Source organism: Meleagris gallopavo, chromosome 6, assembly GCF_905368555.1.
Source record: "Meleagris gallopavo chromosome 6, MGAL_WU_HG_1.1, whole genome shotgun sequence".
Taxonomy (NCBI): Eukaryota; Metazoa; Chordata; class Aves; order Galliformes; family Phasianidae; genus Meleagris; species Meleagris gallopavo.
This window is the reverse complement of record NC_139409.1, coordinates 23,390,859-23,494,133: the sequence shown is the minus strand read 5'-3', so window position 1 is coordinate 23,494,133 and position 103,275 is coordinate 23,390,859. Positions and strand designations below refer to the sequence as shown.

General features: G+C 39.1%; 2 protein-coding genes across 6 annotated transcripts; one reads left to right on the top strand and one right to left on the bottom strand.

Annotated features, from left to right (window-relative positions):
• Positions 1-36,291: 36,291 nt before the first annotated feature.
• On the top strand, positions 36,292-64,733 carry SGCE (sarcoglycan epsilon). Of its 2 annotated transcripts, none has more exons than XM_085227466.1 (11): positions 36,292-36,619; positions 47,602-47,724; positions 50,457-50,614; positions 52,807-52,879; positions 53,517-53,715; positions 54,850-55,012; positions 58,335-58,546; positions 59,269-59,295; positions 60,040-60,228; positions 61,932-61,975; positions 64,423-64,733. In XM_085227466.1, exons 1-11 carry the CDS (start codon positions 36,307-36,309, stop codon positions 64,437-64,439), a joined length of 1,518 nt encoding a protein of 505 aa, XP_085083592.1. In that variant the 5' UTR covers positions 36,292-36,306; the 3' UTR covers positions 64,440-64,733. The 2 variants fall into 2 exon arrangements, with proteins under 2 accessions (XP_085083592.1, XP_085083593.1); XM_085227467.1 differs by lacking the exon at positions 47,602-47,724 and adding an exon at positions 43,444-43,548.
• On the bottom strand, positions 57,422-92,783 carry CASD1 (CAS1 domain sialic acid O acetyltransferase 1). 4 transcript variants are annotated; one of them, XR_014884239.1, is made up of 19 exons: positions 92,383-92,781; positions 85,335-85,431; positions 84,667-84,787; positions 83,205-83,249; positions 82,041-82,103; positions 81,411-81,455; positions 80,856-80,979; positions 79,016-79,230; positions 77,789-78,214; positions 77,302-77,391; positions 76,746-76,865; positions 75,063-75,219; positions 73,698-73,777; positions 72,716-72,817; positions 71,552-71,692; positions 70,950-71,027; positions 70,603-70,695; positions 69,000-69,359; positions 57,422-58,081 (listed from the first exon to the last, which is right to left on the bottom strand). XR_014884239.1 is itself a non-coding variant. In XM_085227463.1 (18 exons), exons 1-18 carry the CDS (start codon positions 92,513-92,515, stop codon positions 69,093-69,095), a joined length of 2,397 nt encoding a protein of 798 aa, XP_085083589.1. In that variant the 5' UTR covers positions 92,516-92,780; the 3' UTR covers positions 66,706-69,092. The 4 variants fall into 4 exon arrangements, 3 of the variants coding, with proteins under 3 accessions (XP_085083589.1, XP_085083591.1, XP_085083590.1); XM_085227463.1 differs by lacking the exon at positions 57,422-58,081 and having other exon boundaries at positions 66,706-69,359; positions 92,383-92,780; XM_085227464.1 differs by lacking the exons at positions 57,422-58,081; positions 69,000-69,359 and adding an exon at positions 69,735-69,993 and having other exon boundaries at positions 92,383-92,783.
• Positions 92,784-103,275: the final 10,492 nt, after the last annotated feature.

The window sequence follows — 103,275 nt, the reverse complement described above, 5'->3', positions numbered from 1 at the left end:
TGCCGACACGAAGGGGTAATGCGCTGGCGACAAATCCAGGCAAACCACGGAACTCCGCAACATCACTTGCTCTGGCAGCTGCTGAGAGGGACGGAGCATGACAGTGTCACGGGATAACAAAGCATCCCGAGTTGGAAGGGACCCACAAAGATCACTAAGTCCAACTCCTGGCTCCACACAGCACCACCCAAAATGAAACCCTACGGCTGAGAGCACTGTCCAAATGCACCTTGAACTCTGACAGCTTGGAGCTGAGACCCTGGGCAGCCCGTTCCATGCCCACCGCCCCCTGGTGCAGACCTTTCCCTGACCCCCAGCTGCCCCTCCCCTGACGCAGCTCCATGCCGTTCCCTCGGGCCTGTCGCTGTCACACAGAGCAGAGCTCAGCGCTGCCCCGTGTTCCCTGTGAGCAGCTGCAGCCGCCATCAGGGCTCTCCTCAGCTCCTCTGCTCTGGGCTCAGCAAGCCCAGGGACCTCAGCTGCTCCCATAGGTTTGTCCTCATGTCCATTCATTGTCATCATAGCCCTCCTTTGGATCCTCTCTAATAGTTTTATGTTCTTCCTATACTGCGGCACCCAAACTGCACCCAGTGCTGGAGGAGAGGCCACACAGCACAGAGCAGAGCAGGACAACCCCTCCCCTCACGTGGTGGCAATACTGGGCCCTGTACCTCCCAGGGTCTGGGTGTCCCTTTGGTATATGGGGCACACTGCTGGCTCATGTTTAACTTGCTGTTAGCCAGAACTTACGCATCTGCAGGACTGCTTTCCTGCCCCTTGTCTCCCAGTCTGTGCACTTATCCAGGGCTGCCCAATCCCAGAATCCAGCACTGCTCTTGTTCAACTTCATGTGGTAGGTGATTTCCCAGCCCTCCGATTTGCCAGGATCTCTCTTCATCATACAACCACAAACAGCTCCCTCATACTGTTCATTAGCTGCGTGAATTTGCCACAAACAGTGTTTTGGCTTAATGCTGTGAATAAGAAATCTTAATTGCAGGACATGAAATCTGTAGGTGATTTGCAAAATTGGCAATCCAAGAAGGTTATGGCTGTTAATCACATAGCAACTCCTAAGCAAAGTTCATTAAACTAATTGCAAAAATATCCAGAAAATGGCCTGGAGATGTGCATTGCAAAATTTGAAAAATAATTAATCAAGCATAGAGAATCAAGGTATAGGTGACAGAAAATAAACACACTAGATATAGAGCTTTACAAACTTGATTTATAGCATTAATGAGATCAAAACATAGATGTTATACACAGTTCTCAGTGTTCACTGGTATGGATCTGATCAACCTCATTTGCACCAAGGGTATGCAGCTCAAAAAACCTCAATAAAGTTTAACTACCCAAATACATGAATAGTGGCAGGAAAGCATCAGATCTCTTAAAACAGCTTCAGTAAGAGCCTTTCAATAAATACATCTGTGGAAGGCCATAAGGCTAGAAGCCTGTCCCAGTGCATCACACTGCACAGTAGTTCCACAGTCCTACAGGCACAAGGACAGTCCCTATGAAATCCTAACCACCCGCAGCATGGCTGATCTGAGGCAGGAGCCTCATATTAGTGTGGTTTTGCAGCAATAGGACTGCTAGAACACAAAGAGAACTGCTTGGCTTCTGAATACAGAACATCAGGCCCTTGGAGAGAACTTCAAGTCTCCTTGGAGAAGAATAGGGTCATAGAGCAGCAATTCAATCATTTTATTTTCCTTTGTATGCTACATGCAGAGTGGTTGAAGAGCTTGGCACGTGGTAGGTGCATCTTGGAATGGAGTCTGATAATTCACATTCATAAGCAAAAAAAGGGACAAGAGCAAACTCTAAACAAATCATGGAACAATTGAAGCTCTTTAAAAGAGACTAATTAGCACCTAATTATTTAAAGTTATCCACTACCGTATCTACATATCCAGATCCATAAATACTATTCAAATCATTTTTTCTAATAGAAATTTTGCAAACAAAATGGGCACTTCTCCACCCCAACAAAGATTTTAAACAATGTACTCAATGAAAGATCCATATCCATATCAAGATCCATGTCAGAATAGTACAGACTCTTTGCATTGCACTGCAATAGAAAAAAGGGAAACAAGAGGACTTGCTGATGCTGACAGAAGAAACACACTAGATCTGAAGCTTTTCACAATATGGAAGATTATATATTACATTTCTGTTCATCTTATATATGTTGTATGTAGACAACAGAGCAGTTCAAGCAGACACAGAATGTAATGCAAAATTACTTAAGTAATTCTACATTCCATTGATAGCACAACAGCCAAGGTTTGCAGAAACTACTGGCAGTATTGTCTGCTCAATCAGAGACAGTTTGGACCTTATTTAGGGGATCTGATTTTGGCCGCTGACATCAAAGATATTCAAATTTAGAAATTGCTTACAAAACGTTTTTCAATCTCTTCCTTATTTACATAGCATCTCTGTTAAAGAACACTGCTATAGTCTCAGGGGTGATAAACTGTGTTTTTTTTTTTGATTAGGGCATCACTTTTCAAGAGAGACTTCATGTATGAGCATGGCCATTTACCTAAGTATAAAAATCGGAGTTACACATCCTTTCACATTTTGAGTATTTCTGTGACAATCCATTTAAGTAGGAGGTATTTTTAGGCTCTGCTAAAGCATGACTGACATTTCTGTTAATTCCTAAGGAACACTAAAATGCGTACAGCATACTTCGGGGAAGATAAGAGACCAAGGTCCTCCTTTTATGTTAGTATAAATCCAGGGTAACTTCACTGGAGTTAAGAATTACTCTGCTTCCCAGTTCAGTATTAGCGTACAGCTGAGTATGGCTGTCATGTTAACTTGCTCTAGAGTAACAACTCCATTCAAATGATCTGAATTTGCACATGTGGCAGGAAGAGAAAGCCCAGTTGTTTTAACCTGACAGCACCACTTTAAACTGTACTCAGTAGCTGTTTAAACCAGTTTTGTGCAGTCCTCTAAGACTGAAAATAATTGATTTTTGGATCATTCTGGACGTGTGCTGTATTTACATATAAACATGACAGCTGAGATGTCACCGATGGGTTGTTTTGAGCCACTTCGGTGCTTCTAAGCTACCCAGGTTCCAAGACAGCAATTATTCATGCGGCAGAGCAACAATGTAAGTTTTTCCACAGGGCTCAGGCAAAAGAAGACAGTCATGCCATCAACTGCCTCCTGTCAATGTCTTTAAAGTCCTGGAAGATAATATCTGCATGCAAACAAACAAATGGAAACTATTTACCTATTCTGATGTCTAACTGAAAAAGCTCCTACCTGCCATCCCACCACACCACTGCAGGGGCAGATTTACTCCCTTACATATCACAGCATAAATAGAATTGAGATCTATTTTATAGCTCAGCCATGAATTCTTATTACATAAGCTAGCTTCACACACAAAAAAAATCTTGTTTAAACAAAGTACATACACATTTTGGGTGATAAAGAAATCTCATCTGTTCCAGAGTAGCACCAGACTAATGGTAACAGTAATAAGGAGTTGGTAATCTTTAGTTTCAAAGATTTGCAAGGAGCGATTGCATAGTGTAATTTCTTCTATAGGAAACCATTTATAGTTAAAAATGGAAGTTTGTTAATATTGCTAATTTGACAACTGAAGAAGCTTGTGCTGTTCTTATATAGAATATGTCAAATTGTTTGAAAGTGTCAAAATAAAGAACTTTATCCTGAAGGAGCTGAAGAAAACCTCTGGTATTGATAACAAAACTGCCTGTTCTAGGAGCTTATCAGAAAAGCAAGTATCAGCATTGCGAGGGCCTAAACTCAGATCAGCTTTTTTCCAGTTGCAGTGAGGAGACTATCACGTCCACTCTTCAACATTCTACTTTGAAGTCATTTAAGAAATGCAGTAATGGGTAGGAGACAAGATGGAATTTTTGAAAGGGAAGGATATGAATTACATTCTGCATACAACAGTTGAAATAGTCATTTTGTCAACTCTAAAAGCTAGAAATCTTCCGAGTGGTCAAAAGAGCAGTGTTTTGTGCAGTCTCCTAACACAAGCCCTCAGAACTGAGCTCTGAATTTTTAGCACAACACAGACAACTATTAGTTACCAGCCTGGCTAGAATGATGCCAGCTAGTTGCAGAAAATACATGATCTCACAGGAAAGGAAACGACTAAATGTTTGGTCTACTAGGAGTTTACTAAGAGTCAGACCGTGGCAAAACTTGTGGCTCACGTTAGACTCTTCAGGTGGAGGAATATTAGGAAACATTATAGAAAACAAATGAAAAACAAATGAGTAAAATACTTACTTTGATATGGTGAATGGTATCTGTCACACACTTCCATGTATCAGACAAGTATCATATGTACATGATATGTACCATCAAATACATGTAGATCTCTCTTTCTCCATAGCAACATTAGCAAGAAAAATCTGAAGCTGGAAAAATTACTGCTTGCTTGAAGTGTTTCAAGCCAGGAAAGCAAAGAGTGCATCTGACATGTTCCTTTTTATGTTGTAAAACTGTTCAGGGCCAGGTTGTGCGGGGTTTTGGGCAACCTGATCTAGCGGGAAGTGTCTCTGCCCATGGCAGGGAACTAGGTGATCTTTAAGATTCCTTCCAACCCAAACCATTCTGCAATTCTGTGATTCTAAGTAAGGTAGTTATATTTTTCAAATATGTAGCAATTGATTAATCTAAAACAGAAATCATGGAATCATAGAATCATAGAATGGTCACCTACTTCCAGCCCCCTGCAACAGGCAGGGACACCTCCCTGCAGATGAAGTTGCTCACAGCCCCACCCAGCCTGGCCTTGAATGCTTCCATGGAGGGGGCATCCACAGCCTCACTGGGCAACCTGTTCCAGTGTCTCACCACCCTCACAGTAAAGAACTTCTTCCTCATAGCTAGTCTAAGTCTATCCTCTTCCAGTTTAAAACCATTTCCCCTTGTCCTGTTACTATATGCCCTAATAAAAAGCCCCTCCCCAAATTACAGACTGTGGGGAGCCTTATAATAATTACATTATTATTTCTTAATGGAAATACTTCCTTATTATAATAAAATCCTTTTCCCGGTGAAAAGAATTGTTTTTCTTGGCAGTCAGAATCTGGAATAATGGGGTTTGTCAGTCTGCAAAAAAAAAAAAAAGCATTATCTCAAAGTATTTCTTGTACAGTAAATATCCCGTATTATTCTCAAAGAAAGAGCACTCAGTGAGCCAGAGGAAAATTAGGAGAACAGGGGAAAGTGTACCTGATGCTCAGAGCTTACAAGTGTACTTGAAGTTAAATAACTCACAAGCAAATCTGATTACTGAGTTCAGCAATCATTACCATGCCTAATCAGACAATGTTTTGTGCCATGATGAAGAAAAGACAGCAATCTGGGCTTTGACATTTTCCATCTGACTGACCATTCAAATTTAGCGATACTTTGGAGCCTTCTCCCATTCTGGAAATAGCAGCACATGACTTCTCAGAAGGAGAAACACAGGCTGGAGTTCACAAAATACAGCCCAAAAGTGCTGCCTCACAGTATGCAATCCATTGGCAAGCTGGAAAAATATTTGTTTGGGTTGCTCCACCCTGAAACTGATGAACGTGCCTGTATGTGGGCTTACATTGTAACAGCCTGTGTCAAGCCGTCATGGTAACTTTGGCCTGGACTTGTTATGGTTGCATTAATGGAATTTATTTCTCACTTTTCCTTCAAAAAGTTAGTTATTAAATATAGACGAGAAAAACAGCTGCTTAGCTGAAAACAGTAATCTGTCACTTGTAGAATATACAACAAATTATATATTTCCCATACCTCAGCTACCTGCCACATACTTGGATTACATTTCTTCCTACCTTACAGGTACTGTCTTGCTAATATAACCTCAGTAACATCTCAAAGCTATGCTTGGTAATCAGTTTAATTTATTGCATAAAAGCATTCAGTATTAATTACCATGTTCCATATGGCTATATAAAGGTAAGCCAGCTTAAAAATATTCAGTTATTTTGGAAACACTGTGCTCTTCACCAAAGCAGAGAAACAGTACTGCTGTGCTGCAATCACTGTGAAGAAATTGCAAGGAAATAAAAGTTACCAGTTAGAGTTGTCTGCAAGGAATGGCTCTGGGCTAACACTAAAGCACTTGTGCACTTGTGTAAAGAGAGAAAAAGAAGTTAAAAAGGGTGACCAGTTCATCACACCAGTGATGTGGTGTGGAAAATAACAACATTGCCATCTTACTTAAACAAAAAACATAAAAATTAACAAATCAAAGCCTACAATTTTATAATGATATCTTTAATAAAAGGTAAGAACACTTACATTAATCAGTACAGAATTATAGAGGAATAGGATGATTTCAATATTTGTATTAAACAGAACAAACATTTGCATTAATCCGAAGTGACAAGGCTGTCAAGGAACCCAGGCCATTGCCCAAGACAAAAATACGAGGTAGCCAGCTTTGCACAAGCAAAATCACCAAGCCACCAGCAGGACAGAAGAAAGAAAGAACACAACTCTACGTGCCTGATAGCAAGTGGAGAGCAGCTCTTTGGCTCTCCCTATCGGACGGAAGGGGCAACACCTTGCTGATAGCAGATGTGTTCCAGTACATTAACGTGAAGTATAGCTCCTTTGCTGCTCTGAAGTTTTGTTCCATCTGTTGTGTAATTATAAAAGTGCTTCATGAGACAAGGGGAACCTCTTGTCATTTCACTGTTGAGTCAGTGGATAAATCCAGAAGTGAGACCAATGATAAAGTGATTTTGCTTCTTTAATAAAAATTCAGTTGACATACTGAGTAGGTAAAAGCTAGCAGGAGCACAAAATAGCAGGAAAATGAAAACGTATTATCTTGAGCAGTTCCACTTCCTTCTCAAGAAAAGGCCTGCATTCTGGAAAGTTGGGTTAGTTGTGGTTAATTTGATGCAATATATATTGCAGTAACAACAATGCAGATACACGATCTCTTGAAGAGAAGCTACCCATCTCTAGAGGAATTTGAAAAGCCATGATTTATATCAGCAAGCATTGGAATAGGCCTGCAAAATGGATTTAGGCTGTGGTCCCTTGGTTCTGCAGGAGGAAACACGTCTTTCTGAAACAAAGGCTAAAAGGACTCCTGCTACCAGAGAAAGGTCCATTTACACTCAACCCACCTATGTTTCTTCACAAAACAAATTATATCTGATCCAGTCATCTGGAACTTTAATGCAAAATGACAAAGAGATGCAAGAGCTCCAGGAAACATCTATTGAATGGCACTCAGGACAAGTGGCCCCATCAAGGGCGACCCTTTAATCCATTCAGTTACAAAGTCATGTGCATGTTAGCACAATAACTCAGTAAATAAGCTGCTAGTAGGGCCTGGGTTAAACAACTGTATGTGCTACTGCCTGGGAAGCAAAAGTAGATACTTCAAAAATAATGAAAAATAACAAATATATCAAAATCAAAAGCTTTAAGCAAGTGAATAGGAGAAAATACAGAACCTAAGACAAAATAAAATGCTGAATTTGAACTGCTTTAGCAAGAGTTTTATGTAATTTCAAGAGCTATGGTGAAATTCTTTAAAATGACTTCACATGAGTTTGTTTTCCTCTGCATTGTGTTGTCCTTGCCATAAGTAATGCATCTACAAATGATCAACATCTTCAGACATCTATGTTGTCATCTAAGAAAAATGGCTGTGAGGAAGGGAGAAGGGAGGGCTGGACTGAATGGCAAAAGGAGGAAAGTGAGATTACAGGGGTTTCATCCTGTATAGACCCTCAATCCAGCAGTCTGTATTAGTTTTCATGCTGTGCAGTGTAAAAGAGAAAATACTGCTTAGGAATAGATGGTGAGGAGGTGGAGGCAGAAGGAAATACAGACGGGTACAAAACTGCCAACAACCTTTCAGATTTGAGCTGAAAGAAGTTTTAAGGAGTGCGTGAGAAGCAAAAGAACTTGACCCTTTTTATTTATCTATTTAGGATGCAATGGAGTTAGCTTTCAGATAAGAAATAAAGTGGATTAGATGAGAGATGGTATCTCTGAAATAAGGAGATAAAGAAGCTGCATGTTTCCATGCCTTCACACAGGCGGCTTCCAGATTTATACCAATGCCTTAACTATGACAGTGCAAACAAGGCTAGCAAGGAATGGCACACGAATGACAAAGTACTGGAGTGCATGGTGTGCTAGCTGTTAAGTGGCTTGACATCACACAGATTTTTGATAAAAAATAAAGAATGAAGTTCATGCGTTTATATCTCTGTAGCAGTAATGTCTAGAACACGGTGTTCTCTCCAGTGTCTGCCTTTTCCACCAGGTACGAAATCACTGTCTGCAGTTGGGTAGGGTTGTTTCACAGCCATACCATCCAACCGGTCTGAAAAAAAAATTGCGCTGTAGGTAGACAGTTGCTTAGCACTTGAAGAGCTCCAGCTTGCCTCATACTTGGAACAGGGAAAGAAGTTTTTAAAGAGTACATGGAAAGAGAAGGCTCACGCAATGAGGGAATGATTAGCTTGTATGGCAGTGCTCCTCCTAGATTACTCAGAGGATGGGATAAGGGTATAACCCCACAAACAACAAGCAAACTCTTGAGTTGGGAAAGAAGGAGGGGAAAAGAGCACTCTCCTGATCTGTGTTTGAGAGTCTGTTCAGTCAGCTTTGCACAACTGCAATACAAGACCATTTAGAGGTACTGAAGAGGCTAATCTGACCAGGTAACAAAATTCCTCTTACTTATTTCACTGTAAGAAAAAAGTAAGTGGATATTCAATATAGTATGATGTAGTAGTAGCTCATGGTGCTACTACTAGCAATGCACAGTGCCATTCAGAGAAGGAAAAAGAACACAGTGCACCAAGTCTTCAGAAACAGCTGAGAGAGTGGGAGTTGAGATCAAACCTAAATTCACCAGCACTACAATTCGCCCATGCACAGTGTTCTGAGCAGTTTGTAAGTGCTGTGGAGAGGCCATCTAATGCTATACATAGACGCATGCCTGCAAATGGGTACCACGTTACTATTTTACTGTCTTTGTAAAAAAGAAGAGAATGCTAGGCATAAGTTTAACTGTGATCATTTTTCACTTCCCACAACTGCAAAGCTGCCAAGTCCCTGCCAGATGCCCAGGTAAGATTTGTGGACTGCTGGAAGGAGCCTGCACCAAGTAAGGGAGTTTGGGATTTGGTTTTCTTCTGGTTTTTATTTTCTCCCTCCTCCCTGGGTAGCGGACGATGGCATTATCACGGATGGTGCATTTGCTAACAAGAAAATTATGAATTCTAAATACAAAAACCATCAAAGTCAGAACACAGGGCACACAAGGTTGGCCTGGTGTATTGGCTGTCTGAAGTTTAAAAGAACAACAGTGACAACAGGGGGAAAAAAAAAAAGAAAAAAAAGTATAGGAAAATAAAACTTCCTTACTTGGAAAGAGAAAATGTTAATTCTGCTGTCTTAGCTACTGTAAAATTCATGTTGTGTCAAGGCACTAAATTCTACTTTTTAACAAGGTAAAAATTAAGTCACCAAATTATTCTGGAGTTTTCTTTAATTCATTATGTTTAAAAACTGTGGGACATTCAGTAGTGCCCTGGATGGGTAAACATAAGGGGAATGTGTTTCTGACTGTATAACCCCCTAATCACACGAAAAGGAAATGTCTGCAAATGTCCCAGACTGCTGAGAGCACAGGATTGCCAGAAAGCTGATTTTAGAAATCTCTACTATAAAGGTAGAAATACAGACAACACCCGCCTAAGACTCAACTACTTCTTTTTGGGCCAGCTTTCTGACCTCAAATAGGGAAGGGGGCAAAGGAGATGTTCTATTAAGGAAACACAGATGTATACATTACTAATCGGACTTTAATACCCCAAATAAAGCTGGGGTTTGGGTAAGTTCAAGGGTAAGTAAAGCGTCCTCCAATGGATAGTGTGTATCTCATGTAACTACCAACCATGAGAGAGGAAACATTGCAATGATTAAAAGACAGGCCCTACAAGTCACTTTAGGATCACAAAGTAATCCCACTCCAGTATAAACAAACTTACACTGTTTTCCACCATATTTATTTGTACATGGCGCTTATCCTTTCTGCCATCTGATCTATGGCCTGGAAACCAACATTAGTAGGAATTTCAGGGATGCAGAATCTCAAGGCTGTGGTCTTCACTTTTTTTTTTTTTTCCCTGACTTCTTTCATTTAAACCTTTGCTCTTTCAACCCATATTACTGCAAGAAGGAATGATTTCAACTACTTTGCACATCAAGAAGATTGACTGTTTACCTAACTTCACTCTTTTCCCTTCCTCCCTAGACTGTCCTGGTAGATATAAGCCATTTCATTCATCACTCAATGGAAAATTACTGAGCTTTGTTTAATTTACAGCCTTCTCCATCTCATTTTTAGTGAGTATGAGCATGAAATAAGAAAAAAGCAAAACCTAAACTTGAAATCAGATACCCAACCATCTGCTATTAATAGAGTTACAGAGATACACACTATTTCTCAGATTAACACCGCCTGTAATACCTTGTACAACAGAATATATGATGACCCATGATACATACCAGCCATCCTTGTAGTTAGATACTGTAATCCTGAAATCTTGAGTTTTATCATGACTTTCATTCCAGCAAAAAGTCAATAATAAGGTCTTTATGGATGCAACACCAGAAAGAAAAATAAGAACTTTTTACAAAAGGAATCAGAAAGTTTGCAAGGAGATAAATCAGTAGGGGTGTGATGATCAGGCCGCATAGGTGGGGAAGTTCATGACATTTTGTTGTAGGAATGAGTCATGAATTCTTCACTAACTGATTCATCTGTAGCACATGAAATTTTAAAGAGGACACATACAGAACAGTCTGTATTTCACATGGAAGGCTCAAAATTGAAGAAGAAAACAAGAGAAGAAAAATGTATATTAAAAAAGAGAATTAAGTTTTTTAAATTAGTGTGTTAATCTTGGGTTTAATTAAGAAAATGTCAGCTTAACTTTTCATCTTCTGAGAGCAGACAGTAACTCATAACAGAACACTTTTTTAAAGTAATTGTTGCAGACTACTTTAAAATGTTCAAAAAGAAGAGATTCATCTTAAATTCGAAGCTGTTTCACATCTCATGCACTTCTGGTTGATCTTCAGTACTTTTAGAGAAGTGAATTAGTTTTGTATGTATTTATTTAACACAGCTTATTTAGATGTAATTGATTCTCTTATCTCCCATCTATGCAAACTGAAGTGTACAAAGTAACCAAGTAATGGAAACTAATATTTTCTTAAAGATTCAGAAGTCTGAAACATTGAGCTATGTTATAATTACTTCTACATACACTTTGCAAGCTGATTTTGTATATTTAATCAGTAGCTAGCAGTAGGAAATTACAGAGCTGGTGCTAATTTTCAAGTCAAAAATCACAGAATATCCCAAGTTGGAAAGGACCTACAAGGATAATCAAGTCCAACTTCACACAGGACCACCCCAAAATCACACCATATAGCTGAGAGCACTGTCCAGATCTTCCTTGAATTTATCTATGCTGTAGCATAGGTAAAGGAAGAAGAGGATTCGCTAACTTTTTCTGATGAAGAGGAAACCAAATGTTTATCTCACATTTCTTCTAAGGAAAGCAAAGCCAGCGTTTTCAGCTTTCCACAGAAACACTGGCGAATGTTTGAAAGTGACCAATTTAAAATGACTTGGTGGAGTCATAGTGGAAGCTGTTGTAACTGATGAAGAAATGTTTAAGGTCAAAGTACTGTGACGCAAAGAACCTTTGAGAGCTTTTTGGACAGAAAACATGAAAAGCTTCACTCATCAACTTAATCTACATGGATTCACCAAAATGCAGTGTAACTGCAAAAGATCTCCCTCAGTTCCTGAATTTCCAGCAGAAGCAGCATTTGCTGCTCACAGGAAGGTATGCCAATTGTTCCACACATAAACCAACTCACAACATTCTGGGGGGGGGGAATGGAGATTCCAATAAAATAAGCCTTGGTAGTAGAGGAGATGAGAAATACTATAAATGTTCTGATCTCTGTTTCTTTCTTCTGTTTCCAGGTATTTTAGAGATAGCATTGCTGAATAGTAGAAATATGGATAAAACAGATTTGGCTTATAGCCAAATTTGAGCCCATGGAATGAAAGATAAATATATCAGGATATGATGAATCTATTTATTTATATACATTTGCAACATATCTTGTTTTAGTCAGCCTAAGCACTAGGATTAAGCTGATTGATAGACCCTTTTGATATCCTTGTTTGTCTTTAGCAATTAAAAGTCTTACTTTCTGTATCTTGCTGTCTTTCAGTCCCAAATGGATAGGAACTAATTCTTCTCCTTTGCATTTTTTAGTTATTCTTTTAATATCACTCAAGAGAGATGAGCCACAACTGCTCAAACGCTGCCCTGAAGAGATGAGAGGTGGCTGCCCCTGCCCTGCAGGGAGACCTGAACGAGAGCCACCTGAGGAGCAGCCCAGGTGTCCAGCCCATATGGGGAGCAGCTGCTGGACAAGACAGGAGCCTGATGGCAGCAGAAAAGGAGGAAAGGACAGAGAAAGTGGTACCCATGGGCCCCTCGCCACACAACTGCACGAAGAATGTTGCCACCCAAGCTGGCACTGCTCCAACCCTGCCAGACCATGTTGCAGCAGTACAGAGGGAGATGTGTCATCTATGGCCACCTCTCTGCTGCCACCAAGCAGCAGCCAGAACTCAGCTGCCACTTCTGCTCCTCCATCTCATACAGTACCCACTTTTACAGCTGGCCCACCACAGCAGGAACATCCCCAGCACCCACAGGCAGCAGAGCAACAGGCTCCTTGGGCCCTCCTTCCTCCATTCCTTGTGAAGGCCACGCTGGCAGCAGCCACGCTGATGCACCTGTCCCAGTTGCAGTTGCAGCTCTCACAGGGCACATGCAGAAGATGGACCAGCACCCTACTGCAGGACCCGCTGCAGACAATGAAAACAGCAGCACCAGTTACAGGTTCATAAGTTGATAGGTCACAGACAGATCTGGAAAGATGTTTAAATAATAAACCTTGCCCATTCTCAGGTCCTTTTATTTATTTATTTAATAGTTCTGGAAATGAAATGTTCGAATAATGAACCTTTCCAGTTGTCAAGTCCATACAACTTCAGTGAAGTCCACACTGGAACCCAAAGTGAAAATTTCACTCTTCTCAAACTTACTGAATGGAAATGGATACAGACCAAAATCGGGAGTTCTGCCATAGGTCCGTGCCCACACAGATACTGAAGTGTGGCAAAATCCCCATTTAAAAAAAAAAAAAAAAAAGTATAACCTGTTTCACAATAGATAGGTGTAGGAACTCTCCCTTTCCCCTGCTACCTCTTAGCTGAGAAAACCAGAGTTCACAATAAACACACAGGGAATAGTAACTACTAAGCACCTCCTTTGACATCATCTTATCCCAACACACACAACAAGGTTAGAAAGAATAGAGCAATATGAGAAAGACTCTGCACTTCACACATCCCACATTGGGATGCCATGATTATATAGAGAAGGGAAGGAGGAGTTAATCTCTGTGGCCTTTAAGCAAAGAATCTGCAGCTTCGCCTGCCCAAACAAGGGGCAGCTAAGCTTTCAGTATTGTTCTTTTCTCTTTACCCATGCACACAGAACAGGGTTAGGTACATAGAGCCACTGCAAGAAAGGCAGACAAGAAGGGGAAGCCAGCAGTACTTTTTTATCTGGGCCTTTGTTTTGAGAGGTCAAGGAAGTCTGACACCATGGTACGAGTCCCTCAAAACACAGCCATGGACCCAGTCTGCCTGAGTGGGAGTGCTGATGAGCGCAGTTTGAAAAGAGCATGGTATAAATCTCCAGCAGACAGCTGTGTAAGACACAGCCATGTTACCAAGGACAAAAATGCAACCCCACTTATTAGACTAGATCCTCTTTCAGCCACATCAGTCACTTGAGTCATTCTGCAACAACTTAACTAGCAGATCACCAGGGCATCTGCTCAGCTCCTGTGAGCCCAACTCCCCTGCGAAAGAAACCGAACACAAGACAGCCTTTAGTTTCAGTGAAATAAGGAACAGATCAGATCTGGGGAATGTGATGCTTCCAACATGCTGAATCACATTTGTTTCTCGGGTGCTGTTTTTCCTTGTTCCTGAAAAAATTCCTTGCCCAGTGCCTTAGGATCTTCTAGTCTGACATTCCTTTCTTTCCTTAAAAAAAGGGACTTCAGGAAGTTTAACCAGTAAGTGGTACAGTAAGCTGAGGACCTGATGCTTTTTCAAACACAGACAGTATCATGTGACGCTTATGTAGTTAAAATAATCCTGGGCTATGTCATACATGTTACAAGATCTACCAAAGCAGCAAAAAGAAATAAAACTGTTTAAACAGCAGCTGGAGTGATGATAGATGCATTGCAATCCTTTTTAAGGTTTATATTTCATAAACTTAATAACTTCCACAAGTAGGGACATCTTGTGTGAAAGACTCCTTAATGCTTGTGAAGCAACTTCTTGTAAAATTCTCTGATGGCCATCTCAAAGGTTTCTGTGGAGTAAAACATATCTAGCATACATCATAGGAAGAGCCAACATATCACATTCATTGCATCATCTAAACAAACAATATAAATATTATTGTTTTATACAAGATCACATAAACAAGTACGCAAGACTTCTGCATGGAAACTGTTGATTACAGCCTGAACCTCTGACTGACCACCTGAGGCAAGCACCGGGTCAGCCGTGGGAGTACAGGTGAAGGCAATTCAGCTGCGATACTGAAAGGGGTGGAGCCTGGCTGCACCTCTCCTAGACCCCATTTAAGGGCTGACTGCCCTGAAGAAGGATCTCTTTCTGAAGATTGCTCCTTGTGGAGTTTACTGCAAGCCTGTGACATTGGTGAGCGTTTCCATTTGTTTTGATTATTTTTCCATTGTGATAATCTTACTAAGCCTAACCTTTGTACACCTACTGATTGTACAACTTCTCTGACAGACCTGTCTGGCCACGTTGTTACAATAATTCTGCTTTAGTATTTCTACTGCTCACTGGCAGCTAAAAATTTGCCACAGACATCAGACATGAATGTCACAGTAACGAGCTGCTTCTAAATGACTCTCGCAAGGCTCTGCACAGCCCTTTCTTTAACCTAGCCTACATTTCAAAAGCCCCTGCAAGCTTTTCATCTCGTAAGGAAGTTCAAACAGTAAAACAAATATGATTGACAATCAAGTGTCATATCAGAGAGCAAGCAAATAGAAAACAGATCTTTAGTGATTATAAAATTTGTTGATGCTTGTAATTCTTCAAAGACTCTTAGATCCTAGTTTACCTACTGAGAACACATCCCTTTCTTGGATGGATAAGGAAAAAAAATGCGTATTTGATAGTTCTACCTTCCACTGAGATACAATGCTTTACAAAAGAGCAAATTCTGCCTTAGTATTCATTTATCAAGATTTTTCAGCAATGCAGAGAGCTGCATTGTTAACTCTGACTCGTGCTGTATCAAAATAGGATGCATTCCAGCAGTGAGGCATATCATGTGCAATTTAAGAATGATAAAGCCATGCATTAATAAGCCAGATCTACACAAGTACATCTGTCATAGAAGCTCTCTGGGTGAAAAGGATGTCCTGGTACTTCGGCAAAAGGTTTCCTGGAGCTTCTACATTTTTGTAACAAACAGTGGGAGCTCAGAGTCGTGTAAAGAACACCATAGCGTATAGCCACAGTTACTAGAGAAGAACAATGTACGTTTCAGATGTGATTTCAGACCACCTTAGTTAGCAGCACATTAATCTGCACGAAATGTTTATTTCAGTGAACATGACAGGGACTCAAAAAAAAATGAGCGTCTCATGCAGGTCTGCAGATTAGTCTAATTAAAATGAATTAACCAGCCTCAAGGTTGAATTTAAGTACAATCTTCTCACGAAGACATGATCACTTTCTTGGAGCACTGCCCACATTTGTCACGGTTGGACATTTTGTTCAGAGCAGACATAACATTTTTGATAATACACAGCATGTAGGATAAAGCCGCAGCAGTTTGTCACGGGTGGGCTGATCCTCGCCCACTTGAGTTAGACAGGTTTCGGAGGACTTGTGAGAACAGCAGAGAGCTCCTCTCATGATTAATAAGTACGCAGCATTGTTTGATCTCCCAGGAAACGGTGCTGTTTGATTTGGGCACGCTGTGATGAAATGTCAGCCATATCAGCCCTGTCCTTTGTTCCCCTATCTATCTTCTATCAGATGTTAAGGAGACACCACTATTTCTACTGGTTTTATATGATTATCTTTGCATTCTTTTTCACTGCACCACCCAGACCTTCAAGATAAGAAGCACTTCTGATATCTTAAAGAAAAAAAAAGTTCTCGAGACTTATGATTCATCAGTGGCAACAGTCTTAGGTTTCTCCTGCAATAATCACTATGCCTAAGTGTCAGCGATCAGCAATTAAGGGATCTAGCTCAGAGAACAGGTGGGAACACAGCGTTAAGTAGCCTACCAGTACTAGTGTCTGTTGGCTCCTTATCAGACTCTGCATCCATGACAAAAAACCACACATCTGTTTACAGGCTGTCAGAAAGGGGAACAGCCTCTTTCCCAGCATCACTTCGGTTGGGTCGGCTGGTCAACCCACACCGAGAGTCTGATCTCCTCTGCTCCTGGCAGCTGGGCCTACTATGGGACTCACAGCAGATGTAAGAACTGGCAAACGGTTGTTTCAGTCTAGGACTCAGAGAATAAACTCTTCTGGACATGAAAAATAGGGAAATACACTTCATTTGTGTTAACCTTTGATCACCAGACCTGTACATAGCAATAATTCAACATGGAAATGAGTTATAATATAAAATGCAGTACTAGAATTCAAAAATGAAATTAGCAGTATGTTGCACTTTTAAACTGTACCTCCTCTTGCTCGAAAGGTCTCTTTGTATGTCTAAGGGTGCCCAAACAACACAAAGTCAAAGCGTAACAGTTCAACAGAACCACGCCCTACTTACCTGCACTTCATCTGCCACATCATCCTGCTCCTCTATCTGCTATTCCTTGATATTGCTAGTAATGCAACTGGGTTTTTATCCCATAAGCCATTAAAACACTGCTTTAATACACAAAAATTCTCTCTACACTTTTTTAAGGCAAACATGTCGTTTTATTTTAGCTCCACCCACAACCTGAGGAAAAAAACACATTTTTTGTCCTGAATTCAAATGCAGTAATTGCCTTCAGTGTTTAAAAGATATTAATTACTGGTAACAGAAATGGGATTTCTTAATTTGAACACTGGATTAAACCATTAATCATATCTATGTCTGATCTAATATACAAAGCAGAAATAACAATAGTAATTCTCCCTCAGGATCTATCGTTTCAACTAGCTGGAAAAGATATGTTTTTTTCCCAAACAATGTAATAATGTTTTATGTATGCACTTCTCTTTTTTATCTCTCTTTATGTTTATGAAATAGAAATCAAGTCATTACACAAAACTGCATATTAAGCATTTAGGCCCTAAAATAATAGAAAATGACAGGATGGTAAAGAATATAAAAATGAATTTAAGAGAAAACATTTTTTTAAAACGTATCTTGCCATTTAGCCTCTTATAATTCAAGTTTTGAATTATGTTACTTTAAAACTCCATAGTATTAGTCAAATAGTCAATTAGTCAAATAGTCTCTGAAAGGAATACGTTTCTGGTTTATATATAAGCACTGATGGACAACTGGAATTTTGCTACAGGATTTGTGATTCCTTTTCCTTTTGGAGGACATCTTTCATAAAAGGTATCACAGATTTTAAAAAGGGCAGACACCTCTCTTTCCTTTCCATGTGATATCTCCGTAAGAGTGAAGCTCTGTTCTCATCTTTGCGAGATACCTTCATAGGTATCCTCAGTACTTCAGGAAGACGTTGGAAATTAGCTGGTCAACTAATGGGGGATTTAGCAGAGCACCTCCTGGAAATCAGTGTGACTTTATCCATTGCCTACCATCACTCTTGGGGAAGTCTGTTCCCTGCCCTGGAACCACAGCCGCAATGAACAGCCTGGCTGCAGCCTATACACGGCCATGGTAAGGTGCACTCAGCATTGTGCAAAAGCCTGGGTGGTTCTCTTCTGGAGGAAGGCACCTGTATGTTGTCCCCAAGATTCCTGCAGGATCATTCAGTAATGTTGTGTTCATGAAGTGCCCCTGTACCTCTGGCAGACATCTCCTCAGCTCCCCTCTCAGTGACCACAGCTCCCTCCTCATCTCCCCTTGCCAACAGGTGCTTGGATTCACCAGAAGAAGAGACTTTCCCTTTCCATCCCTCAGGAAATCTAAAAGCACAGGAGAATGTACTGGTTTGCCTTTTACTACAGCGACAAACCCTAAAGATATACAATGCAGACTTGGCTTCCTGACAGATGCCTTTTTTTTCCCTCTCCTTCAAAACATAATAAGCTCTAGTGCCTTCCATTAAACACTAGAGAAGTAAATCTTTGCCCACTGGTAAAAAGCAAGATTATTATTTGACTGTTTCGAGACTCATCAGTTCTCATTCTCTGGTTCCCATGGAAACTATCCCCAGTGAAGTTTGAGAGGGGCTACGTGCGCAGCAGAAATGCCAATAATAATGGAGAGAATTAAGTTTCTGCAGGGGGAAATCTTAAGTCATTTTGAAATTTTGTTCAGGCCATGGATGGGAAATCATCTGCTAGTTTCATTTTTTTGCCAAGCAAAAGATGTAGAAATGAGTATTTTGCCACGATGATTTCAGGAGTTCAGGAGATTTTTAGGAAAAAATAGGTATCGGAATAAGGAAGTGCATTTTCTCTGAACAGAGATTTACTTAATCGGTGTAAAACAATGAGTATACCTGAAATTAGTCTACTGGTAGACAGTTTGATGAGAGACCATATATCTCATTTTATGGGTAAAATTCTGCCATCAGATGTACCTCTGTAGTCTCTCACTGAGACTGTTTTGCTGAGCCTGTACTATAAAGAAATTTAATGAAGCAAGAATTAATGCATAATTGTTGGAAGTGGCCCAGCATCCTCAAGAGAAAAATACAGAGCCAAGGGGGTACATTTAGAAGTGTGGAGAAAAAAAAATTTGTTCACATAAATACAAAATTTTGTAGGAGGTAGGAGAGCTCTATTAAATTCTGATCCTCGATGAATGAAAAGCAGTAGGTTCAATAATGACAGCACTTCATAAAAAATCCTATGCTTAAAATTAAAGCTAATTATCTTCTGTAGAAAGAAGTTATGCAAATTTAAAACAAGCTGGATGATTGAAAGAAACTGTTATAACGACGAGCAGTATTACAGAGACCTGACTATGAGGTAAAGTATTACAGAAATGATGACTAGTAAGTGATTTTATGTATTTTTTTCTCAGTAGATTCAGAAATAGTATAGGCAAAGGAACAGAGAAAGAGCATGGGCACTCACTGCAGCCCTATGCAGACAGGAATTAAAGGAAGCCAGCTTAAGGCTACACACAGCAGAGACCCTATCTACCTCCACAGTTGCATTATAGCTCCTAAACTACAAACCAGACCATTGCAAGTGCTTATTCCAAGGGGCACTTTCCAGTTAAACCTGAAAGTTTTCTAAAAATCTCCTTCAATGTAAGCACAAGATGAAGCACCTCGGCAGCTGTGTCACTTGCCTATCCTAACTGGAGACCACGGGCCCCAGGTGCCCAAGGAACATAATGCCTGCACTGAGAATGCAGCAAAACTACAGCGTAAGCCCAGAGTGCTTCACAAAACCAAGGATAAAAGCATGGCCTGGAGCTCAGAGAACAGGCATTGCATGCACCAGCAGGAGCGGCGGTGTGCCAATGAAGGAGGTGCTGTTGCCCACACAGAGCTAAATGCCAAAGCTGCAGAAGGAGGCAGGGTTTCAGAGACATCCCTGTTCGCATTAATTGCCTCAGAGAGGCTTTTCGTTGAGGATGCCGATTCTTTCGGATCACCATTCCCCATATGCAACATATGTCACCCCAAATGTTTAACAGAGGTAATCAGGGCCCCATCCCCTGAAAATTACGCGCAGTAGCCCATTTTCCATTTCTTCACTCTACTTCATCTAGATTTCTGCCCCTACAGAGCTACATTTTCCATTTGTTAAATGGAACATTGAGCTCTCTATTCCACAGGTGTGACAGGGATAAATGGACTTAAGGGCTGCGCCACAGGACAGACTGGATAGAGACAAGACAGAGACCTGAAATCTTACCTATACAGACAGCAAAAATAACTAAGGAGAAAAGAGTAACACAGAATGATACCGAATGACTAGAGTACTGCACTCGTTTAAAGACTGAGCCACCAGCATTACGGGAGGAAAATATCCCTAAAGGCTACACTAAAACAACAAGCTTTCTGCACAAAAGTAAAAAGCAGCAGAACCACCCTCAGCATTCTCTGCTAGTCCTGCTGCTCATATGAAGGAAAGACGGTGACAGCCTAGGCCAGTGCTTACCTCCCTCCAGTGTTGCAGCATGAGTAAAGAAGGGAAAATCATAAGGAACCGAAACAACCAAAATTAGATACAATTTTTTTATCCTTGGATGGCAGAAGGGAAGAAGCAGATGAACGATCACAGAAGTGAAAAGCTTTGGCATAAAACAGAGCTGGGCTCAGATTGTGACCCTGTTGCTAGAGCTGCCTGGAGAAATATATTTCTGCTTCACAAATGCTGAGATTTCAAAATCTGCTTTTAAGCCAAACCAAGATGGAATTTCAAAGCTCATGGTCTCCAGACATGACTTCTGAAAACAAGCAAGATGCTTCATTTTCTATCAAATAAAGATCCTACAATACAAAAGCAGCATTTGTTATCAAAACAGAGAATTTAAACTGCAGCATCAGAATTTCCCATTTTTGTAATTTCAGTCAAAACTACAATTTGACAAAACACTCCAAAATAACAGCATTTTTCAATGAAATGGTGTGTGAAGTTTCTGCCCATATCTATTCACAAATAAAATACATGAACAAAACCAGCAGCAACAACAACAAAGTCGGAATTGGACATGGGGATCAAATCAGAAGACAAGTAACAACCAGGAGAAAAGATGGATTTTTGAAAACATGAGAATGAATACAAAGAGTCGGTGTGCATTATTATGTCTCTGTTGAAAACATGTACCAACTCAGAGCTATATAGGATTTCAAAACAGCAGTAATTTCCATTTTAAGACTACTGATAGGGAGAAGACCATGCAGTGTGTGGATAAAGTAATAAAATAAATATAAATAATATAAATAATTCAGTAAGATAACAGCAAATATATTACAGTGTTCAAGTTATTTAGTTCCTGGACTGTCTGTGCTTGATCGCTGTGCCACAGAAGCAAACCTCAGCATCCCTTTGTATTTACATCATTTTAGCACAGATTGACAGCTGAGCCTCACTGCTGTAAATAACAGAAGTCAAAGACTGAAGCCCAGAGATAGCAGATCTAAGGTTTCCTATCTTCTCCCTCCCTCAAGCACACAAATACATTTGGGAAGTTGCCCATTTTTTAACTGAGTCACATAAACTCAGTTTTATATGTAGAAAGACTATGGAAAATAGGATAGATGGATAAAAATAAGACCAGTCTGGGAGAACCCAGAAGTTTCTAATGTTCACCACTAAAAACAGTTTAGAGCTGCAGAGCTGTTCAGCAGAGGGACTTACTTTGGAAGCCTAAGGTTGCCATCTCTTGGCATTGTGTGTGTAGTGTGTAGCTCCCACGCAGTGCCATTTCATAAGGTCAAGAAACTGCAGCAGCTTTCATTTTTTTATCAGTCAAATTGCCTATGCTGAAAAAAAGTAGTTTTTACTTTGAAGAGTTTTAATCAGTTGGAGCATCAGACTTCAGATGAAATTTCTGTGCTTTTCTCGTAGTCAGTACTTACACCACCTGGGTATGCTCAAAATAACTGCAGCTCAGTGCAAAAGAACTCAGATCACTCAGCGCCTTACATGTAAATGCTGCATCTGCTTCTTGAAGGGAGCATATAGAAGGGCTTTCCACTTTCATTTCCATCCATTTTCTTTCTGTCTCCTCTTCCTGAGCTTGGACACAAGCTGGCCCTGTGCTTATTCAGGAGTCTTCCAATCTCCTTCCTGCCACAGAGTGCCTGTTGCCACCCTTGTCTCTCTCTTGCCCATCCCACCCTGCAGTCCAGCCTCTCCCAGCTGTGTAACTTGCAATGCATCAGAGAAGGTGCCACCTTTGCTGTTCTTCATCCAGACTGCAACAGGCAGGACATCAGGCTGCCTGCTTTTCTCTCCTGGAACCAACGCGTCCTCTTTCCAGCTCAGGATCCACCAACTGCCAAATTAACTTTTTGCTACTTTCCAGACTCATGACGTTCAGTTCTGCTCATCAATTTCAGCAGGAGTTGTACTTGACATCAGTGAAATTTTCATTTAAAGATATTACACAGAAGTCATACGCACCCCCTAGTGATGAAATTAACATCTGTCCGGGTATGCCTGACATAGTTGGTGACTAAGAAAACTGGAATAAGAATGATATGGAGATAATGCCATCCTAAATTCACTATTCACTATTGATACCTCAGTTCAGTTCTCTGGATTCTGTCAGGCCAAAGTAGGCAAGGAAGGAGCCAGGCTCTTTACAGTGGTGACCAGGGACAGGACAAGAGCAGATGAGTACAAGCTGAAATACAAGAAATTCCACCTGAACTTAAGAAAACACTTTTTGTCTGTGAGAGCGGTGAAACACTAGCTTCTATACTTTCAGATACTTGAAGTCATGGCCTGGGAAACCAACTCTAGGTGACCCTGCTTTAAATTAGGGTCTGAAATTACCACCAGTTCACAGTGACCGCAATTTACTTTCCAAGTTTATGTCTTTGTGCCTCTCTTTTCTCAGCAGCACTCCTTTGAAACATTCTCAAAGTTACAGATCTAACTTTCAATTCACTATGTAAAGTTCTTCTGCTACGATGCCTGAAAAATTTGATGACAACTGCTGGGGTGTTGATGGGCTGCTATTACTACAGACCAGGGCAATCTCACTGCTTCTTTCAACCCATCCATGTTTCTGTATTCTTTGGCCATCTTGATTTATATTTAGAGTATAAATTCCTGTAGTTAGGATTGGTTTTTCTGTGTTTATATATCCTCAAGCACCTTATGCATTCCTAGAGTGCCTGGATACTATGGTAACAGCAAACGGTAGTAAAACTGATGTGTTGGCATGAGTTTGAGAAAGTACATTATCTATCACTTTTATTTTTAGATACTTGCTCAAGAAGGTTTTCATCATAGAAGATATTCACTTCACTTAAGTTTAGCCATCTAGCTGCCAGAGAGCTCACAGAAAGACAGATAAGCATCATTAGTAATGTATTCATCTCACTTATCTCAAGAGACTTCCCTGCCTTGCATGAACTGCCTAGCTCTTTTCATTTATTAGGAAAGGAGCATAGACACCTAACATTTAGCTGGCTGATATTATGCAAAGAGACAACCTTTTGACTAGACATGGATCTAAACTCTTATCAGTAAGTGCCTAGCTTTGAAAATTTAGATTTAGATGGTCTAGACAAAATCCCATAGGATTTTTCTTTTTTCTCAGAGAAGAACAGGAGGGCATATAAAACTTCATATAACAACCTGTCGCTCATGCAATTTAGTTGTAAGATCATCCTTTACTACTCACAGTCTGTCTTGACAGAAGCTGAGAGGACATTGCCATATGCATCCACTTCTCCTTGTGCACTGAATTTGTTTTAATAAACAAGCATTTTTCTTATCACAGACTGTAAAGCTGCTGTAAAACAGAAAAAGCCAACTGAGCTGTTCAAATTTCATATAAACATGCTTAAGATCTGGCTTAGGTTTTTCTAAAAGATATTCAAATGCCTATTAACATAGGCCATATCGGAGTAGCACAATAACCTAAAATTCTGTTGAGGACTCAGAAAGTACTGTTAGGATAACTTCAGTACTTCTGGTAAGTAAATGCTCCTGTATATGGGATTCAGTATATTAGCATTTTATGTTTGGGTAAGGGAACAGACTGTTAGAAGTAATGATGTATGACATTTATGATACATTAAATAATCAACTCCGTAATAATGTATGACGTTTATGATATATTAAATAATCAACTCCAACAGTATGGTATTAGTGATTTAACACAGACAAGCAATTAACATCCTGCCTTTCCAATATAACTTAAGCTATTTAGAAGAAGTGTGAAAAATGAATTTTTTCCTCAACAAACTGACCAAGGCTGTGCAGTGTCTCACACAGTTTGCAGCTAATGTCAAATAAAAGGAATTTAGAGGGAGAACGTTTTCTTTGTTGTGAAATTCAGCCATGCAGGGAGAGAACAACTGTTTACTATTCTTTCAGAAAAAAAGAAGCACCTGTAAATGATTGCCAAGAAAGAGACACTTTGCTCACTCGATGGTGTGCAAAATTTTGATCAAGGGCTCAGTACTTTATGTTACATTTGTATTTCAGTAGGAACAGTGCAAAAACTCCTTCACAGATAATTGTAGTAGTTATCTCCACAGTTACCCAAAGAAGACAGAATTCTGGAGCTTTGTCTGCTTTTTAAGTTTGTGAGAATGTAATTCCATCATCGACAAAAGTTGGACCTCTTCATTTATTCTTTGGATGGATGGAAAAGCATGGGAAAAGGAGCAGGCAGGATTTAGGTTCAGCTTTGTTTCCCACCTAAGCATGATTTTACTCGCTAAATAGTCTTAGTGATTCTAACATGTACCTAATTACAAAAGAATACAATTTGTTTTTAATTAAATGTAGAGAAAAAAAAAATCAGGCCTTCAAATATAAACATCAGTTCAAGATTTAGTGTTGTTAGTCACAGAGTTTTTTAATTAAATTTAATTTAATTAAAAAGGAGGTAGCAAAAAGAAGTCTTTTTCTCTGGTAAAAAAGCTAAATATTCTCATGAATAGTTAGCTAAACTCAAAGTAAGCAATTAGAATAAAACGGAACACACTTTTCTCATTTTTCTTTCTTCAGTAAATATAAAAGTTTATGTGGAATCTAAGAGAGAGAATCCAGTGCAGTTTGTGACTACTCTCATGCCAATATTGAGAGATGTAAGACAAAGCTCAGCCATACTGCAGCAGTCACGCTATCAACATTTAAAGTCAGGCATTCATTAACTGAACAGTAATTTGATCACGTAAGTGAGCTCTTACTGCAAGCTACCATCTTTCTTGTCACACTTATGCAAATTCTTTTTGCTTCCTGTTTTCAGAAGAGCTGTGCACTTGACCTGTACAGGCTAAACGTTTTTGTTAAATGCTTATTAAAAGTCCTTGCTCCCTAGCTCCAAGGTATAAACAAGGGAGAAAGGCATAGAAATGCCAGAGCTACAATTTGCTATGTCACACCTACTTAAATACCAGGACCTTCAGTTTGGCAATTTCAGTGGGAATATTTAGCTCTGTTCAACTATACTTATTATAAATAAAAGTATAAAGTTCATAATGTTTACAGTGTTTATAATCTCACAGCGGTCCCTCATTCAAAAGCAACTTTCCATGCTTTTATAGCTCCAACATCCTTGTGTTTGTCAGAACAACACGTCTGTCATTTTGCAGCCATTCTTCTCTCCCACCACCGAATATTTTGCCAAGTCCTGTTGATTCCTTCTTTACAATAGAATGTCCTCGAAAAATAAGCAAGTCCCTTCTCTCACTCCCTGTGGCTGAAACCTTTGTCTGAGCTCTGATTGTTTTTCTTCTGAAGTGCCTAAGCCACTGCCTACCTCCACTGTTACTTTTTCTAATTCCTACTAAGTACACTCACAGCTGCTACGAACCCTTTCCATAAAAACAATCCCTCTTCCAAATCATGAATCACCTCACTACCTTCCTCCATCCTGGCAATCAAATATTTCCACTTCTGTTTATCCTATTCTTTCTGATATGCCTGATTGTTCTTTCACTCCTACATCCAATTGCAATGGATATTGGTTACCAACCTGACTTCATAAGATGCAAAGTCACTTCCTAGCCCTTGCAGCAAACTTCCAGTCTCCTTCCCAAAAACACATTACTACCACACATTCCATTACTTTACATGCATCCTTCTAGGAACATTTTTACCCAAGAAAAATGTTTTTTGAGTATTCCTCAGCCAAGCAGAAAGAACTTCAGCACACAGCTTTTGGTGTGACAGGCTCACATTAGAACATCACAGAGAATTAAACATTGCAATTTCTAGCCTAGTGCTGCTGATCTACTGCATAAAAGTCCTCCTACACAGTAAGCTCTTTCATGCAGAGATTTTACCCTTGTTCTGACATTTTGCTGAGAACATGTATGTCTTCAGTTCATATATATCAGACATTTATTTCTTCTAAAAGCCAAGTAATTCATTACCTATTTTTTTTTTTCCAAAAAATACAAACCATTCTCCCTCTCTTTCCGCCCAAAGCTAAACAAACCTCTAATTAATGACTAAATGACTTGAACTGCTACCTTGCCTATGGCAATAATTTTACAACTCAAGGTATGTTACATACTTATGTATAGGGAACCACACTTTTATGGGGAAAACACTTAAATTTCTTCTTCAGATAGAGAATTTGAAGTGGTCTAGCTTCTATAAATTTGCATTCAGAATAAAGGAAAGCTTTATCTTCTTGTATCCTAACTTTAAACAAAACTAGTAGTGCCTTACTGAAAAAATAATCAAAAATGATCTGTGTATGACACTGCCTCATGACTAGAAGTCTGGCAAGGATCCAACCACTTCAGAATACAAGGAAGGCAAGGGTGTTCCCCTGCTCGTGGCAAGAAAATATGTTTAGTTTACAAAAGGACGCCTTTCTAACTGGACTGGAGTTTAAAATACTTCAGTTCTACTCCATGTCTGGAGCCTTACAAGTGGAAGTCTATAAGAGTCACATCACTGAATAGCTTTCTGCTCCATTTTCATACACCATGGACTCTCCTGCTTAGTTTTTAACAAACATGGTTACTGGACTACTTAACAAACTCCTAGGCTTTGCAGAAATGACTGACTTGCTTCAGAGAATCTACTCTCTTTACACCCTTATTTTTTAAGATTCCATTTACTAACTTGGAAAAGAAAACTAAAATAGTTTTCCTATCACTGTTTTCTTTGAGTTCCAGAATATTCTGCAGGTTATGTACAGCTCATTATTTTATTGGCAAAATTATTACCTGTCAGTTGGTTAAAAACTTTTAACACAAACAGAACTGTTACTCTCAGTACTGTAAATAAACACACAGCTGCATTTTATCTTGTAATACAGAAGGTACCCGAAGCTTTTCTTCACTTAGCTCACTCCTTTCGGGCATCTACAATTGAACTGCAAACACTTCTCATTTGCTTCTTAGACCCAAACATTTTCAATTATCTTCCCACCCCAACAAACTCTCTCCTTTGCATCTCATCTTTTGTCTTCCTACCTTCAATATTACCAAAGAACACAAGCTACAGAACTCTGAACAACCAGAACGGCCACGTGTATTCACAAGAATGTACAGAAAGGGAAAATATCAGAGAAAGGAAAAAACCTGGACAAATAAGGCTGATCTTCAAAACTTGTGCCTTAATGCCTCTCACCATCATTCAGGGCATATAACCCTCCTCTCAACACCCAAGCTCCCCAGAGAAAGTTGCCCTGTGCTTAATTATATAGCAAATATATTTATGGAAATGCTGTTCTTGTACAGAAGTATAAAAACTCAATTTTGGAATGTGGTTAGTATTCCTAACTCATTTTTTTCCTTCATCATCACCTGCTAATATGTACTGCTTCTGGGTGGTATTTTTTTCAACTGAGAAATGACAGATACGTTGATACTCATTGAAGAAACAACAGATATTCTCTATTCTCAAGATGACAGCACAACAAGCTGGAGAGACCCCAGTGAAATGCTGATGTGTAAAGACAACTTGGTTACCACATGCAAGAGAGGAAGGAGGGGAGTGCACAATCAAGGGAAAGAGAAAAATCAAACTCCTAGAAGTGGCCTGGAGGCAATGGTCATTCACAGACAGGAAAGACAGGCTGACGTGGTGGAGTGTGGTCTGCAAATCATTTCATACCAGGAAAAAAAGCAGCTCCTGCTTCTCTCCTCTGCCTATGGGAGAGACACCCTCAAGCAAGTTCTGCCTGTGATCTATTAATTATGAAGGCTCAAACAGTACAGGTGCGCTCGTGTTGGTAAGGCTAACCCATCAGGCATGTCAAGGGTGGCCACTGTGGTCCAGCTCAGACTCTGCTCTGAGGTTCCTATTATGCTAACTCTAGTTGTGTTGCCTGCCCTGTGCTGGTACTCAGAAGAAAAACTTAAACTCGGAAACACTGTAAGAATTCATCATTCTGGAATGTAGCTAGATTAGGCTTTATTGCACTGCTGACTTCCCTCCAATGGACAACATTACCATACCACAAATCAGAGAAACACATAGCAAAAGCAAAGACATTCCTTTCAAATGAACACAGATTAGTGGGGGGGTGGGGGGGGGAATGCCCAAGAGTTAATGCAGACTGTATTTACAGAAATGTATTGTCTGTACAGTTAAAGAAGAATCAGAAGGACAAAACCCCATACACACAAGTTGGAGTGTTATTTTAAACTTTTCTGATTTAAAATTCAATGCATAAGTTAAGATTTAGGTTTGAATACTTGAAAAGAAGAAATGGAAAGATTTAAAAGTAGAAATTGAAACCAGATTGGAGAGACTTAAATCTCCAAAGCAATTCAGAGATGCTGTGTGAAATGAAGGTTTTACTCTACAGTGAAAATGTTAAATATTCAGAATGTTAACCAAAACAAAGTAAGGTTAAATCAAGAAGCTTTATATCTATTGTCTATGTTTGGCATAGAATGCCTTGTGTGTGCAAATGGCACAGATCAAGATTTTTACAGAGCAGAACATTACTCTTAAACAATGAAACTCATTTTATCATTATATCAACCTCATTTTAAATTCTTATTTGCTAGCAGTGCAAAAACTAGGGAAATGAGAGATCACAATTTGACTTAAAAATCTTTAATAACGCTGTGCTTACTATCTCTTCAAGTTACTTTGAATTAAAAGGCAGCAAGAGTCAATTAGAAAGCAATATGAAAAAGCTTAAAAGAATTATTATCAAAACTTGAGGAATCTATTATAGATCTCATTTGGCACTACTACATGGCAACTCTTGTGAGACCTGGAATGTAAGGTACTAATGACACTTAGTGGTCAGGTATTATTAACCTGATGATGTTGTGAGAATTTACAACATTCTACTTTTTGCATTAAAAATCCAGAAAGACAATGTATTACAATATGAGTTCACATGATCCACAACTTCTGCGTGTGCATGGAGGCCAAAATCAATGGCCCACTAGGAAGCTGTAGCTTATTTGCATATGACAATTACAGGAACAAATCCAGAAAGTAATGAAACACCTTTCTTACGCTTTGCAGAAGTAGCTGAAAAGATACATTCTGAGTCTCCTTCAGAGCTTAAGCAGAACAAGCCAACTACACTTGCGGAGAGGAGAGGACTGGATCCAGACACATGGCTATGAAAAGAGTTTGGCAAAACAAAATTTGTACAGAACTCTTATGGATATGAAGCTCATAGCACACATTACATATTACCTCTTCTCCAGCTCTCCAACAGCAGGCCTAGATCTGACAGCAAGCCCAGTTCACAATGGTCATACCCTCATTCACTATAGTATACAGCAATAATATATACTGCAATAATATATCATTTTGTCTGTGTTAGCCAATCTAGTGCTCATACAATTTATCAGCAGCAGCTATGAAAGCTTTACCTAGAGAAAGCAAACCTGCCCAAGATTTGACAAGTACAAATCTTAAACCATGAATATCCAAGAAAAAAAAAAGTGTCCTAATTCTTTAACTCTCTGGCTCCCAAAATTGAAATTATCTAATTTTCCAGGGTGCTCGGTTCTCAATTCCTATTGAAGTAAATTGAGTATTGTGAAGGACAAGATCTCTGTAGGCCATTCCTTCCCACATGCACTTCTAGTTTCTTTGATCACATGCCTTCACCTGCCTGGCCTTCCACTTCTCCAGCTGAAACTCTATATTCCAGCAGCTATTCATGTTACATTTTTCCCCTCATAAATTATGATACTTCCTAAACTGACATATTTGGCACCTGCAAAATATTTACCTTGCTAGTCAGACAACACCTCAACACAGCAATACAAGATAAGCTTCTCCTAAACAAAATATGACTTATTTGCAAAAAGATATAAGCTCTTGATGTTTGAAGACATGGGAGTTAAACAGCAGAGTCACCTAACACTATCTTGTTTCTATCCCGCTTTTCTCCTCTAAAGTAAACACATCTGCCTCCTTTGGTACTTACTCTCTGGGGACCAAATTTCAATGTTTGTTGTTTGCAATCCATATGCATTTCATGAAGACATATCTATATGAAATACAAGATTAGTCTAAGATCCTTAATTTGAACTTCATGCTAATCAAAGCTAGTTCAGATATGTTTAGATAAGGCACGCCTTTGGATCACAGCTTAGACAGACCCACATCCAGCAATCCTGGAACCACAGCTGCATTACACTCTTTCAGCCTTCACACTGTCATTGCTGCAAACCCTATTGTTATACTCTGACATGCTTTTTATTTGTTTAGTCTTTCTTAACTGCTTGTTTTAAACTTCCATGTTCAATCTGGCTCTATCCACGTAAGGTAATCTCATACAAAAACACTGGAAAGCATGTGACAATTATTTTAAAGAAAATATACAAGTATTTCATTGTTCCTCCAAGCAAAGCTTGTTCTGGAACAGAAAGAAAACTTATTCTTTGTTCCTTGAAAACCTTGGCCCTTCTTCCTATCATCTCTTTCAAATTTCATGCCTTCAGGCTGCAAACATTCAATTTTTCATCAAACCATTTTCTCAAATCTGTCCATAACACTCACATCTGTCACAAGCTTTTTCTCTGCTCCTTTGAGAGTTTCTGCAGCTCCCACACTCCTGGCAAGAACTTACTCCAGGTACAAATCCAACACACTCTGCTATTCATCATCTGGGATGTATGATTAAATTTCTTTCTTCAAAGTTTCTGCCCTAAGCTCTTTACTTACTTTATTTACTCTCCTAATATAGGGAACTATACCTTTTTCAGCGTTGTTCTTATTTCCACGTCTTTGCATTGAGAATTCATAACGAAGCTGGATCTGTAGTTGCATACTCCAGCCAACACAGCACTAAGACCCAAGGTTTGGAACCTGCAAGATTCTTGACAGGTGTTCTCCACGCCCCAGTTTGTTCACAGACTCTATCTCACCATGAAAACTACCTCTCCAATGAAGCACTGATTTATTTTTCTTTATCAAAGAAAATAAAGGATTTCAGCTCACAGGCATACACAATCTCATGTATCTCAACGCACATGAAGCCTTTAAAAAGAATATGCAACATAAGTCTAGATCACATTTCAGAGGTGCTAAGTTACATCTGTTACAAATCCTGGTTCTAGGATGATGTCAATCCCTTCCACCAAATTTTGTAATAGGTTATTGAATCATGGAATTATAAAGGTTGGAATCTGGGGATTAATCCAGCCCAACCCCCTGCTAAGCAGGTTCCCTACAGTATGTTATGCAGCAAAGCATCCAGGTGGGTTTTGAATATCTCCAGAGGAGGAGATGCCACAACCTCTCTGGGCAGCCTGTCCCAGTGCTCTATCATCCACAAAGCAAAGTTCTTCCTTCTGTATATATGGAACATCCCGTGCTCAATTTTGTGCCCATTGTCCCTTGTCCCGTCACTGAGTACCACCGAAAAGAACCCAGCCCCCTCCACTTGACAACTGCTCTGTAGATATTTATAAGCACTGATAAGATCTCCCTCTCCCCCTCTCCCCCCTCCCGTGTCTTCTTCTCCTGAATAGTTCCAGGTCTCTCAGTCTTTCCTCATAAAAGAAATGCTTCAGTCTCCTCATCATCATCATGGCCCTCAGCTGGACTCTCTCCAGCAGTTCCCTGTCTGTCTTGAACTGGGGAGCCCAGGACTGGACGCAGAACTCCAGGTTATTTGGTGAATTCGACAGTTTGGAGATAGATGCATAGAAAAATCAGAAAAATCCTGTGGCCAGAGACAGAAATGAGGATCTACTCACTCACCCTGCTTGCATTTTCTACTGTGGCCATCTAAGTCATTATTTCTCTCGTAATTCCTTTTGTTATAACTCCGTACACCCAGGGAGTATATCATCATGCAGCTGCACTTCAGAACATATGCTCTGTTGAAACAAATAAACACAAATAAAGGTTAATTCGAAGCATAAGTATTCCGTTATTCCTACAAGCAGGACCTCTGAAGTACAGAGGACGCTTAGTTAAATTATCCATAAAAGCTGCATAGCTTTAGGCAGCTATATATTAACAGGAGCTCAAAGTTCTCACTTTTCAGCCATTTACTCTGATAATTGTATTTCACGTATGCTTTTGAAGAGACACCCACTCAAATGTGGGTAGCTTTCCTTGATATGAAATGCAAGAAAGGCTAAAACGAGAAATCTTTGAGGATAACTTACAGCTTAATGAACAATGAAAAATCACTTCAGAATTTTTAACTAATTTAGTCATCACACTAAATTATCTTTGCAGAACTTAAGAAATTGAGCCAAATTTAAGAACTGGAGGTTTAAGAATAGCAGAGCTCACAGATAGAGGAAGAAAATATTGAGGCACTTAATGCTGGACTAAATAGCCAACTAGTCTGAGTATTACAGAACTTTTAATAAATTCAGAAAATGGTTCTGTACTATTTTTTCCTCCAGTATATGTATTTAGTATTTATTTTCTGTTACATTCTACAAAACATAACCAACACAGAGCAAACAGAAAAAAACATAAAACCTATTCTTTGTATAGCTATTTTTATGTTATCTTACTCAGATATTAATTCTTTGAACCAATGTACTCCCTTAAAGTTTTTACCAGAGGAAAACTGCAGGACAGAAATCAAGATCCATAGCTTTTTTTTTTTACACTAAGGCATGAGCTATCAGTGAGTATCCTGTGACAGTTATGTTTGAAATAGAAACCTCTCAGAAAGATGAACATTTCAATACTGTTTCACACTTGCTGCTGTGGCAGAGAGAGAGGTGGGCAAACATGGGCTATTTGTGCTTGTAAAGAAAGTGACAGTTCTTCTACGCTGTTGACAAGAACCAGTATTTCAGGTGGAGCAGAGTGTTTGAAAAGCCGCAAAAACTACGCAGACACATGAAACTGCAATTTCTGTAACAAAGTAGAAGTCATTGGCATGCAGGGCTGCAGGCTCTACAAGTGCTAGTTCAGCAAACTCAGTCGCCTCTGAGTTGTTTTAACTCAGAGAGAGTGTCTGTTCTCTTCCAAGTCCTTTTTTTCACTATTGTCTTTGTTTATCACTTCCATATTTGGGAATATGCAATGTTCTTTCTCCAAACACACGGTATTTTCCAAGACAGATGCCAAATTCTAGTGAAAACTATTACATTACATAATTCAGTCTTTTGTGCTCCTTTTACTCATTTCAAATTCCAGGAAAACCAGAGTTCCAAATTCCAGCTAAAAACAGAGTTCAAAAGTCTATTTCTGTTCAACTTTGGAAGATAATTTTGAATAATGGGCTTTGTATTCATAAGATTCTGTTGGGTGCACTTCACATAATACTAAAACTCTTAAAAGCTTAATTTTTGAAGATTTTTCTGCTGTAAATAGTTTCTAGTATCATATTGGCATATCAAAAGTAATTAAACTTTGCATAACAATTAGCACTTCATTGCAATCACAAATTGCCACATTAACATGCCAAAAGGCTTCCAGTCATTGCTAGAAAGACACAAGTATGAAAGAAATACGAATACTTGGAAAAGTAATGGAAAGTGTTGTTACAGACTCCTCAGAGATGGTGAACAGGAACAAGAATTGCAGTTAGTCTTAATTATCTTACATAATTACGACTAATTTCCGTACAAGAGTGCCTTAAAAAGAAAAAAAATATATATATATACTATATTTTTTCCTCCTTAGGTGGGCTGATTTCCAGCAGCACTGAGCACTTTCAAGTGTTCAGTATCTATAAAGATCAATATCAAGCTACAAGCACCCATGCTCGAAGAGACAAAGAAGCAAATGGATCTGGTTGCATTCTTTCTGCATGAAGTTGACTGTCAACTGTGCCTGAAGAAGAAAATAAACCTCTGAATCAAAGCTGCAGAATGCATGAGGAAACAGTAATTATGACTACTGCATCCATTAAAAAATGAGGTCTTTGTATTCTTCAATTTAAAAGTCTTACCTAAAAGGTATCATGGACAGTGTTAGAAGCCAACTCTTCTACTTGCCAAAAGAAATGTACTATATTTGGAAGATGAACCAATTTCCATAAAAATGTCCCAACACTGCATTCCTTTCCATTCACTTCTGTAACAGCCAGCCTTTCAATTTTGGTACAAGGAGAAAGAAATACTTCCAGAGGGAATATTTCTCACCAGTATCAAGTCATCGGTGGCAGACATAAACAAGTTGTTTTGATCACATCGCTTTGTGTTATGAATGTGAGTAAGGATGGAACTCTTAAAGCATGCACAGCATTACCCGAAGTTTCTCAGATAAGCCAAAGGAAGTCTGTGCTCTACACTTAGAAGTGGCAGCCTCAAGACATGACTAACAAAGAATACCTACATAAGCATCCACACCCAAGGGCTCCAGTGAAGGAAGCAATAGGCCAAGGCAGGCTCTGGCTGCATTTTCTTACAGATTGATGGCATGTAACCACTTCTTCTTGGGCAGTGTATCCCATAAACACATTTCAGGTAAATGCAGTCTTCTTTCTGTGCAGACTGGCAGAGCAATGAACTGCTACTACTGCATGAAAAACCTTGATGGTGACAGTTTTATAGCAGCAGTAGGAAAAACACCTCAGTGTTACATGACTTGTAAGGAAAGTGGTAATCAGTAAGGTGATGGCTGCACAAGCGAGTTTACAAAAATCAGACCTTTTACTAGCATCAAAATTATTGTTGGATGAGCTTGCTATCTGATGTGGTTATGGCATAGCTGCACCTGTGCGGCTTTGTACAATGCCATAGGGAAAGGAATAAAAAAATCACATGAACAGGTGAGTGGAAGTAAGCCTACTCGAATATAAAGTACCATGAAACAGAAGAGTACTTTTAGACAGTGCTAAATGAAAGAGTGTAATTTCTGCTCATAAATATCTGTGTAGTCAAATAAAAAATGTGAATACATTCTGAAAGAAAGTCTCACTGGAAAGAGAGCCAAAAAACCTTTATTTGGGACAGTGAGCTGGCTGATTAGGATGCCAGCGCATTTTGCACCTCTATGACAGGCAGAATTTCTATACCAAAAACTATATGGGCCTCCCCTTCATGAGAAGGATTATAGGAAATGTGGAGCAAGATTAAAACCAGACAGGGTGAAGTCTTCTACACTTGTCTTTTATTCCTCTGCTTCTAAAGTGCTCAGTAGGTCCAGATGTATTTTGAGTAAGCCAGATTTTTTCTCTCATTATCAAACCTCAAGAGCAGATTGTTATTGCAAAGACATTTAGACTTATGGAATTCCATGGAATCAGAATTCTCTATGCACAACAAAGAAGTGCTATTTGCACAGATAATGGAAGACTAACCATCTTGTCCCTTTATAAAAGGGCTCTTGTGATAACATATGCAGGAAAAAGTTTATAAAACATTTGATACATCAAAAAAAAAAAAAAAAAATCCACTCTCCTGTGCCTAATTGCCCTAAGGTATTGCAAATTTAAATAGTAAGTTACTAGATATTACATAAAACCAGACACTGTTCTACATCTCTATGCAGTTTCACTACAGGGACTACACTGCACATACAATATAGAAAGCTGAGGTGTGTAGCTCCTACACAGGAACGTTTGCTTCCACAAAGGTGTGAATACTGTCATCCCTTTTGGGCTGCAACACAAACAGCAGTCAGGAACCAGCAGGTATTCCAGAAAGCACACACAGCCCTTGTGCAGCCTGGAATAACCAGGCCTGACGTGGCGAACTGACTGCATCCTTCCACGAAGGTTTCACTCTGTGAGACAGCAGCACTGCGGAGCAGTGAACTCCACTCGCACCACAACCACGGAAAGGGTCTCGACTGCCCCTCCAGCACTCTGCTGGGTGGAGGTGCAGCTGCTGAACGTTTAAAGAAAAAAACAAAACCAACACACACTGGGCTTGCAAGTAAAATTGCGAAAGGAATCTTAATATATGCATGACTTCGTTGGCACCACATCGGCACCACCAGCTGATCCCGCGCTGTGCCAGCCCCACGCAAGATGGCGGCGGGCCCGGGGGCGGTGAGCGGCTCCTCCCGGCATGCCCCGCGGGGCCGCCGCGCTGCCTAGAGACGGGCGGGGCGGGGCGGGAGGATGCTGCGGCCGCGGGGCGAGGCGGCGACGGGCGGAGGATGCGGCGGCGGTGGTGGCGGCAGCAGCAGCAGCAGGCGGAGGAGCGGGCGGCGATGCGGTGCTGCGCGGGGCCCGGGCCGCGCGGCGGGGGCGCGCTGACCACGCTGCTGCTGACAGGTCGGTCACGGCGGCGGCTCGGTGCGGAGAGCGGGCACGGGCCCGGCTGGAGTGCGCGGCGGCTCCGGCTCCGTCGGCCTCCTTCCCCCGCGGGTCGGTGCGGCTACGGTTTGCCCCGAGGGCGGCCTGCCCGCCCCGCCGCTGCCGAGGCCAGGGGAGGCTCGGAGGTGCCCGCGGAGGGCCGGGCCTTGGCGCGGAGGCGCTGCGCGGTCGGGTGGCTCCGTGCCGGGCGCGGAGCCGCTGCCTCCGCGGTGGGACGGGCGCTCGGCCCCCTCCTGTCCCGCGCACAGAGCGGCCTTTCGCGTCGCGTCCCGTCCCGCCCCCCCCGTCGGAGCTATTTACCAGCCCGAGCGCTTAGTGCAGCTGCGGCGGGACTTGGGCTGCGGAGGTTTTCCTTTCTCTCCTTAGTCGCGTAAATAACGGCTGTCACGTAATGCTCCGGTCTCGCACCCGCAGGGTTCCGCAGAGCGAAAGACTTCCAGCTGCTCCTGCTCACCCGCAGCCTGCAGTGCTGGCAGGGCTCTGCTGTTCTCCCAGGGCAGCAAAATCTGCTGCTAGATCTAAGTTTATTTCTGCAGGTTGTTTTGTGATATGGGGGATCGGTGGCGTATCATCTGAAAAAACAACAGTTTGCTCAATATCTTCGTGGGTAACATTTGAATAAACATCAAATACCTTATGTGTGTGACTGTACTTGTTGTAGGGTTCTGACAGCAGGTGTGTCGTGAGGCACCGGAGATAGTACAGATGCAATTAGCACCTGAGCGCTAGCTGGTCTGTGCAAGGATAGAACTCTGAATCTGTTGGGTAGAAGGTACTGCAAGATACTGCTTTCTCCTAATGTGGAAATTTGTCCTGCCTCTCCTGTCTCCCTCTACAGAGTGCAGCTGTGGCGTAGCAACAAGGAGAAAACTATGGCAGTCCTGAGGTGAACTCTCTGTCAGCTAAGATACTAAGTCTAAAAAGGCTGTACTGAGATGAGCTTCTTGAAGCTGAGTTGTGAGCTTAATCCAGGCTCTCCAGTAAAGGAAGTTTTGAGAACTTCTTTAGGGTTAACTTTTCCACTTCAGACTTTTTTAAGTTCAAACAGCATAATAGATTGCTAGAGAGTTATACAAAAAAGGAAATGTGAACAGTATGAAGTTTTTATCAGTGACACTTATATAACATTTTATCTTCATCAGAACAGGATTTTGCAATTTCTCTGTACTGAATTCAACTCCTGCACACTCTTGCAGTTCAAATGATATACACTGTCTCAAGTGCTAGCTTGATTTTTTTTCTTTTCTCCCCTAAGCAAAAAGAAGTAACATTGTTTTCATCATACCTCTCGAATGTCAGCCCTCCAGCTGAACCCATCTCCGAGCTTTCCCAGAACCTGACCTCTCAGCTATGACAATGTGGGAGAACGTCCAACCAGGATCGCTGGCCTCGAGAAAAGCCACAGCCCTGCATAAAAATCCTTCCTCTTCACTTCTGTTCTTTAGTAGATGCTGCAGTACTGCAGCACTGCTTAGGGGCAAAAATACACCTTACAGACAAAAACTGAACATGGAAAGAACCATGAGGCCTGTGATTAGATTTGAGCTCTCTTTTACTGATAGAGATGGGGTTTATCTTGTAGCACTTGACCACAGAAGAAACCTGGCTTATGTTTTTTGTTGAAGATCTATGAAATATATACTTGGAAGCTTTTTGAAGGAGATGGTTTGCTGCCAGAAGTCCAGGTTATTGGTCACTCTGTCTTGACTTCTTCCTTCCCCCATAGAACATTAACTCAAAATTCAGGGACTTCAAGAGTTTAAAGAGCAATTTCAGAGTCTCACATTTGATCCCAAGTATTGCACTCACACTGAAAGAACTGACTCTCAAGCAGTAGCTGATGATCATCTCCAGTGCTAGTAAAAATGGCTCTTGACATTGTTGTGACAGTTAAGGTTAAGCTTTTCTAATACAAATTAGGCAGTTGTTTTTTATTGCGACAGTAAAGAACATGGTAGAAATTTATGTGAGAAAACTACCGCTGTTCTGCCATCCTAGAGTTTGTCAGACCTGTGAATTGTCCCATTCTCTGCTTGTAAAGAATGAGTGGTCGTCAAAAAGTTAGTTGAGTGAGGATGACCATTTTGCAGTTACCTTGTATATATTGAGTGAAAGATTTGTTGTAGGTGCCCCTGGTGATCCTGGAATCTCTGTTTTGAGCCAGTAATGGGGATCAATAGAGCAACTGAGTCATTATTGCTCCTTCCCTATGAAGGTGGTCAAAGTAAAGAAGGAGCTTATTAGTTCTCTCTTCAAAAGCTGTGACTATGTAGTCACATTCATTTGGCACGAAACTGCCAGAAAATACTTTCCTGCCCTTCCATGGTTCCAGTACTTCCCTTCTGGGCACTAAATCACTTGTACAGTGCCACTGAATAGGGTCTTCTGGCTGAGAACTAGTCCACACACAAACAAAAATTGTTCTCTGTAATCTGTTTACTGTTCAGGATCGTTATGGGGTTGTTTGCACTGGTGTGTGTGCTGTGTGGCCAAAGTTGAGCTGGGATTCCCCTCCTTCAGCAGGGCTGTTAGAAAATGCTAGTTTGAAACAACTGTGAAGTCACAGGCTATCGAGACAAGGATTCAGGGCTGAAAACCTTCACCATAAAGACAAAGAAAGATTTCATCCTCGTGTAGGGCTCTGAGTATCAGCTAGTGATGATGATACTTGTTAAGTCTTTGTGCTGGTCTGGAGCAGATCTATAAATCAAATCTATTGTTAGGAAGTACTTGCTTGGATAAATAATTGTAAAAGGGAAGAGTCATTCCATTAGTATGCTTTTCATTACAGAAGGTCATTATTTATGGGTAGTACAGTTTAGGAGATGTCTTAGAGATCCTAAAGCCAGACTGCAAGAGATTAGGAATTTATCTTCTAGTTGTAAATTATAGTAGGTAAAGAAAGGCCTATTTCTGTTCATGATGTATTTATACTTGGTCAAGAGTTCCTTACAGAACTTCAGACATTAGTCACCACGATAAAACCCTCTCTTTAGAAGAGAGGTTCTTAACAATCAAACCGAGAAGAACAAATTTCTGAAGAAGACAAGAATATATAGTTTGGCACTACTTCTGGATTCTTCTGAAGTAGGTATTGATAAATTAAATAATGTCTTGGGATGAACATGCTTTCATTGCTGAATAACCAATATCCTATCACACTGCTGTCTTAGTAGTGAAGAAGGAACTCAGGTCTGGTAACTGTTTAACTGTAATACCTAATAATAATACTGGTAAAAATAGGGCAACTTTCTTTGTCCATCGGTTCATGACTGTAGCTACATTTGACATTTCCTTCCAGCTAAATAGTAGAGACTCTGCCTAAATGTTGTTGCAATTGAAACACAAACAATGAAAATGTCTTTTTAATGTAGATTATTTTTAGTGGCTGTCTAAGCTATGAAGATGGGAAGTTAGAGAGAACCAAGAAGTGAGGTAGGATTCTCAAGATCTTGAAATGTGCAGATGTTACAGTCGTAAATGAATGGAACAGAAACAGATAACCATTACCTATTGAACACAGATAATTATAGGAACATTTATAGGGATGGAACTATGGGAGAGGGGGGAAATGCGGAGTTTTGAGAAGTGAAGCTGTGTGCTGCATGTAATGAGAGAGATTGAGGAGAGATCCTTGCTAAGGAAGCAGTAAGGAAGACAGAGAGCAGTGCAGAACGGTGGGCAAATGTTAGAGGGCAGTACAGCAGTGGGGAAGGTAAATTGGTCTGTGGTGGTCAGGCCCTCTTTGGATTGTGATGTGGGCAGAACTTGTTGGGGATATCTTCTCTGGTTAACATTCTGCTGGTAATATTCATATTTAAATCCTTCATGTAAGACCTATGCAAATATAATTAAAGAAGAAGGGCGCTGTAGATCAAGTCCCGTGCCCAGAGCTGTCAGTTGCTCCAGTGGGTGCCTTGGCAGCTGGTAACACGTAGCAAACTGAAGAGCCTGACACCATTAACCTTGCACTCACACTGAGAAGAGAGCTGATCACTTTATCTCTAGGATTTCTCTTTGATAAAAATGAGTATGAACCCCTGCACTCTCTAGTATAAGGCCTCTTTTGTTGTCCTTTAATCACATTCACAGATCTTCCCCGAGCTTTCTTCATGTTGTCACTGTGCTGCTTGAAGGTTCCATGTAAATGCCAGGCACAGCATTTGAACGGTGATTGTATCTGTGTCAAACGCAACAAGAAAGTCTCCCTGCTACTCCTTGATGCGCTTGTTTATGTATTAGCTGTTCTAAGCAGTGTTCTACTGAAAGCTTCTGTTCAACCAGCTTCTCTCATTACCTGCCACATCTCCCTAGTTTCTGTCATTGGAGTTCAGGATCCTTGAATTGCATGCTCTGTAATGTAAGTATGGCATGCATTCTTTGCTCCTGGGTATGCATTTGCTTTTTATGCTATTGAAGAGCACATCAGCAACCACCTTAAACCTACCAAACAGCTCAGTGTTCTGTGTAGTGGCTTGCCATTTCCAGTACTTATTAAACTCCCTGCCTTTGCTTTTATCTGCCAATCATAGCAGTATATACATATATTCAGGTCATATATATATAATTAAACATTCCAGTAGTATAAGACCGGTGCCAAAACATTGTGAGACACAACAGAAATTTGATATACAAATGAATTATCCATCAGACCAGTTCTTTTGCTGGAGATTGCTGTTCCTTATGGTGAAAACTGTTGAATGGGCAGTATGTCCCATTTCACACCTTCCGTTTAAAATCAAATAGATGGTGATATATATATATATATATATTTTTTTTTTTATTAAAATATTACACTGTAAAGTGTGGCATCTGATTAACAGACATACTTTTCCAGCTCCCATATGGACTGCTGCATAGGATACCCATTGCTAAAGATAGGGAAGTTGTGGGCAAGTCAAAGACAGTGAACACTTCTAGTTAGAAATGCATCTTGGAACCTGTCTTTTTTTAATATTCTTATTCTCCTTAAAGTTGCCCAACTGATTTTGCATTTGGTTTCTTGCAGTGCTGGTTGATGTGCGGCATGTCCAGGGGTGACATGTCAATATTGCTGTCTTTATCAGACAAATTTGTGGGTTCATCAAAAGAATCAGTTTGAAAAGATGCATTAAACCCTTGTTTGTGATTAGTACTCTTCTCCATTTAATTCTTCATTAATCAAAACTGATATTAATTGTTTTGCTTGGGATTGGTGTGTAGCTTCCTCATTCATTCATCCACTTGGAATACTGGAACAACTTCAGTTTTCCTTTTTTTTTTTTTTTTAAAAAAAAAAAATTTCTTGAGTGTTCTTAATATTATCAAACTTTGCACTAAAGGTCATGGACAGCACTGAGTGGGACAACCCATAGGACTGTTATTTTAAGACAGTCCATGGTAGGTGGTTCAATTCAGCAGGGAGAAACTGTCCTGTGAGGCAGATGTAAAACACTGGATGTGAATAATGCTTTTTTTGTTAAACTGGATCATTTGTGTATATTGAAAATATAAAAAACTTAATGAATTCAGAATTTAGAAACATTACTGTACTGGTATGGTTATTTCAGTACATAGTTTTGTTGCACTTTAACCTCAATTACATTTAAGTATTTGGGGTAAATTAGCATTAATAAATGTCTCAGCCAGGTGCATAGCTTCATTGTTTGTGTATCTTGACTGCTGCTTGAAGGTCTGTTGATCTCCTAAATCTGATGCAGTGTCAGTAAGGGAATAGCTGGCCAATGTAGCTATGCCAGCAGAAGTTTCCACAAATTTTTAAGCTTCTAGTATAAAAGATAGTTGCATATTTAGAATGCACGTTTGTCAACAAAGATGTATCTGAGACAAAGAACTGCTACTTGTTTCTGACACAGCTATTTTTACATGCAAGTTAAGATGTTAGTCTGCTAACTTCTGGCTGCAGTTTGTATTCCCCGAAGTATGTCAAAAGAAACACTATTTATTATGGCCATTATTATTATTCTCCCATTCCTAGCATCTCACTTGCAGTCCCTTTATCTGCACTTTCAGTTGTCATACAAACAGCTGGTGCGTCATTCGTCACAGAGGAAGGGGAACAAAAGAACAAAAAGCTGGAGGTGAAGGAGCTTCTTCAGGTGGTTCTGCTACAGCTGAAGCAGAGCTCTACAGCTGACAAAAAAAAAGCTCTACAGCTGCTTTCGCTCTCCTTTGTGCTTTGCTCCTCGCCACATTTAAACCTTGTGCCCTCAGCTGTTCTGATTGAAACATTTCAGGCAGTTCTCTGGATGTGCAATGATGAAGAGAAGTACTTTTTGACTGGTTCTTTTCTCAGTGTTGATTATTGGTTATGCTGCCAGACAAGATGTTCAGCCCCTCATATAGACAAAGCTGTGCTCTTGGTTATGTTACTTTCCCTGTTTTGGTCCTAATACATAATGCTAGCAAAAGTAACTTTTAGCGTGTCTTTTTGTCTGCATGTGAGATTTTACCAGTGCAAATATATTTATCACAGTGCCTCATTTTATTTCTTACCAGTATAATTATGTCAGCAGAAGGGTCTACAGGTGCTTAAGCATTTAGAGTACACTTATTGCACTTATTTGGAGAATTAATGTCAAAATGTGATAATCGGGAATAATATTATATACTGATAAATATTCACATCAAACACCATCATTTTCTTACCTGAGATTCATAAGGTCTGACTAAATACAAAACCAGGTTGAGAAGGCATCTGATCCCATCTGATATGTAATTTCTGGAAGTCTGTTGATTTAACTAATTTTTTTTTTTTTTTTCATTTGTTTTATTCTGAAAAGCTTTTTTGTTAAGCTCTGCTGATGGCAGTAATGGAACTGTTAACTGGAAGACTAAGCAAGCCAACAGTTATATTATCAGCAGAATAAAGGCTGTTGAGAAGAATGGTGAGTTTAGGTCATAAATTTAAACCCCATGTTGGTTCAGTCAAATATGCTTTTAATATTACTCTTGCTTTTTCAGTCATGTCCTTGTTTTAGGAATAAGGTGCTATTTCAAGGTAAGTAATTTGGAAGATTTTGCATTTCTTCCGTCCTTTAAGCATTTGCAGACCTGTGTGCGTATGTGAGTTCTCCCCAACTTTTCCTGTTGCAGCTATAGCTTTGCTTGAAATAATGGCTGTGTGTACACCTAATATTGCATACTTTCTTATTGCTGCTGTTTGCTTGGAAATATCTCTGCAGTTTGCTTAATACAGTAACTTTTCTGAAAGGATTAAAAAGAATCCCTGTGTATACATACCTAAAAAGACTATTTTATTGTCTTCTGTGAAAGTATACGTAGAATGATTGTAGCCGTGGTACACTAGTTGAGAAAGTTGTCATTGCATTAATTTCCCATCCAGGTAGGCAGTCTAAATTGCCCCTAAATTAAGGTATTTATAGGATTTCTGCTAAAAGGCCATGGAGGAAAGAGCTCAATGAAATTTACAGAGAAAGTGTGTGGTTATTTTCGTTTTTTTTTTCTCCTGAAAATCAATCAATACACAGATTCTAACAAACATGGTGAATCTTCTGAAATTTCTGTGGGCTAAAGGCATCTGTATCTGATGTACAAGCTCTGTTGTGTGGCTGTTAACAGCTTCTGGACTGGTGACTGATACAGTCCTAGCTGAATTCCTGGCTGTGCTGTGTTCAACATCTCTACAAGAAGGTCAGCTGGGACAGTTTCTCTACATGATTCAAAGAAAATGATGTACGTTTTGTTGTGATCCCATGTAGTGAAAAATCTTGATTTCTCCTCTGCAGTTTTATTGAAATCTTTCAGAATCCCCAGAATTTGCCCAGCCAACACGTGCTTGGCAGTTGCTGCACGAGATAAGCATCTAGAGATTGCTTTGTGTGTTCAGCTTCATCCCTAGATCACTTAGGATGATTACACATTCCTCTTTAGCCTCAGGCAATCTTATGAAATTAATTGTGGGTTCTAAAAGCCTCTGGAGAAAATAGCATTCCACGTGTTTCATTATTGGAAAGCTGTGATTACTGTTATAAGCTGCAGACACGTCAGGTCCCTTCTGATTCTGAAGGAAATTTGCTGGGGAAAAAAAGGTGAGCTTTTCTGACAGACAAGGAGGGAAAGAACTTTGTAATTCATAACCTCCAGAATTGTGTCATTACACTGTACATTACAATCTGTCATTGTAAGAATATTTTTTTTTCCTTTGAAGAAGCATTATTTTCATGCCTGTATCAGTGATCTTAGTGAAAATCCTTAGTAGTATGCTTACCTTAGCAGGAGAGAATGACTCATTGCTAGGGATATGTGAGTATTTAGTGGTGGCAATAGGTTTCTTATCAGATATAAGAAATAGATTGTTTAGATTGGCAACTTCTATAACTTCTGGTACTATTAACTTCGTTCCTTTCTAAAGCTATGATTTATGGAGAAGATCCACATTGTTTTTTCTCTGTTCTTTCTGTTTGGAACTGATCTTCACTGTAGAGTCCAAGAACCATAATTGGAAAAAAAGATATAGATAGATAGATAGATAGATAGATAGATAGATAGATAGATATATAGATAGATATATAGATATATAGATAGATAGATATATAGATAGATAGATATATAGATAGATAGATATATAGATTTGAGATTTATCACATTTTCAACCAGCCACTGTATTTTTCTCAGCTTTTCTGCTCTGTGAAGAATCTCATTAATGTCATAGGCACCCTTCCAGCTTTTCTTGAAGGTATTTTGAAGGCATTTAAAGTTTTCTTGCTCTATTTATGGTTTATTTACAGAAGCAAATGCAGAAGCATTTGGGATCATTAACTTAATTTAATTTTGCAAATCAAAACTTTGTACTTAAGTCTACATAACTAAAATTACGATAACTGGTTTATTAACCAAAAAATTGTTCTGAACTAAACTTAAATTCCAAGGTTTAATTTAATTATTTTCTTTAAGATAAAATCTTACTGCAAATTCTATTCAGTACTGTGTCAAAAGGAACTTCTAAAACTTAGAACAACTCCAGTAAGCGGATCACTACACAGATAAACAAGGGATCAGAAGTATAGCTGATAATTTTCCAACCAGTTTTGTATAAATTAGGAAAACAGCTGGTTCTTACTTCAAGCCAGGCATCTAACACTTCCTAACAGTAAAAAGATCCTGTCATCAATCCTTAGAAGAGAATTCATTATTTATGGTGTCTTACTGAGGCAGTGATGTTTAATGGAAATTTTCTAGCTGTGGAATTTGATCGATGGTGTATTGAGAGGTTGAGACTATTTAATTCTGAATATCAGCCTGAAAAGATTGGGATGTATACAACTAAACGTAGAGCTCTACAGTACAGATGTTTGCTCTCCTCCCGGCTGTACTGAGAGAGATCTAGAGAGAGCAGTGAGGAATCTAGGACATGATTCATCTCATTTTACAGGAGAAATCAAATTAATCAACCCCTAGAAGCGTCTGTTTCTCTTTGCTGACTATAAAAGGAGCCTGGCTGACTCAGTGGTGGATGTTGTTTCTGTAGGCATCTAAAATTAGGTGAGATAGATTCCACAAGGAGTACGTGGTACGAGGGGTGGAATATCTGTGATTAATTCCTAATTAGCAGTGTTTCTTTTAAGTGGATCTCAAACGAAAAGATTGGTATAATGATGAGTCTGAGGAAATTTTAGCAGGTTTAGAAAATTGAGCTTGATACAAACTTCTGGTATTTCTTGCTCATTAATCCGAGCACTGAAATTAGCTCTTTCATCTACTAGGAGCTACGAGTTTGTTCCTATGAGTTTGTTTCGACAACTCCGAAATCTCTTTGAGGATCACTCTTCCATAATACAGTATTGCCATGCAGTATGGCCTCCAGATGTAAATTCTCCTAAAGTTTCTTTCAATTAGCAAGCAAGGCAGGCACTGCGTATCTCTGTCTGTGGCTTATCTTTATTTACCACTTATGTAATTCCCATTTAATGTACAAAGTTTATCACAGTGATTGATTCTTGCAGGTCACTGACTTGAATAATAATATGGAATAGTAATATGACCAAGAGTTCAGTCCTGTTAAGATCCCGTGACACATCTGTTAGATCAGTGTTCTCCACCTATCCTTGAAATTGAAACTTGCCAATCAAGTGCATTTTATACATTTAACGTGTCATTTCTAGTGCACTAAAATATACCTAAGAAGATATATACTTTCATCATCCAAGGTTGTAATTGCACAAAAATGGAATATTGTTCTAAAATGAGTTTCCTTCAGTTTTTTAGCTTTGAATCCTGTAAGATGTGGCTTTGGTGGTTTTTATTTGCAGTTGGTGTCACCTGACTGACCCATAATTACTGATGCCATTTTCAATACAAGCGTAACATCTTCAGGTATGAGCTCTCTAAGCAAATGTTTATGTGTAGGATATTTGACTCTACTGGTGCAAGAAAATATAGCTGTAAGGACTTGTATAAATCCTTACCTGAAGTGAATTGCTTTGCTCTTTTCTGCCCTAGAACTGAAAAATCTGCTATTTTTGTTTAGTGAGGAATCCATGCCATTTATTGGTAAGATTCCTCTGAATTCCTCATATTCCTTACTTGTATTGTAAAACATTAAGGAAATGTGATTGTATTGTTTAATGTGCTTTTATTTGTGTAATATTGCAAATAAACCAAGTATAAAAATTTCAGTGGGCTCCCTCTGTTTTTTTCCTTGTAATAAAAATAAATAAGTTGTGCTACTTACAAAATTCTAATGCAGCCAGTTTTGCTTATTGCAACTTTGGATTGGATCTTGTCGGGGAAAGAGAGTTTGCTCTGCATTCTGTTCTTAAATCCATGCAACCTTTTAAAAAACTTATTAACAGGTATCTAATATTTGTTGCTTTCCTTTTCCCAGATGCCCACGTTGCTATTGAAATGCATGCGGTATGATCTAGAGCATGTCTCATTTTTGCTTTGTTCTGTCTCTTCTCTTTCCTTCTGCTTTTCAGTGTACACGATTCTGTCTAAGGTGCACTCTGATCGGAATGTATATCCTTCTGCTGGAGTTCTTTTTGTTCATGTTTTGGAGAGAGAGTACTTTAAGGGGGAATTTCCTCCTTACCCAAAGCCTGGTATGGGATGCTAAGATCTTCCATATTATGTGAAAATGTTGAGAAAAATGTTTTAAAGATTTAAATATGTTTAACATGTGTTGCAGTGAAATGTGTAATGTGCAAAGGATAGTTTTTGTTTCTATTGAGATATCTTCAAACGTTTTCTGTTTTGTTATCAATTGTGAAATGATACATGTACCCATGTTCTGAAAAATGTACTTAATTTGAAAAGACATAACAACATACACTGTATATCAGAGGTTAAGAAGGATACATTTTCTTTGCTTTCCAAGAATTATGAATTGGTGGAAGGGTAATAATCATTTGATAAAAATGCCTTCTATTTGATCAGTCTTCCAGAAGTATTATGAAAATGCCCCTTCATCAAGCTCCTTCGAGTACATAGTAACCTTGAGACAGAAGATGAAAATAAATATGAGGCTATCAATGATTTTTTTTTTTTCATTGAAAACAAAATCTTTTTTTGGATTCAAAATGAGTTCTACATTTAGGCAGTGTTTAGTGTTATTAGGCAGTTAGCTTGTAGAGAGAGCTGTTATTTCTTGTATATGTTGTTCTGACACTCATCTAAATTAAAGCCAAAGGATTGATCAATGGCAGGGCAGAACATGAATAAACAAGCTTAGGAGGGGAAAAGAGAGAGAACATCTTGTCCTACATTAATGAAAGGGAATGAATATATGCATAGGTTTTTAAATTATTATTATTATTATTAATGTAGTACAAACACATACTCCTATATTAAAAAAAAAAAAAAGAGAGAGAAAAAGATTGAGCATTTACTAGTTATGGATTGATGGATTGTCCTTCAAATCCCCACAGCCCCATTCTGCACCATTTGCCTGCAGCATTCTTTTGAGTTCAGATATTTTGAAATTTCTGACCAGCAGACAGTCTGTGGTCATATCAGAAACTGGCTGTAAGACCAAAGCCTACTCTGCTTGCACAGTCTCCCTATTTATATCTGCCACTTGCAAGGCTGTGCTGTGCCACTGATATGACAGTGGCAAACCTGAATGTATCACCAATGCTTTTGAGATTTTATTCCCCAAATCATTTGTGGTGCTGAACTTCTATTACTATAGCAGTAGATCCCTGTGACATCCTAAGGGAGTTGAGAGGAAGGTCGCATTGCACCTTGGTGGTGGGTTAGTGTGGCCTTCCTACTGTTCTGGTTCTCTCACCCACCAGCTAGATGTGGAAAAGCTGGCCTGAAAGCTAGTCACTGGTTGGCAGTGCTTTCTATGTGTCCCTCAGGTGGAGATGATAGTCCTCCTTCCTTCGCTGGGCTCATTTCCTTCCCTCAATGGCAGCCTGCTGTCACCTTCAGATGTCACCATCTGACAATCGCTGCAGGTGCCACCTCTCAGCTCTTGGCTGAGCTTGCGGGCTTGAGTGCACGTGTGTGAGTAGGTGCAGAATGGGTCTGCTTGGCTCTGTGCCACTGAGGGTCTGCAGGTCCTCAACCATGGCTGACTTCATCTGCAAAAGCTAAAATAAGCAGTTGAAACCAGCCATTTGGAAGACTACCAGTAGGAAACACAAGAACTGCTCTTGCAGTTTGGTTTCAGGGGGTCTCAGAGATTGCATTTGGACTATGGTCAACTGTGGATGCTTTTTGCACGTCTCTTTCTCTTTTTGAATTAATTTATTATCTTAAAAAAAAAAAAATCTTCTGTCAGGCTGTTTGGGCTGAAGGTTTCTATGTCTAGATAACAAAAGCTTTCAAACATCAATGGTTACATGGCTGCACTTTCTGCTAAGCCCTTCCAGGCACATTGTGTCCCTGGAGTCATTGTTAAAGTAAAATAAATAAGAAAAAAGTAACTAAGAAACCTTTTTCATAGAATCACCAAGGTTGGAAAAGATCTCTTAGATCATCCAGTACCACCGTCCACCTATAACCAATATTTCCCATTCAACCATGTCCCTCAATACAACATCTAAACTTTTCTTGAACACCTCCAGGGATGGTGACTCCATCCTCCATCCGTACCTGCCTGGGCAGCCCATTGCAGTGCCTGACCACTCTTTCGAAGTTGTTTTCCCTAATGTCTTACCTGAATCTCCCCTGGCATGACTTGAAGCCATTCCCTGTAGTCTTACTACTAGTTTCATGGGAGAAGAGGCTGACTCCCACCCCACCACAACCTCCTTTAAGGCAGTTGTAGAGAGTGATAAGATCATTCCTGAGCCTCCTCTCCTGACTGAACAATCCCAGCTCTCAGCCACTCTGCATCAGACTTCTGTTTCAGACCTCTCAGAGCACTGTTGTCCTTCTCTGCACAGACTCCAGGACCTCAATGTCTTTCCTGTAGTAAGGGGCCCAAATCTGAACACGGTACTCAGGGTGTGGCCTCACCAGTGCTGAGTACAGAGGACTGAGACCTTTGTGCTTTTGTCAGTAGGGAGGTTAGAGATTTGATCCTAGGTAGAGCTGAAAAATCAGACCCAGTAGCTCTGAGCTAGCTGAAAGTCTAGGAAGTACAAGAATGTTCATCTTTGTAGCTGGTTATATTTTTTAGATATGAATTTCTTGATACTTACAAGAGTTAAGCAAGAAACAAAACATTTCTGATGTATTAAAGATTGGCAATTTTTTTTTCTCTCTTTGAACGTGTTTGGAAGACATAGCTGGAAGTCAGAATAAGATTTTTCTAATTGAAATATCAAAATTAATGCGTATAATGTTTTGTTATAAATATTATAATATTTTTTTTCCTATCTAGGTGAAATAAGCAATGATCCTATAACATTTAATACCAACTTAATGGGTTACCCTGACCGACCTGGATGGCTCCGCTATATACAAAGGACACCATACAGCGATGGAGTGCTGTATGGTTCACCAACTGTAGAAAATGTGGGCAAGCCAACCATCATTGAGGTATTTTCTTGTGTGTCAAGAGGTATTGCCTCTTGGTTTTTGAAAACAAAACAAAAACAGCTTATAAATGACTGTACTTCTTCACATATTTGAGTTCTGAACTTCGTAGCATTCTACCCTAAATATGAGCCAGACTAGGAAATATTGTGTTCAATCAATAAACAGGTTTTAATTTTTTAAAAATTAGATTATTTTTCATCAAATGTTCTCTGGCTCGTTATTCGTATTTATTGACAGATTTTATTTTAATTAGCAGTTTCATGTATCTAATTTGGTTCTTAAAGTTGTGGCGATGATAGAACCCCCTACTTTATTTTTGACAGTCAACTATCCAAATGTTTAAAAGCATCGATGATTCACTGAGCAGTAATTGAAAGGGAAATATACATATATATATATATTTGCTATGCTTTGTCATGTATATTATAGCAGAATGAGTGAGACAACATGCACTTCATATTGTCAAGGAAAATCTGCTAATTAACTTGCTTCAGCCATTTTGTTTTTCAACTGTACATTTGTCTTAAGCCTTTGATGAGATTTTTTTCTCTAAATTGTCTTTGATATAGTTGTCATCCTCGACAATGACAACTCTAAAAGTTAACTTATATGGCAGACAATTTTACTCACGCTTAATTCACTTTTGATTTCAGCATGACTAATCACATCTGCAAAATTAATCATGTGTGAAAGTACTTGCAGACTTCAGTTAGCTTTCTGTAGACGAAACCATTATTTAAAATTGTCCTTTTTAAAATGGCTTGCACTTTTACATTCCAGGGTCTAAATCAAGACCTACACTGCACGAATGAGCACAAGCCTATATTTGAACGCAGTCTTGCCTAGCATACAGATTACTTCATTGTGGACCTATGTTTATATGTGGCTTTTGAATTAATTCCATACTGTGAGATGAGAGCAGGTTGCATTTTTTCTACTTCTAGTAGAAAAGCTTCCTACTACCATTTGAGAATCTGAGAAAAGCAGGTGCATATCCTTGGCCTGAATCTTAACTTTCACCATGCCATAATGCCTGGGGAGGTAAATCAGTTGGACGAGACCTCGTAATAAGAAGGGCCTGACATCATGCTTAGAATGAATAACAAAGGTGATTAGCTCCTTTGAAAGCTGTGTAATGACAGTTTTATTTGAATGGATACTGAGCACAGGGGCAGTTTCCACCATTGCTGCTTTACTAGCCAGAGCTATACAGGTGTCCAGACTAGCAATAGTCATTGCTCAAGTGCAGACTAAAAATGGCTATATTCCTGTTGATATGTGGATATTGTATAACAGAGATTTGCTCTACCTCTCCTTTTTCAGTAAAACAAACTGAATTGTGAATCTAAAGAGAAAGGTTTACTTATTTTGTGAAAGATTTATTACCTTTCAAGAAATAAAAAAAGTAGAGAAAATAGTAGTAGTGGTATCCAAGCTCATTCTGTATTTGTTATGAATGAGTGCATGATTGTAGTTCAGTTTCTAAGTAGTCACACAGTAACCATTGAGAACTCTGTTTGACACTTGTGAGCATTTCAGGCACCCCATATATTTAAAATACAAGATTGGTATCCTTGTGTAATTAGATAATGGGTACCTAAGTTTTTAAAAATAAAAGGCATGAGAATCGCATCCATCTACTAGTTTTCAGTTTCTCTACAGTAACAAATTCCAGTATTTGTTCAAAACTACTTGTGTTAGAATGCTTATGAATCCATTTGTGGAGTAAAAACTCACTGGGACTAGAGCTAAATCTAAATCCCGTTCCCAAAGACTGCAATTGCTTGGCTCCCAATAATCTTTTATTCATATATCTACTTAGTTTAGATCCCTAAGAGCTATCAATGAATGTCGATCTCAGTACTGGGGGTGTGGGTTGGAATGGAAAATGAAGAAACCCATCTTTGCTTATGGTTCTTTTTACATCAAAGGTAACAGGAAAGAACATACATGTATGGCAGAAAACTTTTATCTGGACCAAAATATATTACATTTGGATATATCCCATAGATAACTGTATTTGTCTATAGACTGATAAAGAAAATTGTGGTGTCCTGAGTTATTTTTTTTCCTGTTTGATACAGTTTATTTAGAAGATGATAATTATTTTTAAGTTGCTCATTTTCAATGTTTCCTTTACCTAATCTTGGTATTTCCATCATTGTTTTGTTATCATTTCTTTTTTATTCTAGATCACTGCATATAACAGACGTACTTTTGAGACTGCAAGACATAATTTGATCATTAATATAATGTCAGCAGAAGGTATGTACAAAAAGTAGCTTGTTGAGGTTTGAACTGAATAATCAAAAAACTTTTGGACTCTGGTTCTTTTAAGAAAAAGAACAAAGTATAGTTGTCTGGACATCAAACCAAATGTAGGGGTACAAAGGGGATGTAAAACAGGTTTTCCTCTTTTGATTCATTTTTTTATTTTTATCTAAATTATTTCTGTCAGGTAAAATGTGGTACTTTAAAGTATTTTATGTTTTTTGAATGAACAAATTTCATAATATAAAATATTTCAGCACAGCAGAACTTTCTACAGCAATCCTGCAGTTGAAACTGTGCATTCAGATTTTCTGGTAGCAAGGTAACAGTTTTGATCCCAAAGTCAGCACAAATGTAACTTCATTTAATGAAGTTTCAGGAGCTGAGAATCTGTCCCTCTAGTTCCCTCTTCCCTCTCAGGATAAATTCATAAATTACTCGTGATTTTAGCTTCAGTAATAACTAATTTAATCAAATGTAATCATTTTAGGTTCAAAGTGGGGTACTTTAAATACAAGATTTTTGGAAAGGCTTATCCATCTTAAAGGGGTATTGCACTAACTGTTGCTTTAAATTATTTGTTATGAAGTCACTGTTTAAGGCCAAACTCTTTCTTCTTCATTGCAACTAGATTTTCCATTACCATATCAAGCGGAATTCTTCATAAGGAATATGAATGTAGAAGAGATGTTAGCAAGTGAAGTTCTTGGAGACTTTCTTGGAGCAGTGAAAAACGTATGGCAGCCAGAACGTTTGAATGCTATAAACATTACTTCAGCACTAGACAGGGGAGGGAGAGTTCCACTACCTATTAATGACATGAAGGAGGGGTAAGCACGCGTATCAGTCTGGTAGACTTGCTTTACTCTTCTTTTCTTACTGAAAGGCTTAGTATTTTATTCAGGTTCTCTAAAAACTTTGAAATTGCTGTTTTATATTTTGGAAATCCAGGTTGGTGTTAGATATGAAAAGTTTACTGGTGTTCCCAGCCCCCATTATACCATGGATTTATTGTGCTATTTACAAATAACAGTTCCTATCCATCGATTTTTACAGTCCAACAAATACCAGTCCAACAGTAAATTCCGTTAGTTACAAAATAGTAGTAAATATAATGATTTTGAAATTCTAATACTAATATTGCAAAATTGTTTAGTATGGCTTTTGAGTATTTAATAGTTTCCAGTTTACAAAATTAAAATTTTTGAAACAGAATGGTATGGAGTATAGGATACAAAGTCACTTCAATTTCTGATAGGGAAGTGGCTTTAAACTGAAAGAGGGTGGATTTAGGTTAGATGTTACGAATAAATTTTTTACTTACAGCTGGTGAGGCACATAACTGCAGTTTAGATACTTGATTGTAAACTCCTCAGATACCTCAAGCTTATACCTCAAGCTTATATTTCATCTGTCCAATGTTCCCAAAGCACATAATTAGGGATCATGGATTTCAGTAAGAAAGATTATAGCTACACATGATACTGTTAAACACTAAATGCTCATGGAATGGCTGAGGTTGGAGGGGACCTTAAAGACCATCTTGTTCCAACCCCCTGCCATGGGCAGTGTTGCCAGCCACTAGATCAGTCTGCCCAGGGTTCCATATCCAACCTGACCTTGATTGTCTCCAGAGATGAGTCATTCAAAACCTCTCTGGCAAACCGTTCCAGTATTTCCAGATGTGATTCATAACAATACATTCTGTTCTGAAATATGATATTTCATTTATAAAAGTCTTTCCAAAATAGTGGTTGTGGCAGTGCTTTTCTCTGGCAAAATCAAAGGTTTCTTTTGGTATATATTGCTATTTATTAAAAGATATTTTTGGTGAAGTAATATATAAGAAAGGATTGGTACATCTAAATCCAAGCTATGTGCAGACAAGATTGTGGATTCAGAGTCCTTGTTTTGCATTGTTTGGTGAGAGGCATCCTCAGTCTGTCACTCATCTCTTTCTGCAGTGTGTATGTTATGGTTGGTGCAGATGTTCCATTCTCATCATGCTTACGGGAAGTGGAAAACCCACAGAATCAACTGAGATGCAGTCAAGAAATGGAGCCTTCAATAACATGTGACAAAAAGTTTCGTACTCAATTCCATATTGATTGGTGTAAAATCTCTCTGGTGAGTTGTTTTATTATTGCATAAAAATGATATTTGTTGCAGTATTTCATTGTAGACATCATCTAGGTAAGAATTTTGCCGGCCTGGCCAGGCCACCATGCTGAATTCCACTTAATTGTGATTGATTGATGTAATTTCCCATTTAGCAGCCACTCTTAATGTTGTGAAAAGATTTTGCGCTGTGGGCAGAATTCTGTTAGAATACAGCAACAGTGAAGCAATCGTATTTGTTGTAGCTAATACTGACTTGTATAGATGATCAAAGAACTATAGACTTACAGAGCATAAAGTAATGGCAATTATTTAAACAGTTCATTAATTCAGTGCGCTAATACTGCTACTTACACTTACTTTCCTACAAAGTATATAAAGATGTATTGCTACTTTTTTTTTTTTTTTTTTCAAATATTGAGTCTACAGCACCGAGTAGTTAAACAGTATTTCTGTGCTGTCAAAATACCTTTCCAAATTGTTTAAACTTGTTTCATGTTAAAAAGATTTGAAATAGAGAATAGTCTTGGCTAATGAAATCAAAACAACAGGAACTCTCCTCTTATGGTCAGATGAATACAAGAACAGTGACTGAAAACAGGTTTATTTTCCATTCAAGGATTATAATCCACACAAAGGTTTTTATTGTTTTTACTTAATTTTGATAAGGAAGATCAAGAACTGATCCAGTATCCAAAGGTGACTTTGCAGATAAGTTTGAACAAAGATGGTGAAGGTACATGAAATAAAAATGGATAATTGATGAGCAACATTCAGATATTACTCAAGAGGAAAGTGAAAAGGAGATGTGGGAGGATTTTGTACAATATAAACGAAAACTGTTGAGGATGAGAAATGTTATTCACTCACAAAGTCCATTAGATACTCTCCAACACTTTCCTTCTATATACTGTGAATTAGGAAAGCTGATTGAAAGCTGGAAAATGATACTTGTTTTCAAAAGAATATCCAGATTACTTACTGCTTATTGGCTTTCTGCTGAGAAATTGCAGAAGGTATGTGTACACAGGAATACTTTGGCAACATCTGAAAAATAGAAGGCAATCAGACTTTAACAGGAGCAAACTATGTCAAGTTTTTTATTTCCTTTTACGTGACAGAAATAGAACACAGGTGCAGCAGCAAATGTCATTTCTTTTTGATAATGTTTTTTGATACCATCCTATAAGTGAGCTGAGGAAACATGACCTAAATGAGGAAACATGGACTCAGTGGAGAACTGGTTGGATAGCCATAATTGCAGCAGAATTACTAATAAGTCCCTGCCATTCTCTATTAATATGATGGATGATGGAATGTGCTTATTAAGTAAGGCTGCAGGCCCCATGAAGTTGAAAGAAACTGCTTGGACGTGGAAGGACCAGGCAGAATTCAGGAAGACCATGAGACAGTGGAGAAATAGCCTTGGAAACAACAGCGAATTTCTTTTCAAAAGGAGAAGCAGAGGAGTAGCACAGTAATGCACAAATAAACAGTTCTGCAAGTGCAGAATGAAGAGCAAGTGTTTAGGACTACTTCTCCAGGAAAAAGGTGTGACAGTAGAGATGGCTCATAAACTAGTCATGAAGTAACGTTGTCCTGCTGTCAGGACTGCTGAAAGGCAGAGGTCACCTTGGATGTGTAAAATGAATGGACTCCCCATGAGAAACATAATTTTCTACAGCAGTTAATTACATGACCTTAAATTTGGCACTTGGCACTTGCTTTGGCAGCATACCCTAATGACTGAATTTAGACAGTCTTAGGGGTGTTTGCTGTTGCCAGTAGCATTGTTTCTGCAGTCTATAACATGGTGCCTCAAAGAGAAAACAGAACCAAGCCTTCCTCTGATCATAGTCTGCTTTTCCTGAGGCAAGACAAAGGGCAGAAAGTCCTCCGAGATCTGTGAACTGGGAAAATTGAGCTCCATCATCCATAACCATAACCCTGACCAGTGAGTGAAAATAGAACCACTGCATTCTCTTCCTCCCACTGTATGAGCTGATTTGGGCAATTAACATCTACATCAAAGAGTTAATGGGACCCAAATTCTGAAAAGATGGACAACAATACTTTCTTCCTTGTAACACTGCTTTCTGATAATTTGTTCTCTTTCCCTACTTGGACATCTGCCTCTCACATCAGTAAGTGCATAAATGGTTTTACTGCAGCTGTCTGGGTCTGGAGGTTCTACTAAGCAACCAGGTGGAACTGATGTACCTAGTGCAAAATATTCTGCAGAACATTAATGAGTGGAGAGTCTTGCACTTGAAAAATACTTTCTTTCCAGTGTTACCCAAAAACCTTTTCATCCCCCACACAAGTTTTAACGCACCCTCTTGTGAATTAAATTACAAATTATAAAGGCATGCCCATCAACTGCAAGATTTCTCACAAACAGGCAGAAGGACAAGCGGGTAGGCAAATGCAGTTTATTTTCAATTAGGTAGATGAAGATAGAGTAAAAAAAATAGATTATGGCAAAGGCCATCAGTTAAATGCAATATGAAATTTGACAACCAAAAAGCTTGTATTTTCAGGAAGTTTAGATCCAGATGTTAAAAGAAAAAAGCATGTGGCAAGGAATGCAGCCTTCTGGAAGTTAGTTGTATGAGGAGGTAGGAAAACCTGGGAAGTCTGGGTTTGTTAAACAAAACGCTCATCTCGGGAGCAACCCACGCTTCCTGCGGCAGGTGGGAGGGGTGGCATAGAGCTGCTCGGCCCTCAGCAGCTCAGCTACTGCTTCTTGTACTTCTGGGTGCTACGTGACCAGAGACGGGTGGAGTGGGCTGCCCAGGGAGGGGGTGGAATCACGGACCCTGGAGGTGTTCAATAAACGTTTAGATGTTGTTGTACTGAGGAACGTGGTTTAGTGAGAGCTATTAGTGATAGGTGGACACTTGGACTGGATGATCCTGAAAATCTTTTCCAACCTTGGCGATTTTATATGAAGCTCAATAGGACATCAAGAGGGGAGGTGCTCTTCATCTCTACCACCTTCGTACAACAGAGGGCAGTATTGTTATTTAGGAAGATGAGTAAGAACTTACTGTGTTCATCATGCAGAAATCAGTATTGCTGTAAAGAAAATAAAGTAATACTATAATAAAATAATATTTTGAAATCATCTCTATCAGAAACTTTTGACAAAATGAAAGGATTTATTGTTTAAAAAATGGACAAAATTTTATCAAATTTGACAAATATTATTGCGCAGCATAGGTTCTATTCTGTGTGCTTGTCGATCAACTACTTCTTGGTTTCCCATTCTTTTCCCTTTGTGATATAATTGTCTTTTCTGTTTTTATTTTTCCTTTTCCCTGGTTGTCAGGTTGACAATACAAAGCAAGTTTCCACCTTTCAGGAAGTGATTCGTGGAGAGGGGATACTGCCTGATGGCGGGGAGTACAAGCCGCCTTCTGACTCACTGAAAAGCAGAGACTATTACTCGGATTTCCTCATTACACTGGCGGTGCCCTCGGCAGTAGCACTGGTGCTTTTTCTAATTCTTGCCTATATCATGTGCTGCCGACGGGAAGGAGTGTGAGTACTTTAATGCACTAATAAGAAGTTTCAGGTTTTTCTAAGGTTAAAATGCATAGGAGACTATTTATTAGAAGGATTCCATTCAGTTCTTAAAAATAATAATAATAAAAAAATAGAACAGGCCAAAAGACATCTGTTCTGAAATACTGAGCTAGCTAAACACATACAGTGATTTTTTCCTAGGCAATGCATACAGGGGACTCTAAATGTTCGAGTTGAAAGGGTTAAAAATCTCCACATAAACGTGAAATTTATCTCCCCCAAGCAAATAAAATACTAATAAAGGATCACTGGTTCAGGAAAATATTAAATAATTTCTAAAATGCTAATTTTTTAAAAATGGGTTGAGAATGTACACTGAATTTAGATGTCTAAGAGCAAAACCTAAACGGAAAGCAGCAAGTAGCGTAACTCCTGCCATTTCTTACACAAACTACAGTTTCATTTTGTCACGGAATTTATTTTAGCCAGAAGCTTGTTCTTTAACTTGCATTTCCATTTCTCCGTGTGTGTGTGTCTGTATGTGTCTGTCATCAGAGCATCCCCACACTGCGTTCACCGAGGCCACATCATGAACCCAGCTGCAAATGCTGCCAAGTTGCGGTTAGCAGTAACGTTGTCAGCATTTCTGTACCACGTACTATTTCCATCATCAGATAGACTTAATGTTCCAACTATCAATGCTATTATTTAATTCATAAATTTTGTTTTGTTTTTAGGGAAAAGAGAAACATGCAAACACCAGAGTAAGTGTCTTCTTTCCTGTTATTTTTCTTTTATCATTTAATTTTCATTCTCAGTAGCTTGTCACGCTTCATACATGTGTGTCATAATCTTCTGTCATTCTCTCTAACCCATGGTTTAATTCATAAATGTGAAAGCTGCTTTAAATCAGAGCCTTGGTGAGGATAGAAGAATCAGAATAAAAAGGGTTTGAAATTAATAACTATGAATTCAACATAAATTAGTTCTCTTAAAATAAATATCTTAAAATATAATTTATTCATAGAGTCATAGAATGGCTTAGGTTGGAGGGGACCTTAAAGATATTCTCCTGATTATCAGACCTCCCACTCTGTATCTTTAAAGCGAGGGATGGGAGGAATATCCCAGAAGGTGTCCAATTGCTACAGCATAGAATGTTTTAAAATTAATTCTCTATGAGTTTTTATGTACCTACCATGAGAATAAAACTTATTTTAAATGCAGCAAATAAAGGGAATACTAGAAGTAAATTGCACAGTTGTGGATCCTATGCAAAATACTCATCCAGACAGCAAAATCTAGTGGCATAATTACTGCCTTCAAGATCAAATATATCTAATATTCATTCAATTACCTGTGTAGAGATTTCTTGTAAGTGGTGCACTATTGAGTTTGTAGCATGCATCAGTCCTCAAATTTTTTTAAAAGTAATAGTTGTAAAAATCTATGCATTTAGACAGAGCACTTAAAACATGTATTCACTGTTATATCTCCTTTTGACGTAGCATCCAGTTGGTCCACCATAGTGCTATACAGAAATCAACCAAAGAGCTCCGTGACATGTCTAAAAACAGAGAGATAGCATGGCCTCTCTCAACGCTGCCAGTGTTCCACCCGGTTACTGGTGAGATCGTGCCACCCCTTCACCCAGACAACTACGACAATACGAGTATGCCACTGATGCAAACACAACAGTAAGTGTTTCCATTGAAAAAAAAAATACTTATTCTGTTATATAATTTAACTATTGCAGTGCTTGTCATTTGAAACGTGTTTATTATGGGGGTGCATGGCTCGGTAGTTCAAGATTGCTCTGATGTTTGCCATTCAAGCAGAAATGAAGGCCTGTGATAAAATGAGTGGATTTTCAGGCTGCAAACTTGGCAAGAGGCTTCATGGGGAACAGTCACATTCATACATACTTTGGAGAAAACCTACTTTTGACAGAGGAAGCAATTAACACTGTTCCATTTTAGAAACCCTGCCTCTTAGGAGTTCTGGTACGAAAAATAACAGCAGCCCCGTAAGGTCCAGTCTTTGTAAGTATTTAGTCATGTACCTGTCACTCATGGTTTGTGTTTGAAGTGTTAACACGGAATAGAAGAGAGTTTTCCTTTACGTAGATAATGTATAGAGACTTAACAATGAACATGTTCTGAATGCTGAGCCATTTTCATTGTTGCCAAGATACAAACCTGAAAAATATTCGCTTCCATTCCTCAATTTATTAATTACTATTGAGGCAGAGTTATCTAGCGCTCTGCACATTTACCAATTGCCAAGTAGGTACTGCAGAAAAAAGACATTTGCTGGAAGGGTTCGGCTGAGGTGTGTGGAGCTGAGACTTGGAGATGACTGGTATTGTTACTCAATGCCTGGGAAGACAGTAAGTCAGGTTGGGAGCTGCTCATCTCATGGGTGTGTGTGAGTGGAAATGGCATGACCTTCATGATACCGGTCCAGTGCCAGCACCAACTTGGCCCTCATACACACTTGGTTGCCATGTGTTCCCTTTATAATGTAGATATGCATGAAGTATTTTCTTCTCCTTGTTCCTAAGCTAAATTCTACTCCCCAAAAATCTTCAGAAAGCATAGCTGTATAACTTATCCCTTGTACTGTGAAGTGTTCTACCCTGTTACTGCACATTAACAGAAGGTAAAAGAAACAAGTTTAAGAAAATATAGATACAGACCAGTTTAAGAAATCATACAGGGCCAAAATTATATTTCTAGATGGTTTTTCCCTTCAGTACTCGATACACTTCAGTCAATGACATGGTAAAACTTTGTGTATATTTGCCTATACTCAATTGATTAATTCCAAAGAAAGTTAACCCTATGGATAAGTGTTTTTATAAGTAGGGTCTCGGAGCCAAAGGCTTTCTGCAGTTGCACATACTGTTCTTATCCACTTCGTCTGCATTCCAGCCCCTCATTCCTTTCTGCAAAAGCAACCTTAATATCTGGTCCCAGACAGTTAAGCAGGGCACAGAATCTGGCTTTGCCTCAATAAGTGAACTTGTCTGCTGTGCAGTGAACGTTTGTTCATTCTGCAGTCAATAATTAATTGGCAAAGACTGTCACCTCTTCCATATTCATCACTTCTGGAAACTGAACTGAAACAGAAACCTCTTGTTACATTTGTCCTTTCACCAAGTTTGAGCCTATGAGCCCAGTAGATATGCAAAATCATAGCAACTACCCCTTAAAACTCACTCACTCTTCTTCCTATTGACTTGGGTGACCTCTTCACAGCTGTATTTGTGAAGCAAAAAATCGATTACTGCTTCATAAGCAAAACCTCACAACTTTTAAATTGACCTATTGAAGTTTTATGCATAACATACTTCAGCCTTGGTGCGGAAGCATTAAAGATACTCAATTGTGTTTTGTAGGAACCTGCCACATCAGACTCAGATTCCACAGCAGCAGAGTGCAGGTCAGTACTAAAGAAAAGCACTGTGACTATGAAATGATCAGTGGGCAATTGAAACACCTACAGTCAGTGGAAAATGTTTTTTAATGTAATTATTACAGCATTGTAATTCCAGACATTTTTGGATCACTCAGTGAAAATTTTGAGATGGCACTGGTTGAACAAGTAGAAGTGCTGTATCAGGACTCAATTTTAAACACTGGAATTAGGTACTGCTAAGATAGAAACCTCCTCACGTAAATCATTTTCTATTACAACAGCAAATTCCCAAACATTTTTCAGATTCCCTAAAATTCAATACAAAATCAAAACTTCTCATTGCTACTAATACTAGTTAAGCACTGAAGAAGGAGCTTTTTATTGCTGTTAATAAGCATGAACAGTTGATAGTAGGGAATCTGTTGAGATGCTATTTGTGCTGCTGGTCTCCAGTATCTTAGTCTTCACTCTTACACCTTTTAGTCAACTCACAGTGTGTATTGACTGAGGCTGTGACTAAGGCTGACTGCTCACTTTAGCTACTGTGTCAGTGCTGAGAAGGATTGTAGAATCACAGAATGGCCTGGGTTGAAAAGAAGCTCAAAGATCAGCTAGTTCCAACCCTCCTGCTATGGGCAGGGTCACCAACCAGCTGCCCAGGCTGCCCAGAGTCACATCCAGCCCGGCCTTGAATGCCTCCAGGAATGGGGCATCCACAGCCTCCTTGGGCAACCTGTTCCAGTGCGTCACCACCCTCTGTGTGAAAAACTTCCTCCTAATATCTGACCTAAACCTCCCCTGTGTCAGTTTAAAACCATTCCCCCTTGTCCTATCACTACCAACCCACATAAACAGTCTTTCCCCCTCCTTCAGGTACTGGAAGGATACAGTCTTCCACATGGGAAAGGCCATAAGGATGATATAAGGAAAATGTAGAGCCCAGAGTAGAGTTTTTCAATATTCAAAGAGGTACTTAGGCAAAACAGTAAATACATATATACAGAATATAATGTGTGAACTACAGCTCTGAGAGGAAGATTTGTGTTAAGTTAGGGGCTACGTAAGCTACTCTTTGTTTTCATTCAAATCCTTCTTCTTCATTACTGCTTTCGGGGATTGAAGGAGAATTTCGTATGACAACATTTCAAAGATTTGAGGCAAGTATATGAAAGATGCTTCTGCACTTTTTTTTTTTTTTTTTAAGTCTGAGAGTTAGAAACAGCTACAAAAACAAACAAAGAAAAGAAAACACAAACCAAACAAACCCACCTTAATGCTGTGCTATTGGCTTTGCCATTTGTGTGCTTTGTTAGACATATACTGGAAATGGTAGATGACCCTGAAAGTATCCACCTGTATCCTCCAGCACTGGCTTGGGCTGAAAGTTAGCATAGTTCTGAATGCTCACTACTCCAGGAACTTAGCAGAAAAAAAACATTACAAATACGAGCTGCTCCATCATGACAGTTTTCCTATAAGAACGTCAGTCTGTCTTGCAGTAAAAAGAGGCAAAATCTCATGGTAGCACACTGTATGTTGATGGCAGAGAGAAATTTTATAAAAGATCCAAACTGTAAGTTAGCGTGGGTTAGTCACTTGCAAACTGCATTGAAGAACTGCCATAAAAAGGCAGACTTTCAGAGTCAGAATGGTCAGAATGTCAGGCTGAATGGAAAACTAAGGCTCTCCTAAAATTCTGAGTAGCACTGGTACAAACTTAACAGGCCATTTTGTTGGTCTGCTCAAGTAAGAAATGTAGAGACCTACAATGCCTAAGGCCAAAGAAACAGTGAGCTTAACACTCGTGGTTTGTTTTTCTTCCTTTGCTATGGAGAATTCCCAGTGCTGTGCTCAGAACTGTGATCATACGCTCACCACCATGACTAAGAGGATATTTCTGTTTTTAGAACTTCAGTCAATCACAGTATTTGATTTGAAGAGCAAGGGGTGTATAGTAGCAATATCCTCTTCAGGAGCCTTTCGGAGCTCCAAAAGAAACAAAGTTTTTTTTAACCATATGTAAAATGCAGCTGGTAGACTTCACAGCTGACGTAATGTTCAGCTGTTTCACAAAGTTAATGCTGGGCAGGAATTGCATATAATGTCTGTGCGACACTACTGAAAACTGCTACTGACCTCCAATACACAAAGGTAAATTAAGTTTTTATTTTTATAATTACTTCTCTTGTAGATTGGCAAGATCAGCGAGAGCTATCCCAAGGCTAGGTGTAAGATACTCCTATAATGCAAAAGATTCAATAGAGCATGTGTTGCCTACACAGTGTTTTCCATGTGGAGTTTTGCAGTCTCCCAATGAAATGTAAGGTCTGAAGTAGAAAGATGTATTCCCAGTTAAACCGTCTATTCCCGGATGAATAAACAGTACCTCCATGCTGTGCTGCTGGTTGATTCTTTGTTGTTAAAGCATCGTCTGCCACTGATGCATTCTAAGAATTCTTATCTATTTACAGGTAAATGGTATTCCTGAGGAACGAAAACTAACAGAAGCAATGAATTTGTGATCAGAGAAAGCAGTAGTTGTCCTGTTTCCTTATTTGTTCTGATCGATGCATGAGTTTTCCTGGTGTCTATTGTGCATGCCCACAGTATTAAGCCGATTCCAGTGCCAGAGATCACTTCCACGTAATAATGTACTGTATCTTTTTGTACTTTGGACATTTTTGACAATTTGTAAACACTGATAACTTTTTATATTTGTTACATTAAGAAAATAATCTTTCAAATATATGTATTAATAAATATCCAAGTTTTTTCTGTCTCATGATCTCTCCTGAAAGTTTTAACAGGGAAATCAGAACTAGAAAACAAGCACAAGGTTCAGAGGATTTTAGACTCTGTGCTATGGGATGATATCTTTGCCTTATGTCTGCACACCAAAAGGCTGTATGAGCATGGAAACTGGTGCAATATGAGGCTCGGAAATAGCATCCAGATTTATTAGCTGTTCATTTCGCAGAGATAGATGGTCGGAATGCAGTAAGTTATTTTTGAGGGGAAATCAAACAACAAAATGACCCCAAATCTTAACTACTCATGCTGAAAATTGGATTTGTTACTTTACAGACACTTTAACATGTGATGACTTCTAAGCAATAAAATTTAAAATCTGTCCATTCATTCACCGGATTATTTTAGAGGAAAGTCTTACAAAGCACTGCAGGCAAAAATTAGTGTCTCCAAATAAAGGAGGGTGCATTTTATTTGGCATGTGTGCGCTTACCTTTAAGCCTTTAAAAACGTTCTTTAAAAGCTTTTGGTGGTGTTCCCAATGTGATACACCTGTTACATCCTTGTTGTCTGGAGCAAAAAAAAGAGTGAGAGAATTTGCCATCCCATCCACCAGGGATTCTATTGTAGCTGTTTTATAAGGAGCAGACCGCGTACAGCATTTCCTGGGAGGTCAGTACTTTTAAGATGCAACAGGATGCTTAGCAGTAGGAACTTGGTAACAGTCAGGGATCTGAATTGGAGGTTTCCCTGTATTTTTTAAATGATGGTGGTCATTGATCTCAAGTGGCATTTTTTGCACTTTTTACTGATGCTTCTCTAAAGCATCAGAGTGAAACACAGGATGGAAGGGTCTCCATCCAGCTGTGCGTGGTTGCCTCTCAAAGCGTCACTGTTTGAAGCTGATGCTTTGCTTTGGTTGTGTACTATTTTCTGTAGTATTTCTCTTTCAGAGGCTTTATGCTCACGAGAACGTGGCATTTTAAGCAAAAAGTTGAATCTGCTTTAAAATTGCTGTATTTTGACTATATTTCTGTAGCTGAGGTTTTCCAGCTCTCTCCCAAGAGAAACTGTGACCACTTTAAGGACTCAAGACTGAGCCTAAGAAGAGACTTTAAAATCATTACTCTGATTGTAGAAAGACTGAATTCTCTGGCTTTTTTTCCCCTTCTCATGACACTGTTCCTTGAAAACAGTAACATGTTTGAGAAAGGCTGCTCCTTTTTAAGGCATGGACTTCAGTGCAATGCCTGGGCAAATAATTAATTAAAGAAGTCCTGAGGTACTTTCTAGACACATTTCGTGCAACAAGTGTAACAGCTGCAGCTGTATCTACAAGTGGTGCTCAGGACAGGATGGGTGAGCACATCCCATTTGCAGTGTGAACAGGACACAACCAACGTGCTGTCTATGTAGCTACATTGTCCAGCCTTAATGCCCATAGTTTGCAGAACTGCCCTAAATGCCAGGACCACATTACTAGCAAGCTCAACTGGCCACAGGATTACTAGCAGTGGTTACCATATTACAGAAGATGGCTCAAGCTATCATCTAAGCTGAAAAACCAAGTCAGTTTGTGCAACAGGTGGAATAAAGAGCCATTCCTACTTGCTTTCTACGTGGCATGCCTCGCTCCTACCTCATTCAAAATGTACTACGGGAGATTTCATCACTCAGTCTCCTATGAGAACACTGCTTTCCCAGCAGCATGGATGGCTATCAGAGAAAAGTGAATTAAAGACCAGATAATGAACACTGAGATGTATGCTAAATTAAAAATGTACCTTTTTTTTTCACCACACTGCAAAAGTTGAATAAAATCAGCCTTTGGGTTTCTGCTGCTAATTTCAAATGCATGAGCTGTCAGTGCTCTGAAACAGAGATGAATGGAACAGATTTTAAATAATGATTTGTTATTCACTTAAAGACCACATTTTGTAAATAGTATTAAACTCAGATCATTTCTGATAACCTTAGGACGACATGACAATCACTGAAATACCAACTGAGCTGCTCCCATTTTATTTGTATTAAGAAACACAGGAAGGCCAATTTATTTAAGGAACTCTCTTAATCTGTTACATATATGCACAAAGAATCAGGTGGTAGCAGCAGGTGTCTGAACAAACTGATGATGTAGCTGATGGGTGTTAAGCACTTCTGAACAGTTTTATGATTGAAATCTTCAGGCAGCTGAGGTAAGTTTAATAAGAAATGATTTATTTTTACTTATTAAAATAATTACCACAGAAGCACAAATATATAAAGCTGACTGAAGATACTTCATGTTTAAAGAATTAGTAATAATTAAAACGGGTGATAGATGGAACGGCAAAGTTACAGCCTCTTTTAGCAATGTACAATGACAGTACAACTCATATTGTAACCAGATTGTCTACAATCAAATAAAAAGCACTACAGGTGTCTTTGTAAATATATGAAGTGTAAAACCTAATAAATAAGACAACTATTAAGTAGCAATGCGTTGCTTGTTTATTACATAATGATGCCTGAACAACTTGTTTGACAGCTATGGATGGTGATGTCAGATGGCAGTGCTTCAGAATTAAAGAAAGAAATGGTGCCAACCGCACAGGGTTTCTGCTTAACGGGGAGAAGGATGGGAGAAGATTTGCAACACTGTGTTCAGGTGCCCATGTGAGAGAGAACAGCCCTACACCTCTCTGCACACCTGGGGAGAGAGGAGTGCATGCTCTGAATCCTTTATTTGAGCAGCCCCTCTTCATATTAACTACTTTGTATGGGACCTGAGCAGCTACATTAAGCCAAATTCCTTAAACCAAACAAACTGTAGGGATGGGTTTCCTGATCTTACTGAAATAAACCAGAAACGCATTTCTGGTTTATAGCCCACAGGGGATTGCATTCTCTCCTTCCCCAGCAATGCTGCCTTGGAGCATCACCCACACACTGCAGTGATTCTGGCTGCTGGAGCTGTAACTCCAGCTGTGGCTCTGCAAGGACCACAGGGGAGGGGTTCTTTAGCCTGGTTTTACACTCAGGGTCAAGCAGACATGCAGCTAGGCAAGTGGACTTCCCTTAATTTGCAGCAACAGTGTCCAGAATATCAATGCAGAGAAATTTTGCAATACTAATCATCAATATACAACAGGTGTGGTAATGAGAGCTGCAGCCCAGCTGGAGTCAGGCAATAAAAAAAACTTCGACTTAATCGCTGCTGTTCCCATTACAAAAATAAGCATCCACAGCACATTTATTTAATGTTTAAATTACTTCATATTACGTAACATGAAAAGAAAATATATTTATCCCACATACAGTAATAGTAAACAAGTGCATTATTTCAAACATTAAAAATAAATCTTTTAACCAAATCTGTACAACAGATAAATAAAATTATATCTACAATACTCAGCTTGTGAAGAACGAAACAAACATCCCCTCAAGTTCAAAGTTCTCCGTGACCACTAATACTGGCACAGATGGCAATCAATGCATCCCATCCACCATTGTGGACCTTTAGCACATCTTTCAGTGATTCATGTTCTCATTAAGGAGGATAACTTTCCAAACATTGGAAATAATGCACATAATGAAGAAACAGCTCAGTATCTTTCCAATAGCTTCAACGTGGGGACTGTACAGAAAGAACTGCAGGTAGTTACATGAATTAGTGGAAAACTTACAACAAAGCAAACAGCTTTAGGGGAGAAAAAAAACAATGCTATATATTTAACAAGATTTCATTCACCTCATAATTCACCATACTTCTTGGAAATGTCTTAAAAACACACAAAATGTTTTGTAAACTTGTATATCATCTTAAGTCACTGACGTGGTGCTGACTTTTTATTTCTGTGTATAAAGGGTTTCACATGACAGATACTATCTTCACCTAAACAACAAATTACCACTTTGTTTAGAAAAATGCCCTGATTTACCAGAGAAATAACTTCATGTTTCACATCAGCTAAAGGTGACCATTAACAGAGGAGTGCAAATCTGCTCTCCTCTCATTCCTTGATAAGAATGACTACAGCGTGCGTTACTCTACGCGTTGTACAGTAGCATCCACCCTCCATTTGGTGGACCCAAGGAACAGATCATTCCATGATACAGACATGATACTGCTATTCCATTTCACTTCACTTTGTTTTGCCACATTTATACAGATATGTAAACAGAAACATATATCCAGTAGAAAAAGACCTGTTTTCACATGCAATTCTCTACAGTGCATTCTTGTTTCTCAGTTTCTTGGAGAAGGTTATTTTCACACAAAATATGTACATTTCCACTATATACATCTTCCACTCACCTCATGTAAATGTCTTCTTGTACCTCCAGTTGAGAATTTTTTTCAGGCAGACACAAAGCAAACCTGAAGAAAGTTTTCAAGAACCCTTTCAAATTAATGCCTTGACTGCTCTTGCATTGCTGAGAAGAAGAGAAGTCCAGAAAAAAAACCAGCTATGCACAGTAACCTTTTCAGCAGAGTTGAGTTATCTTTAGGAACCACAATCTGTGCTAGATCATTAGTGATCTGAGAAATCTCATGTGCCACACACACAAATATAAAAGTGCTGACGATAACGTTAAACATCGGATAGCCAGGAATGAGCACCAAGATCCCCTTTGTGTCTGCTGCCAGCCAGATGTGGTATTGGCAAATGAAAAGCTAGAAGAAAAGAATGTTTAAATATTTTTGTGTACATAAAAATCACATTTACTACTATTGCATCAAGCAAAGCAATGTTCAAATAAGATGCCTAGGATTGAATAATGTACTTTGAGAAGGTGTATTCCACACATCTTTGCTATAAGATCCCTTAGATAAGGCCCAATATCTGACCATGAAGACTATTTTTAACTGAGAGAGCACACAGCAAATTAGCTTTGCTTAGACTTAACCCAACAAGGCATACAGGAGCATCACTTTCATGGGTGTCCAACCATTTGGCTTGCCTGGGCCACACTGAATGAGGAATTGTCTTGGGCTGCATATAGTTAACTAGGATACAGTTATAGTTAAAGTATGTAAGTAACAAAACTCTTATTTTTTAAATAAACTTTTTATTAAAACATTTAAAAAAAAAGAGGGCAACAAAAACATAGAATTAGCAGGTTGGACACAAACAATTTACATTCTATCAGAACAGATCAGGAATGCACCTGCACTCAGTAACCATCCCTTTGCTTACTAATGTGCCTGCAAACAAAAGGTAATGCTTTAACTGCTGGTGAGTGGAAAAGCCCCTGGAGCTGATCAGCATCTTCAAGTCCACCACGGATCAGGATGCTGAAAACATCATCTTTAAAGGAAAAATTTCATCATGGACTCCACTGTATCACACTGAGATTCTCTGTAAGTTTTTTCTCTCCTTTCTTTTAAAAAGTGTATTTAATAATAAAATTATACACCTAATAGTAATAAAGAGCAAGCAAAACAGAAAGCAAGGTAATTCCTACTCTTTTAAATTATACTCTCAGTGAAACAAGAAAACGTGCACAAAGAAGAGTTCTGCTTGTGAAGCTGTATTTCTTTATTAATGCAGCAAAGCTTTTTAGGGCAAACTGATTTGTAAGTGTGCTTACTCTGCCAGTACAGTTAATGCTGATTCCTTAAACGACTCACATTTTGTCTTCCAATTGCATACACACTACAGCTTATCCCAGCACAACACCTCACTCTCACAGTCTACAAGTCTCCCCCAAAACAGCATGAGAAATAAGACTGCTACTCTGATACTACTATTTCAGCTGTGATAGTGTGGATGGAAGCTACAATAAAACAGGTCAAAGAACAACATTAAATAAAACAATATGCTTTCAATATTTATCTTATACTGCTGCAATTGATGTAACAAAACCACCCTGCATTTCTAAGCTGAAAATCATCGCAGCTCTGTTATCTCACTTACCTCTAGAGAAATTTTACCAAACCAGGCAAAAAAAGAGCTATATACAGAACGGACATAACCAGGAATGTTCCTGATGAGGATGAAAGCTAAAATCTTAAGGAAAAAAAAAAAAAAAAAAAAGGAAAAAAAGAAAAAGAAAAGAAAGTTAAAGATGAGACTATGGGTGACAAGTAGGTTACACACACACACACATACAACTTTATTCACTTTACCCAAACCACAGGTGTATCATATATACATATTCACACATTTAACATAAACAGTTTTTTATGAACAGTTTATAATTAAAACCAGCCTGCAGATTGCCAGTCTGGATTTATTATTGTAGGAAAAAGGAACATCATTACCTGCACCACTGAAACAGAAGGATGCAGTTCATTGCACTCCGCTTTGTTCTTACAGCTACTAGCCCAAATGGAATAGGTCTGCAAGATACAAATATCAGCTGAGTTACAGTGGTGGGTAACACTGACAAATGAAACAGCAGATAGACTATTTTGAAGTGTTTCAGCAGTATTTGGCTGTGGGGCAGTAACAGGAGCAAAACGCAGTGCTTAGGTTTGTGTTTCTCCCAAATCCCTTTTTGCAACTGACAAATACCATAATTATTCACACACAAAGATGAAAACACAATGTTGACAATTATTTTTTTTAAACCACATTTAGACTATCGATAAAGGGTGAAGGTAAGAGCTCCATTATCTATCATATTATTTATCTGTTTTTCTTACAGTTTTTGCAGTGATGTGAAAAACTGATGAAGTTTTCACCTACAGTTGACTGAAAACTATATGAGTGAGTAGATGGTTCAGGCTGCACAAAAATACACAGCTGAAGCATCCCCAGATCAAGAACTGATTTTTAAATTAGTATATTCTCTAAATGAGAGCTCCAAAACCAGAAGGAATTCTTTAACAAGTATAATCAACCTTGTAAATGAGGTACCTACCAAAAAGGATACAATTGAAATAAATAATAAAACATTTGAAACTCTGCTGGAGAAAAGCGGATCTCCCTTTCCTTCTGAAATCATCTGATGCTTCTGCAATGCCAGATAAATAAAAGCAAACAGCATCCCATGAAAAACCACCTGTAAAAGACAACATAATGAATATTTCATGGCTTACACGTACTTCAGGCACAAACTTCTACAACAGAAAAGCTACAGTATAATCCATTTGCAATACCAAAGCCCAGGGATTTACTGAAACTAACAAAAATAGGTTTCCTACACCAGGTTGTCATAAGCTGCTTTTTTTTAAACTTAGCTGAAATTCTAAGGATAAACCATTCTTACTAATTCTTCCCAGGATGTTAAAGACATGAAGTTTCAGGACAACGAAGTTTCAAGATGCTTTCAAGTACCCACCATCCTCTCTGCAATCTGTGCCAATGCTTGAAATGTGCTTTCTCTGGGGAAAACTCACGAGGCCCTGGCCTTCTCCCAAGTTGGCAGGTGAAAATATTCAAGAAGCACTACAAGCGCTTTCCTCTCTCACAGGCACAATTCTTCAGCTGAGTGTTTTATGAAGTTATGCCAACTTCTCATTAGCTAGCAACATGATGCTGTTTCAGGCTTGTCTTGTGTTGCTTGTCTTCAGTGTTAATGTGGGACTTCCTTGTCAGCAACATCACAGAATATGCACTGTTCACAACCAACAGAGCTCTATGTCTGAAATGCTGCAAGGCAGTGCCCCAGGAACTCCACAGATTTAAGTTACTTAAGAGTGCCAGAGGGAAAAGAACACAAGTGATTCAGCTACGAGTCAGGTTAGTAGATAAACACTTTCACCTCAGACAATCCATTTACCTTTATAAGAAGGTAAAAAAAAGAACTGTGTCACTCTGTTTTATTTCACAATAACATTTCAGAGGAAAGATAAAAATCTGATCACTTTTTAAGCAACTAAGCAGGACGCAGCAGTAAGCAAGCCAACATCCCTCTTTAAAGCAAGGTCTTTGCAGAATTAAGGTGGATGTGTCTTAGGCTTAAAGTGAACAACCCACCGTGAAAAACTCCTGTTTCCTCTAGAGGAAAGGGAACCAACCCTCCCAAACTAAAAAAAAATATACACTTAAAAGTACAGTATAAAGGTCTGTAAGTGGTACATACGTAACGATCCAACTTCCACCTAAACCACCATTCATAGACATTCCCATTCAGTTCAAAACACTTGGACAGAGGCCAAAAAGAAAATACCTTCTCAAATGCACCCTGTGAAAAAACAAACATCACAAAAGCATTAACCATATTTACTAAATTTCATATCAAAAGACAGCTAACTGATTTATGTCATTCCAGCTTCACTAGTTTAGATAATCTGAACTCGAAGCTTAGTGGTGTTACCAAAATTATTGGCTTCCTCTGAAGCATTCCCTATCCCTGCCAAAGCTAATAAATAAACAAAGTCAAAAATACTTGTTCAGATGAGAAAGATACCTTTTTCTGCCTCCCCACAAAGGTACTGGCACTCCTTCCATTTTGTATTGGAGGCTCAAAGGGAGAGATCCACATATACATTGGGATAACTAATGCAAGCTCCACAAAAGAGTAGAGTGCAGTAGGCTTAAAACCAATAGAGGATTAAAAAACACAGAAGCCACTGTAAATTCTAGAGGGACAGGTGCTGCCCTTATTTATGTCATCCATACTCGCAGTAAGCAAGAGGATGGTAATTCAGCATGAGATTCACTCTTTGGATAAAGCATCGAAGCCAACAGCAGGTCCCTGAGAGACACAGGTGTCTGTAACACCATATGCTGATACAAAACCTGCTAACTCCGAACACATTAAAAACAAAACCAACCACACACACAAAAAAATCATCACTAAACCAAAGAAAACATCCATACACCTTCATATTTATTACATTTGTAGTAGCATTACAAAGAAATAAGATACTGAACTGTGCTTTTTTCCAGCAACCACACCAATTCAAAACCAAAATAAACAGAAGGTTCCATTTCATCTTCTGTATGTGTGACAAAGAAGCAAATATTCAAGCAGTAAAATGTAGAAATAGTTACTTTTATTGTCAAACGTAGAGATAGTTAATAATATTGTTAGTCAGTAAGGATACGAGAAGTTTACAAACCTGAGAATATGACAGAAAATATATACAGGCCAGTAAGCAAATCAGTTTAAGAAGTAAACCAAAGTGCCATAAGCAGTTCCCTGAGGAAAAAATAAATTAATTGATTTATGGTCATTCATTTTTCCACTAGTGAATACAAGGAAACATTTCATTGAAATTGCCAACTATTTAGTGTGGCTATGCTTAGTACTAGAAAGAATCATAAATAGATACGCAAATATTATGAAGGATACTTTACCACTACCTAGATGCTTACATTTTACTTTAAGTAACTAAAATAAACAATTACAGTAATTTTCAATCTAACAATCCTACATTTAACCTCACACCTAAAACCAGAATCAGCATCCACACAAATGGAAACAGAATGTTTTCAAACAGAATTTCTTCAAATAAATAATATTCTAAAGCCTCTGCTTTCCCAAATATTCAACACAGGCACCTCTTACTCTAGTTGAGCAAAAAATAAATAAAATAGTATCCATCAGCTTTTGTTATGTGAAATAAGAAGAGCATATATCATTAAACTCAGGGGTACCAGCTCTGGAGTACATTAAGGACAAGCGTCTTCTTAAGACAAGACAGAGAAACTGTTCCTTGAAGCTGACAATTAATACTAAAGTCTACTCAAGTCCACTCCAACACCTATTCCTGGCACGCATTTGATGCATTTCATTTTTCTATCTGCAGACTGTAAAACTTGCATTTTATTCTCTACATTGGGAAAGGGGATCTAAGACTCTTAGGTTTGTAAGTTCTAAATTAGATGAATTAATTACCACAAGGTGACAGCTCTTCTCAGAAGTATAATCCATGAAAAACTGGGATTTCACCTCAATTTTTATTTCTAGTTTTCACATCCCAAGAAATGCTTTAGACAGTTCCCTAAATCTAAGGGGCCAAAGATAAACCTCAAGCCCTTATTTGGCAGGACGAGGCAGAATCAGTGCTCAGGATGGATCAGCACGTTGGCAATCCAGAATGGCAATGTGCAGATGCTCACTGCTCATGCTGCACCACTCCTTAACGATGGCAGTAATTTCAGCCAGCAAAAACAGTGCAATCTGTGTTTTTAGCTTCCATTTATTAGTGCTACAGCTCTTGATAGAATACATTTCTGATGGTCAAAGCTATTAAAAAGAATCATATACGACTACAACCAGAGATAGAGGTTATCAGCTGTTTTACTTTTTCAACTGATACATCATTCATCTGTAACAACCTATTTCTGTGAGCAGTCACTTAACGTGTTTGTACTATTGTACAAAAAGGCTGAGATCTACAAACAGCAGCTTTCTGCATGATTATCATCTGCAGGAGCACGTAAATGTTTTAGAGCAGAAGGGCAGAAGAGCATTATCTTACCATTTGCTTTCTTCTGGACTATCTGAGGCCACATAGCCAAGGTGGCATAAATGATCATAAACCAGACAGTAACGAGAGGCACAAAGTAGTAGAACTGGTATGGTCGGTCCATCACTATGCACAGTACCACGACCAAGAAATTGAGGCGAAATAATACCTGAAGGGAGCCAGAGGAAAGAATGCATTCTCATGTAGAGTAAATAGACTGGAAGGCAAAGCTGGCAGAGATAGGGGAGAATGTTTCTTTAGCACTACATGAAAACATCACCTCACGTGACGATCATATTTCAGTTCAAACACAGGAACAACAGCAGAGCAATATGAGACTGCAGGTTAATGATGTGGTATGGGGCCAGTCTACCCTGACCTACTTCAGTAGCAACAAACGAAAACAGGGTACAACAGAGCTGCTCCCAGCCTGGGGACTGAGTGAGCATCCCATCTGCTGTCGTCTCTAACATAGCGTCTTTGAGGGGAAAACAACAGAAAAACAACCCTACGAAATAAACCAAAAAGCCCCCTGAGAATTAATGTAAGCATTTGGAGAGTGTTTGCTTCTTCACCATTTTGCCATTGGATCTACAAATTTTTGAACCCTCAAGTGAAAAGGCTTCAGGAAAATAAGACATTCTAAAACAAAAGATAAGTAGATTCCTCTCTCTTCTCCCAAGGAAGCAGCTACACCTGATGTGTTGGTGAAATTTTCATTATTTCTAAACAAAAGTGTTAGAGGAGTGTGATATTCTACACACCAAGTGGTTAAACAAGCTGCTGCCACGCAGAACTCTGCCCTGACTGAAGAAAAATTCAGCTTAGATTCTGCAATGTGCAAAAATCAATATGGAGCGTGTGAGGATGCTTTGCTAAGTTCTGAAAGAAGCAGCAAATCCTACAGTGATGCCTCTTGTTCATGTATTAGTAATCTACTTCAGTACAAAACAGTTGGATGCTTAATGAAATAACAATGTGGAAAGTTTCTTCAACAGATCCAAAACATCACTCATCTGAAGGAAAGAAAAAGAAAAATACTGCAAGTGTTTTGGGACACTATTAAAGGTCCCAACAAACCAAAGAGTTTTCATTTCCTCACCAATAAGGAAAAGACTCAAAGTGCATGCAAAAATTAAAAGCTTTTACTTGGAAATGACTTTAAATCAGACACAAGACAGCATTTGTTTCATCAACTGAAAGACTTGCAGTGCTGGGAGCAAGCAAACCCGTGTGCTGAATAACTCACTCAACAATTACCTTTATTCACAGAGGAAGACAAATAAAGAAAGTCTGTCCACAAATGCCTCTTGAATTCACAAAATATTTATCAACTCATATAAAAAACAAAGTCTTACAGAAATACCAGGATCATTATGTATTTACATACGTAGATATTCACACACACATCACAATGGAAATTCCATTGCTATACATTACGAAATATTTAATAACGATTTCTTTTTTTAAGGCCTACAAACATTTTTTACATTGATGACAGCATTGCATATGCAAAATAATAACAAATAAACACTAAATGTGTTGGATTGCACGGAAACAATATCCACCTTGGATCTGAAAAGTCTGGTTAAGTAACCTAACATCACACTACTTAGGGAGTATGGATGTGTTGTAGTTATTCTACTTCCTGAAAAATAAGTTCTTTATAGAAACAGTAAGTAAATATATCCTTACCTGACACACTCTGTACACACCGAAGTCCCCTTTTATCCAAAAATATGAGAAGTGCCCATAACCTGTTTGGAACAGATATGCAGCCACCAGAACTCGAATGTGCATGTACACAGGCAAAAACTGTGGGGAAAAATAATGTACCTTTTATAAATGACCAAATAAATGCTTCTGGTTTCCCTTTTTTGGTTTTTCTGCATTGCACTAAATCAGGTTTAGCAAGGAAAAGAAACATGCTGCATTTCTTGTTTCTTACTAAGCTCTTTTGTTGCCCCCATCTCTCCCATGTTATTACAAGAACTGTATTCAGACACTTGTCTTGCTGACAAGTAAAATAACATGGTCTTCTGCATCAAGAAATCAAGTACATTTTGTATTTGGTTGAGTCATGCATAACATGCTCTTATCAGGAAAACTGAATAATACCCTAATTCTGCAAACATCATTTCTAAAACTACCAGAACAATAGTATGAATTACTCAATCTATTCAATTCTATTACATATTTGTGCTTTCTGCCCAATTTACATTCCCCCAAAGAAACCTTCAAATTCACTTACAGTGCTTGCTCCAGAGATATGATAAATCAAAATAACAAGCTGCATCCAGCCCTTCCATTCATCAGTCTGTTCTCTGTTTAACACTTTAGTCTAGTGCAAAACAAAACAAGAGTGTTGCTATTCCAAAAAGTACAACGAACATCTACAAAACGAGGAGAAAAAGTTCAAAATAATAAACCACTTTATGGGCAAATAGGTCTAAACTGTAAAAGTCCTCTTGCAAACAGACATGTTAATGTGATCTACACTCTCACATACCTGAGCTACACTTGCTTAAAGTTTGGCAAAGGCCAAACACACCCATACCCACACGCTTTTAAGAAAATTCTACATCTAATTCCATGCAAACGCTGCATTGCTTGTAAATGTATTTTCTGCAGATGAGTTATACTGACATTAAAAAGTTTACTTCCAATAATCAGCAATCTAAAATTTACACTCCAACTGTCAAACTACATTACAAATAAGATGTCAACTTGATCATTACCTCTTTTGTATTTTCGGTATAAAATACCCCCAAAACCAAGATATAGACGATCGGTATGAAGAAAGATGAGTGTGTATAAAATTTATTTTCCTTCATGAAAAGATTTGCTCTGTCACATAGATAAAAATAGGTCATGATTAGACCAAGTTTGCAGAAACAGTGTAACAGCATCTCTAAAGTAGAAACATTAGGAGTACTGATGGTAGGTTTCTTCTCCTCTCCAATTTCCAAATCAGTGCATGATTTGTTCTTTCGATAATTATTCCGATGAATTAAACTGATAACAAAATATCCAACAATGGACAAAGTAAAGAAACAGAAAGCTAATTTCTGTATCAGAGTGAGAGGAGGCTGAGGCTGGCAGCAGGAGCCGTCAATGGGCTTCATTATCTTATTGCAGTAGACATTCATAAGAATCATTGCATTCTGTCAAAGAAATAGACAGTTCTCCAATTAATCTCTAAATATTGTCATCACATAAAATTTTCTTTAACTAGATCATGCATTGACAGAAAAACTATGAACTTCCCCCTTATCATACAGGAAAAATTTCATAGGAACCCCCATAATCCTCGTTGCATTAGGCATGGGAATCAAAACACCTCTTCCAAAGACTAAAACCTTTAGCTTCCTGAGGTAAGCAGAATGAGGTAAGCCTAATTCTTACAACAGAAGGGTTTTCTCTATTGGCTCTAAAAGGAGCTATAACTATATAGACTATACATAAAATATAGCTCACAAAATCAGTGTCCTCAAGGGGCAGGGTAATGAAAATGTCTACGTGACAATGAGACTAAAACCTTGGTGAGATGGTATTTAGCTCATGCAATATTCAAAAGCAACTGAAACCTGCAAAGGAGCAGAAGTAACGCTGACACAGCAGGAGAGTTCAGTCACAGAGAGGGCACACTGATTACATTCAGAGAGGCTCATGACATGCATATGTATTATCTTTAAGCTACGAATGCAAGAATTAAAAAGTCACTGGCACTCCACACAATGGAGAAAATCTATACTGTGTGTTTTCTCATCTGTTTCATACTCTTGGATAAACAAAAATAAGCAAAACTGCCTGACATTCTACCTACTGGAACCTTCTGAGCAAAACCTCCTGAAGGACAGGAAGGTTCTCACTACATTCATATTGTCTGCTGTCTCAAAACATTCTCTTAAATCCTGTTTTACTATTATTACTTTTTAATGTCGATCAGTTCTAAAAATACTTACTGTATCCCTGCTTGATTCAGGCAGATGCAAGCCATCTGAAGACTTCATAATAGTTTCTTGTGCTATCAGTTTTGATACACTGAACACTTTAACTTTGGCTTTTGAATTTCGGGAGCTGCTGTTCAAAATACGGACAGCTGCTTCATTATAAGCATTTATTTTCTCATTAGTGATCATTTTCCGACTCTCACTCAGCATATCTTCATTAACAGGATCTGAATTTGAAAGGATAAAAAATGGGTACATGAAGAGTCCACATGACAAATACTTTTGGTTAGCTCAGATTGCATAGGTTCCTTTCATTCTGGTATTTGAAGTTGTTTTAATGACATAGCAAAACCAGTGAGGAATCAGTGTCCATTACTGCAACCAGAGTTGTTTATAAGGGAATACTCTTAACGTTATTCCCTAGTTATGCACGTGTCCTAATAGATCAAAAAGCTTTGGCCAGACACGAATGCTTTTGTGCTCCATGTGGAGCACAGTGCTGGAGTAGAGCTGCTTATGCCTTCTAACAGAAATGGAGTGCCCCAAGTAAAGGTTCCAAACACAAGATGATAGAAGACAGGCAGAACAGATACACTGGGGAAAAGAATAATCTCAAAACTCTAGTTGCTGCAGATGAAACCAATTTCTCACTTCTCTAAGCCACATTCCACAAGCATTTTCCACTTGTTCCTGCTGATTTCAATTTAACTGATGTTAGAATCTTAGTTTTTCAGCAGGTTGGAGCAGTACTTAGCTGTCTGCAGGCTACATGGATTACTTGGAACATAACGCTAAGCTACACAGGATTGCAGACAAAAAATCACCAAACCACAATGAAAAGCTGCTGATGTTCATAACTGGTAAAACACACCAAAAGCTTTGAGGTTATCTACTCAAGCTGCCTCATGACTATTTTGGATAATCCAAGTCCGTACCAACTTGTGTGTACAGACCATACATATACTATGCTCTGTGTACAGTTTCTGCTCTTATTTGTTCCATTACGACTATAAAGAGCTCAGAGATTACTTAAATGGACTGGATCTTTATCAACGGAATGTTGGAGCGTGTCTGACAGTTAATTACTTTTGTAATAGACAAATTTAGTCTTGAAAGTAATGTGAAAAGATGAATCTGTTGATCCAGGTTAATCTCTAGAACCATCTTTGACAGGAACTTACATACGGCTTTAAGGATACAGCTGAGCATATTGCTATCAGGGTTCAAAACCTGCTTATCTTTCTCACGGAGATGACAACCATCTGAAACATAAAACACGAGTCTACCTATCAGCTCACTGTTCAGCATCAAAGACAGATCTGAGTTTTGTTGAAGAAAAGCTAAAGAAGGTTGGTGCCATGACAGAAACCTCGCAGACTCATTCTGAGCCATGATTTCTGGCTCCTGATCTTAACTCACCAACGCTTAGCATACAGATGCAAGTTGGTCTTCAGAGAACTCAATTCTCAACACTCTCCAGAGTAATTCTAGATATGCACAAGCTGCGTTTGTAGAACCTCTTCCATTATTTATGTAATCTGAAAACTTAGTGGAACACAAACACAGGAAGACAGAATAGAAAATAATATCCTGAGTCTGAGAGAGAATGACTGAGAGATAGGAGCTCGGGAGGCAAAAAAAAATTCCCAAGAGAGAATGAAAATCTCCATCACTACTAGCAGCTAGTTAGGAGCCAGCTAGTTACAACTGCTCAAAAAGCTGCACTGCAATTCAGCCAACATATGTACTCAGTAAATCAGCAGTACACACTAAGTTCTTCATAACCTATGAGAGACTGGTTCAACTGACAGTGACAATATGAATTCTTGTTACTTACTGTTCATTACTTTACCTTGTAAAATCCAGTAAACATCACTACTTTTTGCTAATTTTTCCAAAAGAGGTGCAATTGAAGTGATATTGATTTTATATTGTGTGAGGGCTTCATTGCTGCCATTGTGAATCTTGATTGACCACTAGAGAATAAAATAAAAAGATTCAGAACCTGTATGACTCCCAGTAGCTAAATCTACACAGCTAAAATACCTGCAGTACTTTTACATACATTTTAAGAAGTATGTTTCATTCAGTAGGAGCAGAGACATTCTAGCCTCAATCAGATTCCTAAAGCCTAATGAATTTATGTGGATCTCCTATAATGGCAGAACACCTGAATTGTCTCTGAACTAAACTGCTTTTAAACCAAGTAGTGTGTATCATGCAGCTGTAACAAAATATACCTGATGCTTAAGAATTAACTACTTGCTATAAGCAGGAATTTCACAGAGAGAATATTTTTATTATAAACTGAGATTAACAGTTTATCTCGTAACCAACTTGAAAGAATAAAAATTACCCTACTAGAACTTCCTCCTTTACTTACATGCCACATACATGCATAACTTACCGTGGCAGCTCCTGCTACAATTATATGAGGTTTTGTCACAGAACCCTATGAGACAAAGTAGAAAGAAATTAGTTTTAAAATATTCAGAAATCATAGTTATCATTTGATGTACTAATCAAGTTAACTAAGACTTCCATTTGAAATAACAGTTGCTCAAAATTGTCCATCATTTAATGGTTACATAACAACAGACTGCAGATATATCACAAATATCAATTTTCATGTCATAGAATCTGCAAGAATGAAAGCAGATAAGCACTTACAATCACTGTCAATTTAGCTTGTAAAGAGAACTTAACGTTGCCAAATCAGATGAAAAAGTCTTTCAGTTTCTACTGGGATGAATCAACCTGCTCCTAGAAAGCAGGTGTTTGGTTTTGTTTTTTTTCTCCTGGTGAGGCCTTTTTTGGCCCAAGTAAAGGCATCCTTGGCAGACAGTAGATGCTAGTAAGTATATATTCACACACACACTCCCTTTCACTATTTCGATGCCAGATTTCAGACCTCTGCTACATAACTGACTGCATACAGTGCAATATGCTGCAGTTGCTAACCTTTTTGTATTTATAGCCATGTTTATGAAAGGAAGAAGTCAGAATATTTTCCTAAAATAAACAGTTTAAGACTAACCTCAGTCCAAGATTTGATACGCTGCCTCATAGAGCCATTAACTTCTGGATACCACAGGAAATCCTTTAAAAGAAATGTAGATTTAATCTGTAAGCACTAAGACGAGCAGTAGACTAGCAAAACAAAACAAAACAAAACAAACAAAGAAAACTAATTAGCATTAGCCCAAGTGTAAAAGAAAACCACGTAAGCCCAAATGAGATTTCCTTCACAGCAAGACTGATAAGTCTGACATTGCAGTATGGTAGGAAGACCAAACCAAACCCACAAGTTCTCCCCATTAAAATAACAATAACATGTAGTTCAAGAGTCAAGATTTCATCAAGAAACTAACTTTTTAGACTGTGCCAAATGGGATGTCCTCAGGTTTCCCTTCCATGCTATCATGGCTAAAACCAAACTCACATCTTATAACTTGTATATACTGACTTCATTTTTTTCTCAGTTCCCAATTTTTAACAACGGATTTTTTTAAAATCCAAAACTTTAGAGACTAATGTGACTGAAAGCTTGGAATTTTAGTTTTCAAACAAAAAGAAATCCCAACATTTTACATTACCACTTTGTAAATTGTTACCTGCTTAACAGTGTCATGGATGCTAAACGCATCATCTACTACATTTTTTATTTTACATGTCAAGAGCAGCGCCCAACATTCAGCTAGAAAACAATCCACATGTTGGCTAATGCTATTGTATCTCCCAGTTAAGCTCAGACTACCTACTACCCAGTTATTCTGCAGAAGTATCAGAAGGATTGCAAATACACATTAAAGTGAAATTGCAAGGATTACATATGCAAAAATTACTGTAAGGAAACTTCATAATGCAGAAATACTTCCAGCAGTAGGGAGATCTCTTTCACTACTACAGATCTAAAGATTTTGCAGTTCTCTTGGATAATGAAGTACATGGAACGATAGAATCTGTGAGAGTACTCAAAGCTGAAGTCTCTCAAAGTATCTGATACATAATATAATGCATTGAATATACATTCTTATGTAATTTGTTCAAGATTTATAAAGAATGTTGATGCTCTGAAACTACTTTTCACTTTTCAGCACGTGCAGAAGTCTGAAAAAAATCAAACCGACTGCAGTTTGGATTACACTGTGTGAAATTAGATACAAATTATCTTACAATTTAATGCCAGATAAAAACTTACCACTTTAATTGAAGCAGATTTATCTTCAAAAGGGATATTTCCATGCTGCCAAAACAAACAAACCAATAAAAGCAAAGTAAGATAACTTCCAGAAGAAAAAAATTGCTATGCTAACTCACTCTTACCCTAAGGTTTACCTTTAGAACTTTCTTGTATAAAAAAGTCAGTATTCCAATGCAAAATGTTTATATTGTTTTCTTGATAAAACAAACTACTCTCACAGACGGTTATTTTTCCTGGTAGAAGTACATCTGAAATGCTTTCTGTTCACTCTGTTAGAAAGGTCTCATTAAATATTCTCCTAAGTTTTCCCTCCCCAAATGAGAAACCTTTAGATTTTTTTCCCCCCTTTCTTCCACTTCCTTCCCCCTAGCCTTCCTGTTCATTCACCTATCTTCTTTGCACAGACCAAATGAAACAGCTTTAATTAAAGATTTCAAGAAAGGAAGAAACAAAGCCTGGAAGGTATCATTACATTTCTGAGTGAGATTGTGAGAAACTAGAAAGAAAGCAGCCAGAAATCCTTAAGAGCATTTCCAATCCTTTAAACACTAAGACAATGTTAGTTTTGATCCTAATAAAAAGTATATTTATCTTTGATGAACAGATCTGGATTTCATAAATACTTGACAGAAGATACCTCTCAGCTTAAAATTAGTTATAGCACCCTGTCATCTCACTGCTCAATTTAGTCTCGCCTTTAGGAAGCAAATGTGATACAACTAGGAAAAAAAAAGAAAGTTACTCCATCAATTAAATGCCTTGTTTTGACAAGTCTAAGTGACTGCATCCTTTCTGTCAGACAAACTGCTAGCTTGCACTTTTAAACCACAGAAGTACTTATGATGGATCTCATTTGCAGTTGGAAGTGAAGTGTGTCTTTTCCCTCATATACATACATACACCCATGAAGAGTCAGACCTAAGAAGTGTCACATAATAAAGTAAATTGATGGTCTACATCTAATTCCTTTCTTACTGGTTCCATCCAGTAGGCTGCAGTTTACATTCTTCACCTTACAAAAATCTACGTTTCAGCAACAATCAAAAGCATGGTGAGATCAGAAGCTAGTTTTAGTTACACCTTCAGACTCAAGTTAAACCGGGAAACCTGTCATTGGCCAAGGTTTTTTAGGAACAGGTTAGGTCAGCAATCTAACTGACATAGAAGATACCAAATTGCAGAGCATGAATGGAACAACTGTTCCCTCAACAAGAAGCAAGTATGAAACCTAAGAAGCCATGGGAGAAGTCAGCTGCATTTGTTTATTCAGACTGCTGGGAGCTTTCTCTCAGGCTTCCTAGTTCATTTATCAAACTCTCATTACCTTGGTCTAATCTTGCTATTCCTTTTTGTGCTTCTTCTTCCTAGCCCAGCAAGCAGTGCAAAATGACTTCAGAGAAGAGTTATGAAATAAATTGGAAAAGAAGGAAACAGAAATCATCAAAATACACCATCTCACCTTATTTCCTTCTTCCTTGACTTGAGGATTTATGATTTTTATAAATGAATAGAACAGCTGTCGAATTCTAGAATCTCCTAAGAACACAATATGTTTGTCTATGAGGCAACTTTTTGCTTCACTGAAAAACAAAACAGCAACACTCGTTTTACAGGAAATTTATGATATATTAGAGAAAAGTCTTTAGTGAAATCTATAGATCAGTATAGGTAATTGTATGTATTATATCCAGTGCTAAGTAACAGTAAATCTTTTCAGTGTTGAAATAATTAGAAGTTTAGCATAATTTGCATATAAATGAAAGTCAACTCTTCAGCTAATACTGTTACTGGAATGATAAAGTAGGCTTTCCTATTCCACAGTGCTACAAAGAAAGCAGTTTCCAAACTACCTGGTAGCTCCTTGTGACAAGCACCAGTACTGCTACCACATTTATTTGTATTTTAATACAGAGACAGAAATGTGGTAGATGCTACAGTTACATGGAAAATGTTAAGGAAAAAAAAAAAAAATCTCCTGATAGATGTTGCATATATTTCAAAGCCTGGAGAACAGACCACAAAGCAAAAAAAAAAAAAAAAAAAAAAAAAAGATGAGACTGCAATTTCAGCAGCAGACAACAATTAATCTTCTTTCCCAGAAGAAGAACAAAAGAAGGGTTTCCTTACCTGTTTTTATACTTGTGCATCATACAACTATGAGGCTGCCACACTTTTTCTCCAAGAAATCTCCCACTGGACAGAAGATACTCACACGTATCACCATCTTTAAAACAGTAAAATTACGATTAGAAATCAGACACATGGAAATTATTTTCAAAGGTCCACTGCTGTTAAAAAAATGAATCTGATAACATTTCACAGCATTGTAGGGGTTGGAAGGGACCTTTAGAGATCACTGAGTCCAACCCCCCTGCAAAGCAGTCTCTTTACAGCAGGCTGTACAAGTAGATGTCCAGATGGGTCTTGAATATCTCCAGAGAAGGAGACTCCACAAGTTCCCTTGGACAGCCTGTTCCAGTGCTCTGTCTCCCTGACTGATAAGAAGTTCCTTTGCATATTGGTGCAGAACTCCCTATGCTCCAGTTTACGGCTGTTTCCCCTTGTCCTGCCCCCAAAGACCACTGAAAAGATGTTGGCCATGTCCCTTTGACTCCCACGTGTAAGGTATTTACAAACATTAATAAGATTTCCTCTCAGTCTTCTTTTCTCAAGGCTGAACAGACCCAGTTCACTCAGCCTTTCCTCACAGGGGAGATGCTTCAGGCCCTTTATCATTTTTGTGGCCCTCTGCTGCACTCTCTCCAGGAGATCTCTGTCTTTTTTTGTACCGGGGAGCCCAGAACTGGATACAGTACTCCAGGTGAGGCCTGACCAGGGCAGAATAGAGGGGAGGATCACCTCTCCTGACCTGCTGGCTATGTTCCTTAACGCACCCCAGGATTCCATTTGGCATTCTTGGCCACCAGGGCACGCTGCTGGCTCACAGCCAACCTGTCGTCCACCAGGACCCACAGATCCTTCTCCACAGAGCATTTGTGACACAAAAGAATCAAAGCAAACAACAGCATTAACCAAATTTAACTTAACCGTAAAAACATTTTGCATAGGTGTTTACAAATTGTCACGTCACTTACTATACTGTACTTTTCAGCAACATGTTCACAAAACATTAGGGATCTTGTTTCTGCTGTTGGAAAGTTGTGACCTAGAATAGTATATCCACAAGAAGATATTGATCTGCTGTGCTATTTACTATCCAAGAACAAACTAAAAGAATTAAACAATGTACATGGAATTACCAGACACTGCTTCTTGTATAGAATATGAAGCTCAAAATGGGATTTGTGAAAAAATCTTTTTCCATTTCCCTGTTTAAGATGCTGCTGTCACCTTGGAACAGCTGACATTACATGCTGGGTTAATGGACAGAATAATAAATGTTTACTTGAGATTTTACTGATGATTCTGAATTGCACCTACCATTTTCCAGTCCATTAGTTTTACATTAATTAAAATTAATCACTTTGCAAGTGGTGATGTTTCAGGTCACTTTTTCAATTCATATAAATAAAATATCTGATGTGGAATCAGTGACTGATCTTCCAGCAAACACATCTGCTTCTGCTGCCAGAAACTCAGTGCAGCTCCATACTGTGCTGGCAAAGAGCTGCCTGCCAACATTTTTGTCACAGCTGGCAAACAAACAAGAAAATGGTAGTGAATGAAACGGTGAGTACCTGCACTGGTGTGTGCAGAAACCATGTGCCACAAACCCTAGCTAGTGCCTGCTATCGAACTTGGAGTTCAGTAAATCAGCCATGATCTGCTCTTTTCCTCCAGAGAAACCTGCACTAATTTTAGAGAAGGGGCATTTTCTATCAGCTTCCTTTCTGAGCTGCTAGAAGCCACACACGACGAGACAGGCAGGAATTCTATTTCATTATTAAGAAGCAATCTAAAGCCTTATCTCAATCTGTGGATCGGGCAGGACAACAGAGAGTGCTTGGTGTGGTGATGTCTGAGGATGGTCAGAAGGGAACTGACACAGTGCTGCTGACCCTGCTCCAGCTCACAGTCCTCAGAGTGACAGCCCAGTATCTTGGACCCTGAAGTTTTGAATTGAATTATTTTCTACAGCATGCAAAAAAGTACTGCACAAGGCACGAATCCACCCATGCTTCCTGGTGAAAATAGTCCAGTAAAAGTATATTAAGATTAATCTCCCATGAGCTGTTCTCACAGGTGTGCTGAGGAGCACGGAAACGTGGGAGATGGCAACGCTGACACTTCCAGTGCTCCTGCAGGAGTAACTGCAGAGTGAAGGAGGCAGTGCTGCAGGCTTGGCTTCTCAGCATCATGTCACCAAATGACCTCCTCTTCCCTCAACAGTATTATTGTTCTTTATCTCAGTTACTGAAGGTAAAAGGCAATTCCCTTTTGAAGTATCCAGTAAGGGACTTAATAGCCAGCCAACATATATCTCTTACCACAATAGGGCAAATCAGCATTAACAAACACAGGGATGATGGAAATACATCTGTATTTCCTACACAGAACTGGGATTGCAGATCTTTCCAGATAACTCTTCCATTAACACTGGTGACAATCATTTGTGAGCTAATCCCAAGCTGCCTGACACTTCAGAGTCCACCCAGAAAATAAAAAGGGTCTTATCCATGAAGCTGGGAAAATATTATTAATAAAATAAAAACAAAATGCATGTTTAAAGTTGACAGCCAAAGCTCTGAATTAACTCTTACCCCAGAACTCCAGCACACTCTTACTTAGGATTCACCAAGAACATGTCAGATACAGAAGTGCAGACAATGCAGCTCGTGTTTCTTGGAGCAGAACATAAAATTATCTTGGAGAAGGAAGAACTGGCAGCTGAAGACATTATCTGTCCTTCCCTTCCTCCCAGAAACTCCTCCTACTTATTTCCATGAAAATCAGAATGGGAATGTAGAACAGACTGCATCCCACCTGTTACTCCTCGGCTCGTTTATTCAGCCAAATCCAACAATGGTAACAGAATCAATTATTATAATTTGCAACTTAGGCTCCCCATTCCTTCATTTCAAAAAGCAATTGTAATAACCAGGCTCCTTTCCTTTCCTGGAACTTCAACTACTTAGCGCTGCTATTGCATCACGACTACTAAAATAAAAGCTGAAACAACCTGAGGAATTATAACAGTCCTGAAAAGAGAGTCCTGATAAACATCTCTGAGTCATAGCTCCGAATTGAGGTTGCTTCTCCAGGAGCAACACACACAATGCTTCTAGCATGCATGATAAGCTCTGGGTCAGGCAGATTTTGATGCACGAAAAAAAGATGCGTTTAAAATTTAAATAAATTCCTACTTCTGCCATAAAAAACTTCTGCCATGTTTACTAATCATCCCATGGCAACTCAGGAATTCCCTCGAATTCACCACTAACCTCCCAAGCAAACCCTTGAACTCCCACAGCTCTCACCGACACTTCATCAAACCGCAGCACACACGCACCATCCGTGCCAAACTGAGGTGTGGGCTGTCCTCAGGGATTTCCACAAAGGCAGGCTCTCTCACTCCCCTGTTTTTCAACAAGTACAGGTCAGCAGTACCACCTTTTTCTTGCAGCCGGTGCTTGTTTCAGTAGTCAGCACGGTGCCATTTGTGAACAGGACTTCCCAAAGCAGTTTATCAGCGCCTTTCTTCTCCTCTTCCAGCCGTTCCCACTTAACACAACAGCGCTGATCCTGCTGTCAGAACTGCTGCAGCGGTAGCTCAGAACACAGCAAGTGACATGCAAAGCCAGATCCTTGCCTACTTTTTAACTGGGTTGGCACAACTCAGATTTGCTGCTCAGATACCTTTGTTAGAAACCAGAAACTCAAGACAACCACAGTTTCAGTTTTCCTTAATCATGTCAGATGTTTCTGTATACTGGCTTTCAAGTAACGTAATTTCCTTAATTTTCCAATGTATGCACCTACTTAAACCACACCACTTCTAGTAAGTTGCTTAAAAATGAAACTGCTAAAAAAAAAAAAAAAAAAACCAAACTCATGCTGCTTGTGATAGGTGACTTACTGTTATTGTTACAGTTACGGAAACAAAAACCTCAGCTTTGCAGATGATGAAAACATCATGATGCATCAAAGCGACAGAAGAGCAAAGTATGTAAAGGAAAACTCACCACTACGCTCCTTCTGAAACCCATTAATTTGCTGAGAAAGATGAACAGATGGTTACTGGTGGTCAGATCAGCCTGGTACAATTCCCATCCAATATTATCCCAAGTCCAGGGACTTCTTCCGCTGGACATGGTTTCCTCATATTTTACAGAACCTCCAACAAATTTCTTTCTCACCAAATCATGTAATATCGTCCTCATTTTTTTTTTTTTTATCTCTTACAGCATCTTTCTGCAGGAGTTCTCCATATCCACAACTGCTGCCTGCCTCCACTTCACGTACAGCTCCTACCAGCTTTACTTGCACTCCCTGAGTCTTGTACAGATCCCACTTGTATTTATCACAACCTGTAGACCACTATCAATACTTCATAAATCATTTCTTTTCAAGACTGAAGAAATTCATGATCTTTGTTTACCACCTTTTCAGAGTAGAGCACATTCCATGCCTTGAGATCACAACCAAAGCTTCAAAGTTGTGCATTTCATGGCACTCCATCAGAACTGCTTACAAATGAAGAAATCCTCCATCCTACAGAGCATTTATTGAAATTGCATCCCAAACATTAATTGTATTAATTTTAACTGCACAGATAACATTTTAGGGAATGGAGATATGTATTCTCTCCCAGCTCCAGATACTGATTTTCTGACTACCTCCATAAGCAACACAGAAAACTCCTAAAATCCATTAGGAGCATTACTTATACCTGTCTTTTTTTTTTTTTTTAAAGAAAGTAATAGAAGCTTGGAAGGAACAAAACAAACAACAAAAAAAAAGATGGAAACAGCAGCTAAGACAGTAAGCTGGAGGTTACATACAAGATGGTACTTCTGAAAATGCACCTTCTTAACCATTAATGAGATCAACACTAAGAATTTCAAAGAAATGGAAATCCAACCATTCACTACTATTCAAGATTAAAATCTAGATCTGAATGTGATCATTCAATAATAGAGACTCTAAGGATGCAAAAAAAAAAAATTAAATAGAAACTTATTTCCAACAAGCTGTAAGACTGAGTCTTTGAAATATGCTAATTATTGAAATGTGCTGATAACTTTCACTGGTTTTTACTGGATATTATAAAGATATATAGTACAATTAAGAAGCTGTACTAAAACTAAAGACAGCTTAACTTAACTCATTCAAAGTTTTGCAAGAAAATTAGGCAACCCCTAAATATGACAGTCTCCCTGAATATGAATTTAACCTACCCCTACTGCAGCCCAGCATTTTTGCATGGAAGTATAAACTAATGCATGCTTTAGTATCTGAAGAAACTGACTATGGAAAGAACTAATTTCTTGGGTAAGAAACAAACAACCTTCCACAGTGGTTTTATTTATATACTTTTTATTTATATGCAGCTCTCCTTTTCCTCCACATTCTTGTGTATCTATGAAAGAAAGACAGTATCCACACGAATGGGTACTTTGCTGTTCACATGACAGTTTGCCTTTCCTGCTCCCCTCTTCCTTGCAGCGGCCAATGACAGATGCCTGAAAACAGTGTGAAAAAGCACAACAGAGGGCTCCCTCCTCTGGCACAGCCCAATTCCCACCACCCTGCTGCTTTGGGCCATGAGAACCTCACTTCTACCAATGACAGCAGGTTTGCAGACCACACCCAATCTATGCTCTTCCCTCTACAATCCCTGTGTGAGGATTTTATGGCTAAGAGGGAGTCACGAGCTTCACTGACAATAAGCAAGACACAACTCAGATTCACCTTTGCAATATCACAGTAAAATCTTCTGTTTTTCCTTAGTTTGCTGAATGCCAGATGTTTAAGTTCACTGAACAGCTGCAAAATGGTCTCTCAGCAACGTCTGCTTTTGCCTATTCCTAAAACCTTTCTGTCTGCTATAAACACTCCATCTTTCTTTTCCAAACCATTTGTGTGTTTTGAATGCTACCTGCTCAAAGAAGACCAAGCTGGATAGAGCTTCGATTTTCTGAGAAATCCTCAACCTAAAGTGGATCAAAGAAACCAAAAGCTTTAGGTGAAAGATCTTCATGAAAATCTATACTGACTCAATCAACTTCTACAAAGGCCTGTAGACTCCTACCTTTATGTGATCTGTGACTCAACAGCCCCAACAGCTCTCTGATCGTACATCCTATTTATGCACAGAATGCCTTCTTGCTCATTTGCTGTATATGGAAGTCCCTGTTTTCTCAGGCCAGCCTTGCAATCACTCTCTTAAAAAAAACATCACATTTTCCAGCCTCCTTCCATCTAGTTTTGAGATGGATTCCAGCCTCTGGTTGCAGAGCACAACAAGCTCAGTTACTTCATATCTGAGCTCCTCTAGCAGTCAGTAAACACCTCAATGCCTCACAACTTACTGCTCTTCAGTCTGTTAGATTTACTGACGTGTCAGCTGGAGGGTGAATCTGTAAAGGCTCCCTATTCCCTTCCGCATTTCCACAATAGAGTGCTTCATCCCCATCGTCCTGGAGCGCAGGTCACGAGCCTCAGTGCACAACGGCACCACTTGTCCAGCAATACGCAGCCTTTGGATCAACTTCATGGTTTACACACAAAAACACGCTCCATGCTCAAAAGCGAAGCAGAAGGCTTTCCTTCAGTGGCTATCGCTGCTGTTTACAGGGCAACACCGTGCTCGTCCACCAACCACACATAAAAAACAAGCAGCTGCTCATTTTGCTGCACCCACCCAAGGGACTGAATTTTGAGCCAGCAGTTGAACAGAGGGTAAAAAAATAAGAAAAGTATACCAAAGCCTTCCTCCAATTCAGACAGCAATGGCGGTGTCGGCCAGGTGCCGGCTGCCAACCCTCGCGCGACCCGCGCAGCTTCACGCCGTCCCGCACAGCGGCTCGCACACACGCGAACAGGGCCCCGCGCTTCCGCCCGCTCGGACAGCGAACACGGCCTTCCCGCTGAACCCAGCCCGAGCCGCCTCCGGGGGGCCTGGGCGGCCCCGGCCCGGCCCACACGGCTCCCCGGCCGGAGGGCCGTCGGCCGCCCGCGCTCCCTCAGCTCCGCCTCCCGCGGCCCCGCTCACCTCGGTAGCGGCGGGAGGCGGCGTGGCAGGCGGCGAGCAGCAGGACGGCGCCCAGCGCCAGCGCCTTGGCGGTCCTCACGCTGAAGTAATAGTTGATCTCCCGCTTGCCCAGGGTGTAGGCCAGGCCCGCCATCTTGGCTCCTCCATGACAACAGTGCGCGGCGGAGCGGGCGGGCGGGCGCAGCGGGGCAGCACTGGGTCCCCGCAGGCGGCCGAGGCAGCCCCCGCCGCCGGCTGCCACCGTCCCCACCGGCGCGGCGGAGAGCAGCCCGGCCCTCCGCCGCCGGGGCGGAGCTGCCACCTTCCTCCTCCTCCTCGCTCTCCTCCTTCTAGGGCTGCCGGCCGCTGTAGCGCTGGGTTGTTCGTGGAACACCGAAACATCTGGTTGTTGTTTCAACCACCCTCCCGTCTTTCTGTGAGCCAAGAAAGTCATCTTCCGGAAGATCTGCGACTCATTGCATCTGACTCTTCATATCTGACAATGCGTTAAAAATGGAAAAGAGAGCATGATTAAAACTGAAATTAAATTGTCAAAACAAAGCCAGGAAACCTACATGCTGCAAATTCTATTTTCAGGTCTTACCTGAAGAACTTCAGGCACTGTGCAAATGTACAGGATTGGAGTTCTAAGTGTTCTTTGGGCATCTTTTCTGCAGTCAGATACTCTTCTTCGCTTGTTTTCATAATATTTATTGATAAACAGACTTTTGATCCAACCAAAACACAGATTTCAGCCTTAGTCTAAGCAGTATAACTGTGTTAAGTTTACTGGCTATATTGGAAGAGCATTTGAGAAGCTGAGGGCAGAACTCCAAAAGGTAACAAAACAAATGTACGTGTGTTTATAGGTATGTCAGAGGTTTACAACATGCAGGGATAGCCATTCTGTCCCGCAGCCTTCTGAGGGCTGTTTCAGATTGGCCCGTGGATGTCCAGTGGTGCTTCTCACTTGCCCTGAAACACTGAGCCTGCTCTTAAGTGATGCCCCAGAACCCTACTTGTTGTGTTAACGTCTCTGGGATTTTATGTCTCTACTGATGAATACTGATACTATTAAAAGTTAAGTTCCTTAATTAAGTTTAGCCACTTGTGTATACTAAATATCGAAGTGGATGTAAGCAGAATGTCTGCTTTTGCTTCATTGCTCCTTTGGAGAAGTTGTGCAGGTGCTTGACAAGAGATCTTCGTTGTGTTTGGAAGTTCGGCTGCAGTGCCATGAGCTAGGCAGTGGTTTGCACGCATGCAGTTTCTTTTCATATGGGTACCTCCTTGCTTCTTACAAGCTAATGGAATTTGACATCATTGCCTACACCTGAATAATTTACACCACAAACATTATACAGGAAAGGCCTGATACAAGAGGGTAATTAGAGATTACCCATGAAACAGACTCCAGACATGAATTAGCTAGAAGAAGCTTTGCAATTCCCATTAAATACCTACCTTATGTTCCTGTCTGCCGATAAATTTAATATGCTGGAAGTAAACCAGAAGTATGTTAGCTCTCCTGCAATTACACCTCAGTTTTTGTTTTCCAAATGCTCAAGCTTGGCACTGGCTTTCAGCTTGTTCTGGTGGAAGCATCCAGCACAGTAGGTGGGAGGGGAAGGCCTGGAGCAGTCATGGAGAAAAGAGTCAGCACAGCAGCAAGTAATTGATCTGAGGCAGGAGGAGGTGTGAGAGCACTTCGCAAATTGGGTAATGGCTGTGAAGAGTGAACAGCCACAGGAGAGATTTCACATTTCTGTTCTCTGCAGAGAAAGCCCTGGCTTAACTGAATTCATTATGTTGATAAGACACTGTGGTGTTGTGTGTGGTCACTGAAAATAAAACAGCTGAAGATATTACTGTGGTTTTCAACTATGCTATTTCCCCAAAGTGTCAGAAAAATAAAGTGGTCAGGAGAAACGGGGTTCACTGCACGTAGCTCCAGCCACTTACAAGTCTATTTATTTTAAATTCATTATCTGAACTCCTGTAGGACTGGTGGAAGAGAGGCACCAGTTGCTTACTCGTAGATTAGAATGCAGCCGATAGACTCACTGTTAGGTATGGCAATCCTGCCTTGAATTTAGATAATTAAACTGGACAGATGTCATTTATACAGATGTAATTAAAATGAGATAATCCTTATTTTACTGCTTCCTGTTTTGCTTGACTGGTTCAACGTTAATGGGAGGAGAATGCTGTGCTGCAGGTTGTAATGGGTATGCACTTATGAGTCTGCTGATAAGCTCAGTTCCCAGGAGACCTCATTCTCTTGATTCTGCTGATTTCAGCATTGCAGCCAAGTGTAGCTTCTAGAGAGAGCTGCTGTCCTCAGTCAAAGTCACAGGGCAGTCCCAAGACCTGAAGCCTGTAAAAACAGGGACAATGATTATCTATTACTGAGAGCTTATATATATGTGTGTTATCAGTCAGGGCCTTCTCGTGTACTATTTTCCCCTCAGAGTTTTTGCATGCTTATAGGAGTGGAATTACTTTTGCATACATTTATATAACAAGGAATATAGACACCAAAGCTGAAAGACAATGTGTTTAAAATGTACATTTCCTGTGTTATTTTGGGAACATACTGCTTGTGATTTCCTGACTGGATGACCCTCTGTGTTATATGATAGATTAAGTGTTGAATGATCAGTAAGTAGGATCTGCCATACCCCAAGTCATATCAGATCTTAATTTAATTTGTGCATCATTATCAGTTTGCTACCCAGGTACTGTAATTCCAGAAACAAAGCTGTAGTTCCAGCAGATTCCTGGAGAGAATTACGCTGTCAATAGTGCAGGTTTTCCTTCAGGAGCTTTGTATAACCATCAAACAACAACATCAAACATTTTAGTTGTTGAGTGTTCAGCCTCGGAAAGGCAACCAGTTTTTCTGTAAGCATCACATCTCCGTGTGGAAGGCGTATGTGTGGTAACCATCCATTGCAAATATTTAATTATGTTAATGAAAGGAGAGTACAAAGAACAACAAGTTCAGTCAAACAGATTACCGACTCGACTGGCAGGCTCCTGAGATCTTGGAAATTCTATCACAAATTATTGCTTTTACTGATTTCTAAGAATTTCAATATTCCTCAACAGTCTGCACTAAAAGGAAGCTGATATTAAGTAAAGTAGTTTTGAAATCACATGCACAAAGGATATATTTAGCTTTATCACTAAGAGATAAATGCATCTGCAATTCTATAACATGAAGATTACTGTTTTAATTTCACATATCCGTGGATCTGGAATAGAAGTGAATTGGAAGGGTTGGAGGGACGGGAAATAGACAAGATTCAAATGTTTAAGTGTTCTCTCCTCTTCCATTAAGAGAATGCACCTTTCTACACCATGGGATTTAATCACCACACGGCCATGTAGGCTTGAGGTCAGATGGAGACTCTGCACAGCTCATCAATGCAAATCGATTTTTCTTTCAGCTGCTTAGATGCTTGCCCTCAAAGCCTTGTATACGACAATGTAAGGGGTTCAGAATATTCAGTTTTTATCAGTAGGTCGTTAACTAGTAGGTGCCTTTTTTTTCCTGTTTTCTCTTTCTCTCTTTTTTTTTTTTTTTTTTTTGACTCAGGTAAGAAAAAATGACAGCTCCCTGTCAAGAGCCAAATTGTTCTCTTTTTGTCAGTTTCATTTTCTTCTTGTTTTTTTTTTTCCTGGTTGCCTCTTGTGGTCCCATATTTGCCCCCTTAAAATTGAAAATTCTGTATACACATGAGGCAGTCTTTGGAAGCCAATGCAGCTGCTGTCCAAGCTGTGTCATGCTTGAGTAGCATTAGAGCATTTTCTTTTGGCTGCTAACAATGCAGGTGTCATTCTGTAATTACATTCTCTTTAGAACGTAATACATAATTTCCACCTCTATCAGTCTGTAATAATCAATAATAAAAATCATTCATACTGATTGCCATTTACATTCTATACAATACATTAATAGTCTGTGTGATATTGGCCCATTAAAGAAATGCTTAGCTTTGAGTTCCAGGAGTTTCTTCATCACAGTCTCTGTCAGCTCATGGTGTGCAGCCATAATGTATCCAGCTACAGCAGGCACTGCTGTCACAAATGTTAGATCACTGTACTCTGATAAAGGGACAGGTGCCTGTGGGCTGGAGTGGGGATTTTCATGCGCTGATATCCTTGACATGAAGCTGAGAAGCAGGACAATTCTAGGAAGAACTTTACAGAATGTATTAACTAGGGAATATAGCAATTAAATAAAATAATATAATAAAATATAGTAATGTAATTAAAGATGATATGAAAGAAGTAAGTTGAGAAGTAGCACAAAGTGAAGAAAAGTTGTCTGGGAAGAAATACATTTTCCTGCACATCATATGAATGGTAGTTGAAGATAAAGCAATTGAAGATAAAACTCTGTAAAGCAGTTCTCCTAATTCTCTTAATTATTAAAGAATCACTTTAGTTTTAGAAGCCTGGAGTCTGTAATGCAGTCAGTAATCAATATAGGGCATCAAAGAAAAGGGTATGATTGACAGGAAAATAGACAAAACCTAGAATGTGATCAAAAGAACATCATGAGGAGGCTCAGATAATGATGTTAGCTGAATTTCACTGTGAAGCAATGTTCACAAGCATAAAAACAGTGTGGAGAAGGAATGACATTTTGAATGCTGATTGTAGGTGAAAAGCTGCAGCAAGAATGCAAAGCTTTTCTTTGAGAGAAGAAGAGAAGCAATGCAGCTGTTTTTGCTTGCAGTAAAGCCAAAGATGCTGAAATAGCCAATAAAATAAAAACGGTGATCCCTAAGAACAGACAGAGGCAGACTTCAAAGTCACAGAAGATGTTTGGTTAAAGAAAAATTAAGAACAGTGTAAGTGTTAATGATGAACGAAGCGACAACTCCTACTGCCTATGAGAAATTTGGAAGATGCCAAAGATAACCAAGCTTTTCTGCTGATGTATGACTGAGACTATTTCTGTGCAGTTCAGTGTTTCAGAACCTCTCTGAAACAGAAAATGAAATATTAAATATGCCTACATTGCTCAGCAAATACTTGACCAGATCATTTAACACAGCTGGAGAGAGGCTTCATAGCATTCCTTCAGCTGGCCATGGAGAATGTAGCAGATCCACTGGGCAGTGTTTAAGCTATCTTCTTCCAACAGTGTGCCCTCCATGTTCTCGGTGGATGTGGTTATCTGGCAATAGTTCAGGCAGTGAAACTGTGGCTGTGAAACTGGCATACTTTTCACTGTGTATCCAGCCATGAACTTACAATTTAAAAACAAAAGTGAAAATGAGAAGGTCCAACTACTTACTGGAAAACTCTTAAGTACAGGAAGCTTTACCATGATGGAAAATTGTGATGGACTGTTTTGAACACCAATGCACAAACACTTTCTTGAAATTATTTCGTGTTGTCAGCTCTACTTTTTCCAGAAAACTGGTATGTATTCTCTTGTTTAGAAATGGAAGAGGTCAATTTTATAAGGATGTCTTCAGAAATTCATTTCTCACTGAAGTTGATGCAACTCTGCATCTTTAGAGTAATGGCTGCTTTCCCAGGTTTCTTTAAATGAGTGAAATTGGGTGGAACTGAGCATGTTTGCCTGAGGTCATGTGGGAATATGTGTAACATCTTTTTATTTCGGTCAAGAGGGATCAAGGCTTTGGAGGAGAACTCTTTTCTCACCAGTAAGAGGAAGATCCTGGCAGCCAATCTGACCTCTCTAGTAAGAATTATCTTAGTTCTTCTGTATTCTAATGCTTTGTTGGAATTTGCAGTGTTCTTTTGAATAGCTTTTAAATTGAAACCTGAAATGACTGAGATACTATATAAAATAATCTACCAGAATGAAACATTGTATTGTGAAGTTATTTTCATTTTTCAACTTCGTAGAACCTAATGCAGGGGATCTGTACTACTTGGAGTCAATGTTTTTAGGAAGGTAATTATATTTTAGGAAGGAAAATAACAACTTCTTATTTGGATGATAATCATAACATTGGAAAAAATATCTCTATTTTAGCTTCAGGCTCAGTAAAGCACTGTTCAAGTATTTGCAATGGATTAACAGAATAGAATGTTCCCATGAGTCATTATTTAAAGATGAAACTGCAAAGAAAGAATTTAATTTAAGCAGAAGATTACAGTGGTCCTTCGGGTTCACATTGCTCTGCCGTATCTATTTGTTTGTATGGTGCTCTGCTGAGTTGCTGTGAACTCTCACGGGTTTAAGCAATTTTGTGATGCTGAAATGTAAACATGCATGCAGAAGGATCATCTGCACATCTCAAGCTTAGCAAAGATTTATCACCTGGGAATTAAGAGATAGCTGAGTAGCTATACCATTCCTATAAAATATGCATAAAAGCCTGGTGAGCTGGAACCTGCAAGGCAGCTGTTATTGTTTGCTTGTAGCTTCAAATGTCCTGTGGGTGACACACTTCAATAATTGCTCAAGTGAGAGACATATGGATCTAATTTTTTTCATTCCATATCGTTGCTTATGCTATAAAAACACTTGTATTGAAATCTTTCAGTAACAGAATATGACTTTCCCTAAAGCCTAAAACCTGAACAAATTCTTGTGCAGTGAATCTTCTGAAGCCTCTGTCCTCTGCAACGCTTTACGTCAGCCCTTCTATCTCAGCAGAAATTGGTAGGGCTCTCTGCACTGCTCATCTGTGTATTTTCGTGGTACACGCCAGAATTTAATGTTCTTGAGATGTCATCCTTTCTATAGTGCTGGAGCAGAAGGATCTAAAAACTATTTCAAAGCTGAAGGCAAAAACTCTCAAATACAGTGGGCATAGGAGAAGGAAGAAGATATTTTGCTGCTGAAGAGGTGAATCAACAGCTAAGGAAAAATGCAGGCCTTGATCTAGGTGCAAAAGAGCAGCAAATGAAAACAGCAGAGATCTTTGGTCTGGCTTGTTGCCTGTGACAGTGCTTCCACTCTATGTGGAGGGCACAAGCCTTACAAACACCTCCTGTTTTGTAGAAGACTTCTCTACATCCTCAAAGTTACAGAGAAATGTAAAACAGCTTCAAAATGGAAATGAAAGCTCAGTTTCTCCACTTGGTTTTCTCCTCCAAAAGCAAAGAGTATGCTCAAAGACTGAGGCCTATCCCTGGGAGCTGAATGAGCACTGAATTCACTGAGGAGCTATCAGTCAGATGAGTTTGTCTCTCCTGCTTTGGTTTCATAGTCACTGAAAACTAGATTATGAGTATTCTCATCTTGATTTTTTTTCTATACCCCACATAAGGCTGCATTTTGCTGCCAGGATCTTTCCTGGGTTGGATGGGTGTTCTTCTGGCAAGCCAGTTTATTTGTAGAAGAATTGTGGTGCTGATATTTTGCTGAAATATCCTTTGGGATATTCCTGGCCACATAGCTCAAAAGATTTTGATAGTAACCATGGCAGGTAGCAGCTGCACTGGAGCTCTTCAATGGCTTGAGTAATGACTGCCTGAGTCAATAGGTGGTGCACTGCACTTGTGGAATCACTGCTATTTCACTTATGGTCTTAAGAACTGGTGTTCAGGAAAACTTGTTTCATTTCACTCAAAGAACCAATTTCTGTAGCTTGAAAAGCAACATGAGAAAATTTTTTATATATATTATATATATATATATATATAAAAAACATGGTTTTTACATTGAAATAATTATTGTAATGAATTACATAGATTTCAAAATCTTGCTCAAAATGTACTTAGGCTTTAGGGCAAATGTATTTCTTCAGATACTTATGTTTGGGTTAGTGAGAGCCATCATTTCACAATTAGCTAGAAAATATACTTAAGCCTGGAATCGTGGCTAGGAAATTTTTTTCATGCAATACCTGCACCCAACCACTCAATGTCCAAAAACAGACTAATGTGTTCCAGCCCAGGAGCATAGAAATAGTAATAGCTGTGGAAGATCTTTGCATGTGTTTTGCAGAGCGCATTCAGGCTGCATCTGATATGTATATGGAAACAATATGGAAAAATAATGTTTTTTTAATAAGCCAATAACAAAGACTGCACGTAGGGAGATGAATTATAAGCTACTTCTGATAGTGTGTCTGAGAACTGCTTTATTTGAATGTGCTATTCTTGCATTGTTTGGCATCAGTATACACGATTCTAATACCATAAAACTGGATTGAGTGGGTTCCAGAATAACAGCTTCTAGGAGAGCCTGTCTGAAACCTCCAAGCACCACAGCAGAACAAACCAAAAATCATATCAAAAAGTGCAATTTAAAGCTGCATCATGGAAATAGAAGATAATAGATAACTTGCCTATTTATAGCCCTGAGTGCAGTATTCATGTTTCAAAATGGTCTGTGCAGATCTTTAAGATGATGCTCAGTGGGTTGTGATTTTCTCCCAAGTGAAGAAGCCTGGACAGTTACAATTTTCCCTTCTATAACCTCTTTCCCAGTTTTAGCATTTCTTTTCTCTCTCTACATTGGTTGAATTTACCATGTTCCCTCTCCCCACCTCTGTTTTTCACCTACTTATGCCACGTTCATACAAAAGCACGTGCTGCAGAGAGCCCCACTTCTGCTAAGTTCTCAGTAACCATCATGGATGCCGTAAAGTATATTTGCACTGGAGACATCAGGCTCCAGCCAAGTTACTGACAGGAACATCTTGGCCTCTGCCATCTCCTAGGAAGGCTATGTGAGAAGAGCGGATGGGTGGAACCACTGAGCACACATGTGGGTGTTTGGACCTGCAGCACAGATTGGGCCAAATGCTCCAGTACTGCCATTTACAGCTGTATCACTGCTGAACCTTGGATTTGGCAGTGGCTTTAACCCTACTGTTTTAGCTTCTCTGTGCTGATGGTCTACTTATGTTACTGCTGATGCATACCTACCTGTTATTAAATTCTGCAGAGATCATTTGCATAGGGAGACAGATGACTCCCAGGGACAAGTAAGCAAACTTCACCAAAAATTTATTCAACACATTATATTTCTGAAATGAGACAGTGTGAAGACTCCCTGCACTGTGTGCAGCTCACCTTACTTATTTTCAGCTATGGTCCTTGGAGAAGAAAGAAACTCTGCAACATTGTGCATAGCATGAGAATAATGCTCGATTGTGTAGTAATTTCTGATGAGTTCAAAACCCAAAAAGGCCAAACAGTATTGTCCAGGTGCTAACACCCATTGTGAGGTGGGGGCTGTTTTTTTCCTCTGGTTTGATTTCTGACTAAGTGCACTTCAGTGGCAAAGGTGCAAAAAGATGCAGACCTTGGGTACAATGAAAGGGCTGGTGAAAGTAGAATGGAAGCATTCTTCATCTGGAAGGAAGTGCTGTAAAATAGATCAGACAGAGCACAGGAGAAATCAGATGACCAAAGAGAGAATATTTGCCCTTTCCTTTCAAAATCACAAGTATTGCACTTTTTTTCCCCTTCTCACAAAGGTATGAGCAGCAATAGCCCATCTCTCAGCCCTGGCAATAACACTTGCATACTTCCTAGTGGGTTACATGGACTCAGGGAAGTAATTCTACCTTTGCAATCCAGTAGAAAATTCCTGGCTTCTGGATAATCTAGGTGAGAAAACAAACTCTTAGTATTTCAATATTTTTTTTTTCTTTACAACAACAGCATATATTTTTAAATACTAAGACAGTGAAATGCTAACACTTCACAAATCATCGTGGTCCAATGAATAATGGTAGGCATTTACATTAAACTGTGTTTTACTCATTTAAGTGAAAAAAGGTTATATTATATCATGGCAATTTCCCTATTGTTAATCTAGCACAAAGCTAGAAATGTTTCCTCTTTTATGTACACAGCATACAACTAGCTGTGAGCACACAGCAGCTGCACACCAGGCTGTGTTTTCCTATTTACCCTCTCTCCATTAAGCAATTCATTGCACGCAAGAATGAAAAACTTCCTTTAGAAATAGTGCTTATTCCTCTTTTCGTTGTCCAGAGCAGCTTTTGGACTCTACTCACCCACTAACCTTCGGATGGTGCTGTGTTCATGTTACAGGATCTTCTTCTGGTTATTTTCTCCAGGCTTTCCTTTGTGGATTCCTGCTGACTAAGCCCATCTCACTTCTTCCCTTACCTGCTCCAGCTGCTGTCCTCATGTATTTATACATCTCTCCAGCACCTCTCAAGACCCTCCCAGTGCCAAAACACAGCTGTCGAAACTGCTGTTCATTTCAGGCTTTTAGAAAAGCACTGTATGATAGCAGCATCTTAAAAGGTCTCAGCCAAGAAATGTCTTTGGTTTTCAGCATGTTCATTGTGACAGTAAATTATTTAAGTTAACAGCAGCTAGATCTGTTTCATACACAACTGAATGAAGTATAAAAGCTTAGCGAAGCCTGATCTTCCTGACTCTTCCTCCACATTATTTCAAAAGTACACACACCTGCAGATTGCAGCAGAACATCAGCCAGCAGAGCTCTCTCCACAGTAAGTTTTCCCCAGGACAGAGCCCTCACTTTCTGTTTATTTTAAGTGAGATGATTATCCTTCTTTTAGTCATTGATTTTGTTTAGAATTCAGATAAAATGAAGAATCTCTTCTACTTTTGAAGTTCGCATACTATGAGGCATGGTTTTTCTCGGACTTCCTCAGAAGGGGATGATGAATTAAAAGGTCAAGTAGACAGAGTCAGAAGACAGCAGTAGGCAGTCTTTGAATGCTGTAAGCAAATATTTTACAGCAATAATTTAAGAAATAATAAAGACAGACTCTAAATTCTGAGTATGAATTTCTGCTGATGCACCTAAGCAAGTAACTTTACTCATTTGATACCTTCTTTTGGAACACTGGACATGCTTTATTTTTTTTTCTTTTCACAATTTATTTAAACATCTCACATATACAAAATACATTTTCTTTTTTTTTCTTTTGAGAAATGATGATTCTTTTTTATCCATTGGAG

What these genes read in the sequence shown, in the direction of transcription:
- SGCE (XM_085227466.1), top strand. Translation starts at nt 36,307, where the DNA reads ATGACTTCGTTGGCACCACATCGGCACCACCAGCTGATCCCGCGCTGT. An exon ending in TCCTCCTTACCCAAAGCCTG is followed by an intron (nt 47,725 to 50,456) that starts GTATGGGATGCT and finishes TTTCCTATCTAG; the next exon opens with GTGAAATAAGCAATGATCCT. An exon ending in TAATATAATGTCAGCAGAAG is followed by an intron (nt 52,880 to 53,516) that starts GTATGTACAAAA and finishes CATTGCAACTAG; the next exon opens with ATTTTCCATTACCATATCAA.
- CASD1 (XM_085227463.1), bottom strand. Translation starts at nt 92,515, where the DNA reads ATGGCGGGCCTGGCCTACACCCTGGGCAAGCGGGAGATCAACTATTAC. An exon ending in GTATCAAATCTTGGACTGAG is followed by an intron (nt 81,456 to 82,040) that starts GTTAGTCTTAAA and finishes TTTGTCTCATAG; the next exon opens with GGTTCTGTGACAAAACCTCA. An exon ending in CTTCTGTTTCAGTGGTGCAG is followed by an intron (nt 70,696 to 70,949) that starts GTAATGATGTTC and finishes TTTTTCCTTAAG; the next exon opens with ATTTTAGCTTTCATCCTCAT.